At 39.3% G+C, this 141,812-nt stretch overlaps 11 protein-coding genes, 2 long non-coding RNA genes and 1 other non-coding gene across 17 annotated transcripts in view; 7 read left to right on the forward strand and 7 right to left on the reverse strand.

The window, feature by feature from the left end:
- Positions 1-548: 548 nt before the first annotated feature.
- LOC143881911 (WAT1-related protein At1g68170-like) lies at positions 549-11,479 on the forward strand. The gene is made up of 7 exons (XM_077385251.1): positions 549-1,556; positions 1,692-1,754; positions 2,662-2,778; positions 4,038-4,284; positions 4,365-4,523; positions 5,019-5,170; positions 11,132-11,479. Exons 1-7 carry the CDS (start codon positions 1,357-1,359, stop codon positions 11,298-11,300), a joined length of 1,107 nt encoding a protein of 368 aa, XP_077241366.1. The 5' UTR covers positions 549-1,356; the 3' UTR covers positions 11,301-11,479.
- A 12,249-nt stretch (positions 11,480-23,728) lies between these two features.
- On the forward strand, positions 23,729-30,196 carry LOC143880577 (WAT1-related protein At1g68170-like). Its single transcript, XM_077383569.1, has 7 exons — positions 23,729-24,006; positions 24,144-24,206; positions 27,207-27,323; positions 27,404-27,650; positions 27,731-27,889; positions 28,387-28,538; positions 29,879-30,196. The coding sequence occupies exons 1-7, from the start codon at positions 23,807-23,809 to the stop codon at positions 30,138-30,140; spliced, it is 1,200 nt and encodes a 399-aa protein (XP_077239684.1). The 5' UTR covers positions 23,729-23,806; the 3' UTR covers positions 30,141-30,196.
- Positions 30,197-31,675: 1,479 nt separating this feature from the next.
- On the forward strand, positions 31,676-34,577 carry LOC143880578 (WAT1-related protein At5g64700-like). Its single transcript, XM_077383570.1, has 5 exons — positions 31,676-31,726; positions 33,839-33,975; positions 34,056-34,155; positions 34,196-34,288; positions 34,368-34,577. Exons 1-5 carry the CDS (start codon positions 31,676-31,678, stop codon positions 34,575-34,577), a joined length of 591 nt encoding a protein of 196 aa, XP_077239685.1.
- A 1,066-nt stretch (positions 34,578-35,643) lies between these two features.
- LOC143880982 (uncharacterized) lies at positions 35,644-36,463 on the forward strand. Its single transcript, XR_013251827.1, has 3 exons — positions 35,644-35,804; positions 35,896-35,946; positions 36,228-36,463. It is a non-coding gene; the product is annotated as an uncharacterized LOC143880982 (long non-coding RNA).
- A 4,571-nt stretch (positions 36,464-41,034) lies between these two features.
- Positions 41,035-49,872, reverse strand: LOC143881912 (WAT1-related protein At5g64700-like). 3 transcript variants are annotated; one of them, XM_077385254.1, is made up of 7 exons: positions 49,607-49,872; positions 49,421-49,492; positions 48,907-49,023; positions 47,715-47,967; positions 43,943-44,101; positions 41,431-41,582; positions 41,035-41,299 (listed from the first exon to the last, which is right to left on the reverse strand). In XM_077385254.1, the coding sequence occupies exons 1-7, from the start codon at positions 49,777-49,779 to the stop codon at positions 41,290-41,292; spliced, it is 936 nt and encodes a 311-aa protein (XP_077241369.1). In that variant the 5' UTR covers positions 49,780-49,872; the 3' UTR covers positions 41,035-41,289. The 3 variants fall into 3 exon arrangements, with proteins under 3 accessions (XP_077241369.1, XP_077241367.1, XP_077241368.1); XM_077385252.1 differs by having other exon boundaries at positions 41,035-41,328; positions 49,607-49,869; XM_077385253.1 differs by having other exon boundaries at positions 41,035-41,328; positions 49,421-49,483; positions 49,607-49,866.
- A 1,212-nt stretch (positions 49,873-51,084) lies between these two features.
- Positions 51,085-51,651, forward strand: LOC143880579 (uncharacterized). Its single transcript, XM_077383571.1, has one exon. It carries the CDS (start codon positions 51,085-51,087, stop codon positions 51,649-51,651), a length of 567 nt encoding a protein of 188 aa, XP_077239686.1.
- Positions 51,652-58,933: 7,282 nt separating this feature from the next.
- LOC143880983 (WAT1-related protein At5g64700-like) lies at positions 58,934-64,878 on the reverse strand. Its single transcript, XM_077383958.1, has 7 exons — positions 64,542-64,878; positions 64,137-64,199; positions 63,774-63,890; positions 62,944-63,178; positions 61,342-61,500; positions 60,593-60,744; positions 58,934-59,250 (listed from the first exon to the last, which is right to left on the reverse strand). The coding sequence occupies exons 1-7, from the start codon at positions 64,712-64,714 to the stop codon at positions 59,115-59,117; spliced, it is 1,035 nt and encodes a 344-aa protein (XP_077240073.1). The 5' UTR covers positions 64,715-64,878; the 3' UTR covers positions 58,934-59,114.
- Positions 64,879-65,996: 1,118 nt separating this feature from the next.
- Positions 65,997-66,195, forward strand: LOC143882364 (U2 spliceosomal RNA). Its single transcript, XR_013252205.1, has one exon. It is a non-coding gene; the product is annotated as a U2 spliceosomal RNA (small nuclear RNA).
- Positions 66,196-76,582: 10,387 nt separating this feature from the next.
- Positions 76,583-91,978, reverse strand: LOC143881913 (WAT1-related protein At5g64700-like). Its single transcript, XM_077385255.1, has 7 exons — positions 91,806-91,978; positions 91,658-91,720; positions 80,152-80,268; positions 79,419-79,653; positions 78,098-78,256; positions 77,400-77,551; positions 76,583-77,132 (listed from the first exon to the last, which is right to left on the reverse strand). The coding sequence occupies exons 1-7, from the start codon at positions 91,976-91,978 to the stop codon at positions 76,997-76,999; spliced, it is 1,035 nt and encodes a 344-aa protein (XP_077241370.1). The 3' UTR covers positions 76,583-76,996.
- On the forward strand, positions 82,249-85,570 carry LOC143881916 (uncharacterized). Of its 2 annotated transcripts, XR_013252041.1 has the most exons (5): positions 82,249-82,493; positions 82,598-82,703; positions 82,789-82,810; positions 82,914-83,050; positions 85,290-85,570. It is a non-coding gene; the product is annotated as an uncharacterized LOC143881916 (long non-coding RNA). The 2 variants fall into 2 exon arrangements; XR_013252040.1 differs by having other exon boundaries at positions 82,598-83,050.
- Positions 91,979-96,558: 4,580 nt separating the features above from the next.
- On the reverse strand, positions 96,559-100,603 carry LOC143881914 (WAT1-related protein At5g64700-like). Its single transcript, XM_077385256.1, has 7 exons — positions 100,431-100,603; positions 100,066-100,128; positions 99,669-99,785; positions 98,945-99,179; positions 97,820-97,978; positions 97,083-97,234; positions 96,559-96,760 (listed from the first exon to the last, which is right to left on the reverse strand). Exons 1-7 carry the CDS (start codon positions 100,601-100,603, stop codon positions 96,625-96,627), a joined length of 1,035 nt encoding a protein of 344 aa, XP_077241371.1. The 3' UTR covers positions 96,559-96,624.
- Positions 100,604-104,426: 3,823 nt separating this feature from the next.
- Positions 104,427-106,327, reverse strand: LOC143880580 (uncharacterized). Its single transcript, XM_077383572.1, has 2 exons — positions 104,994-106,327; positions 104,427-104,886 (listed from the first exon to the last, which is right to left on the reverse strand). Exons 1-2 carry the CDS (start codon positions 106,325-106,327, stop codon positions 104,427-104,429), a joined length of 1,794 nt encoding a protein of 597 aa, XP_077239687.1.
- An 8,131-nt stretch (positions 106,328-114,458) lies between these two features.
- On the reverse strand, positions 114,459-118,221 carry LOC143880984 (WAT1-related protein At5g64700-like). The gene is made up of 7 exons (XM_077383959.1): positions 118,049-118,221; positions 117,639-117,701; positions 117,417-117,533; positions 116,825-117,059; positions 115,727-115,885; positions 114,994-115,145; positions 114,459-114,664 (listed from the first exon to the last, which is right to left on the reverse strand). The coding sequence occupies exons 1-7, from the start codon at positions 118,219-118,221 to the stop codon at positions 114,529-114,531; spliced, it is 1,035 nt and encodes a 344-aa protein (XP_077240074.1). The 3' UTR covers positions 114,459-114,528.
- A 10,261-nt stretch (positions 118,222-128,482) lies between these two features.
- The window catches only part of LOC143881917 (WAT1-related protein At5g64700-like), a 16,881-nt gene continuing 3,551 nt past the window's right edge, over positions 128,483-141,812 (reverse strand). The window contains exons 2-8 of the mRNA XM_077385258.1: positions 140,998-141,198; positions 140,790-140,852; positions 140,411-140,527; positions 135,274-135,499; positions 131,266-131,424; positions 129,507-129,658; positions 128,483-129,101 (exon numbers count right to left, since the gene is read on the reverse strand). Coding sequence (XP_077241373.1) covers positions 128,951-129,101; positions 129,507-129,658; positions 131,266-131,424; positions 135,274-135,499; positions 140,411-140,527; positions 140,790-140,852; positions 140,998-141,182 — 1,053 coding nt within the window. The 5' untranslated portion in view covers positions 141,183-141,198 and the 3' untranslated portion in view covers positions 128,483-128,950. The remainder of the gene's footprint in view (positions 129,102-129,506; positions 129,659-131,265; positions 131,425-135,273; positions 135,500-140,410; positions 140,528-140,789; positions 140,853-140,997; positions 141,199-141,812) is intronic.

The raw sequence follows: 141,812 nt of genomic DNA on the forward strand, positions 1-141,812 counted from the left end.
GAGTTTGTTTGTAAATGGTATATGTGCAAAAGTAAAAAAAAATCGTGGGGCCCACTTTGTTCAAAGATCCAAACCATTCATTTGTTGGGGTCAATAGTTAAATGGTAAAGATCATCGTACAACTGGTGCCACTTGTGATTCTGATTGCTCATATTTTCATCCTAACCCTCCAATCACTAGAGGGATGGAGCTTATTTATGTTTTGGCCCAACAAATGAATGGTTTGGATCATCCTATGAAAGATGGACTTCCTTTAATTTCTCACCTCAATAATTAAATATCCATGGTGCGACCATCAAATCCCAAGACAATAATCTACTAATCCATAAAGTCATCTACTCATCTCACCCCACCCCCAATAACCAAAAAAATCAATATAGAGTTTAATCCAATCACTCACTGAAATAAAAAAATAAATAATGCTCCTCCTGATTCCAAACTAGTTGGGGTCGGCTAATGAATCCTTTAGAAAATTTTCATGACTCATGCATAAGATAATGTACCTAACCTATCAAAACTTTCCAATAAACATTTATATGCAGTTCTTCCCCATGCATAAGATAATGTTAGGTGAGGTACTACAAATGTTCAATGTCAAAGGAAATGTCTCATTGGATGGCTCTTCAAATATTTTTCTCGTTTCAGAAAGGGGGGTTGGATGTTTGATATTGTTAATTTAGATTGTTCCCTAAGTATGATATCTACACGCACCATGCATTTTTCAAATGTCTTTGCGATAGAGGACTGCTAGCAAATAAACCAAATCCAAATCTTTTATTTGACATGTCCACAGGAAAAAAAACGAAGAGGGAAACGACCAATGGGGAAATGATATGTAACAAGGAGAGAAATTTGAAAATGATATGTAACAGAAAGAGTAAGACCAATGGGAGAGAGAGAGAGAGAGAGAGAGAGAGAGAGAGACAAACAATGCGAATGTGGCAGGGGAACAAAAAACACAGTTATGTGAGTTTCCTGAAGTAAAGGATATATACTTATGATACGATTCGAACAACCCAAATGATACTTTTCCTCCTAGGTTGTAAACAACTCATATGATACTTTTCTTCTTAGGTTGTAAATTGACCAGGTTCCATGTATACCCTTTGAAATTTCCTGTTTAGGAATGATACATGCACTGAGGGATTTCGCAGAGCACCCCACTATTTCATAATAACATACCCAAATAGAGAAGGTTAAAAACAAAGAGAAATAGAAAATCTGGTAGCATTTTTTTCCTTAAAAGCATATCTATTTCCTATTTAATAAAGTTTGGTTTTCATTTTACCATTCTTACCCTCTTCTATCTCCCTTTGAAAGTCTCCCTTCTAGGGTTTCTCTTCTTTCTGAGGAAATATGGCGTTTGGTGATTTTTTGACATGTTTACATGGAATGAGGCCTGTGGTGTTAATGGTGGTTGTTCAGATTCTACTCGCAGGGCTCAACATATTTTATAAATTTGCTGTAATAGATGGCATGAGCTTGAGGATCTTAATAGCCTATAGATATGTCTTTGCTACAGCTATACTGGCCCCGCTTGCATTCTTTCTAGGAAGGTAATTCTACCTTAGTTCTTTAGATGTTTTTTTTTTGTTTGTTTGTTTGGGTCTTGGATTTTGTTTTTGTTTGTTTGGGTTTCTCTCACTGGATTTTTTTTCCTGGGTTTTGATTTAATTTTCTTTTGGTTGCAGGAATAATCGTCCCATTCTAACCTGGACTTTATTATTACAGGGATTTTGTTGCGGGTTTTTTGGGTAGGTGAGAAAAAAGGGTTTGGATTGTGTTAAACCCCTATGTATGTCGGATGAACGGTTTGGATCACCTATGATGTGGTCCGAACAGTATTTTTTTGAAAAATGAAGGACTATTAGCGCTTAACACCATATAAAATCTCATTAACACAGATAGAAGAAAAGTTAGGATGATTTTTACTTTTTATTTATTTTTGTTCTTCAAACAATAAAGCCTATAATATCTCTCTGTTTTTTACTAAGGCCAAGTTTGAATTGGAAAACTTTTTCTTGGGAATTTTTTTTCTTTTCACAATTTGGAGGGGAATGATATGATTATAAGTAATTTAGTGGGATATTATCATAAATTAGAGATCTAATCAGGGTTGGTTCAAGTTGTCCTTTTTTTAGTGTGGAAAAAAATAATAACTTTTAGAAATATTTTCCTTCCCAAAATTTTCAAGAAAATTCCAACAAACGAAAATGAGCCTACGGCCTTATTTTCATTTCACAATTTTGCTTGCATAATATGATTATGGTTAATCTAAAGTGATATTTTCATTTCACAATTTTGCTTCCATAATATGATTATGGTTAATCTAAAGTGATATTTTCATAAATTGAAGGTGTCTCTAAGTAAACAAATGATTAGATAAAACACCCACTGATTGACCCCGACCATGAGATATTGATATTGGTATGATTTGGACTATATATATTGCCATAGAGATGACAATTGCCTGAAAATTACATCCTTTACGTGTTTGGATTGAACGAATTTTGTAGAAAAAGTTCGGCAAAGAATTTTTTTTTCCTAGAATTTCCTACTTTTCCACTATTTGATTATACATGAAAAATGTAATTTGAATTACCATATGCTCTCTCTCTCTCTCTCTCTGTTCTAAATATAAGTTTTTAAATTTTTTTACAGGGCAACTTTGGTGGGTAATTTGTATCTCTGGAGCCTGTCTATGACCTCAGCCACCTTTGTTTCTGCTATGTTGAACTTTATTCCAGTCATTACATTCATAATGGCTGTGTCAGTTGGGTGAGTCTTTTAATTTTCGAACTCGCAACATTCCCAAACAAATTGGTGTGAAAATCAATAGGGCTGCAACTCGAGCCGGGTTTTACCTGACCCGCATCGACCCGACCCGAAAATAGCCTGGGTCGGGTTCAGGTTTCATGGGTTTCGGGTCGAGCTGGGTTCAGCATTCAAAAACCCGAATGAATCTCGGGTCGAGCCGGGTTTGAAGGGGCCCGACCCGACCCGAGTTACATAAGTTATAGTATGTACATTTTTTTTCTATTGTTAGTTAAAAGTTAAAGGGATAATTACATTTACACCCCCTCTAGTTTCTGACACATCCACTTCCACCCCTATAGTTTAAAACGTGACAAATACACCCTTGTAGTTTCAATTTGTTTAAGGTAGGCCCTCTCAACTGAAGGTTCGTCCATAGATTGAAGGGTTAGGATGATCCGATGGAGCTGATTTTTTGGGCACATCCTATCTATGTCAGGACCCATCAAATGAACGCTTTGGATCATCCAAACAATGTGGGCCCACATTATTTAGATGATTTTTTGGTAGTGTTTGGATTCGGGTAGGGGCCCACATTATTTGGATGATCCAAAGCGTTCATTTGATGGGTCCTGACATAGATGTGGTGTGCCCAAAAAATCAGCTCCATCTGATCATCCTAACCCTTCAATCTATGGACGAACCTTCAGCTAATGGGGCAAACCTTAAACAAATTGAAACTACAGGGGTGTATTTGTCACGTTTTAAACTATAGGGGTGGAAGTGGATGTGTCAGAAACTAGAGGGGGCGTAAATGTAATTATCCCAAAGTTAAAAGTGAAAACCCACGCACCCATTGTTACTGTATGTGAGTGTAATTTCTGCTTCTATGAGTTGAGTTGATTCAAGTGTTTGATTCAGCATTGTTTGATTGTAATTACAACATTGTTTGATTACAGCATTGTTTGATTCAAGTGTGATGTGAGTGTAATTACATCATTGTTTGATTCAAGTGTAATGTGAGTGTAATTTCTGCTTCTATGAGTTGAGTTGCCTTGCCAAACAAGAATGTTCCTTAAAAATTTGCGTCAACGTGAAAAAACCCGACCCGACCCGAACCGACCCGAGATTTATCATGGGTAGGGCCGGGTTAGGGAATCGTGGGTTTTCCGAAAAAAAACCCGACCCGAGATATTTCTCGGGTAGGGTTGGGTTCTCCAAAACCCGACCCGCCCGCCCGAGTTGCAGCCCTAAAAATCAACTATATGTTTCTATTTTTGTAGGTTAGAGAGGTTGGGTACTCAAACCATGTATGGTAAAGCTAAGGTTATAGGGACACTAATCAGCGTTGGTGGTGCAATGCTGATGACACTCTACAAAGGTGTGGAGATTCATCTATGGTCTTCGAATACTAACCTTGTGGGCCACCACCAACAAAAGTCCAGTCCACAAGGGTCTGGAAATCATGTCATGGGTTCATTGATGGCTGTTGCGAGTTGTGTCTCCTATGGAATATGGTATATTATTCAGGTAAATTTACGACAGTATTTGTCCTACGAAGTTCAATTAACTAAAACTAATCTCTATTATCAACTTTTTTTTTTCTGCAGCCTAAGATGACCGAGACATGCCCTTGTCATTACTCAAGCGCGACACTGATGTGTTTGATGGCGTCCATACAATCTGCTATTTTTGCGCTTTGCACGGAGAGGGATTGGACCCAATGGAAGCTTGGATGGAACATTCGACTTCTCACCGCATTTTATTCGGTATTTTTTTTTCTTTATCTTGGTCATACACCATCATAATATTGGGAAATGATATCACCACTACCGTATTTTGATGATCGCACTCCTCACTTTAAAAAGAGGTTAGGATCAACCCTCTAGTATTCAGTCCCTCTATAAATCGTAGGGTTAGGACCAACATATGGAAATGAATTTTGTTGCACAGCCTATTTAGGCTGTGGTCCATCTAATAGACGGTTTGGATCATCCTATGGTGCGGATGATGTGAGGAGTGCGATCATCAAAATACGGTAGTGGTGATATCATTATTCTATTTTTCTCCTTCTGTATCGAGAATTAAGGAAGTGATTTTCGGCTGATATTTTGTACAAAACCAAAGTCTTCATGCAAATATGAGAAAGGAACCTTGATACGGATACCAAATGACACCCTGTTATTTGAATTACGTTTTAACCTTGATTGAAGGGTATTTTGGTAATTTGAGTGTATGTCTGTGTTCTCTCTTTTGGCGTGTAGGGATCGTTTGGGACCGCGTTGCTTGTGACACTCACAGCGTGGTGTATTAAAGAGCGGGGCCCACTCTTTGCTTCCACATTTATGCCGTTAACACTGATAATCGTCGCAGTTGTGGGGTCCCTCATCCTAGACGAAAAGCTGCATCTTGGAAGGTTCGTTTATTTTATTCTCGATTCAGTTTCAGCCCATTTTTTTACAAAATTCACTAAAATGTGATGGCTCTATTTGCAAATTGTCAAACTAGAAGACTCTTGATATGAACTTTGTTTAGAGATCTGTGTTAGAGAAATAATTCTGTATCTGTTGGAAAGAAAAAGCAGTAACCAGTTTGCTTCAAGGCGCGAAATCGCTTTCCTTAAGACAGATTTCGCCCCCACTAGAAGTGTGCAAAGGGGATCCGCGAACTGCCTCCAAGATACAATGAAGCCAGTAGGAATGTCCTACTAATTTGACGACGCTATGCACAAGCGGAGTCAAATCCGAAATGCCCTTAGAATCTTACAAGCCTGAGAGAATCAGTTTAATTTCTGTTACTGCAGTATAACAGTAATTAGATAAACAATAAGAAAATAGTTTAGTAAAACGAATTTTGGTGGGAGCAAGAAAGAGAGTATAATGCATTAGAAGTCTTAAGAATTTATCCAGAAATGGGTAAATTCGATTGTTCTTTGAAATGGTTGGGTTCTGCAACTTTTATAGAGCCTCTGGTGTCTTTTTAGTGTGAAAAGCACCCCTGTATAGAGTCTTTCCAGATCGGTTTGAATTCTGGCCGTTAGATCGCGCCCATACGCGATTCAACGAACCAGATCAATCTTAGAGAGTCTGTTGGGATATTTAAATTCCCGTCCTCACATCTAACCGTTAGATGATCCATCTATGGTACAGATCGCACCCCTTAGATCCTTGACCGTTGGGAAGGGACACAACCCAATGGATCGCACCCATTGACCGTTGGAGCACTGGGCCCGCTGGGCCGACCGTTGTGCTCGAATCAAAGCCCAACCCAATCGAACTATTCGACACTGGGCTTGGGCTTGATGGGCCTTTGAACTATTCGGCCCACTCACTAGACCGATCCACAATCGTCTAGATCCAACGGTCCAGATCAGATCTGGAAAAATTAAAGGCTCCAATCGCTCCTCGCTACGATGCGGCGTGCGAAGTGCGCCTAAAAAAGCGCCACTATGCGCCATATAGCCTATTGCCCATTGCCCACGCCGCGCGTGCGCGAACGGTGCGTTGCACCGTCCCGCGGGTCCAACCATAGGTTCAACCCAATGTGCAATCAAACAAGTAATAGAAAAGTGTAGTGCTTTATAAGCCATTCTCTTTCTTTTCTCTCATCCGATTTGGGACTATCTTTTCAACTACATTACACTATTCTCTTTCTCTTGCAAAAAGCAACTATTTCCAAAGAAAAGTTTTTCTTTTTCCAAAACACACTTAAAGAAAATATTTTCCAAAAATTATTTTGACAAAAAACACTTGATTTTGAAAAATCTTTAACAATCTGAAGCTCACACCCAAAACAGAGTATCGGAAAAGAGAAATGGAGAGAAGAGAGGAAAGAAAAAGGAAGAAGAAGAAGTAAGAGAAAGAATATTGTTTTTCATTATCTGCCCTCATTGGCTGTGATCCCACCTTTAAAAGGGCTGTCACAAATCGTTTAAGTACAGTGGCTATTTCTTATAACAACTACAATCCTTCTCTTTTCATATGTAAAGACAAAAGATGGAAAATTAACTTACTAAGACTGGACTAATCTTAATTACGCATGTAATCCTTCAACCACTTGGGTTTATTCGTAATCCTCCTTTCTCTCACTGGTTGCCCCTGTTTCTGCTGACTTTCCTCATTCAATTTCCCTTCCTGTGCACGTGCTTCATTTCCCTCTTGTGTCTGTGTGCTATCATTGCCCACCCCTTGAAATGGAACCTTGTCCTCAAGGTTTAGGTGGGGATATTCCTTCTGTAAGTCGGAAACATTTTCCCAAGAGGTATCCGCTGGTAGCAATCCATTCCACTGAATCAGAACCGGTTCATTTGGTTGTAGAAACTGGTTCATTTTGTGTCTGAATTTAAATAGCTCTGACCAAAACTTGCTGATGAAAATATGGTCCCGATCGTAGACAATGGATTTTGGCATGCCATGAAGTTTAACTATCATCTCCGTGAAGAGTTTTGCTGCCTTGACAGCATTGAAACTGGTTGGTAAGGTGCCCAAGTGAGCATATTTTGAGAGGCGGTCCATTACAACGAAAATGGTTGTGTATCCATTAGAAGGCAGAAGACCTGTTATGAAATCCATAGCAAAAGCTTCCCAGATGTTTTTAGGGATGGGTAAGGGTTCCAGTAATCCCAGGGAAGGCGTGGCGCAATATTTGGTATGTTGGCAGATAAGACATGCTTGCACAAACTGTTTGATGTCATCTCTCATTTTGTTCCCAGTAGAAACTTGCAGAAATTCGCTTGTGTGTAGCAAGACCCCTGTGTGTCCTCCCGGAGGGGTATTATGAAACTCAAAGATGATTTTGGATCGTAATGGCGAATGGGAAGTGATGAATAATCGTTGATTATGAAAAAGAAGGCCATTCCGTCTTGTGAATTCAGGGGGAGACCTCTGCTGATGTTGTCATGAATTTCCCTCAATTGAGGATCACTGATATTCTCTTGCTGTAGTTGAGGTGTGATATCAGAAATTGGGCTTGAAACTGTGAATTGCATTTGACAAGGAAGGATGCATGTGATATCGGAGGAAGGTTCTTGTGAAAAATTGGGCAAAGTCAACACAAGAAGTTTCGTCATTAAATCCTTTATGTTATCAAAAGCAAACTGAGCTTCCGAAGACCAACTGAATGCGTCTTTCTTGAGAAGGTTGGTGAGAGGAGCAGCAAGAGTAGCAGAATGGTGGACGAACCTCCTTTAATAACCAGTAAGCCCTAGGAAACTCCGTAATTGTTTCAAATTCGTGGGATGTGGCCAAGTTTGCATTGCCTGAATTTTATCGGGATCAGGTTGAACGCCCTCGCCCGAAACCAAATGACCCAGATATTCAATTTGAGGTTGGCAGAAAACCATAGCACCATGTAACTCATCCATTAATTCATCAATGGGGGGAATGGGGAATGGATCCTTGATTGTAATGGAATTTAGGGCCCTGTAATCCACACAAAAGCACCATGTATTGTCCTTCTTTGTTACGAAAAGAACAGGGGAAGAATAAGGGCTATGGCTGGGGACAATGATCCCATTGTTGAGCATTTCCTGAACCAATTTTGCAATTTCATTCATCTGGAAATGAGGATAGCGATAAGATTGAACGTTCACCGGAGTCGACCCAGGTAGTAAGTGAATTTGATGGTCGCTGTCTCGCTGTGGTGGCAGTCCTTTTGGTTCTTGAAATAGTTTGGAGAAATGATGCAAAACATTAGGAATTGGCAGCGGTAAGTCAGCCGGAATGTAGTTATTGCCACTGTCTATCAGAGATGGTTGGTTTGTGTGGTGATCCATACAAATTAATTGAAAACAAGTAGCTATGGAATCTGTTTTGGAAAGACATTTCAAATGGGAGGCCTGTAAAGGACATGGATTTAATTCCGATGCGCCCACAATCTTCACTGGTTTTCCTGGCCAGGTAAAGTCCATGGCGGAAAGCTTATAGTCTGCGAGGATTGGTCCTAACTCCTCTAACCATTGAACTCCTAATACAATATCTGCCCCCTTAATGGGTAATACAAAAGGTTGTAATGAGAAGTCATGGTTCGGAATTGAAATATGGGCATTAGAACAGAGGTGTGTGCAAAGAAGAGAATCACCATTGCCATTAAGAACTTTGAAAGGGGTTGTGGGCATAATGGGCCAATGGAGTGATTGAGCAACCTTCTCCTGAACGAAGTTGTGTGTGGAACCACTATCGATTAAAATGTGGAGAGAGGTATGAGTACTCACGCCTATGACGCGAATAGTTCGAGGATTCAGCTGTCCAACCATAGCATGAAACAAATTTCGGCTGAGTTGTCGTTGGCAAGCGCATCCGTAGAGACTAACTGGTCATCCATCGGGTCCTCCTCTAGCATATACAAATGGTATAATCTCCGTCGACAATCATGACCCGGAGTGTACCGATCATCACAAAAATAGCATAATCCTTTCTCTAGTTTCTGTTTCATGTCCTCCTTTGATAACTGCCTTGTTCGAATGGGTAGTTGTCTCAAGGGTGGTGCGGGAAGGGCGAGAGGTTTAACAGAGGGAATAGGTGGTGAATGTAAGAGACCTTGGCCCCCAACTAGATTGATCCACCCAGGTTTCCATGATTTCCGTAGGTCAGCAAATTTTTGTTCGTAAATTCGAGCGAAGGAAATCGTTTGTAACAAAGAGGTAGGTTGTAAGACTTGGAGTTCTCTTCTCAGCTCGGGTTTCAAACCGGAAATAAAGAAACTCACAAGAAATGATTCAGGGAGACCACTAACCGTGTTAGAAAGATCTTCAAGACGGCTTTGATATTCTTCAACAGAGGTTTTTTGATGAATCTTCGCCAAGGCTCCTTTAGGGTTTTGGGATAGAGATGGTCCAAAACGGAGACGAATTGCATCCAAGAAGCCCTTCCATGAATGAATGAGGTTGTTAGAGCGCGCCCATTGAAACCAAGGAAGGGCCGGTCCTTCCAGATGAAAGGAAGTGATGGCCACACGCTGATCCTCTGGTGTCTCGTAATAGTAAAAAAACTGTGTGATTTTGAAAATCCACCCAACGGGATCGGTGCCGTCAAATTTCGGAACATCCATCCGAATAAATTTGGTAAAGTTTGTCTGATTTGGAACAGTTTCCTCCGATGAATCACCTGAAGAAGTCTCCTCACTGGTTGAACGATGAAGCAGGGTTGCCGGTGATTGGAGTTGAAGTTGTTTGAGCATAGCAACCAGTTCGCCATGTTGTTGCGATTGGAGGAGTCGGAACTCATTGATTTGTTGTTGGTATTGTTGGAAGTGCTCGTCGATCTTCGCTTGAGACCGCGTATTGTCGGCCATTGATGCAAACGAAGGTTCGAAGGCTCAATGAAAGCGCCAATGATATGAACTTTGTTTAGAGATCTGAAGCTCACACCCAAAACAGAGTATCGGAAAAGAGAAATGGAGAGAAGAGAGGAAAGAAAAAGGAAGAAGAAGAAGAAGTCAGAGAAAGAATATTGTTTTTCATTATCTGCCCTCATTGGCTGTGATCCCACCTTTAAAAGGGCTGTCACAAATCGTTTAAGTACAGTGGCTATTTCTTATAACAACTACAATCATTCTCTTTTCATATGTAAAGACAAAAGATGGAAAATTAACTAACTAAGACTGGACTAATCTTAATTATGCATGTAATCCTTCAACCACTTGGGTTTATTCGTAATCCTCCTTTCTCTCACTGGTTGCCCCTGTTTTTGCTGACTTTCCTCATTCACTTTCCCTTCCTGTGCACGTGCTTCATTTCCCTCTTGTGTCTGTGTGCTATCAACTCTCTTTATAAATAAAACAAAGTAGAAGATTTGTTTTGCAAAAATTGCTAAACTTAATTATCCAAGCACCACAGCCAATTCCTGAACAGCTTATCCAAGGATTTCTACCTAGTAGCGCCATTCACTTCACTTTAGAACTTATCTATGTTGGCTGTAATAAATATATGCAATATCTCTGCAAGTGAACAAAATGTATTTTGAAAATTGTGGGCCGTGTCAATATCAAAGCTAGTGGGATGATACTAACCCTCCGATCTTTAGAAGGACTGCACATCATAGAGGATGGAAATGATTTACGTGGTACAGCTTTTTTATGGTTTGGCCCAACAAATGAATGGTTTCGATCAATCTATGAATTGGGCCCCACTGGAAAATACTGGACCTTAGGCACACACCATTCCTTTTCTATCCTCTTTTGTTTTTATTTACCCCCACCTCTTTTGTTTGTCTTTCCCGAAGAAGAATAAGACCAACCAAAAAAAGGTGGCAATGCACCCATTTTTAATAAGAGACAAACAAAACGGGCTGGAAATATCACTTTCCTTTTGTTTTACATATAAAGAAATTAAACAACACACAATGTTTTGATATTGACACCATTTCCTTGTCGTGACTAGTGTATTGGGAGCAGTTCTGATTTTAATTGGTTTATACTTGGTGCTGTGGGGAAAGGGGAGGGAAATGGAAAAGACTCCCGAGGCTTCCATCGAAGTTGTGGTGGCTGAAACTCCCGCCACCGAAACTGGGATATTGGGTGCACCACAGGCTCATAGCCAAAGTGGATAGCAACATTTTTGGCTTTGTATTGGTGGAAGGATTTTGCTGCTTTACTGTTTCGATGCACCATTAATATTTTATGTTATAATTTTTGTTTAAGTTTCTATATCATACAAAACAGTGACACAGTAAATATTGGCTTTATTAATGTGTTAGTAAGTTTCTGGTAAAAATGTTTTGATGTTGTATATGGTGCCCAACAGTTAGTAATTTCCATTGCTAAAGTTTCTCTCTCTCTCTCTCTCTCTCCCCACATGTGCAAAAATGATATGGAGATGATATTTTCACTCCCCTGCATTACGCATCTCTCTCTCTCTCTCCCCAAGGTAGAGAAGATTTTTAACTTAATTTTGTGCTATTGTACGAGGGACTGGTCTCCCAAACGAACCATTATTTCACCTTCTTCTTATCTACTTTTGGGTACCTACCAGGGTAGGGTCGGGTGTAGGAATATCGGGTTTTCCTGTAAAAATTTAAGCCCGACCCGACCCGAGATAATTCTCGGGTAGCGTAGGGTTTTGGAAAACCCGACTTGCCCGACCCGAGTTGCACCCCTAATCGATTGATTGGGATGAGAGTAAAATAGTATTAAAAATGTAATAATAAAATAAAACGAGGGAGAAGAGGTGGCCTTTGTTGGAAGAGAAGGATTACGTGGAGGGAAAGAAAGGAGCAATGAATACAGGGTGTATTCTCTGTCTTTTACTTTGATACATGTGCCTGAAATTCACACCCACCATGTTTGATAAATAACACCCTATATCCGCACTAGAGGTCAAATGCAGGGGTGCATTTTTTTGGGTTGGCTCAACCTGAACCCGACTGATTCGACCTAACTTTGGCTCTGGTTAGGTAGGCATTTCCTCGAGTTACGTTGGGTTATGTTGCGTTAGGGTTTAGAAAAAGCCAATCCAATTTAATTTCAGGTTAGGTTAGGGTTGACCATCCTTAACCCAAGGCTTGGGTTGGATCCTGTTGGGTTGAGCAAATGATCTCTCAGGTTGGGCTACAGCAGGCCTCAACTGGATTCAACCACCCCGATTTGTAGGAAGGGTCAAATGATATGATTAGGTGAACGTAATTCTGAATGTGTTAAGAAACGTAATTCTGATTTTGGAATCACTCTAAAGAATAAGAATTGATTCTGAATTCCAGATTAGAATCCCAAGAATTGTTAACGAATCCCAAGAATTGTTAACGAACGCACCCTTTGTCTTTCCTTGAAATACCGAAATTATCACCCTTTTTTAGTGTAAATATCAGCACTAGTGGAATTTTAAACACGCAGTCATTTCCTTCTGCATATTGAGTACCTAACCAACATGCCAAATGGAAAGCCTTAGGCTAGGCCCTTTAAACGTCACGTATCAGACTGGGTCACACCTAGTCCCATGCTATGCATGCCTTCACTTGGCTTTTGACCTTTTTAGCAGGTTGTCCTTTCCATATTTTGTGTAGGGGTGCAACTTGGGTCTGGTTGAGGCTGATCCGACCCGAGGAACCCATTTGTCCAACCCGAACCCAACCTGACCCGATTTCCAACCAGACAATGTTCAACCTGACCCAACTTGAGGAACCCTTTTTCCAACCCGAACCCAACCGAAGTTCAACCCGACCCGACCCGAGCTGCATGTGACTAACTAATATGCCAAAAGCTCTAGATCTGGTGGAACACTCACGCTTCTTAGGCTAGACCCTTTAAATCTGTTCCGTACCATGTAGGGTCCAACCTATACCTAGCCAATGCTCACTTAAGACCGTAAAATACAACAATAAGTTTCTCTATTCTGATTAAAACAAGTTTTCCATTTTGTCTCAGGGGAACCTTGTCACAGAATTTATACATCGGGAGTGTGTCTATGACCTCGGCGACCTTTGCCTCTGCTATGACTAACCTTGTTCCAGGCATTACATTCATAATGGCTGTTATAGTTGGGTGAGTCTTAATTTTCGGTAAATCTTTTACCTCCACAGTTCGAAAGGTTAGGATGATCCTAAAGAGTTGATTTTTTGGTCACACCCGTGAGGGCCTATCAAATGAATGCTTTGGATAATCCAAATAATGTGGGCTCACTGTATTTTAAGCCATATCTACTCGATCGTGTAGATACACTTTTCTCAATTATCTTATTTTGTTAGGTTTGAGAGGTTAGGTGTTAGAACGTTGTCTGGTCAAGCTAAGGTGGGGGGTACCCTAATTGGCATAAGTGGTGTAATGCTTCTCACATTCTACAAAGGTGTGGAGATCGATCTATGGTCTACGAATATCAACCTTGTGGGCCACCACCAAGCACACTTAGGTCATCAAGGGTCTGGTAAAATCCAAAACCCACGAATCAATTCCATAATCAGAAAGTTAGGCAAATAACCATATGGATTTCAGCGAGATAAGAGGGGTCAGAGATGTTACCCGGGTGAAGAGCATATGGTGGAGATGGGGCGTCAATGAAATGGGGGAAATGGGGCCTCGGTGGATGAAACGGGGTTGTTCAAAGAGCGTCCGGAAAGTGGAGCTCGAGATCCCCTCCTGATTTTTTTTTATATAAAAACAAATGAGAAACCCCTCCTCTGCTCACAAAAATGGGGCTTCTCCTCTCTCCCTCTCCCCCTCTCTCCCTCTCTCTCTCTCTCTCTCTCTCTCTCTCTGTTTTCCCCTCTCCTTTTTTTCTTTTTCTGGGGACGAGGGAGAAGATGGAGGAGGATTACAGAGGTTGAAGAGGGAGGTGGTGGGCGGCTTGGACTTTCCCGGATTTCGGCCGGAGTATGAGGAGATGGTGGCTGTGAAGTGGTCAGAGGTGGATTGCAGAGGGAAAAAAAAAGAACGAAATGGGTTTTGGAATGGGGTGAGGGATTTGGGGTTTAATGGGGGGTTAAGTTGCAGATCTGAGATGGAGGTTGAAGATAATGGAGGAGAATGAGGTGGGTTTTGGTGGTTTGGCCGGAGGTTGGAGGGTGGCCGGAGGATGGGCTTGATGTAGATGGTGGATGTGGAGGTGGAGGCGATCGGTAAGGGTGGCCGGAGCTGGAAGAGGTGGGAGTGGTGGCGAGGTTGGGTCGGAGAAGATGGAGAAGCGGCTAGTTTGGGTTTGAAGAGGGTGGTGGTTCGGTGGAGGAGATGGGGATGGGGAACGAAGATGGAGCTCCGGCCGGAGGTGGAGGCGGAGGCGATGCTCCTTCTCTCGTTGCAGCTGACGAGGGTGTGGTGGCAAGGGCGAAGGAAGGGACGGTGGTGGTTGGGGGGGTAGGGCTGGATTTCCGATTGGGGGTAGAGGTGGGAAGATGGTGGAGAAATTGGAGGTGGCCGGCGGATGGGCAGAGGCCGGCTGGAGGAGACGAAGTTGGGGGTCGAGCTCCCTTTCTCTCCCTCTCTTTCCTCCTCTGTATTTCCTCTGCTCTCCCTGTAGCTTCTCCCAAAAAAAAATCATGAAGACCACCCCGCTCCTCAAAGCCCTAATTCGATCCTTTTTAAGAGGAAATAACATTTTCGCCCTCTACATTTCCTTGGACAGCCCTTGATGGTGTATTTATCACTCTCTTTTGCAAAATGGGGTGGGCTGTCCCTAGAAATAAAAGGGAGTGAATGCATTATTCTCTTTGTATATACGACTTTGATAATGGCACTCTTTTTCTAGCTAAACACACCCCTTTTCCTTGTCTAACTAGAAAAATGATATTAACACCTTCATGCTGGGTTTTTGAGATTAAAAATACGGATTGGGTTGTAACACGCGTTAAATTTTCCAGGATTCGGGTTGGGCTTTTAACTTGAGATCATGCTGGGTTCAGGTCAATTCAATTCATTATTTTGAGCAAGATTTCGACTCGGCCTAACCCAAGTTGCATTCTCAAACATGAGACACGCAAAAATTCCATATTTAGATAAAGAGGTGCCAATATTGGAGCTTTTTGATCTTTGCAACAACGAACGAGGAGGTTAGGAGCGGTTAAATGCAAGGTTTTGACCGGGGTTCGGGGATTGATCTTGGGACATTCGGGAATGGGTTTGGAGCTCACGTCTTCATTTTTCGAGAATTTTGAGATTCGGTTTCGGAGCTTTATTTGATTTTTTTTTTGGTTCTTATTCGATTTTGGAGAAAATGGGTCCGGTCAAAATGGGGTGTCTACAACCGCCAATGGAGAAGGTTTCTTTGGCGGCCTTTTTCTTTTTCAACAGGGCGGCGTAGCATTCGCGGGCTTTCTCTTGATCTTCGATAACCTCTCCGACGCCGAGTTTGGTAGGAAACTTTATTTTCAAATGGGCAGTGGTCTCCCAATTCATTTAAAGCTGGCCTCCCAATGATCCCGTTGTAGGAGGAAGGGACATGAACTATCACGAAGGTTTGCATTATGGTTCGCTGGTTCGGATGGGTGCCGAATGTTGCGGGGAGTTTGATTTTGCCGCGTACCTTGACTTCCCTCCGGAGAATCCGAAGATGGACCAGTTAACAGGCTCCAACCTATCGTTGTTGATGCCCATTTCAGCGAAGGCGTTCTGATGGAGGACATTGACTGAGCTCCCTGTGTCTACCAAGATTCGTCCCATGCTACATTTGGCGATGTTAAGTCGAACTACCACGGCGTCATCATGATGTCAATCTATGGTTCCGTAATCTGCTTCGGTGAAGGTGATAGGTGCATCAGTACTTGGTCCAGTCTTTGGCTTTTTTGCGGGATTTTCTATGGAGTTGACTTGTCCTGCATAAAGGTGCGTCCTTCGTCAGTTGGCCCTCCGGACGCTGGGCCTCCATAAATGGTGATAATATTTTGATGACTTTTGGTGCTTCCTCCTGATCTTGCTCTCTGTGTCGACTGCTCTCTACTCGGTGGTTCGATGAGCGATGAAGTTCGTCAGGCCGATGAACTTCGGATCGAGGTCGCTGGTGGCTTCTTTGGGGGTTCTGGAGATGACGGTCGATTTTTCCCAATCCGGCGAGCCTTTCAATTTCATTTTTCAGGTGGTAACAATTATCGGTGGTGTGCCCGTAGTCTTGGTGAAAACGACAGTACTTGTTGGAGGCTTTACCTTTTCCCTAGTTTCTCATTTTTTCGGGCCAGTTTATGGGTTCTTTGTCACGGATTTCATACATGATATTAGAGATGGTGTTGTTCAGGGGGGTGTAGTCGACTCTATTAAACTGGGGATTTGGCGCGCGACGGTTTTGACGGTCGCTGTGTCTTGCTTGGTTATGACTTGATGGTGTTCTAGAGTCGTCTTTTCTCTTTTCGGCCCCCCGAGTGGTTTCTAATTCCCTTTCCATGGCAAATGATTCTTCATTATTAATGTACTTGTCTGCCGTAGCCATGAGGTCTTGGATATCGCGGGGAGGATTCACGTTTAACGCGACTTTCATGTCTCTATCTCGGATGGCATGGCGGAGCGCTGCACGAACCATATCGAAGTTCGGCTCGCTAATTTGGTGGAGTTCCATTCGGAACCGACAGATAAATCTCCGCAGAGTTTCGTCCTTTCCCTGTCGCAGAGTTAAGAGAGCGTCGGCTGGTTTCTTTCGGGGTCGACTGTTGATGAAGTAAGCGATGAACTCCTTTCCAAGTTCGTGGAACGAATCGATGGAGTTGGGCCGCAATCGACTGAACCAGTTGCTAGCGTCTTCTTCAGGTAGGCGGAAAAAGCTTTGCACATCGTCGCGTCGGAAGCATTTCTGATCACCATCGCGCGGCGATAGGTGCGGAGAAACTCAAGAGGGTCCGATGACCCATCGTAGAGATCCAACCGAGGCATGTCCGAGTTTGTGGTAACGACGGCGTTGGCGACTCTTGGAACGAACGGAGAAGTAATCTCGCTATCCCATTCTGCTAGGAGGTTCGGATCACACGGTGCCTTCATTTGCTGTTGAAGTTCTTTTATCTGGCGCTGGAGTTCAGCCATAACGGCTGGGTTTTCTCCCGCTTGGAGATTTTTCATTGGGCTCCTTATTCGCTGAGGTACCTGGCCCTCGTTTTGCTGGGTAAGGTTTGTTGGTTCCATTCTTGAGTTGTCACTCCTTCGATACCGAACTTCACGGCGATGGTCGAGTGGTGGGCTGGTGATGGAAGCAGACCCTTGTTGACGATGAGAGGGTCTCTGACTCCTAGGGTTTCGTTCTTCCGAGGATCCTTGCCCTTCTGGAATCTCGAGGGGGCGAAGTCTTTCGCCCGGCGCATTCACAGGTAGAGACGGTGCCGCCGGTTGGAGAGGGATCCTTTGGAGTACTTGTTGTAGGGTGATCGCAACACTTCCAATTTGCTGCGTGAGTTGATTGAAGGCGGTCATTGTCACTGGAGTGTCGCCGGAGGTGACCATCTCCTCCATCTCTTCTAGCGGTTCGCGGTCTCGTTGGCTGGCTTGGCTTCTCGTAACCATTCCACTGTTGAGTTGGGAGGTAGCTTTCGACTTAGGCATGTAAGGTTTCACGGATGGCGCCAATCTGATGACCCCCAAAATCTGACTGCACGAAGTAGGTTCGCAGAAATTATAATCCTGCAATCACAGAAAAAGCGTCAGCGGGCCTGGAATTGTGGCTCCGGACGGCCACTTCGACACTCAAGTTAGAAATGGGCAATCACAGACAAGGGACGGGGAATGGGAGAGAGCTTAATCAGGTTACCAGACACGAGAAGAAGAGAGGTTGAGTCTTTTTTCGATCCCCTGGTTTGAGTGTGAAGTCCCCTTTTTATAGGGGTGGAGATTCACGATCTTGGAGATATCAATCGTGGCTTTGATTTTGCCTACGTGGGGCGTGATGGTGGGAGAATCAGATCGTGGAGACCTATGGAAATATCAATCATATCCTTGATTCAATCCACGTGGGGCTTGATAGCTGGCGAATAAACACGTGGAGATACAGTTTCCGACGGTTACGGGCGAATATCAAGGATGGAGATTTAGGCGGGATGTTTCAAATTCGAAAGTCACGCCTTTCGCGTATCGGCCGTCCGGATTTCCCGTTTAGGGGGCGAGATCTCCGCGATTGCGTTTAGCTCCCTGTGTAGCTCGGTACTGTCCAAGGGAGAAGTATCAAGGAGGTCTAATCGAAGTTCATTACCGAGGGTTGTTGTAGGGATTGTGTCGACCAAGTTGAGTAATGGAGAAGGGGTTTGAGGTTCGGTGCCGGATGTACCGATTTTACCCCTAACAATGCGTCAGAGGGGGATAATATCATTCCTTTCAACCCAACCTGACACGGCAAAAAATCTGGTTCAACCCGACCCGAGTTGCTCCCCTCGATAAGTTTAGTAGATATGGCATTTATTTGTAATTTTAAGAATGAATAAGAGTATTTGGGTTATTTCCTATAAAAACTCTAGGTTCCAAAACCCATACATCCATCCGTAAAAAATTAGAAATCTCTCAAGCCCGAAAAACAATCAAACCGTCCTTGAAACAATTGCTACAATTGCTACCAGTTGGAGATCATGTGATTTTCGGATGAGATTTCAACCACTGCCCTTTTCCTTTACTTGTTTTTTCTTTGCAAACGAATGGTTAGGATCATCCGATCCATGTGATTTTTGCTTCCTTGTTCCGATTTCAAGATGTGGGGCCAAGCTACTCAATTTTGGGGGTTATCATGTGTTAGAGTTTTTATCTGGTGTCTGAGCAAGTAATTTTGAAACAAAATCGTGGGCCCAATGTTATTCAATTCTAACCTTCCAATTTGTTTTCTCACCCTCCATCCATTTATTGGTGGGTAGACTTGTCCAATAGGAGCAAATTTTCAATTTTTACTCCATATCAAGGCCCAATATTTGAACGGTAAAGATCATCGGAAAAGTGGGCCCCACGTGTAGTTTGCATGCTCGTATTTTAGTCTATATCATGTTTTGGATTGAGACTCTTCAGTAAAATCTAGAATTTGTGATTTTGGTTTTTTATTTACAGCACGAAGTTGGTTTCAGCATTTTACAGTTTCTCCAAATTTCTGAAAATCCGACAGATCCGTCTATTCCTGAAATGATTGGCTATTCTGAATTATGTCATATCCTTGAATAAAGGGTATTTTGGTAATTTGAGTGTGTGATTGTGTTCCGTCATTTGCAGGGTTTAAAATTTCGGTTTCGGTACTTGAAATTTCAAAATTTCGGTCGAAATGTGGTACAAAATCTGAAATTAATATTTTATTTAATATTAAATTTCGGTAATTTCGGTAAGTGCGGTCCAAATTTCGGTGAAATATTAAAATAATATTTAAAAAAGAGATATTTTGGGGAAAATTTAGGAAAAACCGAAATTTCGGGCAAAATAAATGAATATATGTTTCGGTTTTGGGTGATTTCGGTGTCGGTCGGATTTCGTTCGAAATTTAAAACCATGGTCATTTGGCATGCAGGAGTGTTGGCGTCAGGGTTGATGGTCACAGTAACACGCTGGTGTATACCGAGGAGGGGCCCACTCTTTGTGTCCGTTTTTAATCCGTTGATGCTCGTGATCGTACATTTGTGGGGTCCCTCATCCTCGATGAAAAGCTGCATCTTGGAAGGTCAGTTTAATTTATTCTTAGATTTGCTATCCCCTCTTCACGTAAATCAGATTCCAAGCACTAAAGTCAATTCATTTATGTAATATCTCTATGCTGAATCGAGGGCATGGGAAAATTGAGGAGTGTGTCAATATTAAATCTAGTGGGTGCAATTTAGTTCTCACTGAATCGAGGACTTCTCAAAATTGAGGGGTGTGACCCGATCAAGGCGGGAGGAACTCAAACCATTCCAGCACCCTGCCACTCACACCCCGCTTAGCCAATAAATTTACCTCCCCATTTGCCGATCTCCTTACATGCTCAATCACAATAGACGAACCCGAACTTAGCTTATCCATTTTGTCAAACATAGCCGAAAATCTCCATGGAGGAGGCACCCCACCCTTAAGCCATCGAATCACATTTAGAGATCACCCTCTACAATCTTATGATCCAAAATCTCTCTACTTAATCTTTTAATACAAAAAAAAAAAAAAAAAAAAAACAGCCTAAACTTCAACCTCCAAGGCATCACAAACCCCAATGGACCCGTGGATGATTCCTTCACAGAAGGCATTTCGCGGATGGTCTGTTGCATTTGACAGCAGCCACTAGCCACTGAGGGTCACTTTTCAGTAGCATGACACTATCCGGAGTTTGTGATTTTAGGTTGTATAAAATCTTCATAGTTCCGAAATATCAGAAATGATCCCTTGTTACGATAACAAATGACATGGCCTTATCTTTTAATTAAGGAATATCATTGATTAAAGGGTATTTTGGTAATTTAGGTGATGTTCGTCTACCCTCTATTGGCATGCAGGGGTCGTGTATTCAAAAGCGAGGCCCACGTGTCAGTTTTTAACCCGTTGATACTCATCAACCAGGCAACTGTGGGTCCCTCATCCACAACGAGAAAGCACTATAGCCAATCCCAGAACAAATTATCCAAGGATTTCTACCTACTAAACTTATCATGTTGGATGTAATAAATTTATGCAATATCTCTGCAGCTGGACCAAAGGTCTTTCAAAATTGAGGTGTGTGTCAGTATCAAAGTTAGTGGAGACGAATTCAGTTCCCGTTTGATATTCTTGTGAGGATTTACCACTAATAGTAAGCGTGTAAGGCTCACTTTGTAGGATGATCTAAATCGTTTGTTTGTTTGGCCACAACGTAAATAGGCTGGGATGATCCTAACCCTCCAATCACTAGAGGGATGAGCTTATTTACGTTTTGGCCCAACAAATGAATGGTTTGGATCATCCTATGAAAGCTGGACTTCCTTTAATTTCTCACCTCAATAATTAAATATCCATGGTGCGACCATCAAATCCCAAGACAATAATCTACTAATCCATAAAGTCATCTACTCATCTCACCCCACCCCCAATAACCCAAAAAATCAATATAGAGTTTAATCCAATCACTCACTGAAATAAAAACATAAATAACAGCTAAAATAAGGTAATCGACCCTCCTCCTGTTCCCAAACTAGTTGGGGTCGTCTAATGAATCCTTTAGAAAATTTTCATGACTCATGCATAAGATAATGTACCTAACCTATCAAAACTTTCTAATAAACATTTATATGCAGTTCTTCCCCATGCATAAGATAATGTTAGGTGAGGTATTACAAATGTTCAATGTCAAAGGAAATGTCTCATTGGATGGCTCTTCAAATATTTTTCTCGTTTGAGAGAGAGGGGTTGGATGTTTGATATTGTTAATTTAGATTGTTCCCTAAGTATGATATCTACACGAACCATGCATTTTTCAAATGTCTTTGCGATAGAGGACTGCTAGCAAATAAACCAAATCCAAATCTTTTATTTGACATGTCCACAAGAAAAAAAAACGAAGAGGGAAACGACCAATGGGGAAATGATATGTAACAAAGAGAGAAATTTGAAAATGATATGTAACAGATAGAGTAAGACCAATGGGAGAGAGAGACAAACAATGAGAATGCGCCGGGGGAACAAAAAACACAGTTATGTGAGTTTCCTGAAATAAAAGATACTTAAGATACGATTGGAACAACCCATATGATACTTTTCCTCTTTCTTTTTTCTTTTTTTTGAAATGGCAATAATTATATATCATAGCAAATTAAGGAGGCTGAGATGGAGCACCCAAATCTACAAAAGGAAGCAAGAAAGAAATAGGAAAGAAGAAAAAACAAAATACTGAGAAAACCCTTCTCATGGAGGAAGGTGGTCGAACCACATAATAGAACTACCGGAAACACCACGCTTAGCTAGCGCATCCGCCTTATCATTTGCCGATCTTCTAACATGCTGAAAGCCAATAGTGGACCCCGCAGTTAAGTCCTCAATCTCATAAAAAATGGAAAGAGATCTCCACGGAGGAGCCACCCCACATTTCAATATGATACTTTTCCTCTTAGGTTGTAAATTGACCAAGTTCCATGTATACCCTTTCAAATTTCCTGTTTAGGAATGATGCATGCACTGAGGGATTTTGCAGAGCATTATAAAAGGGATTTCCAGGATGAATTTGTTAGTGATTTTGGATTTTCAAAATAATGTATTTTGCATGTTTTAGTGTTTTGGAAAATGTTTTATCAAAAGCGTTTGGGAAAAAGAAAATATTTTCTTGGAAAGATTTGCTTTTACAAAAGGATGTAGAAGTGTAGTTGAAAAGATAGTCTCGTACCGGATGAGAGAAAGGAAAGAGAAGGGCTTATAAAGCGCTACACTTCTCTAATACTTGTTGATTGCACATTAGGTTGAACCCATGGTTGGACCCGCGGGACGGTGCAACGCACCGTTCCCACACGCGCACGCGCGCGGAGTGGGCAATGGGCTATAGGGCGTATAGTGGCGCTTTATTGGCGCTTTTTTAGGCGCACTTCGCACGTACGCAACGTCGCGAGGAGCGATTGGAGCCTTTAATTTTTTCAGATTTGATCTGCACCGTTGGATCAAGATGAAGGTGGATCGGTCGGATGGGTGGGTCAAATGGTTAGTAGGCCCATCAAGCCGAATGGTTCAGTTGGGTTGGGCTTCGGTTCGGGCCTAATGGTCGACCCAACGGGCCCATAACTCCAACGGTCAAAGAGTGTGATCAAATGGGTTGTGTCCTTTCCCCCAACGGTCAAGTGCCAAGAGGGTGCGATCCACACCATAGATGGTTGATCAAACGATGACTGGGTTGGAGAGAGGTTTTACTCAAACCAACAGTCACCTCTAAGATCGATCAGGACCGTTCAATATCAATTGGTGCGATCTAACGGTCAGATTTCAAACATTCTGAAAATGTGCCTTGTAGAGGTGTTTTTCACACTGAAAAGACACCAGGTGGTCTACAAAATATGCAAAATTCAGTCATTTCAAAAACAAGAAAACGAATTGACAATTCTGACAGACTTTACACTCTCTTCTACACTCCTACAAAATCCCCAAGTATTTATACATACTGTTTTTCTTTTGTTTACTGTTCTAGATACTGTTTCTGCAGAGAAACAGTATCTAGAAATTTCTCTAAGGCTTGAAATTTCGGAAGGGCATTTCGGGTTTGATTCCGCTAGTGCTATGCGTCATCAAACATTAGTAGGGCTTTCCTACTAGGCTTCATTGTATCTTGGAGGCAATTCACGGATCCCCTTTGCACACTACTAGTGGGGGCGAATTTTGTCTTAAGGAAAGTGATATCACACCTTGAAGCAACAAGTTTCTGTTTTCTATCAACAACAGTATTCTCAATTTTTTCCAACAACTAAATGAACAGGACAAACTCAAGAGAAAACTGAGAGCCTCATGTGGCTGCTTTCCAATGCCTGTCCAAAAAAAAAAAAAACAGCCTGTCTGCTAAATGCCTTCTTGTGATCGTCACTAGAGAACCCACTATTTCATAACATACCCAAATTGAGAAGGTTAAAAACAAAGAGAAATAGAAAAGCTGGTAGCATTGTTTTCCTTAAAAGCATATCTATTTCCTATTTAATAAAGTTTGGTTTTCATTTTACCACTCTTACCCTCTTCTATCTCCCTTTGAAAGTCTCCCTTCTAGGGTTTCTCTTCTTTCTGAGGAAATATGGCGTTTGGTGATTTTTTGACATGTTTAGATGGAAAGAGGCCTGTGGTGTTAATGGTGGTTGTTCAGATTCTACTCGCAGGGCTCAACATATTTTATAAATTTGCTGTAGTAGATGGCATGAGCTTGAGGATCTTAATAACCTATAGATATGTCTTTGCTACAGCTATACTGGCCCCGCTTGCATTCTTTCTAGGAAGGTAATTCTACCGTAGTTCTTTAGATTTTTGTTTTTTTGTTTGTTTGTTTGGGTCTTGGATTTTGTTTTTGTTTGTTTGGGTTTCTCTCACTGGATTTTTTTTTCCTGGGTTTTGATTTAATTTTCTTTTGGTTGCAGGAATAATCGTCCCACTCTAACCTGGACTTTATTATTACAGGGATTTTGTTGCGGGTTTTTTGGGTAGGTGAGAAAAAAGGGTTTGGATTGTGTCAAACCCCTATGTATGTCGGATGAACGGTTTGGATCACCTATGATGTGGTCCGAACAGTATTTTTTGAAAAATGAGGGACTATTAGCGCTTAACACCATATAATATCTCATTAACACATCTATAGAAGAAAAGTTAGGACGATTTTTATTTTTGTTCTTCAAACAATAAAGCCTATATATCTCTCTGTTTTTTATTTAGGGGACTGATATTCCCCACCCTGACGGATAAAATCTCCCCCTTTAACGTTTTCAGTTAAGTTTTATAGGCAAAGAAAAACGTTAGAGGGGGTGAATTTATCCTCAAGCAGTGAACCATTCTAAAAAGGGGGGGATTTTATCCGTTTAAGGTGGGTAATATCAGTGCCCAGGATTTATTGTCTTCTCTGTTCATTGACAGCACTGCTGCATTTTGATGAGGGCACTCCTCACTTTATTAAAAGTAGACCTGGCAAACGGGTGGGTGGGTCGGTCGGGTCGGGTCAACCCGCGAGTGATGCGGGTGCGGGTGAGGAAATGACCAGCATTTTTGCAGGTCAGAATTTAGGTGACCCGCGGGTGGGCCGGGTCAACCCGCGGGTTACCTGCAAATTCAAACAGTTTCTTTTGGGAAATATTATCACTGGATTTTGATGAGGGCTGTATGGCCGGCACCGTGGGATGATCCAAACCGTCCATTAGATGACCCACAGGCTAAATAGGTGTTGCCTCAAAAATCATTTCAATAGGTTGATCCTAACCCTCCGATCTATAGATTCCGGGTACGGTCATGACTCTAGGGAGACGGTTTATGGTCCGGCCCAGATTGGGGAAATCCTCACCGGAGACCAAATCTAACAGATTTGCACACGATCGAGACACCATCTTTGAACAAACTATGGGTTTTGATTTTCACGCCTTTTCTTAATTTTAGGGTGTGGGTTTGGTGGGTTTATTGTGTTTTTTATTTTATCGATGTGTGTTGCAGACGATTAACATGAATTTAAGAGAAGGAAGAGGAATAGGAAGAGAGAGAGAAATCATTTTATTCTTCTCTTCTGTTTGGTATATGAATAAGGAGAAATGATTACAGACCTGTAGATAAGGGGAGACAAAGGGCGGAGGAAATCATCGTACGTTGAACGGATCCTTTCTAACGTTCCCTTTCTTCTCTTTTCTTCAACTCTTAAACAACTCGAATCTCTCTCTATCTGTCTACGAGAGGGCTTCTTCTGAAATATGAGCAGCAGAAACTGAAAATAACCCTTTATACCGTGTTTCTTATCCATGTTTAACCTGTTATATCCGGTCACGTAATATGCGCACGAGATTTCTGTTTCTAAGTTTAAAAGATTTTAAATCAGATCTAATATCTCCCTAAATTGGAAAAAAGAGTCGGCTTTTTATCACGACGTAATCCATACGGGGCCCACACATTGTGAAAAAATGACACAAAATATCAAAAGAAAAGATTGGGTTTGTGGAGGGATTGAGAATCTGAGATAGTTTGATTAGTGCGTGCCTTTTTCAGTATCTCTACGTAATCCATTTGGGGCCCACACACAATAGAAGATTGGATTTTATTGAAGGATTGAGATTGTTTGATTGGAGCAATTTGTGGGACTTTGACCTTTTTACAGTATGACCCACAGTATGAACGGTTGTGATGACCCCCTGTCTTTTTCGCGGGTGCCCGCGGGTTGACCCGACCAGACCCATGCTTTTGCGGGTTGGGTCACCCGCGGGTTAGTTTTGACGGGTCACTAAAAGTCAGACCCGTGCCCGCAAATTTGCGGGTGGGTCGGGTCGACCCGCAGGCACGGGTCGAGTTTGCCAGGTCTAATTAAAAGTACAGCAGGCACGCACCATAGGATGATCCAAACTATCCTTTTGAGATGGGTCAAAGCCTAAATAGGTTGTGCCCCAAAATTTATTTCCATAGGTTGATCCTAACCCTCCGATCTGAATGTTACAGGGTTGATCAAGATCGGAGGGTTAGGATCAACCTATGGAAATAATTTTTAGGGCACAACCTATTTAGGATGTGGCCCATCCAATGGACAGTTTGGATCATCCTATGGTGCGGGCATGCCGTACTTTTAATAAAGTGAGGACTGCCCTCATCAAAATACAGTAGTGCTGATAACATTTCCCATTATATAATTTGCCCCTAAATCATGGAAATAAAAAAATTTCCTGAGAAATTAATTTACACCAGAAATGCTTTTCTCTAATTCCAAACAGGGCCTTGGTAACTCTTCTTTTTACTAAGGCCAAGTTTGAATTGGAAGAAAATTTTTTCTGCTGGAAAACTTTTTCTTGGGAATTTTTTTTCTTTTCACAATTTGGAGGGGAATGATATGATTATAAGTGATTTCGTGGGATATTATCATAAATTAGAGATCTACTCAAGTTGTCCTTTTTTTAGTGTGGAAAAAAATAGTAACTTTTAGAAATATTTTCCTTCCCAAAATTTTCTAGAAAATTCCAGCAAACAAAAATGAGCCTACGGCCTTGTTTGGATTGCAAGAAGAACATTTCTGACGGAATTTTTTTTTTGGAATTATTTTCATTTCACAATTTTGCTTCCATATGATTATGGTTAATCTAAAGTGATATTTTCATAAATTGAAGGTGTCTCTAAGAAAACAAATGATTAGATAAAACACCCACTGATTGACCCCGACCATGAGATATTGATATTGGTATGATTTGGACTATATATATTGCCATAGAGATGACAATTGCCTGAAAATTACATCCTTTACCTGTTTGGATTGAACGAATTTTGTAGAAAAAGTTCGGAAAAGAATTTTTTTTCCTAGAATTTCCTACTTTTCCACTATTTGATTATACATGAAAAATGTAATTTGAATTACCACAATTTAGGTTTTATTTATAAAGAACTTGAAGATACTCCACTAAATATGCCATAACCATATGCTCTCTCTCTCTCTCTCTGTTCTAAATATAAGTTTCTAATTTTTTTTACAGGGGAACTTTGATGGCTAATTTGTATCTCTGGAGCCTGTCTATGACCTCAGCCACCTTTGTTTCTTCTATGTTGAACTTTGTTCCAGTCATTACATTCATAATGGCTGTGTCAGTTGGGTGAGTCTTTTAATTTTCAAACTAGCAACTTTCCCAAACAAATTGGTGTGAAAATCAACTATATGTTTCTACTTTTGTAGGTTAGAGAGGTTGGGTACTCAAACCATGTATGGTAAAGCTAAGGTTATAGGGACACTAATCAGCGTTGGCGGTGCGATGCTGATGACACTCTACAAAGGTGTGGAGATTCATCTATGGTCTTCGAATACTAACCTTGTGAGCCACCACCAACAAAAGTCCAGTCCACAAGGGTCTGGAAATCATGTAATGGGTTCATTGATGGCTGTTGCGAGTTGTGTCTCCTATGGAATATGGTATATTATTCAGGTAAATTTACAACAATATTTGTCCTACGAAGTTCAATTAACTAAAACTAATCTCTATTATCAACTTTTTTTTTTCTGCAGCCTAAGATGAACCAGACATGCCCTTGTCATTACTCAAGCGCGACACTGATGTGTTTGATGGCGTCCATACAATCAGCTATTTTTGCGCTTTGCACGGAGAGGGATTGGAACCAATGGAAGCTTGGATGGAACATTCGACTTCTCACCGCATTTTATTCGGTATTTTTTCTCTTTATCTTGGTCATACACCATCATAATATTGGGAAATGATATCACCACTACCGTATTTTGATGACCGCACTCCTCACTTTATTAAAAAGAGTTTAGGATCAACCCTCTAATATTCAGTCCCTCTATAAATCGTAGGGTTAGGACCAACATATGGAAATGAATTTTGTTGCACAGCCTATTTAGGCTGTGGTCCATCTAATAGACGGTTTGGATCATCCTATGGTGCGGATGATGTGAGGAGTGCGATCATCAAAATACGGTAGTGGTGATATCATTATTCTATTTTTCTCCTTCTGTATCGAGAATTAAGGAAGTGATTTTCGGCTGATATTTTGTACAAAACCAAAGTCTTCATGCAAATATGAGAAAGGAACCTTGATACGGATACCAAATGACACCCTGTTATTTGAATTACGTTTTAACCTTGATTGAAGGGTATTTTGGTAATTTGAGTGTATGTTTGTGTTCTCACTTTTGGCGTGTAGGGATCGTTTGGGACCGGGTTGCTTGTGACACTCACAGCGTGGTGTATTAAAGAGCGGGGCCCACTCTTTGCTTCCATATTTATGCCGTTGACGTTGATAATCGTCGCAGTTGTGGGGTCCCTCATCCTAGACGAAAAGCTGCATCTTGGAAGGTTCGTTTATTTTATTCTTAGACTTGCTATTCTCGATTCAGTTTCAGCTAGGGGTGTAAACGAGCCGAGCCTGGCCGAGCTTGGCCGAGCTTGGCAGGCTCGGCTCGGCTCGTTAAGCTCAAAAGCTCGGCTCGGCTTGGCTCGGGCTCGGGCTCGGGTCGGCTCGGTCAGGCTCGCGAGCCTTACTGAGCTCGGGTTATATTATGTTCACACCCCTCATCTTCCCTGGACAGCCCTACTAGTGTAATTTGACTATTTTTTTTACATTATGGGGGGTGGTCCTAGTAACGAATGGGGTTCCAAAAATGAAGTGACATATTTTGCCCCCCCCCCTTTTCACTTCCCGGACAACCCTTTTAATGTATAAATTAATATATAATATATATATTTAAATATATTAAATTCTTAACGAGCCGAGCTGAGCCTGGCCTAAATTAGGCTCAGCTCGGCTCGTTAAGGATTCGAGCCGAGCTCGAGCGAGCCTCCGAGCCCAAGCCAAAATTGACACCCTTAGTTTCAGCCCATTTTTTTAGAAATTGTCAAACTAGAAGGCTCTCTTTTCAAATAAAGCAAAGTAGAAGATTTCTTTTGCAAAAATTGCTAAACTTAATTATCCAAGCACACAGCCAATTCCTGAACAGCTTATCCAAGGATTTCTACCTAGTAGCGCCATTCACTTCACTTTAGAACATATCTATGTTGGCTGTAATAAATTATAAATATATGCAATATCTCTGCAAGTGAACAAAATGTATTTTGAAAATTGAGGGGCGTGTCAATATCAAAGCTAGTGGGGACAAATTCAATTCCCATCTGATATTTTTGTCAGGATAATCAACCTGTTGTAAGCATATTATTTATTTAGTGGCTGCCCGGTATTTGGGTTCACTTCGTAGGATGATCTAAACCGTTTGTTTGTTGGGCCACGACATAAATAGGCTGTACCCAGTAAATAAACTCCATGGGATGATACTAACCCTCCGATCTCCGATCTTTAGAAGGACTGCACATCATAGAGGATGGAAATGATTTATTTATGGTTTGGCCCAACAAATGAATGGTTTCGATCAATCTATGAATTGGGCCCCACTGGAAAATACTGGACCTTAGGCACACACCATTCCTTTTCTATCCTCTTTTGTTTTTATTTACCCCCACCTCTTTTGTTTGTCTTTCCTGAAGAAGAATAAGACCAACCAAAAAAAGGTGGCAATGCACCCATTTTTAATAAGAGACAAACAAAACGGGCTGGAAATATCACTTTCCTTTTGTTTTACATAAAAAGAAATTAAACAACACACAATGTTTTGATATTGACACCATTTCCTTGTCGTGACTAGTGTATTGGGAGCAGTTCTGATTTTAATTGGTTTATACTTGGTGGTGTGGGGAAAGGGGAGGGAAATGAAGGAAAAGACTCTCGAGGCTTCCATCGAAGTTGTGGTGGCTGAAACACCGGCCACCGAAACTGGGATATTGGGTGCACCACAGGCTCATAGCCAAAGTGGACAGCAACATTTTTGGCTTTGTATTGGTGGAAGGATTTTGCTGCTTTACTGTTTCGATGCACCATTAATATTTTATGTTATAATTTTTGTTTAAGTTTCTATATCATACAAAACAGTGACACAGTAAATCTTGGCTTTATTAATGTGTTAGTAAGTTTCTGGTAAAAATGTTTTGATGTTGTATATGGTGCCCAACAGTTAGTAATTTCCATTGCTAAAGTCTCTCTCTCTCTCTCCACATGTGCAAAAATGATATGGAGATGATATTTTCACTCCCCTCGCTCCCTTTATAACGTGATTTGACATGAAAAGTAGGCGACTTTAATGCTTTTTGACGTTAAATCACATTTTATGGGGGCACATGCGTAATGCAAGGGGAGTGAAAATATCACAGCCCAAAATATATTAAGCTCTAGGGTTTACCCTGTAGCTCAGATGGTTAAGGCTGTGTTCTCTGACCTTGAGGTCAGAGGTTCAATCCAGCTTACTGCTTACCTTCCAAAAAAAAAATGATATTAAGCTCTAGGGAGGGTCTGGATCATCCGAATAAGGCGCTAGAATTTGGAATCGGCATACCATTCTAATTCCGCTGTTTCGTTCAAATGAAGGGGCTTAAATGGTGAAAATGCCGGAATTCATTTCCTGCCCCAAGAGGTGGTATTCTGCTCAGGTCTAAATGAAATGTTTTTATTAAATTTGAAAATTTAATATTTTTTACTTTGTATATCAAGGAATCAAAATACAATTAAGGCCCGTTTGGATGCTGAGAAGATTTTGATTCGGATTTTTCACATTTGCAGCCCTTTTTGTGTTGTAATTTGGATCCGTCTTTAACTTTGGTTTTCCCAACTTTGTGCCCATTACTGACTTGAGTGTCGAAGGGCCCGTCCGGAGTTGCGACTCCGGCTCAATCAATTCAGCAGTTTGGACCTGCCAGATTAGCTCATTCGTCAATGTCTCATCTGTTACCAATTTTGCGCCTAACATGTATCATTTCTTTTTTTTATTTGCCATCTTTCTCTGAAAATGAAGAATATGACCAACAAAAAGGTGGCAATGCACCTGTTTTTAAGAGAAGACAAACAATAATAGTTGGAAATATTATTTTCCTTAGTCTAACATATGAGATAAACAACATACATTGTTTTGATATTGACACCATATTCCTCGCCATCAACAGTGTATTGGGAGCAGTTTTGATAATCACTGGTTTATACGTAGTGCTGTGGGGAAAGGGGAAGGAAATGAAGGAAATGTTGGAATTACCCCCTGTCTAACATATGAGATAAACAACATACAACTGTTTTTTTTTTTTTTTTTTTTTGGGGGCAACTTTATTAAATCTCGTCAAAGAGTACATGCCCCAAAAGCAACAAAACTTGGGTGTGGAAATATCAAACAAGGGGTGTAGAAATATCAGACCATAGAATTGATATTGCCACACCCCCTGTTTCCCTTGATTTTAGTGCGTTGCACAGGAGGTTCCTGAGCTACGTTGCATAGCCAACCCGATAGGTCCAAAAGGTTCCCCAAAAAACCATTTCAATAATTCAATTGTTGTTTTTCCTTAACCCCTTCTTTGCCAAATTTGTCTGTTTCCCCCTTTGCCGACGGAATGAAGAGTTAAAAATGGGGATGAATTCTCTTGCAGTAGTCTTAAATTTCCAAGATAGTGCTTTGGTAATTTCCACGGTGAACTGAAGAGTGTGTTCGGCAACTATTCTTTTACGGGATTTTCCCCTTGTTTAGGGGTGGAGAATGACGAAACCCAAAAAAATCTCAAAAATCTTGTTCCGCTGCATGACCCGCTAAGGTCCGTTTCCAAAATTTGTCCTACTTTTTCGACTAAAAAATAGGATTCCTTGAAGCGATAAATAACCAGTTCTAAAGTTTTTCATCACTCCGTTTCCGCCCGATTCTTTAGGTGAGAATGAGAAGTGTTGCCCCTAGTCCACGCTTAAACGTAAACGTTAGAAGAGTCATCCTGCATTACAATCAAGAGGTGAGAGAGGTGGTCCACGAACCATCCTCACAAAAACAGAAAAACAGATCAAAACAAGTTTACATGTAGAAGTTATTGCTATTTTTAAAATCGAAAAGGAAACCCTTGTTAAATGGGCTACTAAAGGTAAAAGTATATACGAGATATGCATCTTAGCTAGGTTGCCAAAAACGACGTGAATCAATGGCCCAACCCGTGAACCAGCGACCTTGCTACACATGTAGTTTATGAGATTCGAGCCTAACACGATGAGTTGACACAATGAGTGTTCGTTTTTGTTTCTCTAATTATTATTTTTATTATTTTTTGGATTTGCTAGTGTCCATCGCAAAAGGCATTTTGCGGATGGGCTGTTGCATTTGAGCGCAGCCACAGAGGCGCACTTTTCTGTAGATTTTGTTTTCATTCGGCTGCTCTCACATGCAACAGCCCATACGCGAAATGCCTTTTGCGATGGTGTCTTCATTTTTTAAGTTTTGCTTTGAATATGCTAAGACGATATTTTTTCCATATGTTAAAAAAAAGTACAGTACGGCTGACTCCATAGGGTGATCCAAACGATCCACTTGATCATGGGCCCAAATATGATTTCCATAGGATGATCCTGGCGCACCTATCTATAGAGGAACTGTATGTTATGAAAATCTCTACACATAAGAGGGCTACGATCATCCTATAAAAAATCATAATTTTGAGCAAAACCTATATACATTGTGAGCCCCTGCCAAACCAAACAGGGCCTTGGTATCTCTTCTTTTTACTAAGGCCAAGTATGAATTGGGAATTTCTTTTCTTTTCACAATTTGGAGGGGAATGATATGATTATAAGTAATTTAGTGGGATATTATCATAAATTAGAGATCTAATTAGGGTTGGTTCAAGTTGTCATATTTTTAGTGTGGAAAAAAATAGTAACTTCTAGAAATATTTTTCTTTCCAAAATTTTCTAGAAAATTCCAGTAAATGAAAATGAGCATACGGCCTTGTTTGGATTGCAAGAAGAACATCTCTGACGGAAAAAAATTTCTTGGAATTATTTTCATTGCACAATTTTGCTTCCATAATATAATTATGGTTAATCTAAAGTGATATTTTCATAAATTGAAGGTGTCTCTAAGTAAACAAATGATTAGATAAAACACCCACTGATTGACCCCGACTATGACATATTGATATTGGTATGATTTGGACTATATATATTGCCATAGAGATGACATTACCTGAAAATTGCATCCTACCTGTTTTGGATTGAATGAATTTTCTAGAAAAGTACGGAAAAGAAATTTTTTTCTTTTTTTTTTAAATGGCAAGATTAATAAGATAAAAACGGGAGCCCGAGATGAGCCACCCCAAGAATACAAGATATAAAATCAAAAGAAGGAGAAAAATATACAGATGTGCACTAAAATCCTCAAGGCGGCAGATAATCAAACCACTATAGCAATTTGGCAGAAACCCCCCGCCGAGCAAGCAAATCTGCCTTCTCATTAGCCGACCTTCTGACATGATTGAATACAATAGATGATCCCATGATTAAATCCTGTATTTCATCAAAAATGGCCAGGAATCTCCAAAGAGGAGCCACCCCTCCCTTAAGCCACTGATTTTTTCCCTAGAATTTCGTACTTTTCCATTATTTGATTATACATGAAAAATGTAAATTGAATCACTACAATTTAGGTTTTATTTATAAAGAACTTGAAGATACTCCACTAAAGATGCCATAACCATACTCTCTCTCTCTCTCTCTCTCTCTCTCTCTCTCTCTCTCTCTCTCTTCTAAATATAAGTTTTTAATTTTTTTTTACAGGGGAACTTTGGCGGGTAATTTGTATGTCTGGAGCCTGTCTATGACCTCAGCCACCTTTGTTTCTGCTATGTTAAACTTTGTTCCAGCCATCACATTCATAATGGCTGTTTTAGTTGGGTGAGTATTTTAATTTTCGAACTCGCAACATTCCCAGACAAATTGGTGTGAAAATCAATTATATGTTACTATTTTTGGAGGCTAGAGAGGTTGGGTATTCAAACCGTGTATGGTAAAACTAAGGTTATAGGGACACTAATCAGCGTTGGTGGTGCAATGCTGATGACACTCTACAAAGGTGTGGAGAATACTAACCTTGTGGGCCACCACCAACAAAAGTCCGGTCCACAAGGGTCTGGAAATCATGTCATGGCCGGGTTCATTGATGGCTGTTGCGAGTTGTTTCTCCTTTGGAATATGGTATATTATTCAGGTAAATTTACCACAATATTTGTTCTACCAAGTCAATTTACTAAAACTAATCTCACTAATCAACTTTTTTTCCCCTGCAGACTAAGATGACCCAGACATGCCCTTGTCATTACTCAAGCGCAACACTAATGTGTTTGATGGCATCGATACAATCTGCAATTTTTGCGCTTTGCACCGAGAGGTATTGGACCCAGTGGAAGCTTGGATGGAACATTCGACTTCTCACCACATTTTATTCGGTATTGTTTCTCTCTATCTTGGTCATTCACCATCATATTATTGTGAAATGATATCACCACTACCATATTTTGATGATCGCATTCCTCACTTTTTTAAAAAGGGGTTGGGATCAACATTTGGAAATGATTTTTGTTGCACAACTTATTTAGGCTGTGGCCATCTAATGGACGGTTTGGATCATCCTATAGTGCGGGCCATACTGTACTTTTTAATAATGTGAGGAATGCAATCATCAAAATACAGTAGTGATATCATTTCCATATCTTTTCCTTTTGTTTCGAGAATTAATGAAGTGATTTTCGGCTGAGATCTCAACAATTGTCATTTTCCTTTTCTTGATTTTCGGGAGAATGCTAAATAACGACTAAATTCCAGAATTTTGGGGATTTTCCTTCGGTCGAAATTTTGTAACGTTTCGAGTTACCACGATTTCGGTTTTATTCTCCACGAAACCCAAAATTTCAAATTTCGGTCGAAATTTAAAACCTTGATATAGACCTTGTGTCACCAACCAGCATAATTAAACGGAATAAAATAAAATCCACGTGTTTGCTTTTCTTGGTGGAATCCTAAATTGGACTTATGGATTAACTACTTTGATTCATCCAATCAAAACGCATTAAGTTTAAAGCGGTGGTGGTCCGCAAGATCAACGGACCCGATCACCATATAGCTGCACCTGTACGAAAGGCCTGTTGTAATTATCGCGTCAATGAGTGGCGATTGGATCCAATTACGAGATAATTTGGAACCCGATTAACTTGGGCATCCGGCCCATTGAAACTTCAATCCACGGCCATGTAGCCTGTTCTGGATAAGATTCCACGTGTAGAGGAATGAGGATGCTCGTGTCTTAACTTTTTCACAAGTTACCTAAACACCCCTGTTTTGGAATTATTAACTACTTTCTGGCCAAAGTCACACTCACGAAACCGAGGTCTTATCTACACTCTCGTGAGGGCATTTCAGTCAGAGAAATTTATTAGTAATGGCCCATCGATGGCGGCGTTCAATGGTCAAACTACCACCACTTTATATAGAGTCGGTACAGGGGTATTTCTGTAGTTTAGTAGCTATTTCAGGGTATTTGGTTAGATGGTGCTCTATTAAAAAGAGTAAAGAAGGGGCCGAGAAGCAGAGAGAGAGTGAGAGAGAGATGAAGAAGATAGCAGCGTTGGTGTTCCTTTATTTTGTGATAGCGGGTCAGATGGGCTGGGTCGAGTCCGGCCCGGAGGACTGCCTAGACGCTTGCAGCACTGGTTGCGTCCAAAGAGACCGTAAATTGAAAATCTCTAGTTCCGGAATATTTGATTTTCAGATGTTTGTTTCACTGACTCTGTTTTTTGTTTTGTTTTCGGGTGTTAACAGAGCGACTCCAGGCTCGATGCGAAGGCAAGTGCAGTATAAGATGCAGCCCAGGTAAATCTACTCAATTATTATAGATATCCATATGATTAATCCTAGCCCTCCGATCGATCTATCTATCGTAGTTTCCAGTATTTTTTCAAAAAAATTATAGTACGGCCCACTTCTTAGGATGATCCAAACCGTTCATCTGTTGGGCCACAATGTAAATAAGTTGTGCCTCAAAAATCATTTCCTTACGATAATCCTAACCCTCCGATCTTCTGTAGATCATAGGGTTAGGATCTAATATGACTATTGAATCAACTTAATTTGATTAGTGAGGTGTTGTGTAGGTGTTGCTGCTGAGGCAGGTCGAGGATAGAGGCGCGGAGCAGTATGAAGATCGACGGTGGAACTTACTTGGCTTTTATGGTGTATAATAAAAGTGAAAAACCTACTTCACAATAAAATCTTCTCCTTTTTTGTGATGTCTTAATTTTGGAGTTACAGTAATGGAATAGTGATGACCCCCCTCCCCCCTTCTCCCCCACTAAAAAATAAAAATAAATGTATATATAAACATTTGCAAGTGCGCCCTTCAGTTTAGCATTTCTCTGTTTATTCATACACACAATATTTGCATTCAAATATCCTATTAATACCAAAACCGTGCATGAGAGAAAAGGACCAACTAGTTTGGGAGAAAGGCTTTTTTGAGTTGAGTTAATGCCAAACCCGCGAGAGAAGGGATGAGAGAGTGATAAAACACTTTAGATACTCATCGTGAGAGAAAGGTTGAGAGTGAGGGTTTGTTTTTTTTATTCACAATCAGTGAATTTGCCCTCCGAGAATGACTCCCCGAAGAATTTGTAGCAGGAGAAATTAGACAATCTGGTTTGGAGGGCAGCTTCGCCAGCTTTCGTTGCATGGATAAAGGAAGACGAACATATCATTTTTTGGGATTGAGCCTCTAGCTCATGGCAATAAAGGAAGACGAACATATCATTTCCATTTTTTATCATTTATATAGCTTCTAATTTTAGATTGCTGTAAATTCATGTACTGTTTGTTTCTACTCTATCATCCAACCTGTTGACATGACCTTACATGCTTATATTTGCAATAAGTCTGACTGTGAGTTGCTGCTCTGTGATTTTTCTGGGTCACCCAAAGGAAAGTGATGACTGCCCATAAAAAAACAAGGGGAATTCATATATTCACCCCCTTTTATTCCCTCGGCCACCCATTTCTACTGTATTTATGACTACTCTTTTACACTAGAGGGGGACTGTCCCAAGTAAGTTAAAGGGGCAACTATATCATTTGCCTCCAATAAATAAAGATATTTCACTTCAAATGAAGCAATTTCCCTTTCAGTTGAACTGGTCAGGCTTCTCACATACAACAAAATACTTCTCATCTATGGGCCCCACCGTGTAATTACCAATCCCACGGCCTCAATTTTGTTAGATCATTGGATTCGTCTAGAAAATATTTTGGGTAATGTTTGAACATTTTGAGGAAAAGACAAGCTATTAAATGGGAGTGAAAATGTAGACATTGTTAGGAAATGACAAACATAGGGGTTGGAATGCTGGAAAAGTGGGTCGAATTATCATTTTCCTCATTAAATACATGACATGCATGCGTTTTCTGTTTCCTTCCTTTTCTATTTTTTAGGGTTATTATTTGTTTCATGAAATTATGAGTTTTTTCTATTTTTTTTTTTGTTGGTGACACTCGCACGGGCAGTTATTTTGGGTGCAGATATATAATGGGATTTTATGTTTTTTAAAAAAGATTTAGTTACATTAAAATTGAGTGATATATCCGCCCCTTTTAATTACTAGGGACACCTAGCAGCAGTGTATCGCCGATGTACTTCACATCAAAAGGATTCAATGGGGCTGATTGCCACGGACATTGCTGCTGGGTGTCCTAAGTAATAAAAATGGGCGGATATAAAAAAATGAGTAAAGATTTTGGGTGTTTTTAAAAACTTGGGGCTTCTTTGGATTCCACCAAAATTGTCCTTATTTTAATTTAATCGTATTGGTAAATGGGACATTAAGGCCTATTTGGAAGCACTTAACTATATCATTTCTAAGACTAATATAATTGCCAATTACAAATAAAGATATTTATGCTACTTCACAATAAAATCTGGGCGATGATATTGTCACCCCCCCTGCGTACGCATTCGCCCCCCTTATTAATGCTTTTTGACGTCAAATCAAGCCAAAAGGGGAGCGAATGCGTAATTTAGGGGGGGTGACAATATCATCGCCCTAAAATCTTCTCCTTTTTTGTGATGTCTTAATTTTGGAGTTACAGTAATGGAATAGTGATGACCCCCCTCCCCCCTTCTCCCCCACTAAAAAAATAAAATAAATGTATATGTTAGATCTAAAATTGGTAACAGGTTATGGTAGGGCCGGAAGGGCTGATCTGGCAGGCCACGGCTGAAGGGCTAATGGAGTCCTGCGCTGCACAAGCACAGACAAGGATACAAAGGGTCAGAAGACCAACCCGGAGTGGTGCTCCGGACGGACGCTTCGACACTCAAGTCAGTATGAGCAGGAGTGCAGAGCAATGTCAGAGCAGAAAGCTTAGGGTTTTTGATCTCAGATCCCTCACCTTAGCACAAATGAGGGCTATTTATAGTGTGATCCTGAGCCACCTGTCCAGGACAGGTGGTAGCCCCGGTATGGACCAGGTCTCATACCTAGGAGGGGCAGATGGAAGTCCCTGATTGGTCCAGGTGTCACACCTAGCAGGGACAGGTGCAGTGGTCCCTGTGAGGGCCACGTGTCAACAGCCGATTGGTTGCAGATTTTGGACCCCATCAGTTGCCCCCTGGTTCTCCGAGTCGTGGTAGCGGCTAGGGGAAGCAAAAAGAGGGTTAAAACAGCATCTGGCCGGCCTTAAGGCCTCTGGGCAGCTGAGGCCGGCCTCACACTGGGCCAGAAGAGTCCGCGGCCGGACAGGGGCCTCCGGGTGGCCTGGTCGGGCCTTGGAGCATGGCCTGAAGGAGCACGGCCGGACAGGAGTCTGTGGGCGACCCAGTCTGGCCAAAATTTGGACCAGGAGTTTGGCCGGCCAAACCCCTGGACGTCTTGGCCGGGCAGATCTCATGGGTGTCGCAGCAGGTCGAGCAGACCTGTTTCTGGGCGCCAAGCGATTGCGCCATATCCTGCCCGACTTAGACGCTGGATGGCCGGGCCGGGCAGGTCTTTCGTCGTTTAGCGAACGCGTCATATCCTGTCCGGCTAAGCCTTCTGGGCGGCTTGGCACAGAATATAAACATTTGCAAGTGCGCCCTTCAGATTAGCAGAGACAATATTTGCATTCAAATATCCTATTACTCAATTATAATTTATCATTAATGTGTATATATTTAACTTAATATAAACTGATTTATTATCAATTTAAGCTGTTCAATTATTCCAATATACAGTTTTGTCTCCAAGTTTAACTAGGAGTGTGCTTGGTTAGTGGGATCAAAATCTAGATATTAATACCAAAACCGACACCAACTAGTTTGGGAGAAAGGCTTTTTTGAGTTGAGTTAATGCCAAACCCGCGAGAGAAGGGATGAGAGAGTGATAAAACACTTTAGATACTCATCGTGAGAGAAAGGTTGAGAGTGAGGGTTTGTTTTTTTTATTCACAATCAGTGAATTTGCCCTCCGAGAATGACTCCCCGAAGAATTTGTAGCAGGAGAAATTAGACAATCTGATTCAATCTGGTTTGGAGGGCAGCTTCGCCAGCTTTCGTTGCTGGCCTAACTATTACTTTTTACATTTTTTCAATTCTATTGTGAATGCATTTTTTATGAAGTGGATCCAATGGGGGGCGCCCTTCAGTTTAGCATTTCTCTGTTTATTATCATATAGACAATATGTTTGCATTCAAATATCCTAATGCTCAATTTAACTTCTACTCCAAATTTCTTTACACTACCTAAATTTTCTAAAATTTCTGATTTTCTTACACGCAAAAAACAATAACTTATAATTTGAACCAACCCTATGAATTTTTTAACAGTGGGGGCTTCATTTGAGTATAACATCTCGTCTTTTTACTAAGGCCATGTTTAGAATTTGGATTGCAAGAAAAACATATATGATGGAAAACTTTTTCTTGGGAAAATTCTATTATATAATGGGAAATGTTATCAGCACTGCTGTATTTTGATGAGGGCACTCCTCACTTTATTAAAAGTATGCCATGGCGCGCACCGTAGGATGATCCAGACTGTCCTCTTCAGATGGGCCAAAGCCTAAATAGGTGAATGCTGAAGTGGGTCCAACGGGGCATCATAGTGGCTGGGTATTTTGCCAGGGCGTCATTCAGTTTAGCATTCCCCTAATTAAGTTGAGAGGAATGCTAAACTGAAGATCGGCCTTGCAAAAACTCGGACGCAACGGCGCCACATTGGATCCACATCGATCACCCAACTACATTTATATCTTTACTTTTACATTTTTCATTGCAGAAAAAATGCGATCCACATCAACCATCTGGGCGCGTTTTGCTGCTTGGTTTTAGCATCTATAGCCACTATTTTGGCTTAAAATAGTGGGTTTTAAAGTTACAAACTGCTTTATTTGTAGATTAGAATGTATGAAACGAAATGTTGTAATGAGTATAAAAAAGGAGAAAAAGGGGTGCTCGGGAGAAACTAATTTATGTCATGGTATCAATCTTTCCCCATAGGCTCAGTTTTTTTTTTTTCTTTTTTCCCCCAAACAAAGAGGCTAAGAAAAGCCATTTATCAAGGAAAAAATTTCACGATTTGATTGCCAAACTTGCCCTAAACCTATGAAACTTGTTTTGAGCTCAATTATTACACTCAAAACTGTGTTCAATTTTGAGTCCAATAATTGTTTTTGAGCTCACAATCGGTTGGCATAATCTTAGACGAACAGGGCCTAAGGATTCATGCTCATGGCTCCACATCTTCGAATCCGAATAAACTCCAACAACTCCCTCTTCCACTTCATACTCTGACGAACAAGTGACATACTGATTTTCTTCTAAAATTCCTATAGTTTTGATAAGATCACCCTCTTAATGTATTTCATTCTTTTCCTTCCTTTCCTAATATTTTTAATACTATGCACCTCTATCTCACTATGTGTCTGGAAGCCAGGATGTAGACAGAAAAGAAAAGATTATAAATGTAAACTTATATATCAGCGTAAAACAAGAGCAGTCCCCTCTTCAAAAGATGTAGACAGAAAAGAAAAGATTATTAGTAGAAATCGTGCATGGTAAAACATTAATGGCCATGGAAATGCTAAAAATTCAGTAGGGAAGCTATCATGCTCTTTCATTCGTCTATACTCCCTTTAGTCCCATCATCTGCTACTTTGGCATTCATTTGTTCCTTGCTCTTTCCCCACAAAACACTATAGAGGCCTGCAACCATCAAAGCTCCACCTAAAACACTGCAATAATAATATTGAAAAGACATAGTTAATCCTGCATTTTTAGCTAAGATGTTAATTTAACCAACTAAATTTCATTAGGCATGTAAAGATCTAAATTACCTTCCAAGAGTAATCACTTCTCCTAAGAAAAGCATGGAGCAAATGATCGTAATAGCCAGTGACAATGGAGTGAACATCGCTAAGAAAACTGGGCCCATCTTTTCAATGACCCATGCCTGTAAATAGAACGTTATGCCGGTGACAACGATCCCCTGCCATCAATCATTACATTAATGTCCCACTTCTTCCTTGTTTATGTGATAGGTTTTGTTAAGAGAAGCTAAACTGTTGATTTTGTAGTCATTTATCTTTCTGTATTGTAGTTGTTTCCACCGAAATTAATATAATTTTTAAACTAAAGTCACATTGGAAGCCATTAACTAAAAATTAAATATAGAACTACTATAATCATTATTTGCATGGGCGAACGATAAATTTTCGCTCTTTCGTCTCTCTTGGTCCTCTTTTACCGACTGCAATTCACACCCAATATAAAAAGTCTTAGGAGAAAATTAGGCTGAGAGGAGGGGGCGATGATGGTGAGGCCTGTTGTCCCACTAAGCGAGCTGTGAGACAGATAAGCTGAGGTGTCCTGGTGTTGGAGATGTTGGAAGTGTGGACACTAAGTACAGCAAGCTGTCATGGCAGAGATTCTGTGAATGAGATGAATGCTAGATCAGGGTCTTCTTTGCCCAAGAATGCCGGATGTGAGGTGAACCCAGTTCACGGAGCGAAATGAACTTCCTCATACTACTAGCCACCCAAATCATCCATAAATCTGCTTGAGTAAATCAACTCTTTCGGTATTCTTCAGTATTGTCTGGATCTGCGGCCAAGCTGTGTATACGGCAAGGATGAAGCTCGGCAGGTGAGACTGTTCCCATACAAGAGTAATGACTTGAACTGACGCAGGAGCGTGAGCAACAACACCAAGTTGGAGAACACACAAAGAGCAACTAAAATAATTTTGTGGGAGTTTGAAAACACATGCCACGGTTTGGAGAAAAAATCCAATATAACACGTGAAAAGAGCCAAGCTCCTTCTCCCACATGAAAGAGCCAATGCTCTCTTCACAAGTGATATCCCAAAACTAAACTCTATTCAATCTCTCTTTCTTTCCTCATGCCATTACATAATATACAGAGTCAAAACTCAAGAATAGCAACCCTAAATATTTGCCTAACCATTATTGTAAATTTTCTAACTAAAGCAACATCCGTAAAAAGTAGAAACATGACTAAAACATTCCTAAAATAGTAATCCTGTAATCTACCTATACCATATCCGTAAAATGCCTATAACTTAGCCAAATCAAATCCAAATAGCGTAATCTTAGGTTCTTTAGATAGGTAATCGAAAAATCTTTTTAAAAATACCAAAATCAAGCTAAATAGACAAGTTTTGACGCACACAAAAAATACTACAAATAAAATGACGAGAATAGGAAATAAAAAATAAAAGATTTGATCCACGCCGCACGTTCTGTATGGTGGAGGCTAAGATTTGAATAGTGAAAAAAAAGGCGACAATGATGATTGGGAGGATATAGTTAAAACGAGAGGATGGTGAAGAAAACCTCTTTAGGAGAGAGAGAGAGAGAGAGAGAGAGAGAGAGAGAGAGAGAGAGAGAGAGAGAGAGAGAGAGAGAGAGAGAGCAGTTGCCTGGAATAAAGGGGTGGTCTAGGTATTGCTAGCTTAGATATATAACTTCCTACATTAAAGATGATGAAATCTTGATGCGTGTGAGGTGAAAGAAATGATTCTAAAGAGAAAGATCGCGGAGAACATGAACTCATGTATTGTTATATCCCTTTTAATGCTAAAGGAGGATGAAAGTTGGCACATGTACATCGACAGTAGGGCTATAATTAAATTAAATGATTGAGAAATACATATTTTCTATACCTTGGCTAGGCGATATGTTATATGGTTGTAACATGTTCTCTAAAATAGATTATATGAGCAGGTATCACCAAATCAAGATTAGAGCAGGATATGAGTGAAAAATAATCATTAAGTCTAAAAAAGTAAACAAGGGTTATATGAGTGACTAGTGATGTCATGTGTGCTTTAACATCACGAGTAAATTTACGAAGGTGATGAATCAAGTTATCAAATCCTCATTGGTCGATGCATAATGGCATACTTTGACAGAATATTTATTTATAGTCTTAGCAAGGAAAATGTTAGTCACATGAGAGAGGTGCTTACCGTGTTGAAGACCCCAATTACCTTTCACAGTGAGAAGTTGAGTGATGCTTGTTAGTTGGCAAACATTTCAATAGACAATGCTAAAATCACTATGGGGTTCACAGATAATTTTTTCTTCACAATGACCATCTTTAAAATTTATTCCCAATTAATTAGAGTAACATGAATAAGATGTATGCTAGATGGATTTCAAATGGCCTCCTAAGACCAGTATTCACACCTTTTTATTCATCTTAGACCTCTAGCATTGTCTATTGATGCGTTTGAGATACAGAAAAGGAGTGAAAATATCAAAACAACAACGGTGGAGGAATAGGCTTCTTAAGATAAATTCAAAATAGGTTTAATATAGCGACTTACGCAATATGCGATAGCAAGAAGACCAATGTCGAAATTGAGCTTCCATTGAGCAAGGTTGGGCTCAAAGGCGATGGCCACAATAAATGACTGAACGGTGCTTAGAAAGCACTGGATTGTGGTGAAGAGAAGCTTCGAAGGACAGTCTTTCAAAACTTGACCCTGTATAAAAAAAATTAACACAACCTATTCATTAAACTTGGCTCTTGTACTAGAAAGAAAATAAAAAGTAGTACATTCATATCATAAAATGTCGTATAGTGCCGGTTCCAATGCTGTCAAAATTCTTCCTTATTGGAAAATAAAATTAGGGAAGATTCGCCCCTTTTTTTACGTGGGACAGCCCACTCTACTGTATTCATGACGACTATTTTAACCATGGGGGGCTGTCCCAAGTAAAAAATGGGTGAATATATCATTTCCCTCAAAATTATTTAAAGTTAGCTTTGTTTGCAAATGGGATCTACCTCTTCGAAAGTAATTAACCATTTCAATGAGATTGACTAGCAAGATGATCCTGTCTTCATGGACGAAAATCATCTGATGAGCCTAAGATCAAGGGTAATAGGCCAGACTTATGGCCATGGACACGGTCGCAATAAATGTAGCTAAGGTAATACAATAAACGGGCATCATTTGCGATAGTAATGCTAAGGTAATTTTAACTTTCTCTCACTACTATGAAATAGGTTCTTATAATATGCAAGTTGAATGTAGAGCATTGTTGGATGGCCATAGATATTGTAAAGCTATGGAGATCTGAAGAGTTTGGATTAGTCAAGTGTTAGTCAATGTCCCTGGGGGAAGGACAATATTCTGTGGCAATGCAAGAGATTGAGTTATTGGGAATGTGAATCCAATCATAACCCACGATTAGAGAGAAGGTAGTAACCAAGTGGCTAAATCGTTAGATAATTTTGCCTGCACTCTTCATTCTTGGAATCACTTCCTAGGGAATCTAGGGGAGCAAATGGTTGTGATGCTTTAGGCATAGGTAGCTTTTATAGGAAAATATGTTTATATTTTGGGAATTGCTAGCGTCCATCGCAAAAGGGTTTTCACGGCTGGTCTGTCGCACATCAGACCAGCCACCTCGTTAACGAAGACAACAGCTTTTGTCTCCATTCACGAGGTGGCTGGTCTGAAATGCAACAAACCAGCCGCGAAAAGCCTTTTGCGATGGAGCTTAGCAAATCCCTTATTTTTTATCTGGGTTTGGAGGTACGGTGAGGTGTCCCTCTCCTGTATTTTTTTTGTTCTTCTCAATAAAACTTAGGGTGCCGGACTAGGTTCCCGAGATAAATTCCAGGATATTAAAAAAGGGATTTGCTAAGGTCCATCGCAAAAGGCTTTTTGCGGCTGGTATGTCGCAACTCAGACCAGCCACCTCGTGAATGGAGACAACAGCTTTAGCAAATCCCATTAAAAAAATATGCAAATAATTTTTTATAGGTATCCAAAGAAGTGCTTAGTTTTACTTATCTATAATGGCAATTGATTGGGGTTCTTATAAATAGATAGTGATAATATAGAACCAAGTAACCAACAGTATATATTCATCAGGAATTCCACTACAAATTGGAGGGTTAGAATCATCTAATGGGTGTGGATCTTGCTCCATGACCCATCTATAACAACGGCTAGAAAATAAATGGTTTGGATCATTGAGCAAACAGGTAGCACTTGTACTTTCTCTTACTTATACTTATTATTGGAAAAAATATGTGCATCCACTTTATCTTACTGATGTTAATAAGTTAGAGATCGAATCCAAGTTGAGTTTTTAGTCTTTCGAGTGATGAAAATAAGTGATAGATTAAGATTAAAACGCACGTCTATTCTTGTCTGGAAAATGATATGGAGACCGAGAGTACAACCGCTGTGAGAGCCCAACAATGAGAAAGTCCCATGTGTACAAAATAATTACCTAGGGGATGGATTATGCCACTTGTAATAGTACGGCGAGAACCTATTTGTTCGGTTCCCTTTTCAGTCGTACTCTGCGTCTCGGTAGCATTTGTTCTGTTGTACCCTATATGTGGAAGACTATACTATGACTAGATGAAGCGTGCCTTTTTAAAAACCTAGCTGTCCGGTTAGATCCACATCGCTCAACAACATTGTAAAAAGCAAATTTAGAGGAGGGATTTTGTGCAAAAGAAGTCTTCTACGAGGCTTTATTTGCAAAAGGAGTCTTTTAGTTTGACAATTTGCAAATAGGGTCATCACATTTGAGTGAACTTTGCAAATCAGGTCATGCCATCAATTTGTGACCAAAATGTCCTTATACGAGAACTGACAAAAATTACATTATAAAAGGACCAAAATACCCATGTCGATGTTTTGAATAAAGGGTGTGGGAATATCATTTCCATATATTAGCATTTTTGGTCTATCCTATGCATGGGTGTTAAAAATTGGGCTCACGGCATCAAAACATGATATGTAAAATGGTGGACCCCACCTAGCACGTGGGCCTTAGTGGAGATCGTGGGACCTACCCCATCAAAATATGAAGCAAAATGGTGGGTCTCACCCAATGCATGTGTTTGAGTTGAGCTGGTGAGACCCACTCTGTCAAAACAAACTATTGAGCATCAAAGGGTATTTTGGTGTTTTTACAAGGTAATTTTTGTCTTTTTACATACAAGGACATTTTGGTCTTTTAAGGGCCCAAAGGCCCAAAACCAATCCACCGTGGTCACAATTCGATGGCACGGCCTCATTTGCAAAATTCACTCAAATTTGATGACTCTATATGCAAGCTGTCAAACTAGAAGATTATTTATGCAAATAAAGTAACGGAGAAGACTTCTTTTACAAAAAACGGCTTCGTTTGGTTGCAAGTAAAAAAAATTTCCATTGAATTTTTTCAGAAAAAGAGAGGAGACAAAAGAGGGGACAAGCATTTATTAGACAAGGGTGTCATTATGAGTGGGGAGAGAGAAGTGAGAGAAAGAGAGAGAGAGCACCATTCCCTAGAAAATTACATGGGAAACTTTCAAGGTAATACTGATGTTACCTCCCTTTTTCTTATTTTTTTACTAGCAACCAAACTAAAGGAATGATAAATGTCGTTGGGTGACGTGAATCCAATGGTGGTGCCATTCCAGCAGGTTTATTTTTGCAAGGGCACCCTTTAGTTTAGCACTCCTAACATTTCTCTGTGTCGTGTATCATTCAGATAATAAAATATTTTTTTATATGATTTTATATTTTCTGAAAATTAGTATATATTTTGTATTTTGAGATATTTTTGTATGTGGAATGACATCACCACTACCGTATTTTGATGATCGCACTCCTCATATTATTAAAAAAATAAAAAGTATGCTATGGCTCGCACTATAGGATGATCCAAACCGTCGATTAGATGGGCCACAGCCTAAATAGGTTGTGCCCCAAAAATCATTTCCATAGGTTGATCCTAACCCTCCGATCTATAGAGGGACTGAATATTAGAGGGTTGATCCTAACCCTCTTTAGATAGGAGGGTTAGGATCAACCTATGGAAATGATTTTGGGGCACAACCTATTTAGGCTGTGGCCCATCTAATGGACGGTTTGGATCATCCTATGGTGCGGGCCATACCGTACTTTTTAATAAAGTGAAGAGTGCTATCATCAAAATACGGTAGTGGTGATATCATTTCCCTTTTGTGTGTGTATCATTCTGATGCTATGATGTTTGGACCTTTGGGTTTATCTTTTTTTTTTTTTAATTTCATGCATTTGGTTGCATTTTTTTTTCTATTGAATATTAGAAATAGGATACCTGTAATACTGTCCACAAGCACCATAATATGTTGCCAGCAAGCAAGAGAAAGGATCCCACTAGCCAAGTCTCACTTGAATGGGTATGAACTTCATCGACGTGGCTGTTCTTACTTGCAATGGAATAATGATGGCTAAAAGAATTGAAATGAGGGCCCTTGTAGAAAGCATAAGTCATTGCTCCAGCCAAACAAGCAATTATACCCACAACCTTGGCTTTCCCAGACAGGCTCTTTAGCTTCACATCTTCCATCCTGTGATAAATTAATTTTAATACCAAACATAAACAAAAGAGTTGGAAGTGTAGTAATTTTTTGGAAAAGAAAAACAAAAGTAAAGAAAATGTAGTGATTGATTTTTAGGAAATAAACCGGCGGATAGGCCATCTTTTAGTGATTGTTTTCCTTGGCTTTCCCAGAAAATGTAGTGATTGTTTTATTTTCATATAAAAATTACTATTTAAATAAATAAAACTCTTAAATATGTTGTCTTAGTATTTAGAAAAATATATAAATGATGAGTTTTTATATGGCGTAAAGCCTTACAACAATATGGTAGGGGTACCACCCTTGATATTTGATCTGCTGTTGGATCAAATATCATGGTGGTACCTCCACAGTACAAAGGCCTTATTGTTGTAAGGCCTTACACCATATAATTTCTCGTAAATGATATCTAGAAGTATCACAGTTACCCCTAAAGTATTGGAATTCGATACATCTTCCACTCAAAAGAACCCATATAATATATAGTCTAGCTAATGTCACCTCTTCACAATAGTTGTGTTGGTTTGTAGCATCAGTACTCCTTGATTAAGGAGCCATTTTGTTGATAGTCTCCATCGCAGGATAAACTTTCATTCACATATTTCACAAATGATATATACATGTATTTTATTTTTATTATGTAAATTTATACTAAATATTTTAATGTAATAAATTTTATTTTCTTTTTGTAAACTGTCAAACTAAGAGACTGTTCTTGCAAATAAAGCAAAGCAGAAGACTTCTATTGCCAAACCCCCCTAAAATAATTGTGTTTGCTGATTATGATCAATTTTGGCTTTGGAGGCCCTAACAAAGCCTTTTCAAGTTCCGACTCCTTGTATTACTGATAAGTGATAACACTTAACACCCTTGATAATAATTAAAAGAAATAAAATCAGTGTTTTTAAGTAAAAACTCAGTTCATACCTCAATAAAACAGCCAAGAGGAATGTGGTGGCAGGAAGGGTATTTGTAGTTGCAGCTGCCAATGTTGATGAAGTGTAAATGAGACCGACACCGTAGAGATTCAAGCTGCATGTAATCCTACAATTTGGAAGATCCATGATCGAAAATCACAAGATTATGTTTAACTGGGATCGACACCTTAGAGATTCAAGCTACTCGTAATCCTACAATAAAAAAGACCCATGATCTAAAATCTCAATATTAAGGCCTTTTTAATTTGGAATTTGAGAATTGATTTTGAGTCCAAAACTGATTATAAATGCAATTTTGAGTCCTGATTATTTTTGGACTCAAAAGCAAATCTTAAAATCCAAAACGAAAATGGCCTAAGTGTAACCGAAACTGAAACAACACCGTAGTGATTCAGCCTAACCAAAATCCTATAATTTAAAATACCCATGATCTCAACCTCAAGATTTTCTAATTGTCATCCCTACCTAGAATATTTTTTAGAAACTATTCAAGTATAGCTTACCCGAATAGCGCAAGCATGAACATCTTTATGAAGACTACAAGGGAGAGCTGCAGAGCTTCTTTTCTACACGATCTCCAAACAGTATGAGCTTGTTAGGTCATAATAACACGACAACTGGATCATTGATTCATCCCTGGTGACCCTCCAAAACATAAAGAAAGAACCACAAGTTACTGTTTAATTTACCTTTTGAATAGAACGGCAACGGGCACTAAGACTACGGTCGCAGCCGCTTGTCTGTAGAAGATGAAAATGAAGTTGTTCAGACCATTGTTCAATGCGGCCTTGGAGAGAAGAAACATGCCTGCATAAATGGATTGTACAATAATGGCTACCAGATGGGGCTTCTTTCCATCCATCCAAATAGGCTTTCAATGTTTGGAGGACTATGGCATGAAAAATCCCAAAGTGCAATATGTTCAAATTTGATTGCTCGTATATCAAGGACAAGATAAAGCTAGCAGTGGTAGTGACATTCTCCAAACTTTAATTTATATATTTATAAAAAAAATCCACTCACTATGAGATTTGCTTTACATGTTGGCGTAATAAAATTTTATGCTCAATGATGAGGGGCGTTGTTAGAGTCATGGGTGCAAATGATTTTGATTAAATTATGGGTTTTTTAAGGGCCTTTAACCGGTATATTTGTAATTTTACATGCATGTACTATTTGTAAAGAAGATTATGATTCTTTGTTCTTTTCTCATGTGTTGATGGTCCCTTGCCTTTTGATATTGCCGAACAAACGAATCACTTACAGTTAATTAATATGGACTTAATTAGTGAAAGATGTCTTGAAGACAATCGGATCCACGGGTGGGTGCGAATCAAAGGACGAATATAAGAAAAAGGGGTTGACTGCGTGGAGAGATATCTTGAAATTAGCTTGCTCCTTTAATCTAAAGGTGAGGTTCAAGGTCTATGGTGGTGATAGAATTAAGTTTTGGAGTGATGTGTGGTGTGAAGAGGAGCAGTTAAGGATCTTGTTCCCTAGGCTGTATCAGGTGGCTGTTAACAAAGAAGCCTTAGTTTGTGAATGTTTTGATCGTAGTGGTGGTAAGTTGATATGGTGTCCTGCCTTTAGAAGAATCCTTTTTGAGTGGGAAAGTGAGGATGAATCTCGGTTGCGGCGGCTCCTTAATAAGTGCTATGTAAAACGTGGGGGTCAAGACAAAAGAATATGGATAGTGGAATCATCCGGCATTTTCTTTGTCAAATCTTTTTATAATGGTTTGATGCCTCCTTCTGTTCCTGCATTTTTAGCAAATGTATAGAATTTTCATTGCCCACCTCGGGTCAGTATCTTCGGTTGGGCCGTTTGTCGTCAAATGATACAAACCTTTAACTTCTTGAGAAACCGTGGGATGTTGCTAATTGATCACTGCCCTCTTTGTCTTAATGATGGGGAATCTGTGGATCATTTGTTCATGTACTGTTCTTTCACCAGGATCATATGGAGATGTATCTTTCTGAGGTTTTGAATCACTTGGGTCTTCCCTAGAACTATTCAGAATCTTTTGAGTATTTGGGGGTTTGTGCCATGGAAAAAGATAGGGAAATTATTGTGGAATGTGTGTTTGCTAGCTACGTGGTGGGTGGTTTGGAAGAAAAGAAACTCTAGGGTGTTTGAGGGTTTGGCCAAATCACCTTATTATTTGTACATGCGGATTATAGCATTGGTCATATCATGGGTTAGATGTCTTTCATCCTTTCTTTTTATATCGGCCTTTGATCTTTGGGAACATTGGAGGGAAGTGTGCTCTAGTACTGAGAGGAAAATTAACATAGTCCAAAGATGGAAGCCTCCGATGCTAGGAATGTTGAAAATCAACTTTGATGGTGCTTGTTTTGGAAACCCGGGTCCAGCGGGGGTGGGGGGTCTTTGCCGTGATGAGATACCTTGGGTTTTTTCTGGTCCTATTGGTGTGTGTGATTCTTCTGAGGCGGAAGTTAAAGAGGCTTATTTTGGGATCAAGAAGTTGAGTAGGGAAGTATTAGACCATATTATTGTTGAAAGGGATTCATTGAATGTCATTCGGTGGTTGAAGGATGGTGCAGTTCCTCCTTGGAGATTTTTGGTGTCATTTGATGAAATTGAGGATTTTGTTGCGGGTTCGGCTATTGTCTTTAATCACGTTTGGAGGTCAGCAAACGAAAAGGCGGATGTGTTAGCCAAGCAGGGAGTTGGGAGGGAAAGTATTCTCTGGTTCGATCATCTTCCCCCGTAAAATAATTTTGTTATTTTTGTTGTATCTTTTCTTCTTCTTCTCTGTTTCTTCTTTCTTGTTTTTGTTCTCTAGGTTGCCTCTTCTCGGGTGCTCCCTTGTCATTTTATTCTAATAAATACAAATCGCTATTTCAAAAAAAAAAACAGTCGGATCCAATGTAAGATTTCAAAGTTATCTTAATTGAGCATTATTGGGGAAATGAGCTTAAGGGAGGCCTACAGAATAAATTTGCTCTGAGTTATATAGGCTAAATGTCATATATGCATGCCTTGAATTCTAAACTATGTATAGTTCTACGGCCCTTGTGCATACAGTATGGGCTCTTGAAGGGCATTTACGACGCATTGATAAAAAATCTTATAGTTTCTATGTTTGGATGAAACTCTTGTATTGATATTATTATTGAGATTTTATAAAAGGGTTTGCTTGTCGATTGTACCCTGCTAGTTTGTAATCTTCACAATTAGTGTAAACTATTTCATCCCCTTCCCACTTACACATAATGACAAGATGTTGCGGAGTACTGTAAGTCTCTTGTCTTCTTGAGCTGAATGTATATTTGATTTCTCCACTGTTTTGTATTTTTTATTGAACCCTAGATATCATTATTTTCACAGTACTAAACTTTCTAGAGTATTAGCCCATGTTAGGGAAATTTATGAGGGTTGAGTCACATCACTACTTTGTTTTCTCATTAGCCATATCCCTATAATTGGAAAGCGGACCCGTTCTACTTACGTAAAGCGTCACATAAACTTTTACTTTTCATTAGCCTTAGCTTGATACTCACAAAGGGCCAAACAACATGTTATAGTCAGGCTTGGTGACCACATTATTTATAGCAGAGAATGACATGCACTTTGATACTTTTGACTAAACATAGTAGGGCTTGATGTTACAAAAGCCTTCATATGTTTAAAGATGCCAAAGTAGATGTTGATAGATCATTATGATATTTTTTCTTTCTTTTAGAGCGAGTTTGGCAACAACAAAAATAGGGATTTGCTAAGGTCCATTGCAAAAGGCATTTCGCGGCTGGTCTGTTGCATGTCAGACCAGCCACCTCGTGAATGAAGACAACAACTTTTGTCTCCATTCACGAGGTGGCTGGTCTGACGTGCGAAATATAAACCAGCTGTGAAATACCATTTGTGATGGACACTAACAATTCCCACAATAATAAATTTCATGGAATCCTTCTTAAACCAGAGTGAGAGGGAAGCATAGAGGGCAGTGAGTGAGGAAAGAATGAGATGGGATTCGAAAATAAGGGACACAAATCTCTTTTTAGAATGGATATTTCTATTTCCTTGTTTTGCAGTCCTTCCCATCAAATCTCACTCATCACCCCCACATATCTCTCTCTCTCTCTCTCTCTCTCTCTCTCTCTGCCACCCTGTTAGGTAAATAGAGATTTCATGTGAAAACGACCAATTACTTTAAAAGCTTAAGCTGCTGGTAGAGAGATACTCAACTCAAATCAACTAAGCCTTTGTCCCAAACTAGTTGGGTCGGCTTAAGCTGCTGGTAGAGATGGAGTTAAATCAATCATTTTATACTTCAACACTCCACTCGTGTGTGGCCCATCTTTTTTTGTTTGGCCGTGCTTGTGGATTATTAATAACAAGGACTTGTTGGGTTTTGAACCCTGGAACTGCCTTGAGGAAATAGCTCTGGTACCATGTGAAAACAACCAATTATTCTAAGCTTAAGCTGTTAGAGATGGTGTTATTTAATCATTTTATACGTACGTCAACATTCTATGAAATTATTTTTCTTGGTTGCCAAACATGCCCTTAAGAGCATTTTGGTACCCATGAAAATTTATTCTATGCAGCGAAAGAAGAGCTGACAAGGAGTGGAACCCATGAAAATTTATTCTATGCTGCGAAAGAAGAGCTGACAAGGAGTGAGGGAGAGGGACTTCGAGGGTACGAGTTGAGACCATGGACAGAGCGCAAGAAATTCCTAAAAAACTGTGAAACAAATACACTATTTCAAGGCAGTCTTAGCATCTAGAGGTGGAAGATTGGTTTTAATCAAGGCAATCTTAGCAAATATTCCTGTATATTTTATGTCTCTTTTCAAGTGTCCTGTCAGTGTCTCGTTGAGGATTGAAATGATTCAACGTAGATTTTTGTGGGGAGGTAATGAGGACAAAAAAGGAATCTCTCTGGTGAGTTGGAAGGATGTGTGTGTGCCCATCAAGGTGGGTGGTTTGGGTATTAGAAGATTTAGGGAGTTTAACCACGCTTTGCTTGGAAAAGTGGTTATGGAGATTTGGCGAAGAAAGATCTCATTTGTGGGTAAGTATGGTTGTCAACCCGGAGGGTGGGAATCTTTTGATAATTTTAAGTCAAAGGGGCTAACGGTGTGGAGAGATATTTTAAAAATGCCCCCCCTATTCAACCTGAATATTAGATTTAGGGTTTATGGAGGGGATAGAGTTAAGTTTTGGAGTGATTTATGGTGTGGTGATAGCCCGCTCAAGTTGTTGTTCCCGAAAATTTTTCGGGTTGCGGTGAATAAAGAAGCTATGGTGAGTGAGTGTATGGTTAGTAGGGATGGTGTTTGGGAATGGTGCCCGGCTTATAGAAGAAGGTTCTTTGCTTGGGAGTTAGATTCTGCGGCTAGACTTAGGAGGATTTTGGATAATGGCTACATTAAAAGAAAGGGGATGGATAAGAGAATATGGATTGCAGATTCTTCTGGGTTTTTTTTCTGTCAGATCTTTCTATACGAGCCTGATGCCCTGCCCGACTCCTTCTTTTTCAGCAAAGGTGTGGAAATTTCACTGTCCGCCGCGAGTTAGTATCTTTGGTTGGGCCGCATATCGCGACAGGATTCAAACCATTAACTTTCTGAGAAACCGTGGTATGTGGCTTGTTGATCATTGCCCCCTATGTCTTGTGGATGGGAAATCTGTGGATCATCTATTTATGCATTGTTCGTTCACCCGGTCTATATAGGGTCGCATATTTCTGAGATTTGGGATCAGCTGGATTTTTCCTAGATCTATTGAATTGTTGTTGCAACAATGGAGCTTCGTGCCTTGGAAGAAGAAAGGAAATTTTTTGTGAGAAGTATGCTTGCTTGCCACTTGGTGGGTGGTATGGAAGGAGAGAAATGTGCGGGTGTTTGAGGGAATGTCCAAGGCTCCTCATTATCTTTATATGCGGATAATTGCGTTGGTTATTAATTGGACGAGATGCCATCCATCTTTCCAGTTTGTCTCAGCGTTTGATCTTTGGGAAGGATGGGGGGGGGTGTGCTTGAGTAGTGAGTGGGCTAATAAAGTTGTGCAGAGATGGGAACCACCTCCTCAAGGAGTGTTAAAAATAAACTTCGATGGTGCTTGCTTTGAGAATCCTGGTCCAGCCGGGGTGGGAGGTTTATGTCGTGATGATGCCGGCAAGGTTCTTTGGTCTTTTTGGGGCCCTTTAGGTGTGACTAACGCTACGGAGGCGGAAGTCTAAGCGGCTTTCAATGGCATAAAAAAGGTGAGTAGGGACCGTCTGAAGAGTGTAATTGTTGAAGGGGATTCGTTTAACGTTATCCGGTGGTTGAGGGGTGGGGTGGCTCCACTTTGGAGATTCTTGGATCGTTTTGACGAAATGGAAGATATATTGGCGGAATCAGATATTGAGTTGATTCATATTAGAAGGTCTGCTATCGAGAAGGCGGACGCTTTGGCTAGAAGAGGGGTGGTATGCATCTCGATGAATTTGTCTGATCAATTTCCTATTTGATGGCCTAGTCATTTTGTAATTAGTTTTTATTTTTTATTTTTTGTTCTGTATCTTTGGGTATTCCCTTTTGGGTGTCCCTTCTGTCTCTTTTATAAAATACGCCATTTCAAAAATATATATATATACTATTTCAAATTGGGTTTTTTTTTTCTTCCCTCAAAGCCCATCTCTCACATATTCTCTGTCACAGCTGGAGCCACTAACATTCCATGGAATATTTTTTCCCTATTTTTCCAGTGGTTTCCTTTCCTCTGCCTAATCAGTAATCATTGAAAGTACTAGCATACCCGTTGATGTTAAACCATTTTCGTGAAGCAAATGGTATTTTGCTTTACTCAGGATGTTAAACCATTCAAAATAAACAACATTTGGGGATTTTTTTTGTGATGCGGACATGGATGTCTCTTGCTGTGTCAGTGCTAATATAAGAAAGGGAAAGGACCCAAGGGCTTTAGGTCCTTTTATTACTCTGTATGTAGGGGTGCAAGTTTGGCCCTGTCAGCCCTGACCCACCCTGAGCCCAAACAGGGTTAGGGCTGGATTTTCCAACCCTGAGGGCGGGTCAGGGTTCATTTTTTTAGATCCTGACTTAGGTCGGGTTGGGTTCTGGGTTAATGCCTCGGGTACCCTGACCCGGCCCAACCCTAAGTTTTCTATTATATAATTGAACCATCTATGCATGTTTCTTTTGCTAATTTTTCTATTATCTTGGATTGATGTTTCTTTAGATTATTATTATTAATTGTGTTTGTTGCCCGTCATGTTGTTGAATTCATATTGTCTTATTTTGTTCCCTTTCTCTATTTATTGATCATTTTGTTTGTTCTATATGATAAGTGGTTGCTTTATTTTTGGCACTCTTAACAGGTATTTGCACTAGGGTCAATTAGGGCCAGCCTGGCCCGGCCCTGCCCAATCAGGGCGGGCCATGGGTTGAGGTTTTTCGGCCCTACGGGTCAGGGCCGAGATAATGGGATCCAGGGTTGGGCTAGGGTTTTGAAAAAACCGACCCAACCCGACCCTGTTGCAGCCCTACTGTATAGTAAAGGTAATAAAAATACACCATCACTCATCTTCGTATACTTCCCATTAATTTTTATGTATAAGAAATTAGTTGATGGTTCCGCTTAGCTGTCATTTAGTTAACATTTAAATACTTTTCTTTTTGGATTTTGAGGTTAATATTTAGCTTAAAATTTTGGATATTTTCTGAAAGGGAAATGATTTCACCACAAACATGTTTTGATACATGACGCTCACGTTTCTTGTCTTTTATATTTAAAGAGCTGTAAAAGGGTTTTTTCGGTCCCCAAAAAGCACTTACATGACAGTTAAATGCTAAAAGACAAGATACATGAGCGTCATGTATCAAAATATAGTTGTTCTGAAATCATTTCCCATCAATCCTATAAAGACTTTGCTAATTTTATGTGCCTTAATTAGATGTGTAGTGTTTAAGGTTACATTTTGTTTAAAGGAGTACGTAGGTGAAAAGTGCTGTCATTTTTTCATTGGATTAGGAATTTTAACCTAATTTGGTTGATTGGTTCCAGTGGCGTGTGAAAATGTTATTGAGATGGGTCATGGATTAGGTAAGTATTAGTTATGGATTCTACTTAGGATTGTTTGTTTCAATGTTTCTTTAGAAATGGATTCTGCTTGGGAATGTTTCAGTTTTTTTTTTTTAATATATAAATGAGTACGTTCTGCTTGGGAATGTTTGTTTCTGTGTTTTTTGATGAAGTGGTTTTATTAGATCTTGCTGCTGCATTTTTAGAATGTAGCTTTGTGTTTCTGTCTTATGTGCATTCATATTGTCTCAATGTTGGTTCAATTTCGATGTCCTACTTGAAGCTCCCCAAATCAGTGATTATTTCGAAATTATAATGACCAACAGTACATATTTTTGTTTCCTACTCACACGGGCCCATATCCTTGCTTTTCAATCAATCTCTAATTCTGATCTTCCTCCCCAATCTGATATTATGCTACCGGTATAGACAGAAATTCCGTTATGGTCCAATTCTGAACGGTAATAAATATCAGGACGTTGCAATATTTGATTGATCACAATTCTGTATATTCCATTTACTATAGAGGTTCCCAAGGAATTCATGGAGGAATATTTCCAATTGGAAAATGAACATGGATTTCTCTTATGTCATATGATGATCAAATTTAGTCATTACAGGAAAACTTATTTCTAGTAATGATAATAATGTCGAAGTAGGAAATTCTTGAAACTTTCGATGTCCTAGTTGAAGCTCCCCAAATCAGTGTTTATTTCGAAATTCCAAATACCAAAAGTACATATTCCTTTCATTAGTATATAGTTGCTTAATTATTTTATCATGCAAGATTGATGTATGTTTTCTTATGGAAAAGAGATTGGTTATTGCCGTTGAGAACTTTTACCAAAAGTACATATTTCTTTCATTAGTATATAGTTGCTTAATTATTTTACCGTGCAAGATTGATGTATGTTTTCTTATGGAAAAGAGATTGGTTATTGGCATTGAGAACTTTTATCAGTCATAGTTGGGTGCTGTGATCTTCTCAGGTACGATGACATTGGTTATTTACTAGTACTTAGTTTTTGTTTCAATTGTTGTGCTTTATTGTATTTCTTGCCCCTGAATTTCATCATTAGTGGTGATTTTTGTCTTCAATGCTTGCTTTTATAAGAAAAGTGCCCAATAGTTCACATTCACAAGGCAAAAGTCCATTTCTCATGCACCCAAAACTGACTCTCAAAAGGTCTAAGTAGATAACTATATGATCAATTTACATAAGGATTTGATTGGCAATTTCGCAGAAAGCCATTTCACGGCTCACTTTCGCAGAAGTTGCAGAGTAAACTGACTATTTCATGTACACGTATCAATACGCGAGAACCAATTGTTATTATTCTGATTACTCTTGGACAATATAGCCTACTACTAATTATACTCTAGAGAAATACATGGACATAAACTTTCTTAGACTTCATAAATTTTGATTTGATAATTACAACAAAAATATGGTTGTCAACTCGTTAATGATGTAATGATATATGAAGTAAACAAAGTTTTTATTTGGTAGAGTGTCTATCTTTTTGTCCACCTAAAAAAAACCGTCAGCTATTTCTTTTCTGCTTATCTAAAGAGATGTAAGTGGTAATGCCATCAAGCAACTTCGCTTGCAGTGCTCTCCAATTCGGTCATCTGGGTTATAACGAGGCTATTTAAAATCCTATAAATGAAAAACTTTCTTTAAGCTACAAGAAATTGTGACACTATTGGGACACTTGTTTTTGTTGTTGTTACGCTAGGATGAACCTCTGACCTCTAGGTTGAAGAACAAAACCTTAACCATTGAGCTTGACGCTAAATCTCTTTTATGACAATTATTATGAGAGCATAAAAAAGATATAAATAGATAACTATAGACAAAATTACATAGGGATTTGATTGGCAATTTCATGGAAAGTCATTTCACGAATTACTTTTGCAGGAGTTGGAGAGTAAACTGACTATTTCATGTACGTAGCAATAAGAGAGAACTAATTGTTACTATTCTGATTACTATTGGATAAAATAGCTTAGTACTTACTCTTGAGAAATACATTGACATAAACTTTCTTTGGTAGAGAATGTATCTTTTTGTCCACCTAAAAAAGAACACCGTCAGCTATTTCTTTTCTGGTTATCTAATGAGTTGGAAGTGGTGATGCCATCATACAACTTCGCTTGCCGTGCTCTCCAATACGGTCGTCTGCCTTTGTTGATGTATTTCACTTCTGCCTTCTTCCTTGTTTTTACGCCGAAGAACAATGTATAGGCCACACACTAACAATACAGCCCCACAAACACTGCCAGAAAACAACAAAATCATATAGTAGATTTTTGATGATTTATTTAGAGGATTTTAGCAACAATGAAAAACTATTTCATGGAATAATTTTTTTTGAAATGGAAAATAATATTGAATAAAAGGGGGGGCCCCGAGAAGGGAAAACCCAAGAATACAGAAAGAAAAAAGAATCAGAAAAAAGAACATAATGCAGAGGACACCTCAAGGAGGAAGATGATCAAACCATCTAAAAAAATCGCTCCCCACCCCTCTCCTAGCCAACAAATCCGCCTTCTCATTTGCGGACCTCCAAACATGGTTCAATTCAATATTTGATTCCGCGATTATTTCCTCCATTTCATCAAAAAGAGCCAAGAATCTCCAAGGAGGAACTACCCCACCCTTCAACCATTGGATCACATTTAGAGAATCCCCTTCAACCATTAAGTTCTTCAAACTATCCCTCCTAATCTTTTTTAGTCCTTGAAAAGCCGCTTTGACTTCCGCCTTCGTAGCATCACACTCTCCAATCGGACCGCAAAAGGCCCAAAGCACCTTGCCACTATCATCCCGACATAAGCCTCCCACCCCGGCCGGGCCTGGATTCCCAAAACAAGCACCATCCAAGTTCAATTTAGCACCCCATAAGGAGGTGGTTCCCAGCTATGGACAATAATAGTAGCCCTCTCACTACTACAACACACTTCTCGCCAACCTTCCCAAAGATCATAAGCCGATACAAACCGAAACAATGGATGACATCTCCTCCATGCTATAGCCACCACAATAATACGCATAAACAGATAATGAGGAGATTTGGATATCCCCTCAAACACCCTAGCATTTCTTTCCTTCCATACTACCCATCAAGTAGCAAGCAAACAAACTTCCCATAAGATTTTACCCTTTCTTTTCTAAGGCACAAAGCTCCAAAGATCCAACAACATCTGAATAGATCTTGGGAATACCCAAGTAATCCCAAATCTCAAGAAAATACGGCCCCATATAGTCCGGGTAAACAAACAGTGCATGAAAAGATGATCCACATATTCCCCATCCTCAAGACAGAGGGGGCATATTTCTTGGGATATTAGTGTGGTCACTTGTGAGATGTGTGTGGAGAATGAGAGATTTGAGAGGGTGGGAGTGAAAAGTGCATGAGAAGCGCATAAATAGGCACAAAGACAAATTTTAAGTAGAGTAAAGAGTAAATTTTTTTCCACTGTTTTTAGGGATTTCTCATGTTCTCTTCACGCTTTCTCAAATAGTGCCCTCTCAAGTCTCTCTCCATCCGTCCTCAGCTCCTAGCTATTTTACAATTGGGCCTATGAACATTGAAAGAGCTAGTTAATCTAAAGTACCTTCCAAGAGTAATCACTTCGCCTAAGAGAAACATAGACAAAATGATGTTAATAACCAAGGACAATGGAGTGAACATTGCTAAGAAAACCGGGCCCTTCTTTTCAATGATCCATGCCTGTAAATAGAACGTTATGCTGGTGACCACGATCCCCTGTCAACAACAATTATATTAAATTCTGCCTAAATACGTTTGTTGAAAATTGGTACTAAATGAAACTATCTTCAATCTCTTATAGATTGCAGATTTTCCTCATAATAAACCCTAAACTAGGAGTCCCAGTGAAATCACTGCATTACCATCAAAATTGGTTCTTATCTGTAAATAGGGTTGTTTTACATTGAAAATGAATAAGTTGCATTCTAGATAGAGGGGCCCTCCTAAGATTAATTAGTATTCCTACTTTTATTCATCTTAGGCTTGTAGCATTGTCTATTGACCCGTTTAAGGTAAAACAATAAGGAATAGGAGGAATGCTAAATTGATGTGCACCCTTGCAAAAATCATCTACAAGGGTGCTCTCATTAGACCATCTCAGCAAAGTGCATTTATTATACAGAAAATTTTATATTTGAAGGAATAATAAGTGAACTTACTGAGCAAAAAAAAAAAATAATAAGTGAACTTTGCTGGGATGGTGCAATGGACTTGTAAATTGTTTTTTGTTAAGGTGTCCTTCAGTTTATCCGGATGAAGATTTCTTTTTCTCTAGATAAATCCATATATAGCAGATTTATTATAGTGACATACACAATATGCGACGGCGACAAGTCCAACATCGAAACCGAGCTTCCATCTAGAAAAGTTGTGCTCAAAGGCAATGGCCACGAAAAAGGACTGGATGGTGCTAAGAAAACACTGCATTGCGGTGAAGAGGAGCTTCGAAGGATATTCTTTCAAAACTCGACCCTGTGTATAAAAAAATTGCACACCATATTCATTATTACACCAAAAGCTTATATGATTCTTCACTCGAATAAAAATAGAGACTAAAAGGTCTTAGTGCTAGTTTGAAGTAAACAAGGCATATCATTAGTAATCCCGACCATTGATCAGATAAGTCATGACAAAGAGACCCAATGGGTCCTGGTCATTAGCAATATTGAGACATGCAAAAATCAACAACTAAAAGATATAAAACATATTTCTTTTAGCATGCTTGGCCAATGCCCTAGAATCATCTGATGAGGCCAAGATCAAGGCCGGGCAATTGGCCAAAAAATAAATCCAACAATACACACATATATATTTCTGTGAGAGTAAAGTGTTTCTGAGCTCGAGCTCAGATAAGCTTATATGAGCTTGAGCTCAGAAACTCATGTGGGCCCATATTTTTTGGGTGATCCAAAGCATTCATTTGAAAGGCCCTTACATTGATAAGGTACCTACAAAAAATCAAGTCCATAAGATTATCCCAACCCTTCCATTTGTGGAGGGGAAAATGGGTAGATTTGTGGAGAAACAGCATTTGTCCCATTTTTCCTCCACTTTTTGATGGATTAGGATGATCCTATGGACCTGATTTTTGGTACACACCCTATCCATGAGTTTTTAACGCTCAAGCTCAGATAAGCTCTCTCTCTCTCTCTCTCTCTCTCTCTCTCTCTCTCTCTCTCTCTCTCTCTCTCTCTCTCTCTCTCTCTCTCTCTCTCTCTCTCTCTCTCTCTCTCTCTCTCTCTCGTGTGGCCAGATTTAGGATGTCAACATTATCCACGGACACAAAAAGTAGGATCCGTAGAGAAAGGGGGTGGGCGGGGACTTGGCGAGACGTTCTTCTTTCGAAACGTTGCCGAGAGAGCGAGGGCGTCCTTCTTGCCAGGTGGCGTTTACTTTCAAATGACAATTGCCACTTCCAAATTTGTGTATTGGGATCCGACGCAGCTTTGATTCGTCGGATTTTGCAAATCCCAAAAGGTAGGATCCGTAGATTCGATAATTTTTATTAAATAAAAAATAAAAAAATTGAATTTGAATTTAAATTATATATACACATAAAAACTTTAAGGACTGAGATTGAGACGCAAGGGTTTTTATTAAATGAGTCGAAGAAGAAAGGGGGAGGAGTCAATGGAAATATACATGATTTTCATTTTAAAAGAGAAAACTATGTGCTAGATTCGCTTGAAAATCAGGATTCGGACACTGCTATGACAAGAATCCAGATGTGTCCCACACGAATCTATGTCCAATTCTTGACACGGATTCCACATAGGGAGCAAAGAATCCACGCAACACAGCCTATGAGTCGCATATCATTGGGACATCTAGACTTTGATTGATTTTTCATTTCGTACTTTATTTAATGCAATTGTGCTTGCCTTTTTTCTACTATGTATGACTGAAAGAAGTTACCTGTAACACCGTCCATAAAGACCATAATATGTTGCCAGCAAGAAAGATGAATGATCCGGTTATCCAAGTCTTATTCGAATGTTGGCTGCCTTTATGTGCAACAGAATTATGATGGGTCCATGAAAGTAAACGAGGGCCCTTGTAAAAAGCATAAGTCATTGCTCCGCCCAAGCACACTACTATACCCACAACCTTGGTTGTCCCAGACTCGCTCCTCAGCTTCACAACTTCCATCCTTTGGCAAATATATCCCCCAAACATGAACAAAAGATATCACTTAAGTGGGTGTAAAATTTGTTTTACTAAAAATTTATGTCCAAAGAAATAGATGGGAAAAGACAACAACAGTGATGAAAATATGGTTGTTGGTAGGAAATGTCAAACAAAGAGGGGTGGGAACTAAGAAAACCTAACGGTTCCTATATGCATGAGAAGGGGTGTAAATAACATTTTCTTTAGCACTTTTTTCTAATCGGTGACAGAAAAATAGTTTCAAAAAGAGAAAAATTAATAATAAAAATGATAAAATAAAAATAATATGAGAAGCAAGATCGGACCACTCCAACATTCTGCTATCTACAGACATGCTTTCCATTATTAACATTCTCTAAACTAACATCCTAGAGTAATCATAATCACATGATCTCTCTTACTTGATAAGATACTAAGGGTTATCAACAAGCTTATGAATTCAAAGCTATTTAGCTAGTTGGCAAGGGTCTAATAGATATTTGCAAGTCATGGAGATTTAGTCCCTACGTAAGGCAACCAAAAAGGATACATTCTAACAATAAAATCACCATGTTTTAAAGTAAAAACACACTACATACCTCAATAAAACAGCCAAGAGGAAGGTCATAGCAGGAAGGGTATTAAAGGATGCAGCTCCTAATGTTGATGAAGTGTAACGGAGGCCAACACCATATAAATTCAAAGCACCAGTAATCCTACAATTTAAAATTATTAAATTTGCAAGGAACACTGGACGTTTTCCTTAGAAATTACAAAACAACAAGAGGGGTGATCAATTGAAATCCAATGAAATATTGAAAAGATAATATTTCTATGGCCTGGTGAGGAGGTTTGTCCCTCAACCATGAGATTGGAAGTACCAGCTTAAAAAAAAAGGGCGGCCAGTGCACGAGGCTCCAGAAAGATTCCAATTAAAGTTGGTATCACACGGGATAACCTACCCAAATAATGAAAGCATGAACATCTTCAGGAATACAGCCGGTGACACTTTCAGAGCATCTTTCCTAGACAATCACAATCCCCAGACACCAAGAGGTTATTATCAAGCAATAATGTGCCAATAGGGTCATGGAATCATTCATGGTGACCCACTAAAATAAAACTAATGAAAAAAGAAAATAGTACGCTAAACTGAAGGGTGCTCGCCTTGCAAAAATGGGGTGAAAGAGCATCCCTATTGTGGCTATAAATCAAAAAAATGCATTTAATGCTCTTTAACTTTCAGGCATCATAAATGCAAGATGGTGACTAATAACTAATGGGGGCGCCCTTCCACCCCTTTTTTGCAAGGGCGCCCCTCAGTTTAGAATTCCTCACAAAAAATCAAGTGCCATTCAATAATTTACCCTTTGAATATAATGGCAATGGGCACTAAGACTACGGTGGCGGTCGCTTGTCTATAGAAAACGAACACAAAGCTGTTCATGCCGTGATTCAGTGCAACCTTCATGAGCAGAAACATGACCCCATAAATGGCCTGTACAGGGATGACTACCAGATAAGGCTGCATCCCCTCCATCGAAAGACTCGAGGAAGGACTCTGGAAAACACAAGTTGTTAAAAAGGTAAAGATGGAGAACCAGATCACATGGGATTCGAAAGCTGTATATGGGAAATGTTATGAGGGCAACCCTATTTTCATAAATAAAAAAAAATGGCCGTGATCATTTGAATTTGCTTGCATATAACAAATTTATGAGATCAAACTAAAGCATTAATATAAAAAAACTTCTTACCTTTAACAGGAACTACTTTAGGAGGAGCACCAAATAAATGTTGGAATTATTAATTCAACAAGTGGGGCCCACCCCAAGTGTTTTTTTTCATTTACACTTGCTTGTGTATACGTGTTTTATTTTCTAGCTAGTATTTGAGGTTTCTAGAATTCTTATATCTAAAAGACTTATCTCTAGTTGTTTAATAGTTCATAGAGTTCAAATTAATAGTTGCATGTTTTAGAGTCCAACAACAATAAGGATAGAAGTTCATAAAGAGTATGACGTGTGGGTCTTTTTTCTAAGGAGAAATTATATGGTGAAGAAACTCTATATGTGTTTGAGTGTTTTTGACGTGAATAGAGTATGAATAAAAAAGTACTACCGTTTTTCCTCTACTATCCTTCTTTGTTTTTTATTATTTTAAGTTCTTAAAATTCCTACAAAAGCTGTATTTTCCACGATAATTCGCCAAAGAATTGAGTTTGTTGAAAGAGAAGGAAAAATGGTCGTGAGATGAGTTGTAAAATTGAGCAAGTTCTCTGCACGGCCCCACCTTAAAACCATGTAAGAGATTCTATGGGGATTCGTGCCTTCTTCGTATTTTCTTGTGCACGTGTAAGATAAAAGAAGATAGAATTTATATGATGGGTGGCCGTGAAAACACGTGAAGTCTAAAAATGTAGGTACGACCCACTTTTTTTGATGACCCAAACTGCATCTGTTTGGGCACCACATAAATAGGTTGTGCCCTAAAAATCAGTTCCATAAGATGATCCAACCCTCCGATCGGTAGAAGATTCCATAAATGATTTTCGGAAATCTCCATATTCAGATTAGTTCAGATCAGAGAGTTAGGATCATCCTATGGAACTGATTTTTGGGGCACAACCTATTTACGTTGTGCCCAACAGATGAATGGTTTGGATAAAAAAAAGTGGGCCGTACCTACTTTTTCCACTTTTTTAGACTTCACGTGTTTTCACGGCCAACCATCATATAAATTCTCCTCTTAAGTAACCTGAGGACTACCAACCTTTTTCCGAAGACTCATGTTCATATTCCTTTTCAAGTCAATTCAATCAAATCCGTGTCCATCGGCCCTTTGGCTAAGATCAAGTGTAGTATCTGTTCCTATCGGTTTAATATCTGATACGTGGTCCATCGAACCACATGATATTAACCTAATATTTTGTGTTGGTGTGGGTGGGCGAGGGGCGTGGGGGTGTGCGTGGTGGGGGGGATGCTTTTTGTTAGCCCATCAAAAAAAAAAAGCCGTCCCTTTTGTCGTACGTTTTCTTCTCAGGTGTCAATTAAATTATATAGGGATTTACTAGGGACCATAGCTCTAAGGAATTTCGCGGCTGGCTATTGGTTGCATGTGAGAGCAGCCACACCGGCTAGCTTTTCAGCAGATTTTGTCTTCTTGATTACATCATCCATCTAAGGTGGCTGCTAGGGGTGGACATGGTTCGGATCCAAGCCAAGGAACCGAACGGAACCAGTCACTTTGGTTCAGTTCGGTTCCAATTTTAAATGGTTTAGTTCCGGTTCAGATTTTTGGGAACCGATTATATATGGTTCGGTTAAGGGTTTGGTTCCTAGAACAGAGAACTGAGCATGCTGCGCCCCCTAACGGATAAAATCACCCCCTCCCCATAAAGATTGGTTCTTGGGGAACTTGACCTTGATATACAGGTTGAGGAATTGGTTTGATTTGATTTCTGCATTGGATATTAGAGGGGTTCAGACATTGTACTGCTGTGTTAACCTCTACATCTTGTACAATTAGCCAGAAAATTCTTCCACTTTTACAAGTTTAGGAATACTTGTTCGGTGTCTTGACAAAAATTGGAGCAAATCCCCCTTTCCCATGAACCCTTGATAATTTGCACCCTCCAAATGTCCCAAAACATCATCTGGATTCGATCTTCTCCCACGGCCAACGATGATAAAACCTGCCAAAATCATAGATTGTTGAGGCTCTTATGCCAATTTGAAGTGGACGCAATGATGAATATTTGATTGAAAACCAATATAATTGTTAGTAGTTCATGGAGCAGAAAACCACACGAAAATTTTCTCTATTGAGAAGATTAGGAAAAATATAAGAGTAGGCAAAATATCTCCATTTGGTCAAAGGTTGGGTAAACCTAGAACCGAACCGAACTGATCAAGTTTGGTTCTGGCTCTGTTCGGTTCCGGTTTTGTTCGGTTCCAAAAATAAATGGTTCGGTTCTGGTTCCAATTTCTGGGAACCGATTATATATGGTTCGGTTATGGGTAGGGTTGCAACTCGAGTCGAACGGGTGGGGTTTTTTAGAACCCTACCCTACCCAAGCAACAACCTCGGGTCGGGTCGGGCTTTTTTGTGAAAAACCCATGATTCTTGAACCCGGCCCTACCTGAGATAGTTTCTCGGGTCGGGTCGGGTCTCTCCTCACTGTCACCACCAAGTTCATGCAAAGCGGTCTTTTTTTATTCCAAATTTTCTAAGATTAGCAAAAGTATGATTTAAGCTTTTCCTAACTCTCAATCAACTCTGTGTACTAAAGCTTTTCCTAACCTGATTTAAGCGTCCTTCAGTATTGCCATTCGGAAATGAAAATAATAAAGCGATACGGGAATAGGGCTACCCAACGCAATTTCATTTCTTTCCCTGTGTTCCTAACCCTAAGTCTCTCTCTCTCTCTCTCTCTCTCTCTCTCTCTCTCCGACTCCCGGCCTTCATCTCCCCTCCTCAGCTTATCACTGCCCATGTACCATATTTCTAAGGGGTTTGCCACCCTCCTTTGCAGAAGAACCTTGCCGCTCCATGCTTTGCAAGTGATGACAGCCATGGTGAATAAAGCAAAAGTCAACATACGAGGCTGTCATCACTTGAAAAGGACGGAGCGTGAAGGACCTAAGGTGCTTATGCAAAGGAGGCTAGCAAATTCCCTATTTCTAATAATTAAGGACAAATTGGACAGTTGGCTGATCGGAACGTCTGTTGCATGAGAGAGCAGCCACCTCATGAATAATGACAATATCTGTTGTAAAGTGAGAGTATGTGGCGGCTCCCTCATGCAACAAACGTTCCGCAAAATGGCTTTTGAGTTGAACACTAGCATATCCCTAGTTTCTGTGTTCTTCCTAAAAAAAACCCACTATACGGTGAGAAAACAGTCAAAGAAATAGGGCATTTTTGTAAAGATATTGTTTATAGTAGTTGACAAGAACTGTAATAATCACATAAATCAACAAGAAGAAATTTAAAAAAAAAAAAAAAACTTCAAAGAAAAGATATATAGATATATGTTAGCAGAAAAAAAAATGGATGTGACCATGTGAATTTGCTTGCATTTAACAAGTTTATGAAGTCAAAGTAAAGAGTTAATGGAAAAAAAAAAAAAAAAAACTTCTTACCTTTGTGTTGTTCGGCGGAAGGACAAATGGCCGTGAGAGGGAGACTTGCAATATGAGTGAGAAATACGTTGGTAAGCATTGCCCCTTCTTCACGATAAATGTGAATTTATAGAGGGGGTGTCATGCCCCATTGCGAAATTTGACTTTTATCAATGGGGTGCCTTTTTTGCTTTTTCTAACCAGCATTTGTTCTGGCTACTCTCTCTATGCATTTATAGGGAAATGATGTAAACGCAGCTATATTATGATATCTGCACAAACCCAGCTGTCTTTTCTTCTTTAATTAACTTGTGAGAACATTTTGGGAAATGTAATAACCTCTTGGCAGCTCTTAAAATACTAAAATACAAGATGGTTTGTGAAAATATCAAAATATGGTTGTGCTGATACCATTTCCCTTTGTATGTAGTCAAATATTTTTAACCGCTCTTAAAATACTAAAAGACAAGATGGTTTGTGAAAATTTCATTTCCGTATAGGATGATACCAAGCCTCCGACCATAGAGTTTTACATAATATGCTATAGATCAGATAGCTAGGATCACTTGTGGAAATTTTGGGCACTGCCTATTTATGATGAGGCCCCTCAAATGAGCGGTTCTGAACATCCTATGGTGTGGGCTGCAACGTTAAAGGGGCATTAACTTAAACAATAAATTAACATTAAAAGGATCTAGCTAACGAGTGCACTGGGAAAGATATGTTACAATCATTTTACACGTACTCTCAGTATTTTACACCTGTTTATAAAAGGGAAATGATATATGCAGCCCTTTTCATCACTTGGGACACCCAATAGCAGAGTATATCAATGACTGCAGAGGGGCTGATGTACTTTACGTCAGAAGAATTCAACGGATTTGATAGCCATGTACTTTACATTGCAGTTGGGTATTACATGTAATGAAAATGGGCGCATTTATCAATTCCCTTATAAAAATATGTTTAAGATTTCTTTCCTAATACACCATAACAAAGGGGCTCATTAGCAAAAGCTATATTAAAATGAGGGATTTGCTCGCGTACATTACAGATTCGCGGGAGGCATTTCGCGGATGGCCTGTTGCATGTTAGAACTGCCACACGGGCTGACTTTTCAGCAGATTTTGTCTTCATTCATGACGTGGTTGCTCTCATATGCAACATGCCATCCGTGAAATGCCTTCTGCGATGGACGCTAGCAAATCCCTTAAAGAAGAAACCTATATTAAAAAGAAGAGAAACCAGATAAGCAGGTCTAGCGGGTTGCAATATGACTTGGAGTCTTGGACCAATGAGGTCACCCTTAAAAAGAAGAGAAACCCATATTTAAAAAAAAGCCTGCTGCTTTTTTTTTTTTGCAAGGGCACCCTTCAGTGTATCATTCCTTAAGACGAAATTAGAACATTTTTCTTTCAGGATTGCTAGATTCACAAGCGCCCTTCCAAAAAAGGGAGCAAAAGGCACCCCTATTGGTCAAATTCCACTACAGATATTTAGGATCCTAACTTTAAAGAGAATTTATATGATGCCCGACAATCAAAATAGCAAGGGCTATGCACCTGGTCATCATATAAAATCTCAACTTTAAATGCCATCTTAAATGAGATTTGACCAATGCAGGCGCCCTTTGCCGCCCTTTTTCTGCAAGGCCGCCTGTGAGTCTAGATTCTCTTTTGTTCTTTTGTTTTAGGAAACTCACTTAAAGAGTGATTTCTTTGTACACATGGAACATTCTGATTGTTGGTCTCTCCCATCAGTCTTACTCTCAGTTACCATATCGGGATTCATGCCCTCTTCATTTATTTTCTTGTGCACGTGTCAAACAAAAGATTTAGTCTTTTAGAAAAAAAGGAAAATTCATTTTCTTCTCCTTGCATTTGGATGTCTAATATTATTTAGATTGTTCCGAGAGTATGATATCTACACGAACTTGAAGGGCGTTGTTAGATTCATGGGTGCAAAAGGCTGTTATTAATTAACAGCTTATTAGGGTCCCACATAGGATTTTACAAGCAAATTTAATGTGTTGAAGAAGAAATCAAAGCAAAGCCATTCACGTAACCACAAAGCAAAAGTAGAGAGACTTTTTCTCTTCAATATACAATTTCAAAATATTAAACAACACAACACTCACATCTTAGTAACCACAAAGCAAAAGTAGAGAGAAACTTTTTCTCTTCAACATACAATTTCAAAAGATTAAACAACACAACACTCACATTTTAGAGTCTAACTCCACTAACCAAAATCCAACTATAATTATAGCTTTAATCACCATCACAAGGACCACACGTCCACGTCTAACTATAGTTCTAAAAGAACCACAAAACTACCAAACTTCTAAACAAATTGGGATTCCTAGTTTGACTCAAACTCATGTAGCTAAGTGGCTGAGTCTGCGTAGACTCTTTAACATAATAATGGTAAAGAATATTGGGATTCTTTGTTCTTCTTTATATTTTTGTTGCTCCCCCTCCTTTTTACATTAACGAACCATGGATTGCTAATAATTAAGGCAAGATGCAAAAAGACAATCGATCTAGTGTAAGATTCCAATCGTATCTTAATCGGCAGTATCGAGTAAATGAACTTGAGGGAGTCCTATGGAATAAATGTGCTCTATAGAAGTTTTGTAGGCTCAATATAATGTGTCTTGAATTTTAAACTATGCATTACTCTAGGCTGAATGTCAGTATGTCTTGAATTCTAAACTATTTATATTTCTATTGCCCCTTGGATTACAATATGGGCTTGAAGATCATCAAAGGGCTTCCTCCCATGAGTGAGCGACAGGGATGTGCTCGTTAAGACTCGTTAAGAATTTAATATATTTAAATATATATATATATATATATATATATATATATATATATATTATATATTAATATATACACTAAAAGGGTTGTCTAGGGAGTGAAAGGGGGAGGCAAAATATGTCACTTCTTTTTTGGAACCCCATTTGTTACTTGGACCACCCCCTAGTGTAAAAAGAGTAGTAAAAAAACACTAGATAGGGCTGTCCAGGGAAGATGAGGGGTGTAAAATTAATATAATTCGAGCTCGATAAGGCTCGCGAGCGTGGCCGAGCCTGACCGAGCCGAGCCGAGCCTGGCCAAGCTCGGCTCGGCTCGTTTACACCCCTACTTGTCATCATAATTAGAAAAATGCTAAACTGAATGCCGCCCTTGCAAAAACACAGCCACAAGGATGCCCCATTAGAGCCGCTTCACCCAACTGAAATTAGTACCACAGGGAAGTGAAGTATTTGCCCCCTTTTCTTCCTTGGACCTCCCGCTCTCTTGTATTTACCAGCTTTACACTACAAGGGGGTGGCCCAGGGAAGAAAGGGAACGAATATATCATTCCTTATAAAGGCAATGAAAAATACAGCATTAAAGGAATGACTTAATGCGGGTAGGTGGCGTGGACCCGGGCTCCTTTTGCTGCTGGTTTTTTCTCCGTTAAGATTAACCTTAAATAATCTTAATTGTAATTAAAGATTGAGCTTAGTGGTATCTAAAGAGGTTCTTTCTATTCTTAATTGTAATTAAAAATTGAACTTAGTGGTATCTAAAAAGGTTCTTACTATTAATCAGGCCTAAGTTGATCCTGTTATATTTTATGCTTGGTGGCCACACTATGAATACCACAGAGAAAATGAAAGACACGTAGATGCTTTTGGCTTAAAATATTGGGTTTTAATGTTACAAACGGTTTTATTCTCTTTTTTTTTATGATTAAGCTGGGGTTAGGCAAGACCCCCACCAGATATATTAAAAGAAACGGAGAAATACAGAGAACGGGCCACCAAGGACCTAACTTAGCATGCTGCTATAAGCCACCAAGGGCTAAAGAAAAACAACAATATACAAACAACAGGAGATCACCAATCCTAAACAGAGAAATACATAAAAGAGGATTGTGTAGACAGCAAATTCACTGAGGCTTTCGAAAGTAAATCATCCCTCTCTTGTTTGACAGCAACGAAAATAAATTTCATGGAATCCCTCTTAAACCAGGGTGAGAGACTGAGAGGGTAGCATAGAGGTCAGTGAAAGTGAGATTTCATAGGGCAGTGAGTGACGAAAGAATGAGATGGGATTCAAAAATAAGGGGAAAAAAAACTCCCGTTTTAGAGTAGATATTTCGTTGTCCTTGTCCTTGTCCTCCAGTACTTTCCATCAAATCTCACTCATCACCCCCACAAATCTCTGTGCCACCCGATGTGCCTCTTTCTTGTTTTTGGTAAGTAAACAGAGATTCCATGTGAAAACAACCAATTACTCTAAAAGCTTAAGTTGTTAGAGACGGTGTTATATAATCATTTTATACTTCAAAACTCTACTCACTTTTTTTTTTTTTAATGGTAAAAATATATTAAAGTTAGACCCGGCAAACGGGTGGGTCGGGTCGTGGGTCATGCTGGTGCGGGTCAAAATAACCCGCACTCCTACGGGTCAGCAACCAGGTGGCCCGTACCCGGTGCGGGTGGGTCGGGTCGACCCGCGGGTTGCCCACATGTTTTTCCAAAACAGAGTTTTTATTGGGCGGTGATAAATTCACCCCCTTCTATGTATGAATTCACCCCCTAATTTTCAAAATGGACGGTACAGCCTACACCATAGGAAGATCCAAGCCGTCCATTTGATGGGCCACAACGTAAATAGATCATGCCCTAAAAATCATTGCCATAGGACGATCTCAACCGTTCGATCTATAGAAGTTTCCATATTGTCAGTCCCTCTTTAGATCGGAGGGCTAGAATCATCCTTTGCTAATGATTTTTTGGGCACAACCTATTTACATTATGGCCCATCAAATGCACGGTTTGGATCATCCTAAGGTGTGGGATGTACCTTCCAATCATCCATTTTGAAAAATAGGGAGTGTATTCATGCATAGTAAATTAGTAATGCTCCTGAGCTGTGGAAGTTGGGAGTCCTCAAAACGTGAGATGCTAGTAGAAGGGCTGATTTCCAAACAGAAGTGCACTATTCCAACTCAAAAAGTGAGATGCTCTTAGCCCTTGATCTCATTTTCTATTTTAAAATAAAAAATGTTTAGAAAAATCCAAAAAATCGCGAGTGCCCGCTGGTTGACCCGACCCGACCCGTGTTTTTGCGGGTTGGGTCACCCGTAGATCGGTTTTGGCGGGTCACTAAAACCCCGACCCTTGCCTGGAAATTTGCAGGTGGGTTGGGTCGACCCGCGGGCACGGATCGCGTTTGCCAGGTCTAATTAAAATGAAGCAGCCATGACCAAGGGAGTCATGGGGCTAGAGATACAAAGCATAAAGAACCACGGAACATCAATAGTATTGGGAAAAGGGTTACTATTGCAGAATTACAGGCCCGGATAAAGTTTTCTCGAGTTAAAGGTTTGAAAAATAAATGGGATAAAAAGTATGGAAGCGAAAAATAAATGACAAATAACACAAGAAATTTTTACATAGAAAACCCTTCGGGGTGAAGGGAAAAACCACGGGACCGTAGTCCACTTGAAAACTTTCATTATAGTAAATAATGGGTTACAACATCACTTGTAGGTGGGTCTCTTACAGAGTGCATACAAACTTGTGCCTTCAGTGTACGGCTATGAGTAGCTAACACTCCCTCACACATGGGCTCTCACTACACAGCTATCAGAGAACTGCGTCTCTCTCTCTCTCTCTCTCTCTCTCTCTCTCTCTCTCTCTCTCTGCAGTGCACTTCGCTTGTGCTTCTGCTGTTATCACTCTGATCTACTCTTCTGCCTCTGCCTCTGCCTTTGCTCTATTTATAGTTGTGCGAAAGCAGGAATCACGTATGCATTCGCCATATATGGCCAGTCTTTCATGCATGTGTTGTAAGAAAAATCTTCACCGAATTCGGACTTTTGCAATGCACGCGCCGAAAGCAATCGACTTTCGCGCGTGGTTCACCGAAAGAGTAAGATTCTCACATGCATGCGCGGAATACGACGATATCGCACATGCGATTCAATACGTTATTATTTACATTGCCATCATCATTTAAAAACCCGAAAAATAACTCTTGCTTGTCCCGCTCAAATTTCATCAAATCATTCAATATTTGATATTTTATTATATCTTTACACTGGCGAAAACCTCCAAATAGGAGGGACCAACTTCAACAAATCTCCCCTCATGACCTATTTGGGGAGGCGGTTAAGCCCGCTTATTTTCTGCAAGCTTGAAACTTTTCTATGGGTAGGGCCTTTATCATCATGTTAGAGCCATTGTTATCAATGTGAATTTTCTCAAGCTCTAATAGCTTTTGTTCCAACACATCTCGTATCCAGTGATATCTCACATGATGTGTTTGGATCTGGAGTGCAACGTTGAATTTAAGTTGAGATGGATTGCACTCTGGCTATCGCAGTATAGGATATACTTCTCTTGAATCTGGCCCAATTCTTGTAGGAACTTCTTCATCCACAGGACCTCCTTACATGCTTTTGTTATAGCAATGTATTCAGCTTCTGTGATGGATAAGGCAACACACTTTTGTAATCGGGACTGCCACGATACAGCTCCCCCTGCAAAGGTCAATAGATACCCTGACGTAGACTTTCTTGTATCCACATTAGCAGACATATCTGCATCTGTAAAACTTTGTAATACAGTTTTCCCATCACCAAAACATAGACAAATGCTGGATGTACCTCTAAGATACCTGAGTATCCATTTGACTGCTACACAATGTTCCTTACCAGGATTTGAGAGGAACCTGCTGACAACTCCAACTGCATGAGCAATGTCAGGTCTTATGCATACCATGTCGTACATTAAACTGTCGACTGCCGATGCATAAGGCACTTTATCCATTTCCGATTTATCCATCTCACTTGAAGGACATTGTTTCACATTGAGCTTAAAGTGGCTTGCAAGTGGAGAACAAACTATTTAGCTTTTCTCATGCTGAACCTTTCGAGAACTTTTCCAACATACCGTTCTTGAGATAGCCAGATCTTGTGGTTCTGTCTGTCTCGGGATATCCTCATTCCAATAATCTGCTTCGCCGGTCCCAAGTTCTTCATGGCAAAGGACTTGCTCAACTCCTTCTTCAGCTTGCTAATTTTACCGGTATCATGGCCAACAATTAGCATGTCATCAACGTAAAGCAAGAGGATAATGAAATCACCGTCTGAAAATTTCTTGACAAATACACAGTGATCTACATTGGTTTTGTTGTAGCGGTGCTTCTCCATGAATGAGTCAAACTTCTTGTACCACTGTCTTGGTGCCTGGTTGACCCCGTATAAACTCTTCTTTAGTCTACACACGAGATGCTCTTTTCCTTTGGTTTTGAAACCTTCGGGCTGCTCCATGTAAAGCTCCTCATCAAGATCATCATGTAAGAAAGTTGTCTTTACGTCTAGTTGTCCGACCTCCAGATTCAAGCTGGCTGCCAATCCAAGTCGTCCCTTTTGTCGTTTCTCTCAGGTGTCAATTAAATTATGGGTAAATTGTCGATGGGAGACACACAAAAATTAGAATTGCCAATGGGGGACACAATTTTGAAAAAATGTTAGAGAGTGACGAAATGGGGGCTATTAAGTCTGTAAAAGGGGGTTATCAACCCTCTAAATGGGCTTATCAAACTCTCAAAAGGGGGTTATCAACCCTTTTTAACATTTTTTCAAAATTGTGACCCCCATTGACAATTCCAGCTTTTTCGTGGGGCACATTCTGATTGTTGGTCTCTCCCATCAGTTTTACTCTTGGTTACCATATCCGCGTGCCCTCTTCATTTATTTTCTTATGCACGTGTCAAATAAAATATTTCGTCTTTTAGAAAAAAGGATTTCTGTATTGGTAGAAGTCCTCTATCACAAAAATATCCCGAAGAAAAATTCAAGTCCGTGTATATAATACTCTTGGAATAGGGGTGTCAGTTTGGGCTCGAGCTCGGCTCGAATCCTTAACGAGCCGAGCCCGAGCTAGGCCAGGCTCAGCTCAGCTCGGCTCGGCTTGGCTCGTTAAGGCTCGTTAAGAATTTATTATACTTAAATATATATTATATACACCATATATATTATATTTATAATTTTATAAGTTATAACCCTAAATCCCTTAAATTATTTAATTTGAATCATTTGATTGTACAAGACAGGTCCAAAAAATCCCAAAATATGTAGAATTTTGGGGCCCAATTGGCCCATTAACGAGCTCGGTAAGGCTCGCGAGCCTAACCGAGCCGAGCCAACCCCGTGGAACAATCTAAATAATATTAAACATCCAAATGCAAGGAGAACAAAATGAATTTTTGTTTCTGCTATAATAACACCCTAAACGTATAAAGGTTTATGAACCATTTACATGTTGGGAATTTGGCGGAAAGCCATTTCACCTGCTTACTTTTGCAGGAGTTGCAGAGTAAACTGACTATTTCATCTTCACTTAGTAATAGAAGAGAACCAGAACCAATTGTTATTCTTCTGATTACTGTTGGATAGTATAGCCTAGTACTAATTATACTCTTACATTGACATAAACTTTCTAAGACATCATAAATTTTGATTTCATAATTCCAACAAAAATATGGTTGTTCTTGTCAACTCATTAATGATGTAATGATATATGAAGTACACAAAGATTTTCTTTGGTAGAGAGTGTATCTTTTTGTCCACCGAAAAAAGAACACCGTCAGCTATTTCTTTTCTGATTATATCATGAGCTGGAAGTGGTGATGCCATCATACAACTTCGCTTGCAGTGCTCTCCAATACGGTCATCTGCCTTTCTTGATGTATTTCACTTCTGCCTTCTTCCTTGTTTTTACCCCAAAGAACAATGTAGAGGCCACACACTAACAATACAGCCCCACAAACACTGCCAAAAAACAACAAAATCATATAGAAAATTTTTGATGATTTATTTAGAGGATGTTTGGCAACAATGAAAAATTGTTTCATGGAATATTAGTGTGGTCACTTGTGAGATGTGTGTGGAGAAGGAGAGATTTGAGAGGGTGGGAGTGAAAGGTGCATGAAAAGAGCCTAAAGGTGCCCTCTCAAGTCTCTCTCCATCCCACCTCAGCTCGTAGCTATTTTACAATTGGGCCTATGAATATTGAAAGAGCTAGTTAATCTAAAGTACCTTCCAAGAGTAATCACTTCGCCTAAGAGAAACATAGACAAAATGATGTTAATAACCAAGGACAATGGAGTGAACATTGCTAAGAAAACCGGGCCCTTCTTTTCAATGATCCATGCCTGTAAATAGAACGTTATGCTGGTGACCACGATCCCCTGTCAACAACAATTATATTAAATTCTGCCTAAATAAGTTTGTTGAAAATTGGTACTAAATGAAACTATCTTCAATCTCTTATAGATTGCAGATTTTCCTTATAATAAACCCTAAACTAGGAGTCCCAGTGAAATCACTGCATTACCATCAAAATTGGTTCTTATCTGTAAATAGGGTTGTTTTACATTGAAAATTGCATTCTAGATAGAGGTGCCCTCCTAAGATTAGTATTCATACTTTTATTCATCTTACTTGTAGCATTGTCTATTGACCCGTTTAAGGTAAAAATATAAGAAATAGGAGGAATGCTAAATTGATGTGCACCCTTGAAAAAATCATCTACAAGGGTGCTCTCATTAGACCATCTCAGCAAAGTGCATTTATTTTACAGAAAATTTTATATTTGAAGGAATAATAAGTGAACTTTGCTGGGATGGTGCAATGGACATGTAAATTGTTTTTTGTAAGGGTGCTCTTCAGTTTATCGGGATGAAGATTTCTTTTTCTCTAGATTAATCCATAGCGGATTTATTATAGTGACATACACAATATGCGACGGCGAGAAGTCCAACATCGAAACCGAGCTTCCATCGAGAAAAGTTGTGCTCAAAGGCAATGGCCACGAAAAAGGACTGGATGGTGCTAAGAAAACACTGCATTGCGGTGAAGAGGAGCTTCGAAGGATATTCTTTCAAAACTCGACCCTGTGTATAAAAAAATAGCACACCATATTCATTACACCAAAAGCTTATATGATTCTTCACTGTAAAAAAATAGAGACCAAAAGGTCTTAGTGCCTCTTCTGATGCCATTAAAATTCGTCTTTATTTGAGATGATATTTTCACTCCCCCTGCATTATGCATGCGCTCCCCTTACAACGTGATTTGACGTGAAAAGTGAGCAACTTTGACGCTTTTTGACATTAAATCACGTTATAAAGGGGGTGCATGCATAATGCAGGAGGAGTGACAATATCCTCGCCCTAAGATTATTTAAACTAAACAAGGCATATCTTTAGTAATCCAGACCGTTGATCTGATAAGTCATGACATAGAGACCCAATGGGTCCTCGTCATTAGCAGTATTGAGACATGCAAAAATCAACAACTAAAAGATAAAAAACATATTTTTTTAGCATGCTTGGCCAATGGCCTAGAATCATCTGATGAGGTTGAGATCAAGGGCAATTGGCCATAAAAAAATCAAGATCCGTGGACACAAAAAGTAGGATGGCAACATTATCCATGGACACAAAAAGTAGGATCCGTAGAGAAAGGGGGTGCGTGGGACTTGGCGAGACGTTCTTCTTTCGAAGCGTTTTGCCGAGAGAGAAAAGGTGTCCTTCTTGGCTGGGGGTGTTTCCTTTCAAATGACAATTGCCGCTTCCAAATTTGTGTATTGGGATCCGACACAGATTCGATTGGTCGGATTTTGCAAACCCCCCCAAAAAGTAGGATCCGTAGATTCGATAATTTTTATTAAATAAAAATAAAAAATTTAAATTTAAATAATATATACACATAAAAACTTTAAGGATTGAGATTGAGAAATAAATGTTTTTATTAAGAGAGGAGTCGATGGAAATATACATGATTTGCATTTTAAAAGAGAAAACCATGTTCTAGATTCATGAAAATCAGGATTCATGCGGGACACTGCTACGACAAGAATCTAGATGTGTCCCACACGAATCTATGTCCAATTCTTGACACAGATTCCGCATAGGGGGTAAAGAATCCACGCAACACAGCCTATGAATCGTGTATCATTGGGACATCTAGACTTTGATTGATTTTTCATTTCCTACTTTATTTAATGCAATTGTGCTTGCCTTTTTTCTAGTATATATGACTGAAAGAAGTTACCTGTAACACCGTCCATAAAGACCATAATATGTTGGCAGCAAGGAAGATGAATGATCCGGTTATCCAAGTCTTATTCGAATGTTGGCTGCCTTTATGTGCAACAGAATTATGATGGCTCCATGAAAGTAAACGAGGGCCCTTGTAAAAAGCATAATTCATTGCTCCGCCCAAGCACACTACTATACCCACAACCTTGGTTGTCCCAGACACGCTCCTCAGCTTCACAACTTCCATCCTGTGGGAAATATATCCCCCAAACATGAACAAAAGATATCAATTAAGTGGGTGTAAAATTTGTTTTACTAAAAACTTACGTCCAAAGAAATAGATGGGAAAATCTGAATTGTACACATACCGTATAATTCAATACGGTTATGGTGTGAGCATTAGGCTGCAACACACACAATCATGCATATACTTACATGCACACATAAAGTTGTGCATAGGAAGAATGTTTAAAAACTTGTACATTCTGCTATCTACAGACATGCTTTCCATTATTAACATTCTCTAAACTAACATCCTAGAGTAATCATAATCACATGATCTCTCTTACTTGATAAGATACTGAGGGTTATCAACAAGCTTATGAATTCAAAGCTATTTAGCTAGTTGGCAAGGGTCTAATAGATATTTGCAAGTCATGGAGATTTAGTCCCTACGTAAGGCAACCAAAAAGGATACATTCTAAGAATAAAATCACCATGTTTTAAAGTAAAAACACACTACATACCTCAATAAAACAGCCAAGAGGAAGGTTGTAGCAGGAAGGGTATTAAAGGATGCAGCTCCTAATGTTGATGAAGTGTAACGGAGGCCAACACCAAATAAATTCAAAGCACCAGTAATCCTACAATTTAAAATTATTAGATTTGCAAGGAAAACTGAACGTTTTCCTTAGAAATTACAAACAACAAGAGGGGTGATCAATTGAAATCCATTGAAATATTGAGCAAATAATATTTCTATGGCCTGGTGAGGAGATTTGTCCCTCAACCATGAGATTGGAGGTACCAGCTTAAAAAAAGAAAAGAAAAAGGGCAGCCCAGTGCAGAAGGCTCCAGAAAGATTCCAATTAAAGTTGGTATCACACGGGATAACCTACCCAAATAATGAAAGCATGAACATCTTCAGGAATACAGCCGGTGACACTTTCAGAGCGTCTTTCCTAGACAATCACAATCCCCAGACACCAAGAGGTTTTTATCAAGCAACAATGCGCCAATAGGGTCATGGAATCATTCATAGTGACCCACTAAAATAAAACTAATGAAAAAAGAAGTCAAAAAGAAAGGAGTTCGCTAAACTGAAGGGTGCCGGCCTTGCAAAAAAGGGTGAAAGAGCACCCCAATTGGCTATAAATCACAAAAATGCATTTAATGCTCTTTAACTTTCAGGCATCATAAATGCATGATGGTGATTTATAACCAATGGGGGCGCCCTTTCCTTTCACCCCATTTTTGCAAGGGCGCCCCTCAGTTTAGAATTCCTCACAAAAAATGAAGTTCCCTTCAATAATTTACCCTTTAAATATAATGGCAATGGGCACTAAGACTACAGTGGCGGTCGCTTGTCTATAGAAAACGAACACAAAGCTGTTCATGCCGTGATTCAGTGCAACCTTCATGAGCAGAAACATGACCCCATAAATGGCCTGGACAAGGATGACTACCAGATAAGGCTGCATCCCCTCCATCGAAAGACTCGAGGAAGGACTCTGGAAAACACAAGTTGTTAAAAAGGTAAAGATGGAGAACCACATCACATGGGATTCGAAAGCTGTATATACTTATAGGGAAATGTTATCAGCACAACCATATTTTCATAAAAAATAAAGAAAATGGACGTGATCATTTGAATTTGCTTGCATATAACAAATTTATGAAATCAAACTAAAGCATTAATATAAAAAAATGTTACATGCCTAATCGGCCGTAACAGAGATAAACAAAAAGAAAATAGAAATGAGGGGGAGAGAGGTTGACCGGGTTCAAATTCGAGAGGAACCATGACTCTCCTACAAAGTTTCCTTTTCTATAAAATTCTCTTCTTTTTCATTCCATTAGATAACGGTCCTTCAAATACAAAAGGCTATTTGGTAATTAAACAATACAACCACTACTTAAAAACTATACTAACCGACTGACACAACACTACAACACATAACACCACTACTTTGTCACCACATGCATAAACTTACCCATTACAGACCCATTAGCATAAAACACATTGCAAAACAACCAACAACAATACTACAACACATCATACCTAACCACAAACCACTAACTCCACTATGCACGTTTCTTGAAATCTACTGGCACAATTACAGATGTATCAAAAAACTTCTTACCTTTAACACGAACTACCTTAGGAGGACACCAGGAAAAGGTAGTAGTAGCAACCATTTTTTAGCGACCCAATTAAAAAGAGGTCGCTAATAGTACTAATTGTGACCCATTTTCTAATGTCGTCTCCACAAATTAAAAAGATACTTTTTTATTTGCGACGACTCCAACAATGGGTCGCTGATAGTTGTATTAGCGACGAGTTGCTTAATAGTAGGTACTACTTGGTTGCAACAAGTGACGACGAATTTAAAATTAGGGTCGCAAATAACACTTTTAACGATGACAAATGGTTGGGCCGTTATAAGTGTATTACGGACGGTTTTTGATGGGGTAGCTAATAAGTGGATGCAAAAAGTGCATATTTTGGCGCCCAAAATTGCCGCCTTTTGGCGCAAGAGTATTAACGACGAATTTAAAATTAGCATGCAAACGAGCATATAATTTCTCATATATTTTAAGTTTCCCACCTTAGAAGATGGAATTTGAATGAAATCAGGTGGCGCCTAAATTTTCATCCAACCACCCAAATCAGAGGCTATGATATTTGAATACAACAAAAGCAACCCCTCTCTCTCTCTCTCTCTCCCTTGGGTTTCTTTCACTGCTTTTTTGCATTTTTTTTATTAGAAAAAAAGCCGTAGAGGGGGAAGGGTTCTCTTCCTCGACACGTAACCAACAAGGGCGCCTTCTCTCCCTCGACATCGACCACTGATTTTGGGGTTTTTAGGTGGGGATTTCCCTCTCACTCTCCCATCCCATCGTTATCTCCTTTTCCCTCTTTCTCTCTTATTTTTTAATGTTTGAGATTTTAATGAGGTTCTTTTTTTGCAGGTTAGGGTATCCATTTAAATCATTTTCCCTCTTTCTCTCTCATTTTTTAGTGTATAAGATTCTAGTGGTGTTTTTTTTTGCAGGTTAGGGCTTTTCCCTTTTACAGGTTAGTCTATCGATTTAAACCATTTCTCTCTTTCTCTCTCATTTTTTTTAGTGTACACGAGATTCTTATGTTTTTTTTTTGGCAGTTAGGGCTTCTTTCTGTAGCAGGTTAGGGTATCCATTTAAATCCTTTTCCCTCTAAACCTTTTTCACAAATTCACTCTTTCTCTCCCTTTTTCTCTCTTTTTTTCTTGATGGTTTTTTTTTTTAGTTTCTGTTTTGGGCAGAGAGGGGAGATGATGCTGATTTTCTTCTGCTGATGTTGTTGGGAGGCCTCCATATTACCATCGGATATCTGAGGGATTTGGGCTTTTTTAGGTGGTCATCTCACAATAGGTTGCAGATGAGGTAAAGCACTCCTCCCTTGTAGTTCTTTGCAATATGCAACATATCACCCCTTTGAACTCCATTAAATATGAACCATTGCCACTCTTCAAAGATTTCTATGGCCTGGGTTATATGTGGTAGGTGTATCCTTTTCAAAGTAAATGGATAACACGTTTGAAATGAGCTGCTTCCTCTAATTAACTACATTTGCATTATGAAACATGTTGTTGTGCTTTTTTGTGCTTTGTTTAGCATTCTTAAACATACTGCTATGCTTTTTGTTGATATCCCTCTAGAAAGTCAGAATCTCCTCAGTAAAGATATATTTGACAGAGTTGGGTTTGTGAGGTGGGTTTGTGGGTTTGCAATTTGGGGATTTATATCCGAATAAACATATTTTTGATATTGGGAGTGATGTTAAATTAGAAAAAGGGAATCAACAATGACAAAAAGAGAATCGATTTTGGTTTTATGTCAATCAGACCTTGCTTTTGCTTACCAAGGCCCTGTTTCTTTTGCATTTGGGAAATGAATTTGAGTCAAAACACATTATTGGAGTCAAAATTATGTTTAAGCCATGTTTGTTTTGAATTTTGACAACTGTTTGTGAGCCCAAAACACACACACACACATTAAATTCATGGTCAATTTGGATGCATATCACGTTAGAATAGGGTCTGTGAACTACCTCTATTGCTTATGGTTTGGGCTTTCTCACGTCATTAGATTGCTAATCAAGTTCATGGTGGTTGGATCATACCCATGATCCAAGTCCCTAAACTCCATCTATAAATAATCAGAGAACCCCTTTTTCTTTTTGTCCTTTTTGGGAATTATATCAGCACAACCATGTCTTGCCACATGCACGGTTCTAGTTTGTCTTTTTAATTGGTGAGGAATGCTATTAGCCAAATCATGTTTTGCTAGTTGCATGGCTCCAGCTTATCTTTTCTTTCTACTTAGCTTGTAAGAGCCTGTTTGGAACTATAATAACCCTTTTGACAATTCTTTATACATTAAAAGATAAGCTGCCTTGGTGGTAGTATCAAAACATGGTAGTGTTAATATCATTTCCCACCTCAGCCCAACCATGTTTTGATAGTTGTATTGATGTCACAACATGGGAGTGTTAATATCAAAACATGGTAGTATTGATGTCATTTCTCTATCCAACCCAACCATGTTATGATATTTGTATTGATGTCACAACATATGAGTGTTAATATCAAAACATGCTAATATTGATAATTCTTACAGAAACTATAGGGATCATTTGTTGGGCTTTGAATACTGATATGCAAGATAGGTTAGTGCAAATGTCAAAATATGATGGTGCTGATATAATTTCCCTAGTTTTTTTTATGCTTGGATATGGGCACTATCATATTTGGGAATTATAATAACTCTGCCCATCAATGTGCTTCTTTTATTATCTGTTTCTTGATTTTAATTCATAATTTTAGACAGAGGAAGAGAAGATCTAATAGTCATGCAGCTTGCTAAGAGTAGGGATGTAAACGACCCGAGCCGAGCCGAGCTTGGCCAAGCTCGGCTCGACTCGTTAAGCTCAAAAGCTCGGCTCGGGCTCGAACCAGGCTCGGCTCGCGAGCCTTACCGAGCTCGGGTTATATTAAGTTCACACCCCTCATCTTCCCTGGACAGCCCTATCTAGTGTAATTTGACTACTTTTTTTACACTATTGGGGGTGGTCCAAGTAACAAATGGGGTTCCAAAAATGAAGTGACATATTTTGCCTCCCCCTTTCACTACCTGGATAACCCTTTTAGTGTATATATTAATATATAATATATATATATTTAAATATATTAAATTCTTAACGAGCCGAGCCGAGCCGAGCCTGGCCTAAATCGGGCTCGGCTCGTTAAGCTTAACGAGCCTGGCAAGCCGGCTCGGCTCGGCTCGTTAAGGATTCGAGCCGAGCTCGAGCGAGCTTCCGAGCCCGAGCCAAAATTGACACCCTTAGCTAAGAGCGATAGATGGAAGAGATGTTCCGGGTGAAAGAGATATGTTTAAAAGAGCCTGTCAACATATTACCTACAGGTTAGTCGTTGTTGGGTATTTTTTAATGTGATCACATTTGCTTTCTTTTATTCACAAGTTATTTATTTTTAGTACAAATGCTTTTATCTCTTTTCATTTCATTTGCACAAATTGTTTTGTTCTGTGGCTTTAACAAGTGGCTACTACACGTATGAACTGATGTTATTTTTAGCTCTATTTTACTCGCATTTTTTTGCAGTCAACAACTTGGCAAAGAGAAAATGTTGATGGTGGAGAAGATGGTGACAGAGAAGATGATGATGAAAAAGATGTTAATGGAGAAGATGAGGATGAGGAGTACTAGAACTCATAATGTATATACATGAATAATGACATTTTTTTTTTTTTTTGGAGTTTTAACAGGTGTTGGGTGTATGGACATGGCTACAATTAATTTTTTTACTTTAATATTGAACGTATGTAATGAGTATGGATATTTTCATAAGTTTTGATATATGTCATTTCAATTTTAATATTGAATGTGTGTTATGACTGGATATTTTGATATATATTGTACAGGTGTAGGTGCAACAGGATAATAAAATAAAATTTCTAAAAAAAAATCTTAAAATTGAGTATTAGCTACCCAATTAATTTGGTTGCTAAAAAGATCTAATTATTAGTAGCGACACAATATGTTGGTCGCTAGTAGAGTTTTAGCATCCCGGATTTATTCTTATCGCTAATAATCACTATTAGTGACCAACATATTACGTTGCTAATGCTTGATTTGGTTGTCTTTTTTGGTTGCCTATAAACCTTTAGCTACAGTTGTATGATGTCATTAGCAACGGTTTGATGAGTTGCTAATGGGAAACATTTAGTGACGCTCATGTTAATTTGGGTCGTTAGAGACTATTAGCGACGGCATTTTTAGTATTAGCAACCCAATTTAGTGAGGGAGACTAATAGCAATGTTTCTTGTAGTGGGAGCACCAAATAAATGTTGGAATTATTAATTCAACAAGTGGGGCCCACCCCCAAGTGTTTTTTTTTTATTTGCACATTGAAGGGTTGCTTGTGTTTACGTGTTTTATTTTCTAGCTAGTATTTGAGGTATCTAGAAGTCTTTTCTCTAGAAGACTTATCTCTAGTTCTTTAATAGTTTATGTAGTCTTCAAATAGATGTTTTAGAGTCCAAGAACAATAAGGATGGAAGTTCATAAAGAGTACGACGTGTGGGTCTTTTTTAAGACAGTGAGTGAAGAAACTCTATATATACGTTTGAGTGTTTTTGACGTGAATAGAGAATGAATAAAAAAGTAGCGTTTTTCTTCTTTCAACAAGCCTCTTCTATCCTTCTTTGTTTTTTATTATTTGAAGTTCTTAAAATTCCTACAATAAAGGTGTATTTTCCACGATGATTCGCCAAAGAATTGGGTCTGTTGGAGAGCTTCCAATGGATCACAACAAGTCCCCTCTTGATAAGCCCATGGATGCTATGATTCCCCCGAAGCCCCCTGACCCCGGATTCAACATCCTTATGAAGGGAAAGATGTCAACGTTTCTCCAACAAAAGTCGGGGAAGAAATTGTCGAACCAACAATAAGCAAACCCAGACTTGGTTCAGGATCTGGAAAAAAGAAGAAAAAGAAACAATCTGATCTAAGAGGAAATCACAAACCGACCCAGATTGAAAAACGAGCACCATCTCCACCAGTAATGGTAGATTTTATAACCCAGAAGATCGCGGAGGAACGCTCGATTGACCCAAACCAGGGTGTCCGGAGGTTGAAGACGAGGGCTGAACAGGAAAGTGGCAAATCCTCGAGCCCAACGAACCCTAGAGTTGCCATCCTAGATCTGCACCGAAAAGACTCTTTTCAGCCTAATGCAGTGGAAAAGTAAAAAAAAAGTGTCCCTCAGAAGCAGGCATTGAATGTGGAGTCTTTGCTGGGGACTTCCTGCCCAAAATCCTAATCTGATCTCTGAGCGGGAAGAAAACAGTTTGCCCCATCAGAAATGATTGCCAAAAAGAACGTAGACAAAGTAAGCCTTCTAGCTCTCTATTCGAAAATAAAGACATCAAAACTTCTCTCAAGCTTGATTTCGTGGAGGATGAAGAAGAAGATAACTCTAAAATGGAATTTGAAGATGGAGAACTGGAGGAAAACGATAAGAGATGGCAGACATCTCTCATAGGCTACTTTCTCGGAAAGAGAGGCCGTACTTCCCAGCTTTAGCTTTGAGAGATCACCTCTCTCGGCCATGGAAGTTACATGTTCAACTTACATGGGGCTTTTTTCCTGTTTAAATTCAACAACTGTGAGGATTGTGAAAGAATTCTAGAGGGTAACAGCTACAGTTATGGAGGACTCCTGACATTGCATTGGAAAAATTATCTCTCTCTACAGTGCCGATTTTGGTGAGATATCCTGGATTGCACTTGCGTTTTTGGTCTGCCCATTGTTTGAGCAAAATTACAAGATAGATCGGTAAACCATTATACATGGATACTCCTCTGAGGCCCGTAGACTGAGTTACGCGAGAGTTTGTGTTGAAGTAGATGCAGGTGTGGATCTCCCAAATCATATTGATATCAAGACCTCTTTGGGAAATTATCACCAAGAAATAGAATATGAATGGCGGCCCTCCTCATGTACGGAATGTAAGTCTTTTAATCATTCAAACTCCATGTGTCCTAAAAGTCTCCCAATGAAGAATGAAAAAAATCCAGAGGAAGGAATGGCGACCGGTTATAAGGAAAGAATCAATCCACATGGAAGACGCAAAAGACAAGGAAGAGAAAGACCAAATAGAAGAAGCTACGGAAATTAGCAAAATCACAACCATGAATGGGGATCCATCTATCACGGGAAAAGGAAAGGCTGATGCTGGCGTCGTTAAATCGTCCAACCCATACTCTGTTCTGGATCAAATCCGGCTCCACCCATCCACCACTATCAATAGCTTCAGCATCCTTGATGCCTGGACCCTGAAGTTGAGGATGTGGATGAAGATGGTGAGGCACAGGAAAAGAAAAATGAGGATGAAAATGGGCAATGCAGAACAAGTTGCTCACAAGAAAATTTGGCCAAAACGATCACAAAGAGCTCAATACACCCCTTCCAAATTAGCTGATTATGAAATTCTAAAGTATTGAGCATTTGATCTCTTAGGCTCAGTATTTGTTACTCATATGTGCCGAGGCCGAGCCTTGGTTTTCCCTAACTCATATGTTCCGAGTTAGTGTTGGTTTTTGTGCTTTTATCGTACCATCTTCCTCCTTATCTAATAAATTGGTAGGGGTCCCCGTTAAACCCCAGCTTACCCATAAAAAAATAAAATAAAATAAAAAAAGAAAGAAGAAAGAATCGGGTATGTTGAAAGAGAAGGAAAAATGGTTGTGAAATGAGTTTTTTTTTATGATTAAGCTGGGATTAGGCAGGACCCCTACCAAATATCATTGATAAGAAAAAGAAAATTACAAATGGGGGCACTAAGGCCAACAGGAAGGGGCTAATCGCCCAACAACAAAAACAGCAAACAGAAAATTACCAAAATTAAGGATACATCAGTTATGTGCGATAGTAGATCTTTCCCTCTCTGTCTTCCTGGAGGATCTCAAGAAGGGGCTGAGGGATTTGGTCAAGTGTATGATGGTTCCGTTTCAGACACAATCCCTCTTGGAGAGGAAGTCAGCAGCTCTATTCCCTTCTCTCCAAGAGTGAGAAATGTGCCATTTTCTGAACAGCGAGAGGGCCACAGAAAGCTTTTCTATCAAGTTTTTTCTTTTTCCAAGGAGTTTTGGTTCTATCTTTGACAACATCTACAGCAAATTTTGAGTCAGACTCGGTCCAAATCTGATCAAGACCCATCACTCTAGCCATGACAACACCTTTTTCAATCGCTAGCATCTCCAACTCGTAAATTGGTTCAGATTCTACATTAACAGATAACATGGCCTGAACAATTCCAACACTGTTTCTGATGATGCACCAAGCCCCCCCCCCCCAATCATCATTTAAGGACGCATCTGTATTAAGTTTAGGTTCTCCTTCAACTGGTTTGTCCCAGGTGCATCATTTGGAGGTGCAGAGTTGCCCAAAGAATCTGTATCCGAAGTTTTTGGCAATTGTGGTGTCCCTTTCAGTGTGCTCACTACTCAGCTGAAGGCTGTTTACCTTTTCTCTTGTGGTCAAGAGTATGTCATTTAGGATATACTTCTTATGGGTTGATTTTTGTGCAAAAATTCTAGCATTTCTTTCAGCCCAGATTTTATGGACAGCCACAGTGAAGGCGAACTTGATGGTGATTGCAGGATGGCTGTCGCCCAAGAAACGCTCTCTGACCCATTTTTCTTCTTCCGTGATACTTTTGAGAGGTTTTCTCCTAATGCCAATTCTCCAAAGGATGGATCGCCAGAGCCATGCAGAGAAACTACATTGGAAGAAGATATGGTTAATGCTTTCTGGTTCAGCCTTGCAAAGGATACAAGTAGAGTCAACTTGTAGACTCATAGCAATTAGGCGATCCTTAGTGCTGAGCTTGTTTTGGAGGGCCTTCCAAACAGTTGATGAAAACATAGGAACAAAGCATTTCATCCAGACTGTTTTTGCCCAAGGGACCTTCGGGGAGTGATCACGGATAGTATTCCATCCACTCTTAGTTGAGTAGCTTCCATCAATAGTAGGCATCCAGATTGGAATGTTGCCTGATTCACTTGTAAATAGTGTTTCCATGAGAAAGTTTGTTTCTTCGGAGAGAGATGGATTATCTAGACAAGGGTGCCAAGTTCCGTTGCTATAGATCTGGGATAGCCAGGTGATTGAGCTTAGGGAACTGTCAGTGCAATTTCTGGGTATGAGATGGGCAAGAGTTCCTTTTGGATGCCACGGCTGATTCCAAAAATCAATGTTCTTGCTATCCCCAATCTGGTCGTGAGATGAGTTGTTGTAAAAATAAGCAAGTTCTCTGCACACCCCCACTTCCAAACCATGTAAAAGATTCTATGGGGATTCGTGCCTTCTTCGTATTTTCTTGTGCACGTGTAAGAGAATTTACAAGAGAAGGATACCTATAACACTAGCCATAAACACCATGATACATTGCCAGTGAACATGAGGAAGGATCCTGTGATACTTGATGGACATGGCTTCCTTGACGTGAAATAGAATGAAGATTGCTCAAGGGTTTTAAATGACGGCCAGCTTATAGAGAGCAACAATCACTGCACCGGCCAAGCACACTGCAGTACCTGCAACTTTTGCTTTCCCGGACACCTTCTTCAGCATCACAAATTTCATCCTGTAATAATCATTTCCCCACACATGAAGAAATGAGTGGACGTTCAGTTTTTCTTAGGAAGTAACCAGAAGGGGTGGAAATATTCATGCTGTCTCTCTCTAACAGAATCATGTAGATAATTATCTCTCCCCATCTTAAGGAATATATGTTTATGTGTAACAACCAATTACTTCACAAGCATAACTAAGCTGTGGCAATAGCTCTGATTCCATGTGAAACCAATTATAATACAAGCTTTAAGCTGTTAAAATTGGTGTTATTTAATCATCTATACTTCAATGGTAATAATATGTATGCACCTCAACAAAACAGCCAAGACGAAGGTGATGACAGGGATGGTAATTTGTTGACGCCTGAGCTACCTCAGAGGGATCCTCAATCTAATCTCACTGAGGCCCACAAGGCCTAGGGCCCAAGTTTAAATGTCCAAAAAACAATTGCAGTCCATGATTTTGGGGTATCTTGTGGGTTAAAACTGAATTTACTCAGAGCTTTAAAAATAGCAAACCATACATGGTTGGAAAGATCTACTAGTCTACTTTCCAAAGCAACAAACGGTTCATGAACCGGAGTTCCGTGGAGTGAGTTATGGCTATTTTTCTGAGAAGGGTTGAAGCTGCCTGCAACATACGAATATCAGCAGTTTTGGGTTTCTTTTTGCCTGCAGTCCAGCCCATTAATCTAAACTTTTTTGCTATGATTTAAGTTAATTTTGAAGTTATATTTATGCTCTATCAAGTCCCAAAGACCCCCATTAAGTTTAGTTAAAAAGCCTTATAAGTTAGTCAAAGTAATCTACCTTTCCACTCCCTTTTCTCTAGGAACTTGTATTGTCAGGCTAGGAAATGTTGTTCAAGCCTTTGGAAATGCACCTATGGCTGGAGGGTTGTTCCATGCCTGCTTAAATGATTATTTGGGCTGTAGAGAAGGAACTTTTGCAGAGAATTTGAATAAAGTTTAGCCTTTGGCTTTTGAAAAAGAAGGATTTCTTCTTGCTTTATTTGCTCTTATCCCTTTGGTGAATTCCTTTGGGTGGCAAGTTGCTTCATCTCAGTTTTTCACTTGTGTTTCCTCTTCTCTTCTCCATTTGTTTGGTGTCATTTGTGATTGCAGCTGTCGAATAGTTTCTGAGTCCAAAACTGGTTATTGGACTCAAAATTATGTTTTATTTTGATTCCAATAATCAATTTGGACTCCCAATCGGTTATCAAAACCCGAAAACCAAGAGTACGTGCCTAAAAGACCCATGACCTAAAATCTCAAAACTTCCTCACCAGAATCCCAATTAAAAAAAGCAGAGCATATCTGTGCATAATTTACCCACATAATGCAAGCATAAACATCTTCATGAAGACTACGAAAGATAGATGTGGAGCCTCTTTTCTGAACATAAAAAACACGACGTTCATGTTTTCATCCCTGGTGAAATACCATACAAAAAAAAAGAAAAAAAAAATGATCAATTTACCTTTCGAATATAATAGCAAAGGGCAGTAAGGAGAGGGTGGCAGCTGCTTGTCTGTAGAAGATGAACACCAAGTTGTTCATACCACTGTTCATTGCAGCCTTGTTGAGTATAAACATGCCCGCATAAATGAATCGTATAAGAATAATAGCCAGATAGAGCTTCATTGTATCCATCACTCTTCACTATGACCTTTGCTTTACCGTTGCAACATGAAATTTATATGGCCTAAAAAGTTCACGAACTATACAAAGCTCAAGTTTGGCTCGTTTATTTGACGAGCCTAATTTTTGGGCTTGGGTTCGGCTCGTTTAGTAAACGAACGAGCCCGAGCCGAGCTTTTAATGAGCCGAACCCAAACATGTTCGTGATCTGACTCAGTTCATTTGCAACCCTAGTAGCTACGCTATGAATAGCACAATGAAAGACACGTAGATGCTTTAGGCTTAAAATATTGGGTTTTAATGTTACAAACGGCTTTATTCATGTTTGGCAACAATGAAAGTAAATTTCATGGAATCCCTCTTAAACCAGGGTGAGAGGGAATCATTGAGGTCAGTGAGATTTCATAGGGCAGCGAGTGAGGAGAGGATGAGATGGGATTCGAAATTAAGGAAAAAAAAATCTCTGTTCAGAATAGATATTTCTTTTTCCTTGTTTTCCAGTCCTTCCCATCAAATCTCACTCATCGCCCCTGCAAATCTCTATCTCTCTACCACCTTATGTGGCTCTTTCTCGCATTAGGTAAACAGAGGTTCCATGTGAAAACAACCAATTACTCTAAAAGCTTAAGTTGTTAGAGTTGGTGCTATTTAATCATTTTATACTTCAAAACTCTCCTCAAATTTTAGCTTGTTTTGAAATGGTAAAAATTTATGAAAATGAAGCAGCCATGACCAAGGGCCCAAGGCAGTCATGGGGCTAGAGACACAAAGCATAAAGAACAACGGAACATCAATAGAGACTCCTCAAGGAGGAAGAAAATAAATTAAACAAACAAAAAAAAAAAACTCTAAGCCCGATCTAGTTACTCGTGCTCGAGCAAGGTGACCCGTATCTTCATTCCCCGATCTTCTAACGTGATGAGATCTAACACTACCCTCAATCCAATTCGAGATCTCATCAACAAACACTAAAAATCTCCAAGGGCGAGCGAATTGGCCTTCCAACCATCTAATGACATTTGGAGAACACTCCGCTCACGTGTGGCCCCTCTTTTTGGTTTGGCCGTACATGTGGATTTTCATTAACAAGGGGTTGTTGGGTTTTGAAACCAGCACATGCCGTGAGGCAATAGCTCTGACAACATGTGAAATCAACCAATTGCTCTAAAAGCTTAAAAGGTTATAAATGGTGTTATTTAATCATTTAATACTTCAACAATTGAAATTATTTTTCTTGGTTGCCAAACATACCCTTAAGGGCATAGTTGTTCGCCATGAAAATTTATTCTATGGAATATTCATGGCCCTGTGAAAGAAGAGCTGACAAGAGTGGGAGAGGTATGAGTTGCGACAATGGAAGGAGCACGAGAACTTCCTAAAAAACAGTGAAAAAATACTCTATTTCAAATTGGGTTTTTTCTCCAGTTTTACGGGAGCTTTCCGGAGCTTTTCATGCTCCCCTCACCTCCCACCTGTTGGAAAAATAATTCAAACGGTGTTACCTTATGGGGCCAATCAAGCACATCCAAATTTAGAGTTTTGTCTTTATCCAAATTTGGTTTTTAAAGACTAGTCCAAATTAGAAGCTATTATAAAGTCGGTTGTGTGAGTCCTTTTTATCTAATCTGTGTTTGTTCTCATCCTAAGAAAGAGTTGTGCTCGTAGGTAGAGTTTGATTAGAAGGTGAAGACTAGAAACGTATGGATTTTATATTACGATTGAGTAGTACTGTATTGGCTATTTAAAACGTCAGTTCGGGCTATGTTGTGTGAATGAATATAAATAAATAAAAAAGTGCCGTTGGCTTCTTCTCAGTAAGCCTCCTCTATTATTCTTTGTTTTTCATTTTTAGTTCTTAAAAATTCCTACACCACCAACTCATTTCTTTCCCTCTAAGCCCATCTCTCACAAAACATGATCTAAGTTTTATAGCATCACAGAGATAAAAAATGATTAGGAGAAGGAAATTTAGGGCATGTTAATAAACTTTCTTCTCCGAGTTTATTGTTAACTCGATTTATCTATAGGGCTATTTGGTTTGCAGATAGTGGAGAAGGAAGAAATAGTGAAATACCCACTAGAACTCTCACCATAGAAAATGGAGATGAGAAACAGTAGTTGCTCCCATGACAGTTTTTTTCTATTTAGTTAAGCTCGAAATCTGGAATCCATTGTTTCCCAATTCTCGTTTTAAATGCACATCAAAACAATGATTGATGGAGGTTGCGTTAAAGGGTTTAGGGGTACTATTGTCCTTACGAAAGTTAATTTTTTTTTCGCCTAAAAGTGTGGCTGCGTTAAAGGGTTTAGGGGTACTATGGTCCTCATGAGAGTAAGTTGAGTATGTTTTGCGTTAAAGAGTTCTCAACGTGGAAGAATCTTACTCGCACGGTAGAATTGCGGAGCAATGTCCTACTCAACGATGAGGAGCGAAGTTTTGCTCGCTTTATATGGTGTGAGCTGAGCTCGTATATTCTAGTATTTTTCAAAAAAAGATTGCATGCCCCACCACAGGATGATCCAAACCATCCATTTGATGGGTTTCACATCATAAAAGATTTTCATGCAGATTCATGCCTAATGCTACTTTTGGTTGTTTGGAGTGGCTCGGAGAGTAGTGGAATAGGAAGTCAAAGGGAAGAGACAAGAATTTTTATTTTCTTAGAATTACCTTGGAAAATTATGTAGTAGTGTTTGGTTGCGTGGCAAATAATGGGAGAGTAGGAGAAAAAGTAAGGGTGGTCATTACTAATATAAGGAGAGAGGAGAGAGAGAGAGAGAGCATCATTCCCTAGAAAGTTCAACCATAATTCTTTCCTTTTGGAATAAGGGGACAAGAAAGAGACAAGCAATCATCACATGAGAGAAATCCAAGGGAATCAATGTCCAATGCATTTTGGCAACCAAACTTGGAATAGCATGCCAAATCCAAACCAAATTCCGACGGCTGCCGAGCTTTTGTGCAACCAAAGAGATTTTCTAAAGGGGAATGTTATCAGTACAATCATATTTTGATATTTGCACAAGGGAACCCAGCTCTCTTCTATACTTTAATTGGCTTGGGAAATGTAATAACCTTTTGACAACTCTTTAACTACTGAAAGAGAGATGGTTTGTGAAACTATCAAATATTATTGTGGTGGTGTCATTTTCCTTAATAAAGTGTAAGTCACTTAAAATAACATTAGGGACTAACAACCTTTACCGAAGACTCATGTTCTTATTCCTTTTACAGACTTGATATGTCCCTCTCTCGGAAGTAGGAATACGGGATTTCGTTTGAAAAAGAAAGACGATGTCTGTTTGATGTGACACTTGTACAAGAAGACAAGATAGTGAGCTCGCATGGCCACAAAATGCAAAAAATCAAGAGAAAATCCTAAACAAAATGTCAATTTTACCGAAGTCTTTATATTTTAGAAGTGTTTTCCTAAAACTGGCGAAGAGGTACGATGTTAAAGTGTGGTGTAGAGGTCAGGTACATGTCCAATACGCACCTAAATTGTTCTATCACCTCTAAAGCTTTTGGCGTATAGGTCAGGTACCTAACAAAGCAATACAATATATTGCCCTTTTGGAGAAAAAAATGACAAAATGTACCAAACATTTCTGCTGATTAAGGACAAATTAGACAGTTGGCTGATAGTTTCTATGTTCTTCCAAAAAACCCACCAAATGAATCCTAATTTCCTACTCGGTGAGAATTTATAGTAGTTTACAAGAACTGTACATGTTAAATGGAAAAAAAAGGGCTGTGATCATTTGAATTTGCCTGCATTTAACAAGTATATAAAATCAATGTAAAGAGTTAATGGGAAAAAAAATACTCACCTTTACAATAACAAGATCTAGTTTTGGAGGGGCACCAAATAAACCTTGTGTTGTTCAGGGGAAGGGGAAATGGCCGTGAGAGGGGAGACTTGTGATATGAGTGGGAAACGTTTGAAAATGAAGTATTAATGCCTTAACATGGATTGCAATTTTGGAAATACCGTTTTGAAACAGGCAAGAGACTGTGATAGGCATTGCACCCTCTTCACGATAAATGTGAATTTATAGAGGGGGTGATGGGTAAATATGAAATTATGAATACTTTGGTAATAGCCTTTCAGATTTTTGAAGGGTCAGGTCAACTGGCTAAAAAGGAAAAAGTAACCTTTCAGTTTAAATTCAGTAGCCTCTCAGATTTTTGAGGGGTCAAATGGCTAAAATCGAAAACCAAGCACTTCTTAAATGCCCTCTTAAAGGAAAAAGTAGAATCTGATATAGGCATGTTTTTACCAGGTTGCCACCAAAGATATTCATGATCCTAACTTTAAATGCCATCTTAAATGGGATTTCACCAATGCAGGCGCCCTTTGCCTCTTCTTTTTTTATTACTGTTGTTATTATTCTGATTACTGTTGGATAGTATAGCCTAGTACTAATTATACTCTAGATAAATACATTGACATAAACATTCTATGACATCTTAAATTTTGATTTGATAATTCCAACGAAAATATGGTTTTTCTTGTCAACTCATTAATGATGTAATGATACATGAAGTATACAAAGATTTTCTTTGGTAGAGAGTGTATCTTTTTGTCCACCTAAAAAAGAACACCGTCAGCTGTTTCTTTTCTGAGTTATGTAATGAGCTGGAAGTGGTGATGCCATCATACAACTTCGCTTGCAGTGCTCTCCAATACGGTCATCTGCCTTTCTTGATGTATTTCACTTCTGCCTGCTTCCTTGTTTTTACCCCAAAGAACAATGTAGAGGCCACACACTAACAATACAGCCCCACAAACACTGCCAAAAAAACAACAAAATCATATAGAAATTTTTTAATGATTTATTTAGAGGATGTTTGGCAACAATGATTTCATGGAATATTAGTGTGGTCACTTGTGAGATGTGTGTGGAGAAGGAGAGATTTGAGAGGGTGGGAGTGAAAGGTGCATGAAAAGCGCCTAAAGGTGCCCTCTCAAGTCTCTCTTCATCCATCCTCAGCTCCTAGCTATTTTACAATTGGGCCCATGAATATTGAAAGAGCTAGTTAATCCCGCATGTTTGGCTAAGAATATCAATTTAAGCTACTAGATTTAATTAGCCATTTAAAGATCTAAAGCACCTTCCAAGAGTAATCGCTTCGCCTAAGAGAAACATAGACAAAATGACATTAATAACCAAGGACAATGGAGTGAACATTGCTAAGAAAACCGGGCCCTTCTCTTCAATGACCCATGCCTGTAAATAGAACGTTATGCTGGTGACCACGATCCCCTGTCAACAACAATTATATTAAATTCTGCCTAAATAAGTTTGTTGAATGAAAATTGATACTAAATGAAATTATCTTCAATCTCTTATAGATTGCAGATTTTGCTTATAAACCCTAAACTATTAGTCCCAGTGAAATCACTGCATTACCATCAAAATTGGTTCTTATCTGTAAATAGGGTTGTTTTACATTGAAAATGAATAAGTTGCATTCTAGATAGAGGGGCCCTCCTAAGATTAATTAGTATTCCTACTTTTATTCATCTTAGGCTTGTAGCATTGTCTATTGACCCGTTTAAGGTAAAAATATAAGGAATAGGAGGAATGCTAAATTGATGTGCACGCTTGCAAAAATCATCTACGAGGGTGCCCTCATTAGACCATCTCAGCAAAGTGCATTTATTGTACATAAAAATTTAAATTGAAGGAATAATAAATGCACCTTGCTGGGATGGTCCAATGGGGGTCACTTGTAATTTTTTATTTTTTATTTTGTGTGCGTGTGTGTAAGGGTACCCTTCAGTTTATCGGGGTGACGATTTCTGATTCGTTTGATAAATCCATAGTGGATTTATTATAATGACTTACACAATATGCGACAGCGAGAAGTCCAACATCGAAACCGAGCTTCCATGGAGAAAAGTCGTGCTCAAAGGCAATGGCCACAAAAAAGGACTGGATGGCGCTAAGAAAACACTGCATTGCAGTGAAGAGGAGCTTCGAAGGATATTCTTTCAAAACTCGACCCTGTGTATAAAAAAAATAGCAGACCATATTCGTTACACCAAAAGCTTATATGATTCTTCACTCGAAAAAGAATAGAGAGTAAAAGGTCATAGTGCTAGCTTGAAGTAAACAAGGCATATCATTAGTAATCCACGCCGTTGATCGGATAAGCCATGACAAGGACACCCAATGGGTCCTGGTCATTAGCAATATTGAGACATGCAAAAATCAATGTCTAGAAGATATAAAACATATATTTTAGCATGCTTGGCCAATGGCATAGAATCATCTGATGAGGTTGGGATCAAGGGCAATTGGCCAGATTTAGGATGTCAACAATATCCATGTACACAAAAAGTAGGATCCGTAGAGAAAGGGGGCAGGCGGGAACTTGGCGAGACGTTCTTTTTTCGAAGCGTTTTCCGAGCGAGCAATGGCATCCTTCTTGGCTGGGGGCGTTTCCTTTCAAATGACAACCGCCTCTTCCAAATTTGTGTATTGGGATCCGACACAGATTTGATTCGTCGGATTTTGCAAACCTCAAATGTAGGATCCGCAGATTTGATAATTTTTATTAAATAAAAATAAAAAAATTAAATTTTAATTATATATATACTCATGAAAACTTTGAGGATTGGGATTGAGACGTAGGGGTTCTTATTAAGAGAGTCGAAGAAGAAAGGGGGAGGAGTCAATGGAAATATACACGATTTGCATTTTAAAAGAGAAAACGATATGTTAGATTCGCAAGAAAATCAGGATTCGTGCGGGACATTGCTATGATAAGAATCCAGATGTGTCCCACTTAAATCAATGTTCAATTCTCAACACAGATTCCACATAGGCGGCAAAGAATCCACGCAACACAGCCTATGAGTCGCATATCATTGGGACATCGAGACTTTGATGGATTTTTCATTTCGTACTTTATTTAATGCAATTGTGCTTGCATTTTTTCCAGTATATATGACTGAAGAAAAAAGTTACCTGTAAGACCGTCCATAAGGACCATAATATGTTGCCACAAAGCAAGATGAAGGTTCCGGTTATCCAAGTGTTATTCGAATGTTGGCTGTCTTTACGTGCAACAGAATCGTGATGGCTCCATGAAAGTAAACGAGGGCCCTTGTAAAAAGCATAAGTCATTGCTCCACCCAAGCACACTACTATACCCACAATCTTGGCTGTCCCAGACAGACTCTTCAGCTTCACAACTTCCATCCTGTGGCAAATATATTCCCCAAACATGAACAAAAGAGACGGAATTACTATTATTTTTAGGCTCAATTTCATTTGACATAAAATTTACCACTTAAATGGGCGTAAAATTTGTTTTACTAAAAATTTACGTCCAAAGAAATAGATGGGAAAAGAATGTTTAAAGAAATAGATGGGAAAAGAATGTCCAAAAAATTTGTGCATAGGAAGAATGTTTAAAGACTTATACATTCTGCTATCTACAGACATGCTTTCCATTATTAACATTCTCTAAACTAACATCCTAGAGTAATCATAATCACATGATCTCTCTTACTTGATAAGATACTAAGGGTTATCAACAAGCTTATGAATTCAAAGCTATTTAGCTAGTTGGCAAGGGTCTAATAGATATTTGCAAGTCATGGAGATTTAGTCCCTACGTAAGGCAACCAAAAAGGATACATTCTAACAATAAAATCACCATGTTTTAAAGTAAAAACACACTACATACCTCAATAAAACACCCAAGAGGAAGGTCATAGCAGGAAGGGTATTAAAGGATGCAGCTCCTAATGTTGATGAAGTGTAACGGAGGCCAACACCATATAAATTCAAAGCACCAGTAATCCTACAATTTAAAATTATTAGATTTGCAAGGAACACTCCTTTTCAAAAAAAAGATTTGCAAGGAACACTGGACGTTTTCCTTAGAAATTACAAAACAACAAGAGGGGTGATCAATTGAAATCCAATGAAATATTGCGCAAATAATATTTCTATGGCCTGGTGAGGAGATTTGTCCTTCAACCATGAGATTGGAGGAGGTACCAGCTTAAAAAAAAGGCGGCCCAGTGCACAAGGCTCCAGAAAGATTCCAATTAAAGTTGGTATCATACGGGATAACCTACCCAAATAATGAAAGCATGAACATCTTCAGGAATACAGCCGGTGACACTTTCAGAGCATCTTTCCTAGACAATCACAATCCCCAGACACCAAGAGGTTGTTATCAAGCAATAATGTGCCAATAGGTTCATGGAATCATTCATGGTGACCCACTAAAATAAAACTAATGAAAAAAGAAGTAAAAAAGAAAATAGTACGCTAAACTGAAGGGTGAAAGAGCACCCCTATTGGCTATAAATCACAAAAATGCATTCATTGCTCTTTAACTTTCAGGTATCATAAACGCAAGATGGTGACTAATAACTAATGGGGGCGCCCCTCAGTTTAGAATTCCTCACAAAAAATGAAGTGCCATTCAATAATTTACCCTTTGAATATAATGGCAATGGGCACTAAGACTACGGTGGCGATCACTTGTCTATAGAAAACGAACACAAAGCTGTTCATGCCGTGATTCAGTGCAACCTTTGTGAGCAGATACATGACCCCATAAATGGCCTGTACAAGGATGACTATCAAATAAGGCTGCATCCCCTCCATCAAAAGAGGCAAGGAAGGACTCTGGAAAACACAAGTTGTTAAAAAGGTAAGGATGGAGAACTATATCATATGGGATTTGAAAGCTGTATATATTTCTAGGGAAATGTTATCAGCACAACCATATTTTCATATTTCCCAAAAGCTCTCACGAGCTAATTAAAGAAGAAAAGACAGCTGGGTTTTTGTGCACACATCAAAATTTGGTTGCGCTGATAACACTTTTCTTTTCTAATTTGGTAACCAAGGTTTTAAATTTTGGACTGAAATTTATGGTTTCGGAGACCGAAACCCTAAAGTTCCGAAACCAAAATTGGAGAAATTTACCAAATTTCGGTGAAATTCAGAAATTTTAGGTAATTTTGGAGAAATTTGGGATAAAATATTAATTATTTATTTCTGAAATTTCGGCTAAAAAAACAGACATTTCGATCCCTTCTACATAAATTTCGGGATTTTGGCTGAAATTTCGGTTTTGGTGATAGCCAAAGTTACCCCAAAACTGAAATTTAAAACCTTGTTTGTAACTTCAATAAAATTCTACATGAGAGAGCAGCTACATAGTGAATAAGACAAAATCTGTTGAAAAGTGAGCCTATGTGGCTGCTCTCTAATGCAGCCGGAGGCCCGCGAAATGCACTTCTGCGATGGACGCTGGCCAAAGAATTGGGTCTGTATTTTCCACGGATTCTTGCCCTCTTCATATTTTCTTGCGCACGTGTGGGCGTAAGGCTCTTAAATAACCTGGAGGACTAGCAACCGTTTTTCCGAAGACTATGTTCGTATTCCTTTTCAAGTCAGTCAAAGTCTTCCCTTGTGTCGTTTTCCTCTCAGCTGTCAAATAAATTATATAGGGATTTGCTAGGGACCATAGCAATAAGGAACCTCACAGGTTAACTTCTCAGTAGATTTTGTCTTATTCATTACATCCATCTAAGGTGGCTGCTCTCACATGCAACCGCCAGCCCTGAAATGCCTTAGTGGGATGGTCCCTAGCAAATCCCAAATATATATATATGACTGGCAAACAAAAGTACATTTTACCTGACAGAGCAATACAATTAAGGGCCTACAATTAATTGCCTTTTTGGAGAAAAAATAATGACAGTGATAAATTCACCCCCTTAAAAGAATAATACACCCCTGTTACAGGTGGTGTTTTCTGCTTCAACGGGGGTGTATTATTCGTTAAGGGGGTGAATTCATTACTGCCCATGTACCATATTTCTAAGGGTTTAGCTAGCCTCCTTTGCAGAAGAACCATCGTGCTCAGTCCTTTACAAGTGATAACAACAGTGCCAGATGAAGTAAATGAATAAAGCCAAAGTCAACTTATGCAGCTGTCATCACTTGCAAAGGACGGAGAGTGAAGGTGAAGGTGAAGGTGCTTATGCAAAGGAGGCTAGCAAACTCCCTAGTTTCTATGTTCTTCCAACCCACCAGATGCTTCCTATACGATGAGAAAACACTCTCTCTATCAATTTATTAACCAGCATTTTTTTTTTGGCGAGTTTTTATAGGGAAATGGTAACAACACACCTATATTTTGATATTTGCACAAACTCAGCTGTCTTTTCTTCTTTAATTGGCTTATGAGTAGGGGTGGCAACGGGGCGGGTCGGGGCCGGATGTTGGGGTCCCCTTCCCCTTCCCCTCTGCGGGGAATTTCCCCCCTCCCCTTCCCCTTCCCATCTGCGGGGATGGTGGGGAATCCCCCTCCCCTCCCCGCGGGGAATATCTAATCCCCTTCCCCTTCCCCTTCCCCTTCCCCTTCCCCTCCCCGCATCCTTCGGGGACAAAATCCCCGCCCCACCCCCTCTTTGGAACCCAACCAAACCAGCAAACAGAGCTTCTTTCTTCTACGTCCATTACAGACAATATTGTGATGAATGCTATGATTCTATTCATGTGATCAACAAACAGATGGACAAAATCAGAAATGCATGGATGAGACAACAAACATAAATAACAACAGGACCTCATCTTTCAGCAATTTTCTGCATAAATTGTGGAATGATAAATAGGAAATGAGCACCAGGATTACCTTCATTAACAGGCAGCCAATGTGCAAAAAGTAACTATTTCAGTAGTCACAATGAACTTTAAAAGTCCATAAGTGGGCGCTCACACACGCAAAATAATGTTCATTAGTTCATTCTGTATAGCATGTTAACCCCCAGATGAGCATGAGAAATGAGAATGGAGAAGAGAACAAAATCAACAAATGACTTATTTCTTTAAATTCAGTCTAGTGCTGACATGAAACAAATTTTTAGTAGCTAAATTTTTCTTGTTGAAAATTAAAACCTGCAATCCAACCCTAAAATTCTGTTGGCACTACGATTTTTTGATAATTGCATACACTCAACGTCTCAGGCTCTCAGCTTGTCTTTATTATTTCAACATCTGTGAAAAGGTTATTATAGTTCCCAAAATGCTCTCAGAAGCTAATTAAAAGGAAAAGACAAGCTAAGTTTATGTTTGGGGGAATCTTGTAGCCGATCCACAGAGTTTCTAGTAGTTTTCCTTAAAAAAAACACTTAAAAATTTACAAAAAAATGGCATTGATTTGCGGGGCGTAGCGGGGCGGGGCGGGGCGGGGCGGGGACAACTCTATCCCCTTCCCCTTCCCCTCCCCACACCGGGGAATTTTTATATTCCCCTTCCCCTTCTCCTTCCCCTTTCAAATCGGGGAATCCCCTCCCCAAACGGGGCGGGGCGGGGCGGATCCCCGCTTTTTCGGGTGAAATTGCCGGCCCTACTTGTGAGTGCTTTTTAGGAAATGTAATTTACCTCTTTACAGCTCTTAAAATATTAAAAGACAAGTTGGTTTGTGAAAGTATCAAAATATGGTTGTGCTGATATCATTTTCCTTTTTATGTAGTCAAATCTTTTCAAAAAGGCACTTGCTAGAGACCATCGTAAAAGGTACTTGCTAAAGTTGCTAGGGCTCACTTTTTGTCTTATTCAGTTTATTCATCGTATGTGGTTGTTCTCTTATGCAACAGCCAGTCTGCGAAATGCCTTCTGTGATGGTCCCTAGCAAATCTCGATTGTGCCTAAAAATTCATTTCAATACAGGATGATCCCAAGCCTCCGACCATAGAGTTTTCCATAATATGAAGTTCATCTATAGATCGGAGGGCTAGGATCACCCTGTGGAAATGATTTTTTGGGTATGACCTATTTACCATGAGGCCCATCAAATGAACAGTTTCGATCATCCTATGGTGTGGGCTGTAACGTCCTTTTGAAAATATTAGACAACACGTGCTTACAACATAGTCTCTCGAGATGGGTGTAGCCGTGTAGGAGTGACATCAGTTTAATTTTTCAGTTTGATCTTGTCTATAAATGGATCCGGCCTTATATGATGAGCCATCCTTCCCCCCTATGAAGCACTGGTGCGGGTGCGGGGTGCGGGTGCGACACGACACGGGTACGCGGGTACGTGATTTTTCAAAAAACTTGGGTGCGGGTGCGTTCGGGGTGCGTTGAATATAATAATATTTTTTATTAAAAAAAATTTTAAAAATAGGAAAGCAATCAAATAACAATAACATCACCATTCACCAAAATGGAAAATTCTAATATTACTCTTCATTTCATACGTGATTAAGTTCATCATTAAAGCACCAAAATAACATAAAGCATCAATGCATCATCAATCCTAGAAGTCAGTCGCTTCATCTCCAATATCGACAACATCGTCCTCTACGTCGTCGGTAAAAACAATGGACTCCAACTCCGGCTCATCCAAAGAAAGACTAGCAACTTCAAGTATCCCTACATCCTCGAAGGAATCAAATATATCTCCACCTATGTCCTACATCTTTGTCTCTCCTTGCTTATATTGTGGAGTTTGTCTTGAGAGAAACTGAAGATTGCTATGAACGAAAACCAAATCTTCAGCTCGTTGTGGAGTCATCTTGTTCCTCTTGAGAGAATGGACAAAAGAGTAAGTACTCCAATTCCTCTCGGCACAAGATGACGATGAAGGTTGCATAAGAATCTTCAAAGCTGTGCTTTGAAGCATAGGGGCACATGTACCATGGATGGCCCACCACTCATGAGGCTTGATAGTGAACCGTTCATTGATGGAATCAACATCATTGAATAATCCGGACTTCATGGAGAATTGTGCGAACTCCACATTAGCTCTTGTGTGGTCCGAGGAATTGGTGAAGTACCTCTTGAAGCACTTCATCCTCTCGGTATAAATTTCTGCATCCTTATGTGGAGGCACCCGACTTGAATCTTCACTAAGCCATTGCTCACTATAATACCTTTAAGAAAGAAAAAACTAATTTAGCTTCAAATTTTAAGTCAAAAGTTAGAACTTAGAAATAAACATAAAAAACTAATAATCCAAATAAATTTAAAGTCACCTAACCTTGGATTCAATGAATGAGCCAAGCAATAAAGTGGAGTGTTGCTCTTGTTCCAACGAGCAACAAGAATCTCGTGCACCACGTCAAAAAATTTGGACTCCTCTTCTTTCCTCTTTCCTTCCTTCCTATATATTGCCGCCCTTACTTTCTCTATCATGGTATCCCACAAATCATAAACCAAGTGAAGGTAAGGCGTATTCGTGTCACACTCTCTAAGCATGTTATAGATTGGGGATGTAAATGCGAGTATGTAGTCGATAGAATCCCACCATACGTCATCTAACACCTTCTCTTTTACAAACCTCGATTTTTTCATGTCATCCTCCTTATAACAAGTCCATTTGTCGCTAATAACCATTGCTTGAAGACCTTGCTTTAAGAGTTTCAATCTCTTAAGCATAACAATAACACTCGCAAATCGAGTCTCCACCACAGCAAGCAACTTCAAAGTGTTGAACTCGTTGAATATGGCTAGTCTCATGGAATGATTCATTATGAAATTCTTAATGATGCTAGCATCTCCCGAAACATCCGTTATCCAACTACATTCGTCATATGTAACTTGATTTGCTTCCACATTCTTCGCCGCACATATGTTCTTCAAAGCAAGGTTGAGGGTGTGCACCACACATGGGGTCCAAAAGATGGAAGAAAATTGTGCCTCAATAAGTTGTCCGGCCGCCTTGCAATTTGTGACGTTGTCGGTAATTACTTGGACAACATTTTCATGCCCAACTTCCATAATTACCTCTGTCAACAAGTTGGCAATGAAATGTTTGTCCTTTGTCTCCCCCGAACAATCTACCGCCTTGATAAACATAGGCCTACCATCGGTTACCACCATAAAGTTAATGAGAGGCCGCCTTTGTGAGTCACTCCATCCATCATTAACAATGCTCACCCCTTTATCCTTCCATGTCTCTCTAAGGGGTTGCAACAACCTATCAACATTTGCCCTCTCTTTTTGTAGTAGAGTCGTTCTTAGCAAGTTGTACCCCGGAGGCAAATAACCAGAAATTGGATTGTTGGCCGCATAAGAGTATGAACTCGCATAGTGTGGGTTCCTTGCTAGGTGAAATGGCAAGCCACCGGAGTAAAACATCCGAGCAATTTCGCCATGTAGGTGATCACGGGCCGCCATGTTAAATGCTTTTTCAATAGCACTCACACTTCCACTTGGACCACTTGTCTTCCTCCTTTTTAGATCAAAACTTGGAGGGACAAACATACTACTTGGGCAACTCAATGATCCACTACTTGATGATGGCGGCAATGACACTCTCTTGGGAGCATTTTGCTTTATAGTCTCCTTGCATTCTTCCTCCAACCTTTCCATTCCGAGTAGGTCATTTGCTTTCACCTTAGGACACGCTTTGATTCGTTGTCCTGATACCTTCAACAAGTGCGCTCTAACCCTTGTGTAGGAGCTATTCCAACTCTTATGGTAAAAATTAGATTCCCATCTCACATTCCCTCCACCGTTAGGATCTTTATCAAATTTAGTGGCATACCTCTATAAGGGCTTCGAGAGGTCTTCATCAGTAGAAGTAGAAGGTGGTGCATTTGTGGCTTGGGCGGCACTACTAGCCCCGGATGAAGACATTCTATTAAAAGAACAAACACAAATTTAGTAAGCAAATAAGATTATTGGACTCCCAATCAGTTCACAAGACTCATAATCTTATATCTTGATGGTCTAAAGTCTAAACCCTAAGCCCCTAATTGTGAGCCCAAATCAAGTTATTGGAGTCAAAATTAAACATAATTTTGACTCCTAAAATCAGTTTTGGGCTCCCAATCGATTGTCACAATCTTAAATTAACATGGCCCTAAAGGGTAAAGGCTAAAGCCCTAACGACCCTAACCCCTCTAATTGAGCCCAAAACGGATTTTGGGGGTCAAAATTAAAAATAATTTTTTACTCCTAAAATCAGTTTTGGGCTCCCAATCGATTGCCACAATCTTAAATTAACATGGCCCTAAAGGGTAAAGGCTAAAGCCCTAACGACCGAACTCCTCTAATTGAGCCTAAAACGGATTTTGGGGGTCAAAATTAAACATAATTTTTTACCCCTAAAATCAGTTTTGGGCTCCCAATCGATTGTCACAATCTTAAATTAACATGACCCTAAAGGGTAAAGGCTAAAGCCCTAACGACCTAACCCCTCTAATTGAGCCCAAAACGGATTTTGGGGGTCAAAATTAAACATAATTTTTTACTCCTAAAATCAGTTTTGGGCTCCCAATCGATTGTCACAATCTTAAATTAACATGGCCCTAAAGGGTAAAGGGCTAAAGGCTAAAGCCCTAATGACCTAACCCCTCTAATTGAGCCCTAAAGGGCTCCCAATAGAATGTCACAATCTCAAATTAACATGGCCTGAAAGCTCACAATTGGAAATTTGGGATTTAGGGCTTGAGGCCCCAAAGCCCTAAATCCCAAATTCTCAATTGTGACCTCCAAACTGAAAATCAGTTTAGGGCTTCAAATTCACAATCCATTTGAAGATTATGCCAACCGATTGTGAGCTCCAAATTGATTTTTATGTGACTCACAATCGGTTAGGGCTTTAGGCTATTTTTTAGGGCAAATCACAAATAAAATAATGCAAATCACAAATAAAAATAAAGGAGAGAGAGAAAGAGAGTAGAAATAATAATAATAAAAAATAGTAGAGAGAGATGCAAAGAGAAAGAGAGAAGTAGAGAGAGAGTACCTTTAAGTAGGGTTAGGTTAGGGCTCCGACGATGGCGGAGGCGGAGGCGGCTGTAGTAGTTGCAGGGAGAGAGAGGAGAAACCGAGAGGGAGAGGAGAAAATGAGAGAAGCCCGAGAGAGAGTGAGAGAAGAGAGTTGCAGGAGAGAGAGAGAGAGAGAGAGAGAGAGAGAGAGAGAGAGAGAGAGAGAGAGAGGGAGAGAGGGAGAGGGAGAGAGTTGCGTGAGTGAGGGGGTTTGGGTTTTAAAACCCTTTTATATAATTTAAACCCCCCTCCCCCCAAATTGCTATTGGCAGCCTCTTTTTTTTGTTTTTTTTTTTAAACACTTAAAAACATGTCGGGTGCGTCGGGGTGCGCACCCCAACCGCACCCGACCATAAAAATTAGAAAAAAAAAAGTTTTTAAATCAGGTGCGCACCCGACACGCACCCGGGACGCACCCGTGTCGGATACGCACCCGATACCGGTACGCGGGCCATTTTGAAGCACCCATGCTTCACAGCTTCCCCCCTAATGTTTTTCATTTTGCTTAGAATTTGTTGAGGGAAGCTTAATGCTAATTTCATGCTCTCCTCAAACTGGCCAAGAATAATTGCATCATTAAAGGGGCATTAACTCAAACAATAAATAAACATTTAAAAGGATTTTGCTAACGAGTGCATTGGGAAAGATATTTTACAATCATTTTACACATACTTCCAGACTTTTACACCGGTTTTGAGGTTTTAACATAGAAATATGTGCAAAATTTCTTTCCTAATGCACCCTAGCAAGGGCACTCATTAGCAAAACCTATATTAAAACGAGGGATTTCCTACCGTACATCGCATAAGGCATTCTGCGGATGGCCTATTGCATGTTAGAGTAGCCACATGGGCTGACTTTTCCGCAGATTTTAATCTTCATTCATGAGGTGGCTGCTCTCACATGCAACAGGCCATCCACGAAATGCCTACTGCGTTGGACACTAGCAAATCCCTTAAAAAGAAGAAACCCATAAAAGTAGAGAAACCGGATAAGCAGGTCTAACGGGTTGCAATATATGACTTGGACCAATGAGGTCACGCTTAAAAAGAAGAGAAACCTATATTAAAAAAAAGTTTGCTGCCTATTTTTATTTTATTTTTTTTGCAAGGGCGCTCTTCGATGTATAGAACATTGTTCATTAAGGAATGCTACATTCAAAAGCGCCCTTGCAAAAAAGGGAGCAAAGGGCGCCCGTATTGGTCAAATTCCACTAATGACATTTATATTCCTAATTTTAAATGCCATCTGCCATCTTAAATGGGATTTCACCAATGCAGGCGCCCTTTTCCCCCTTTATTTGCAAGGCCGTGAGACTATTTTTGTTCTTTTGTTTCTAGGAAACTAACTTAAAAAGTGAATTTTTTGTACACATGGACATTCTGATTGTTGGTCTCTCCCATCAGTCTTACTCTCAGCTACCATATCGGGATTCATGCCCTCTTTATTTATTTTCTTGAGCAGGTGTCAAATAAAAGATTTTGTCTTTTGGAAAAAAGGATTTTGTATTGCTAGAAGTCCTCAATCCCAACGGGAATTTGCTAAGGTCCATCACAAAAGGCATTTCGAAACTAGTTTGTCGCATGTCAGACCAGCCACCTCGTGAATGAAGACAACGGCTTTTGTCTCCATTCACAAGGTGGGTGGTCTAACGTGCGACAGACCTGCCGCGAAATGCCTTTTGCCCTAACAATTCCCATCACAAAGATATCCCCAAAAATTCAAGTCCGTGTAGATATAATACTCGGAACAGTCTAAATAATACTAGACATCCAAATGCAAGGAGAAGAAAATGAATTTTTGTTAATAACACCCTAACCGTATAGAGGTTCATGAACCTTTTACATGTTGGCATATGAAAATTATTTATTGTGTTGAAGAAGAAATCAAAGCAAAACCATTCAAGTAACCACAAAGCAAAAGTAGAGAGAACTATTTCTCTTCAATATAAAATTTCAAAATATTAAACAACACAACACTCACATTTTAGACTCTAACTCCACTAACAAAAATCAAAAGGACCACACGTCCACGTCTAACTACAATTCTAAAAGAACCAAGAAACTACCAAAATTCTAAACAAACTGGGATTCCTGGTTTGACTCAAACTCATGTAGTAGCTAAGTGGGTGAGCCTAAGTTGACTCTAAAATAATATTGTTAAAGAATTAATACTAAATTAGTGCAAGAAGCAAAAAGACAATGGATTGAGTGTGAGATTCCAATCCTATCTTAATCGGTAGTTTCGGGGAAATGAGCTTAAGGGAGTCCAATGGAATAAATGTGCTCTATAGATGTTTTATAGGCTCAATGTGTTTAAGGGCTTCCTCTCATGAGTGAGCGATGTGCTCCTAAAACACGTAATAAGGTTTCATAATATAAAATCTCATAGTTTCCTTGTTTGGGTTAAATTCTTGTATGTAGTGAGATTACTATTGAGATTTATATTCGGACTTGCTAGTTCTAAATTAATGCTTCAATATCTTTTATTTCTCTCGGGAAATTATATATTCGCCCCTATTTCTTCCTTGGGCTACCTTTTGTAGCGTAAAAAGAGAGGTAAAAAATATACTATATTTCTCTTGTATTATGGGTTAGAGGCAAGGTTTTTTTGTTCTCCTCTCCTCTTGTAACTTTTATTCCTATCAATAAAATTTGAGGCGCTGCCCCGGGTTCCAAGATAAATTTCCGGTTTAAAAAAATATAAATATCATTTTTCATGCAACTAATAGTTATAAGAGGAATGCTAAACTAAAGGGCGCTCTTGTGAAAGTCCAGCCCAAGGACACCCCATTGGATCCAAGCAAGGTTTAAAATTTCAGTTTCGGTACCGGTTTCGGAACCTGAAATTTTGAAAATTCGATCGAAATTTCAAAATTTCGGTTGCAATCTGGTACAAAACCCAAATTCAATATTTTATTCAATATTAAATTTCTGTAATTTCGGTCGAAATTTCGGTGAAATATTAAATTAATATTAAAAAAAAACAGATTTTTTGGGTTAAATTTCGGAAAAACCGAAATTTTGGCCGAAATAAATGACCGTTTCGGTTTTGGGTGATTTCGGTGTCGGTAATTTCGGATTTCGGTCGAAATTTAAAACCATGGATCCAAGTAGCCCGAATGCAATTATGATGCCGCTTAGTTACTCGTGCTCGAGCAAGGTGGCCCGTAACTTCATTCCCCGATCTTCTAACGTGATGAAATCTAACACTACCCTCAATCGAATTCGAGATCTCATCAAGAAACACTAAAAATCTCCAAGGGCGAGCGGATTGGCCTTCCAACCATCTAATGACATTTGGAGAACACTCCGCTCACGTGTGGCCCCTCCTTTTTTTGGTTTGGCCGTACATGTGGATTTTCATTAACAAGGGGTTGTTGGGTTTTGAACCCAGCACATGCCGTGAGGCAATAGCTCTGACACCATGTGAAATCAACCAATTGCTCTAAAAGCTTAAGAGGTTATAAATGGTGTACTATTTAATCATTTAATACTTCAACAATTGAAATTATTTTTCTTGGTTGCCAAACATACCCTTAAGGGCATAGTTGTTCGCCATGAAAATTTATTCTATGGAATATTCATGGCCCTGTGAAAGAAGAGCTGACAAGAGTGGGAGAGGTATGAGTTGCGACAATGGAAGGAGCACGAGAACTTCCTAAAAAACAGTGAAAAAATACACTATTTCAAATTGGGTTTTTTCTCCAGTTTTAGGGGAGCTTCAAGCTCCCCTCATCTCCCAGCTGTTGGAAAAATAATTCAAACGGTGTTACCTTATGGGGCCCACTCAAGCACATCCAAATTTAGAGTTTTGTCTTTATCCAAATTTGGTTTTTAAAGACTAGTCCAAATTAGAAGCTATTATAAAGTCGGTTGTGTGAGTCCTTTTTATCTAATCTGTGTTTGTTCTCATCCTAAGAAAGAGTTGTGCTCGTAGGTAGAGTTTGATTAGAAGGTGAAGACTAGAAACGTATGGATTTTATATTACGATTGAGTAGTACTGTATTGGCTATTTAAAACGTCAGTTCGGGCTATGTTGTGTGAATGAATATAAATAAATAAAAAAGTGCCGTTGGCTTCTTCTCAGTAAGCCTCCTCTATTATTCTTTGTTTTTCATTTTTAGTTCTTAAAAATTCCTACACCACCAACTCATTTCTTTCCCTCTAAGCTCATCAGCATGACAGAGATAAAAAATGATTAGGAGAAGGAAATTTAGGGCATGTTAATAAACTTTCTTCTCCGAGTTTATTGTTAACTCGATTTATCTATAGGGCTATTTGGTTTGCAGATAGTGGAGAAGGAAGAAATAGTGAAATACCCACTAGAACTCTCACCATAGAAAATGGAGAAGAGAAACAGTAGTTGCTCCCATGACAGTTTTTTTCTATTTAGTTAAGCTCAAAATCTGGGATCCATTGTTTCCCAATTCTCGTTTTAAATGCACATCAAAACAATGATTGATGGAGGTTGCGTTAAAGGGTTTAGGGGTACTATTGTTCTTACGAAAGTTAATTATTTTTTTCGCCTAAAAGTGTGGCTGGGTTAAAGGGTTTAGGGGTACTATGGTCCTCATCAGAGTAAGTTGAGTATGTTTTGCGTTAAAGAGTTCTCAATGTGAAAGAATCTTACTCGCCCGCGTAGAATTGCGGAGCAATGTCCTACTCAACGTTGAGGAGCGAAGTTTTGCTCGTTTTATATGGTATGAGCTGAGCTCGTATATTCTAGCATTTTTCAAAAAAAAGGATTGCACACCCCACCACAGGATGATCCAAACCGTCCATTTGATGGGTTTCACATCATAAAAGATTTTCATGCAGATTAGTGGAATAGGAAGTCAAAGGGAAGAGACAAGAATTTTTATTTTCCTAGAATTACCTTGGAAAATTATGTAGTAGTGTTTGGTTGCGCGGCAAATAATGGGAGAGTAAGAGAAAAAGTAGGGGGTGTTATTACTAATATATGGAGAGAGGAGAGAGGGGGAAGAGAGAGATAGAGCGAGAGAGCATCATTCCCTAGAAAGTTCAACCATAATTCTTTCCTTTTGGAATAAGGGGGCAAGAAAGAGACAAGCAATCATCACATGAGAGAAATCCAAGGGAATCAATGTCCAATGCGTTTTGGCAACCAAACTTGAAATAACATGCCAAATTCAAACCAAATTCCAACGGCTGCCGAGCTTTTGTGCAAACAAAGAGATTTTCTAAAGGGGAATGTTATCAGCACAATCATATTTTGATATTTGCGCAAGGGAACCCGGCTCTCTTCTATACTTTAATTGGCTTGGGAAATGTAGTAACCTTTTGACAACTCTTTAACTACTGAAAGAGAGATGGTTTGTGAAACTATCAAATATTATTGTGCTGATGTCATTTTCCTTAATAAAGCGTAAGTCACTTAAAATAACCTTAGGGACTAACAACCTTTACCGAAGACTCATGTTCTTATTCCTTTTACAGACTTGATATGCCCTCTCTAGGAAGTAGGAATACGGGATTTCGTTTGAAAAAGAAAGACGATGTCTGTTTGATGTGACACTTGTACAAGAAGACAAGATAGTGAGCTCGCATGGCCACACAATGCAAAAAATCAAGTGAAAATCCTAAACAAAATGTCAATTTTACCGAAGTCTTTATATTTTAGAAGTGTTTTCCTAAAACTGGCAAAGAGGTACGATGTTAAAGTGTGGTGTAGAGGTCAGGTACATGTCCAATACGCACCTAAATCGTTATATCACCTCTGAAGCTTTTGGCGTATAGGTCAGGTACCTAACAAAGCAATACAATATATTGCCCTTTTGGAGAAAAAGATGACAAAATGTACCATACATTTCTGCTGATTAAGGACAAATTGGACAGTTGGCTGATAGTTTCTATGTTCTTCCAAAAAACCCACCAAATGATTCCTAATTTCCTACTCGGTGAGAATTTATAGTAGTTTACAAGAACTGTATATGTCAAAAGGAAAAAAAAGGGCTGTGATCATGTGAATTTGCCTGCATTTAACAAGTATATAAAATCAATGTAAAGAGTTAATGGGAAAAAAAATACTCACCTTTACAATAACAAGATCTAGTTTTGGAGGGGCACCAAATAAACCTTGTGTTGTTCAGGGGAAGGGGAAATGGCCGTGAGAGGGGAGACTTGTGATATGAGTGGGAAACGTTTGAAAATGAAGTATTAATCCCTTAACATGGATTTCAATTTTGGAAATACCGTTTTGAAAGAGGCAAGAGACTTTGATAGGCATTGCCCCCTCTTCACGATAAATGTGAATTTATAGAGGGGGTGATGGGTAAATATGAAAGTTTGAGTACTTTGGTAATAGCCTTTCAGATTTTTGAAGGGTCGATTGGCTAAAATCGAAAACTAAGCACTTCTTAAATGCCCTCTTAAAAGGAAAAAGTAGAATCTGATATAAGCATGTTTTTACCAGGTTGGCACTATAGACATTCATGATCCTAACTTTAAATGCCATCTTAAATGGGATTTCACCAATGCAGGCGCCCTTTGCCTCCTTTTTTTGTTACTGTTGTTATTATTCTGATTACTGTTGGATAGTACTAATTATACTCTAGATAAATACATTGACATAAACATTCTAAGACATCATAAATTTTGATTTGATAATTCCAACAAAAATATGGTTGTTCTTGTCAACTCATTAATGATGTAATGATACATGAAGTATACAAAGATTTTCTTTGGTAGAGAGTGTATCTTTTTGTCCACCTAAAAAAGAACACCGTCAGCTGTTTCTTTTCTGAGTTATGTAATGAGCTGGAAGTGGTGATGCCATCATACAACTTCGCTTGCAGTGCTCTCCAATACTGTCATCTGCCTTTCTTGATGTATTTCACTTCTGCCTGCTTCCTTGTTTTTACCCCAAAGAACAATGTAGAGGCCACACACTAACAATACAGCCCCACAAACACTGCCAAAAAAACAACAAAATCATATAGAAATTTGTTAATGATTTATTTAGAGGATGTTTGGCAACAATGAAAAATTGTTTCATGGAATATTAGTGTGGTCACTTGTGAGATGTGTGTGGAGAAGGAGAGATTTGAGAGGGTGGGAGTGAAAGGTGCATGAAAAGCGCCTAAAGGTGCCCTCTCAAGTCTCTCTCCATCCCTCCTCAGCTCCTAGCTATTTTACAATTGGGCCCATGAATATTGAAAGAGCTAGTTAATCCCGCATGTTTGGCTAAGAATATCAATTTAAGCTACTAGATTTAATTAGCCATTTAAAGATCTAAAGTACCTTCCAAGAGTAATTGCTTCGCCTAAGAGAAACATAGACAAAATGACATTAATAACCAAGGACAATGGAGTGAACATTGCTAAGAAAACCGGGCCCTTCTCTTCAATGACCCATGCCTGTAAATAGAACGTTATGCTGGTGACCACGATCCCCTGCCATCAACAATTATATTAAATTCTGCCTAAATAAGTTTGTTGAAAATTGATACTAAATGAAACTATCTTCAATCTCTTATAGATTGCAGAGTTTCCTTATAATAAACCCTAAACTAGGAGTCCCGGGGAAATCACTGCATTACCATCAAAATTGGTTCTTATTTGTAAATAGGGTTGTTTTACATTGAAAATGAATAAGTTGCATTCTAGATAGAGGTGCCCACTTAAGATTAGTAGTCATACTCTTATATTCATCTTAGGCTTGTATCATTGTCTATTGACACGTTTAAGGTACAAATATAAAAAATAGGAGGAATGCTAAATTGATGTGCACCCTTGCAAAAATCATCTACGAGGGTGCCCTCATTAGACCATCTCAGCAAAGTGCATTTATTGTACATAAAAATTTAAATTGAAGGAATAATAAATGCACCTGGCTGGGATGGTCCAATGGGGGTGACTTGTAATTTTTTATTTTTTTTTGGTGTGCGTGAGTGTAAGGGTGCTCTTCAGTTTATCGGGGTGAAGATTTCTGATTCTTTTGATAAATCCCTAGTGGATTTATTATAATGACTTACACAATATGCGACAGCGAGAAGTCCAACATCGAAACCGAGCTTCCATCGAGAAAAGTCGTGCTCAAAGGCAATGACCACGAAAAAGGACTGGATGGCGCTAAGAAAACACTGCATTGCGGTGAAGAGGAGCTTCGAAGGATATTCTTTCAAAACTCGACCCTGTGCATAAAAAAAATAGCAGACCATATTCATTACACCAAAAGCTTATATTAATTCTTCACTCGAAAAAGAATAGAGAGTAAAAGGTCATAGTGCTAGCTTGAAGTAAACAAGGCATATCATTAGTAATCCAGGCCGTTGATCGGATAAGTCATGACAAGGACACCCAATGGGACCTGGTCATTAGCAATATTGAGAAGAAGATATAAAACATATTTTTTAGCATGCTTGGCAAATGGCATAGAATCATCTGATGAGGTTGGGATCAAGGGCAATTGGCCAGATTTAGGATGTCAACATTATCCATGGACACAAAAAGTAGGATCCGTAGAGAAAGGGGGCTGGCGGGGACTTCGCGAGACGTTCTTTTTTCTAAGCGTTTTGCTGAGCAAGCGATGGCATCCTTTGGCTGGGGGCGTTTCCTTTCAAATGACAACCGCCTCTTCCAAATTTGTGATTGGGATCCGACACAGATTTGATTCGTCGGATTTTGCGAACCCCAAAATGTAGGATCCGTAGATTTGATAATTTTTATTAATAAAAAAATTGAATTTTAATTATATATATACTCATGAAAACTTTGAGGATTGGGATTGAACGTAGGAGTTTTTATTAAGAGAGTCGAAGAAGAAAGGGGGAGGAGTCGATGGAAATATACATGATTTGCATTTTAAAAGAGAAAACGATATGTTAGATTCGCAAGAAAATCAGGATTCGTGCGGGACATTGCTATGATAAGAATCCAGATGTGTCCCACATAAATCAATGTTCAATTCTCAACACAGATTCCACATAGGCGGCAAAGAATCCACGCAACACAGCCTATGAGTCGCATATCATTGGGACATCGAGACTTTGATGGATTTTTCATTTCGTACTTTATTTAATGCAATTGTGCTTGCATTTTTTCCAGTATATATGACTGAAGAAAAAAGTTACCTGTAAGACCGTCCATAAGGACCATAATATGTTGCCACAAAGCAAGATGAAGGTTCCGGTTATCCAAGTGTTATTCGAATGTTGGCTGTCTTTATGAGCAACAGAATTGTGATGGCTCCATGAAAGTAAACGAGGGCCCTTGTAAAAAGCATAAGTCATTGCTCCACCCAAGCACACTACTATACCCACAATCTTGGCTGTCCCAGACAGACTCTTCAACATCACAACTTCCATCCTGTGGTAAATATATTCCCCAAACATGAACAAAAGAGACGGAATTACTATTATTTTTAGGCTCAATTTCATTTGACATAAAATTTACCACTTAAATGGGCGTAAATTTTGTTTTACTAAAAATTTACATCCAAAGAAATAGATGGGAAAAGACAAACAACAGTGATGAAAATGTAGCTATTGGTAGGAAATGCCAAACAAAGAGGGATGGGAACTAAAAAACCTAACGGTTCCAGTTGGCAAGGGTCTAATAGATATTTGCAAATCATAGAGATTTAATCCCTAGGTAAGGCAACCAAAAAAGATATATTCTAACAATAAAATCACCAATGTTTTAAAGTAAAAACACAGTACATACCTCAATAAAACAGCCAAGAGGAATGTCAAAGCAGGAAGGGTATTAGAGGATGCAGCTCCTAATGTTGATGAAGTGTAACTCAGGCCAACACCATATACATTCAATGCACCAGTAATCCTACAATTTAAAATTATTAGATTTTCAAGGAAGACTGGACGTTCTCCTTAGAAATTACAAAACAACAAGAGGGTTAATCGATTGGTATCACACGGGATAACTTACCCAAATAATGAAAGCATGAACATCTTCAGGAACACAGCCGGTGACACTTGCAGAGCTTCTTTCCTAGACAATCACAATCACCAGACACCTAGAGGTTATGATCAAGCAACAGTGCGCCAATAGGGTCATGGAATCATTCATGGTGACCCACTAAAATAAAACTAATGAAAAAAGAAGTGAAAAGGAAAAGAGTATGCTAAACTGATGGGCGCCCTTGCGAAAAAGGGCGGGAGGGCGCCTCCATTGGCTATAAATCATAAAAATGCATTTAATGCTCTTTAGCTTTCAGCCATTATAAATGCATGATTGTGATTTATAACCAATTGGGGTGCCTTTTCACCCCATTTTTGCAAGGGCGCCCCTCAGTTTAGAATTCTTCACAAAAAATGAAGTGACATTCAATAATTTACCTTTTGAATATAATGGCAATGGGCACTAAGACTACGGCGGCGGTCGCTTGTCTATAGAAAACGAACACAAAGCTGTTCATGCCGTGATTCAGTGCAACCTTTGTGAGCAGAAACATGACCCCATAAATGGCCTGTACAAGGATGACTACCAGATAAGGCTGCATCCCCTCCATCAAAAGAGGCAAGGAAGGACTCTGGAAAACACAAGTTGTTAAAAAGTAAGGATGGAGAACTATATCATATGGGATTCGAAAGCTGTATATATTTATAGGGAAATGTTATCAGCACAACCATATTTTCATATTTCCCAAAAGCTCTCACGAGCTAATTAAAGAAGAAAAGACAGCTGGGTTTTTGTGCACACATCAAAATTTGGTTGCACTGATAACACTTTTCTTTTCTAATTTGGTAACCAAGGTTTTAAATTTTGGACCGAAATTTAAAACCTTGGTTTCGGAGACCGAAACCCTAAAGTTCCGAAACCAAAATTGGAGAAATTTACCAAATTTCGGTGAAATTCAGAAATTTTAGGTAATTTCGGAGAAATTTGGGATAAAATATTAATTATTTATTTCTTTATAGAATTACAGCCGAAATTTCTGAAAATTCAGCCCAAAAAACTGACATTTCGATCCCTTCTACATAAATTTCGGGATTTTGGCTGAAATTTCGGTTTCGGTGATGGCCAAAGTTACCCCGAAACTGAAATTTAAAACCTTGTTTGTAACTTCAATAAAATTCTACATGAGAGAGCAGCTACATCGTGAATAAGAAAAAATCTGTTGAAAAGTGAGCCTATGTGGCTGCTCTCTCATGCAGCCGGAGGCTGCGAAAATCACTTCTGCGATGGACGCTGGCCAAAGAATTGGGTCTGTATTTTCCACGGATTCTTGCCCTCTTCATAAGATAAAAGACGAGATTTGTGTAGGCGTGAGGCTCTTAAATAACCTAGAGGACTGGCAACCGTTTTTCCGAAGACTATGTTCGTATTCCTTTTCAAGTCAGTCAAACTCTTCCCTTTTGTCGTTTTCCTCTCAGCTGTCAAATAAATTATATAGGGATTTGCTAGGGACCATAGCAATAAGGAACCTCACAGGTTAACTTCTCATTAGATTTTGTCTTATTCATTATATCCATCTAAGGTGGCTGCTCTCACATGCAACCGCCACCCTGAAATGCCCTAGTGGGATGGTCCCTAGCAAATCCCAAATATATATATATGACTGGCAAACATAAGTACATTTTACCTGACAGAGCAATACAATTAAGGGTCCTACAGTTAATTGCCTTTTTGGAGAAAAAGATAACGACAGTGATAAATTCACCCCCTTGAAAGAATAATACACCCCAATATTTCTGTTAAATGTGGCGTTTTCTTCTTCAACGGGGGTATATTATTCTTTAAGGGGGTGAATTCATTACCGCCCATGTACCATATTTCTAAGGGATTAGCTAGCCTCCTTTGCAGAAGAACCATCGTGCTCAGTCCTTTGCAAGTGATAACAACAGTGCCAGATGAAATAAATGAATAAAGCAAAAGTCACTTATGCAGCTGTCATCACTTGCAAAGGACGGAGAGTGAAGGTGCTTATGCAAAGGAGGCTAGCAAACTCCCTAGTTTCTATGTTCTTCCAACCCACCAGATGCTTCCTATACGATGAGAAAACACTCAGCGAAATAGTGCATTTTTGTAAAGATATTGTTTCAGTAGTAGAAATAAGTTTATGAAATCAAAATAAAGAGTTAATGAAAGAAAAAAATTCTTACTTTCGTGTAGTTCGGCGGAAGGAAAAATGGCCGTGAGAGGGAGACTAGTAATATGAGTGGGAAACGTATTGATGCCTTAGATATGGATTGCCATTTTGGAAATACAGTTTTGAAATAGCCAAGAGACTGTGATAAGCATTTCCCCTTCTTCATTATAAATGTGAATTTATAGAGGGGGTGAAGGGTAAACATGAAATTTTAAATACTTTGGTAATAGCTTATGATCAGACTTTGGAAGGGTTAATTGACCCCTGCCAACGTATGTAATGAGCAGATTCCAAGTTGAGAAATTGGACTTTTATCAATGAGGTGCCTTTCTGCCTTTTCTAGCCAGTATTTGTTTTGGCTACTCTCTCTTTCAATTTATTAACCAGCATTTTTATTTTTTGGCGAGTTTTTATAGGGAAATGGTAACAACACAGCTATATTTTGATATTTGCACAAACCCAGCTGTCTTTTCTTCTTTAATTGGCTTGTGAGAGTTCTTTAGGAAATGTAATAACCTCTTTATAGCTGTTAAAATACTAAAAGAGAAGCTGGTTTGTGAAAGTATCAAAATAGGGTTGTGCTAATATCATTTCCCTTTCTATGTAGTCAAATCTTTTCAAAAAGGAACTTGCTAGAGACCATCGTAAAAGGTACTTGCTAAAGTTGTTAGGGCTCACTTTTTGTTTTATTCAGTTTATTCATCGTATGTGGTTGTTCTCTCAGGCTCTGTTCACTTGCCGTCTTGAGAAAGGAAAGGAGAAGAAAGTAAGCCAAATTTTCCCGTGATTTGACATGATTCGACATTTTCCGCCGTTCACTTGTTTTCTCGGGAAAGCATAATTACACAGGTGGAAAATATAAATAATGACGTGGAAAACGAACTTTCTTGCACTTTCCCTCTAAATTTTCTCACCAAAAGGTTGAGAAAATCACTTTCCTGAGAAAATCACTTTGCCTGCATACTTTCTTTTCCTTTCTCGGCCAAATGAACAACGGAATTTTCTCACAAAATGAATTTTCTCACAGTTTCTTTTCCAGTTTTTCATGTCAGATTCTTTTCCTGCTGCTAGAAAACAAGTGAACAGAGCCTCATGGTTGTTCTCTTATGCAATAGCCAGTCTGCGAAATGCCTTCTGCGATGGTCCCTAGCAAATCTCGGTTGTGTCTAAAAAATCATTTCAATATAGGATGATCCCAAGCCTCCGACCATAGAGTTTTCCATAGTATGAAGTTCATCTATAGATCGGAGGGTTAGGATCACCATGTGGAAATGATTTTTTGGGTATGGCCTATTTACGATGAGGCCCATCAAATGAACGGTTTCGATCATCCTATGCTGTGCGCTGTAACGTCCTTTTTGGAAATATAAGACAGCACGTGCTTACAACATAGTCTCTCGACATGGGTGTAGCTGTGTAGGAGTCACATCAGTTTAATTTTTCAGTTTGATCTTGTCTATAAATGGATCCGGCCTTATATGATGAGCCATCCTCCCCCCCCCCCCCCCCCCCCCCCCGCGCCCCGCCCCGCCCCTAATGTTTTTCATTTTGCTTAGAATTTGTTGAGGGAAGCTTAATGCTAATTTCATGTTCACCTCAAACTGGCCAAGAATAATTGCATCATTAAAGGGGCATTAACTCAAACAATAAATAAACATTTAAGAGGAATAAGATTGTACGCTCGACCGTACCTAAAGTTAGGTACGGTAGAGTGCCAAATCACATGGGTCCCCCATTTTTTGTGGGCATCCAAACCATTCATTTGCAAGGCCCCATCATAGATAGGGTGCATACCAAAAATCAGCTCCATAGGATCATCCTAACCCATCCATTTGTGGAGGCCAAAATGGACAGACAGTGTTTGTCCACAAATCTGCCCATTTTGGCCTCCAGTTTTGGAGGGGTTAGGATGATTCAATGGTGCTGATTTTTGGTATGCACCCTATCTATGATGGGGCCTTGCAAATGAATGGTTTAGATGCCCACCAAAAATGGGGGACCCATGTGATTTGGCACTCTACCGTACCTAACTTTAGGTACGGTCGAGCTTACAATCCTTTTCCTCAACATTTAAAAGGATTTTGCTAACGAGTGCATTGGGAAAGATATTTTACAATCATTTTACACATACTTCCTTACTTTTACACCGGTTTTGAGGTTTTAACATAGAAATATGTGTAAAATTTCTTTCCTAATGCACCTTAACAAGGGCACTCATTAGCAAAACCTATATTAAAACGAGGGATTTCCTACGGTACATCGCATAAGGCATTTTGCGGATGGCCTATTGCATGTTAGAGCAGCCACATGGGCTGACTTTTTCGCATATTTTGTCTTCATTCATGAGGTGGTTGCTCTCACATACAACAGGCCGTCCGCGAAAAGCCTACTGCGTTGGACACTAGCAAATCCCTTAAAAAGAAGAAACCTATAAAAGAAGAGAAACCAGATAAGCAGGTCTAGCGGGTTGCAATATATGACTTGGACCAATGAAGTCACGCTTAAAAAGAAGAGAAACCTATATTAAAAAAAAGCTTGCTGCTTTTTTTTTTGCAAGGGCCTCTTCAATGTATAGAACATTGTTCATTAAGGAATGCTACATTCACAAGCGCCCTTGTGAAAAAGGGAGCAAAGGGCACCCCTATTGGTCAAATTCCACTAATGACATTTATATTCCTAATTTTAAATGCCATCTTAAATGGGATTTCACCAATGCAGGCGCCCTTTTCCCCCTTTATTTGCAAGGCCGTGAGACTAGACTCTCTTTTTTGTTCTTTTGTTTCTAGGAAACTAACTTAAAAAGTGAATTTTTTGTACACTTGGACATTCTGATTGTTGGTCTCTCCCATCAGTCTTACTCTCAGCTACCATATTGGGATTCATGCCCTCTTTATTTATTTTCTTGAGCAGGTGTCAAATAAAAGGTTTTGTCTTTTGAAAAAGAGGATTTTTGTATTGCTAGAACTCCTCGATCCCAAAGGGGATTTGCTAAGGTTCATCGCAAAAGGCATTTCGCAGCTGGTCTGTCGCATGTCAGACCAGCCACCTCGTGAATGAAGACAACGGCTTTTGTCTCCATTCACAAGGTGGGTGGTCTAACATGCGACAGACATGCCGCGAAATGCCTTTTGCCCTAACAATTCCCATCACAAAGATATCCCCAAAAATTCAAGTCTGTGTAGATATCATACTCGGAACAGTCTAAATAATATTAGACATGCAAATGCAAGGAGAAGAAAATGAATTTTTGTTAATAACACCATAACCGTATAGAGGTTCATGAACCTTTTACATGTTGGCATATGAAAATTATTTATTGTGGTGAAGAAGAAATCAAAGCAAAACCATTCAAGTAACCACAAAGCAAAAGTAGAGAGAACTATTTCTCTTCAATATAAAATTTCAAAATATTAAACAACACAACACTCACATTTTAGACTCTAACTCCACTAACAAAAATCAAAAGGACCACACGTCCACGTCTAACTACAATTCTAAAAGAACCACGAAACTACCAAAATTCTAAACAAACTGGGATTCCTGGTTTGACTCAAACTCATGTAGTAGCTAAGTGGCTGAGCCTAAGTTGACTCTAAAATAATATTAGTAAAGAATTAATACTAAATTAGTGCAAGAAGCAAAAAGACAATCGATTGAGTGTGAGATTCCAATCCTATCTTAATCGGCAGTTTCGGGGAAATGAGCTTAAGGGAGTCCAATGGAATAAATGTGCTCTATAGATGTTTTATAGGCTCAATGTGTTTAAGGGCTTCCTCTCATGAGTGAGCGATGTGCTCCTAAAACACGTAATAAGGTTTCATAATATAAAATCTCATAGTTTCCTTGTTTGGGTTAAATTCTTTTATATAGTGAGATTACTATTGAGATTTATATTCGGACTTGCTAGTTCTAAATTAATGCTTCAATATCTTTTATTTCTCTTGGGAAATTATATATTAGCCCCTATTTCTTCCTTGGGCTACCTTTTGTAGCGTAAAAAGAGAGGTAAAAAATATACTATATTTCTCTTGTATTATGGGTTAGAGGCAAGGTTTTATGTTCTCCTCTCCTCTTGTAACTTTTATTCCTATCAATAAAATTTGAGGCGCTGCCCCGGGTTCCAAGATAAATTTCGGGTTTAAAAAAATCTAAATATCATTTTTCATGCGACTAATAGTTATAAGAGGAATGCTAAACTAAAGGATGCTCTTGTGAAAGTCCAGCCCAAGGACACCCCATTGGATCCCAGCAAGGTTTAAAATTTCAGTTTCGGTACCGGTTTCGGACCCTGAAATTTTGAAAATTCGATCGGAATTTCAAAATTTCGGTTGCAATCTGGTACAAAACCCAAATTCAATATTTTATTCAATATTAAATTTTGGTCGAAATTTCGGTGAAATATTAAATTAATATTAAAAAAACAGATTTTTTGGGTCAAATTTCAGAAAAACCGTAATTTCGACCAAAATTCGGAAATTTCAGCCGAAATAAATGACCGTTTCGGTTTTGGGTGATTTCGGTATCGGTCTCCACCGAAATCTTCGGATTTCGGTCGAAATTTAAAACCATGGCACCCCATTGGATCCAAGTACCCCGAATGCAATTATGATGGCGCTTAAAAAATGTGTAATGTAATGGAGATATAAAATTCGTTGGGTGATGATGATCACTTTCATATTCATCATAAGAGGAATGCCATCCTTAATGGCACCTTTGCAAAAACCTAGCCGGAAGGACGCCCCATTGGATCCACGTCACCCAATCATTTATTATGCAATGAAAAAAGCAAAATTAAAAATGTAACTGTAGTTGGATGATGTGGATCCAATGGGACACCCTTGCGTCTGAGTGTTTTATAAGGACAATCTTCAGTTTAGCATTCCTGTCATCATAATTAGAAAAATGCTAAACTGAATGCCGCCCTTGCAAAAAGCCAGCCACAAGGATGCCCCATTAGAGCCTTTACCCAACTGCATTTATAACGGGGAAGTAAAGTATCTGCCCCTTTTTCTTCCTTGGGCCTTCCCCCTCCCGTGTATTTAAGGCAATGAAAAATTAAGACTACTAGTTTTACACTACAAGTGGGTGGTCCAGGGAAGAAAGGGGACGAATATATCATTCCTTATAAAGGCAATGAAAAATACAGCATTAAAGGAATGACTTAATGCGGGTAGGTGTAGTGGACCCGGGCTCCTTTTACTGCTGGTTTTTGCTCCGTTAAGATTAACCTTAAATAATCTTAATTGTAATTAAAGATTGAGCTTATTGGTATCTAAAGAGGTTCTTTCTATTCTTAATTGTAATTAAAAATTGTAGTGGTATCTAAAAAGGTTCTTACTATCAATCAGGCTCAAGTTGATCCTGTTATATTTTATGCTTGGCGGCCACGCTATGAATAGCACAGAGAAAATGAAAGACACTCAGATGCTTTGGCATGAAATATTGGGTTTTAATGTTACAAACGGTTTTATTCATGTTTGACAGCAACGAAAATAAATTTCATGGAATCCCTCTTAAACCAGGGTGAGAGGGTAGCATAGAGGTCAGTGAAAGTGAGATTTTATAGGGCGGCTCTGTTTGGTTAGATGGGATTTTAGTGGAAGTAGTAGTAAAAAAGGAGGTGACAAGGGTGCGATATGTGTAGACTTGTCTAGAGAAGATTAGGGGAATTTTGGCAGTGTGGTTGGTTAGATGTCAAAGCATGTGGGAGAATGGAGGGGTGTCATTAACAAAATAAATAGTAGAAGAAAGAGAAAGAGGAGAGAGAAAGAGAGAAAAAAGTAATGATTACACATGGCATATCATATTCTACTCTTCTCCCCTCTAAAATTTACCAAAAATAAGGTTTGGCATTGGAAAAGTAGGGGAGGGGACAATCCTGCCACATAGGCGCCACTTAAGCAAAAAGCTAGTAATGATGTATCTTCCATGTCTAGTAGTCCAATGGGATTTGAGCTAAAAAATGACAAGCAAACAACATTTGGTATTTCATATTCCTAGAAAATGCTCAGCCGTCTTCCCTACTTTTTTCAACCAAACAAAACTGTATATTGGGAAGTGATATATCCGCCCTCTTGATCACCAGGAACACCCCCTCAGTGTTTATAGCAATCAGGGCATTGAATTCTTCTGACATAAGTACAACAGGGGTGTTCCTGGTGATAAAAAGGGGTGGATATATCCATGTTTTCCGGTCCTTTCCATCAAATCTCACTCATCAAAACCCACAAAGCTCTATCTCTCTGCCACCCAATGAGCCTCTTTCTCACACTAGGTAAACAGAAATTCCATATGGAAACAACCAATTACTCTAAAAGCTTAAGTTGTTAGAGATGGTGTTATTTAATCGTTTTATACTTCAAAACTCCCCTCATGTTTTTTTTTTTTTAAATGGTAAAAACTTATTAAATTGAAGCAGCCATAAGCCCATGACCAAGGCAGTCATGGGGCTGGAGATACAAGCATAAAGAACAGTGGAACATCAATAGATACTCCTCAAGGAGGAAGAAAATAATAATAATAATGAAAAAAAATAATCTTAAGTCCGATCTAGTTATCCTACTCGAGCAAGGTGATCATCATCTTTATTCGCCGATCTTCTAACGTGATGAAATCTAATCACATGACCCTCAATCCGATCTGAGATCTCATCATAAAAATCTCCAAGAGCGAGTGGATCGGCCTTCCAACCATCTAATGACATTTTGGGAACACTCCCTCAAGCGTGGCCCATCTTTTTGGCTTGGCTATACATGTGGATTTTTTTATAACAAGGAGTTGTTGGGTTTTGAACCCGGACATGCCATTAGGCAATAGCTCTGATTCCATGTGAAAACAACCAATTACTCTAAAAGCTTAAGCTGTTATAAATGGTGTTATTTAATCATTTTATACTTCAACATTTCGTGAAATTATTTTTTCTTGGTTTCCAAACATACCCTTTTAATTTCCTAGATCTCGTATTTCCCACGTAGTTCGTCAGTCAAACCAACAATTATCTTCTCAAAGTAACGGAGAGTGTCTTTTCCGGTATGTAGCTCCGCGAGCTAGGAGCGGGCATATTTGGTAGCCATGAAAATTTATTCTATGGAATATTCACGGGCCCCGTGAAAGAGGAGCTGAGAAGGAGTCGGAGGGGACTTCACATACCAGTTGAGACCATAGAAGGCGCATGAAAAAATTCTAAAAAACTGTGAAAAAATACACTACTTCAAAGTGGGTTTTTTCCTCTGTTTTACAGGGACTTTTCTTGCTCCCCTCACCTCTCACCATCTCAATTCTTTCCTCTAAGCACATCTCTCACAAGCTGGCCGCACTAACATTCCATTGAATATTTTTTCATGGTTGCAAAGCATGCTCTAAGTTTTATAGGATGACATGTAATGAGTCCCCAAAGAGATTAAAAATGACTAGGAGAAGGAAATTTATGGCATGTTTATAAACTTTTTTCTTCGGATATCATTGTTAACTCGATTTATCTATAGGACTGTTTGTTTTGCAGATAGTGGAGAAGAAATACCCAGTAGAACTCTCACCATGTAAAATGGGGATGAGAAGCAGGAGTTCCTCTCATGACAGTTTGTTCTTTTTAGTTAAGCGAGAAATCTGGGATATGATCCTTTGTTTCCCTATTCTTGTTTTAAATGCACATCCAAACAACGATTGATGCAAGATCCATGTATTTCTAAGGGTCCGTTTTGGCTATGCAGATTTTAAAATCTTGGATTTCCTCAAAATTCTAGATGGGAGACAATAGAAGAAGGAGAACATCTGTTTCACTTCTCTCTAGAATCTTGGATTTTAAGTAAGAAATCCAGGTTTTAGAAATCTCTCCTCGATCCCGAGATTTCTAAAACCTGGAAGCATGAGATGATCTCCTACTCTCTTGCTGACAAAAGGAAGGGCGAGAAGTTAGAAAAAGAATGCAGGTCTCCTTCTTCTCTCGTCTTCCATCTATAATTTTGAGGAAATTTAAGATTCTAATATCCACGTATCCAAACGGCCCCTAATATTATTTTTTTTGGCAAATCATAGGTATTCCATGCATAAGATTTTGGATCTTTAAAAAAATATCTATATATACTAATAGAAAAACTTGGATGGTCACGGTGGTTTTTTTTTTTTTTTTTTTTTAAATGGCAAATGCTTGGATGATGACGAGGCTATTTAAAATCTTATAAATGTAAAATTTATAAGTATAAAATACCTTATAAATATAAATTCCTTTATAGCTATTAATTAAATATTTTATTCATACAAATCTCTCTATTGCTACAATAAATCGGGACACTGTGCATGAATATCATTCATGCAAAAACACGTGTTTTTGTGACAATTACTTTCTTTTGGTCGGTATGCTAGGATTGAACCACCTCTAGGTTTTAGAACAAAGCCTTAACCATTGAGCTAATCACTTTTATCACAATAAATATGAGAGCAAAAAAATGTTATAGATAAATATAGACAAATTTACATAGGGATTAGCTTGGCAATTTCGCGGAAAGTCATTTCGTGGCTTACGTTTGTAGGAGTTGCGGAGCAAACTGACCATTTCATGGACACGTAACAATAGGAATAATATGAGGGAATCAACTGTTATTATTCTAATTACTCTTGAATAATATAACTTAGTACTAATTATACTCTAGAGAAATACATGGACATTCAACTTCTCAAGACATCATAAATTTTGATTTAACAATTACAACAAAAATAGGGCTGTTCATGTCAAGTTGTCAACTCCTTAATGATGTAATGATATATGAAGTAGACAAAGAATTTGTTTTGTTTATGGTTGAGCTGGGGTTAGGCGGACCCCACCAGATATATTAATAAGAAACGAAAGATATACATGAGGCTCAAAGAGCAACCCACCAGACGAGACGAGGTAGGAAAACAAAAGAAAAACAAAAAAAGCAGAGACAGGAGCTACAAGAGAAGCACCGTAGAAAAAACAGCAAATAGACTACGCAATGACCAAGATCAAAGAGAACTCAACCTGCACAGAAGCCTACCCCAAAGACTACGAAGCGATTAGCCTGATTTGTTTGGTAGAGTGAGAGATGGTCAATCTGTTTGTCCACCAATAAAAGAATACCCTCAACCGTTTCTTTCCTGATTATCTAATGAAATGGAAGTGGTGATGCCATCATTTCACTTCTGTTGCGATGCTCTCCAATACGATCATCTCTTCTTTAGAGTCATGCCTTTGTTGATGTGTTTCACTACTGCCTTCTTCCTTGTTTTTACACCAAAGAACAATGTAGAGTCCACCCACTAACAATACAACCCCACAAACACTGCCAAAAAAATAATCAAATCATATAGAGGATTTGTGATGATTTATTTAGGGCATGTTTGGAAACTATGAAAAAATATTTTGAGGAATATTAGTACGGTCACTTGGGAGATGTGGCTGGGGAAGGAGAGATTTGAGAGGGTGGAAGTGAAAGGTGCATGAAAAGCGCCTAAATAGGGACAAAAATGAGTAAATTTTTTCCACTGTTTTTAGGAATTTCTTGTGTTCTCGTCATGCTCTCTCCACTTGTGCCCTCTGAAGTCTCTCTCCATCCCTCCCCCAGTTCCTAGCTATTTTACAATTGGGCCTATATGAATATTGAAAGAGCTATGTAATCCCACATATTCGGCTAAGAATATCAACTTAAACTACTAGATTTAATTGGGCATTTAAAGATCTAAAGTACCTTCCAACAGTAATCACTTCGCCTAAGAGAAACATAGACAAAATGATGTTAGTAACCAAGGACAATGGAGTGAACATTGCCAAGAAAACCGGGCCCTTCTTTTCAATGACCCATGCCTGTAAATAGAACGTTATGCTGGTGACGACAATCCCCTGCCATCAACAATTATATCAAGTTCTGCCTAAATAAGTTTGTTGAACATTGATATCAATTGAAAATATACACAATTCTTATAGATTGCAGGTTTTGCATATAATAAATCTTAAACTATTAGTCCTGGAGAAATCACTACACCACCACCAAAATCGGTTCTTATTGATAAATAGGGTTGTTTAACATTGAAAATAATAAAATGAAATTTACTTTTATGCTCCATCCTAAAATGCAATTACTAAACCAAGACCATGTAGGAAGATTAATGGCCTTGATTTCACATACATACCCCATATGCCTACCCGTAGGGCTGAAAAATTGCTTTTTTATCATCATAAAAGTTAGTTCCTGCCTTTATCGTTATTTTGAAAAAATTAAAATAATTTGCAAATGGGACACAAATTTTCTATACCTTTATTAGGTAACATGTTGGACGGATCCGACATGATCTCTAAAATTAATCTAAGGAATGGGTATCGTAAAATCAAGATTAGACCAGAGGGAGAGTAAAAATAACCTTTAAACATGGGGAAGTGACACCCAGCGTCAGTATATCAATGGCAAAAAGGGGGATCATGTACTTTATGTCAGAAAAATCCAGAGGCTTTGATTGCAAAGTACACTGGCAAATGGGTGTCCCTGGTGATAAAAGGGGCGTAAATATCATTTCCCTAAACATGGGCTATATGAGTAGTTAATGACGTCATGTGGGCTTCAAACGTACCCCAAGTACTTTCAAGAGGGTGATGAACTAATCAATAAAATCCTCATTAGTTTATGCATAGTGGTATACTTTGACAACATATGTATTTATAGTCTTACAAGGATCGAAGAACATGTCAGTCACTTGAGAGAGGTGCTTACCGCATTGAAGAATAAACTCATCGTAATTGTGAAGAATTGCAATTTTATGATAAGAGTCATGTTTTTTAAGCTTTATTGTGGGCAACTAAGATTAATGTAAACAAGGAGAAAGTAAGGGCCGCCTGAGAGAAATTGACACATAAGACTATTAGTGAGGTGAAAAGTTTTCATGAGATGATAATCTTGACAAGAGAAATTTCTACACTATAATAGGTCCTCATTATAAAATATATCAAGAAAGAAATTATTCATTGGTTAGAGGAAGGTGAGACAAGATTTGCAATCATCAAAAGACCTTTCTTAGAATTTTGCTCTTTTAAAATTTATTTAAAGTGGAATGTAATGCTTCTAGTATCAACAGAGGGTTGTGGTATCCTGAGAGGACCAGTTCCATGCAAGATAGATTTAAGGTGCCCTCATAAGATTTGTATTCACACCCTTTTACTCATCTTATACATGTAGCATTGTCTATTGACAGGTTTAAAATACATAAAAGGAGTGCAAATATAAAAAATAGGAGGAATGCTAAATTAAAGAGCATCCTTACAAAAACTAGCTAAAAGGGTACCCCCATTCCACCCTCTCCACAGAGTGCATTTAAACACAGAAAAATTTAAATTAAAGGAATAATAAATGCACTTTGCTGAGAGATGGTCTAATGGTGGCACACCTGTCGATGGTTTTTTGCAAGGGCGCTCTTCAGTTTAGTTTTCAGGGTGGAGATATCAGCTCAGTGACTTACGCAATATGCGATGGAAAGTAGTCCAACGTCCAAACCGAGCTTCCATCGAGCAGAGTTGTGCTCAAAGGCGATGGCCACGAAAAATGACTGGATGGTGCTAAGAAAACACTGCATTGCGGTGAAGAGAAGCTTCGAAGGATATTCTTTCAAAACTCGACCCTGTATATAAAAATATAATGCATCATATTCATTGCACCAAAGCCTTATATGATTCTTCACGTACTTGAGAGAAAATAGAGAGTAGTGCAGTCATATCATAAAAGGTCTTAGTGCTTCTTCCAATGCTATTAAAATTCGTCCTTATTTGTTAATAAAATTATTTGAAGTAAACAAGGCATATATTTGTTAATACAGACTCTTGATTGGATAAGTCATGATATATAGGGAGACCTAGTGTGTCCTGGTATGATGCAGGATGGAGATCTTACTAGCAAGATTGAGACGTGCAGCAATCAACAACTTAAAGAAAGAAGACGTACTTATAGTATGTTTGGCCAATGAACTAGAATCATCAGATGAGGCCTAGATCAAGGGCGATGGGACAAAAAAATAAAAGATAAATTTATGATGGCCAACAGTATCCATGGACACTATCACCATACATGTGTAAGGGGCATTCATACCAAAACATGGTCGTTCCTGTTAACAAAAACAAAAACTCTATGCAAATAATTTTTAGACGGTTAGCTGCTAGCAAAATGGTATTTCGTTTGGAAAAGAAAGCCTAAACCACTGTTGAGACACATGCGCATGAAGACAAGGAAGTGAGCTCAAATCCCCACAAAATGCATAAATCACCCTGGAAATGACCAAATTGTTGGCCAATTTCACTTTCATCTTTATTTTCCAAACGAAATCCCGTTTTCAAATATCAAGAGTGGTACCGTTTTGACGGCACTTGACGGCCGGGCACCATATAAAAACTCCCTACTATTAATAGTTATTGACAGCTGAGATTCTCATATGATGATAGCGCATATTTTCCGACGAAAATATCAGCAGGAAAGAGCAAGAGTAGGGATCATTTGATCTAGACTCGAGACACAGCATTTATTTTCTAGAACTTGCTATAGATGTCCCGTGGAACAAATTCTAGCCCCATTGGACGATTTTGACTCTCCAATTTGTAGAGATATTCTTGAATTGGAGGGTTAGAATCGTCTGATGGAAGTTGAGTTTGTTCCATGACCAATCTATAACCAAGGTTTTAAATTTCGGTTTCGGGGTCAGTTTCGGTCCCCACCGAAACCGAAATCCCGAAATTCAGTTAAGGGACTCGAAATGTCGGTTTTGTGGGCTGATATTTCAAACCTTATCGATAACAAGAAGGCCTAAAGAAATAAATGATTTACATCATTGAGCAAGTGGCTTCCACTTGTACTTTTGCTCGCTCACATTTTTTCATAGAAAAGTATGTGCAATTACCATATAAAAATCCTATTTGACTGATGTAAATAAATCGTAGATTGAATCAAAGTTGGGGTTTTTGCCGACAAAATAAATGAAGGAGATTAAGCTTAAATCTCTATTTTTTTTAGGAAAATGATAAATGCGCCCTTTTCATTACTTGGGACACCCAGCTACAATGTATCTATGACTGGAAAAGGGCTGATGTAATTCACATTTAAGGAATGAAGTGACCTGATTGCCACGTACAATGCAGCTGGGTGTCCCAAGTTTTGAAAAGGGGCGCATTTATCATTTCCCTTTTGTTTTGTGTGATTCCCTAAGGCCCGGTTTGGTTTGTTTTGGATTTTGGTAACCAATTATCAACCCAAAACTGTTTATTGGACTCAAAATTATGTATAATTTTGAGTCCAATAAACAGTTTTGGACTATCTGTTTTCAAAATTTACAAAATTTAAACAAACAAGGTTTAAATGTATCAAAAATGGGGCCTGTGTATTATGATTAGAGAAATACAAAACTAAAGGATGCTGCTCTATTGGATCTACATCACCCAACAACATTTATAAGAGCATTGAAAATGGTTATTTCAATGTTGATTGATTTTCCCCTTATTTTTTTGCTAGGTAAGTTGGGATTGAACATCCAACCACTGAAGAACTAAGTCTTGACCATTCCCTCCTACCTCAAGGTCATATATTAATTAACCAGTTGGCTAATAGAATTCCCAAAAAGCATAACAGCCAATTAGAAAGGAAAATACAGGACGAGATTGTCCCATTATGCTATTGCAAAAATCAATATCCATGAAAAAAACAAAATTAAACAAATGGTAAATGTGGTAACATGACATGGATCCAATGGCTGAACTTGCAGCTGGGCTTTTGCAAAGATGCTTATTAGTTTGGCATTTCTAAAATTTGCCTGTGATGTGTTGCAGGAATTCAGGTTCACGTGTTGGGATCCAACCCAGATTCAATTTGTTGGATTCGACAAACCCCAAAAAAGTAGGATTGGTGGATTAAATAAAATAAAATTTAAATTTAAATATATATGTGCACACACATATATTCATGAAAAATTTGAGGATTAAGGGTCAAGATGTTAGGATTTTTATTAAAAGTGTCGAAGAATAAAGGAGAAGTCGATGTCCAAAGGTGGAGGATAGAGATTCTAGAATCTTTATTAATAGATGATGGACTGTGATTTTATAAAAAGAAAGTTTAGAAGAAAACACGTTTAAGGAGAAGATATACAGGATTCGAAATTTAAAAGAGACAACGATGTGTCGGATTCACATGAGAAAATAAGATTCATGCAGGACACGAGTACAACACCAATCCGAAAGTGTCCCATGTGAATCCATGTCCAATTTCTAGGTGTGAGATCTCACATTGGAAAGGGATGAAAAGTTACTGGGCTATATATGTGGATTTCTCCTCTCCATGTGTAGACGCGTTTTTAGCATCTCCAAGGGGCAGGCCCCGCGGAGTAGGTCGGGCACGGTTAGTGCTGCTGGAAAACAAAACCCGGGAGGGTAGATGACCCAAAACCGGACAATATCTACACAATGGGGTCGGGGCGTGACATAATGGTATCAGAGCGGGACCTCCCATCTAGTACGGTGTGCCAGCGATGACGATGGGCTCTAAGGGGGGTGGATTGTAAGATCCCACATCGGAAAGGGAGGAAAAGTTACTGGGCTATATATATGTGGTTTCTTCTCTCTCTCTGTAGACGCGTTTTCAACATCTCCAAGGGGCAGGCCCCGCGGAGTGGGTCGGGCACGGTTAGTGCTGCTGGGAAACAAAACCGGAGATGGTAGATGACCCAGAACCGGACAATATCTACACAGTGGGGTCGGGGCGTGACACTAGGAGTGCAACTTGGGTCGGGTAAAACCCGACCTGCATCGACCCGAGCCGAAAATAGCATGGGTCGTGTTTAGAAATCATGGGTCTTTGGTAGGGTCGTGTTTTAGTTTAAAAACTCGGTTCAATCTTGGGTAGGGTCGGGTTTAAAGAAAAAAACCTGAAATCCAAAATCCGACCCGATTTATGTAGGCGTACTATGACATTTTTAATTATCTCTTGAATAACATAGCAAATTATTTTTCAATATAATGATATAATTGTTTTCACTGAGGTGATCATGTTTGTGATGCGGAAATATAGTTTCCTTCGTAAATTTATACACTTGATACATAAATTTAGAGATTTTTGGTGTGAAGATTTGTTTGTTTTTTTCTACATCGCATCAATGTGAAAAAACCCTACCCGACTCGACCTGACCCGAGAATTATCATGAGTAGGGCCGGCTTTGGGAACCGTGGGTTTTCCAGAAAAAAACCCAACCCGACCCGGTTCTTCAAAACCTGACCCGCCCAACCCGAGTTGCACCTCTACCGATTTGCATGTCAAAACTTGTCGGCCCGGATTTAACATAGGAGGCAAAGAATCCACACAACACAGCGGCACAGCCTATATGTCATCTATCATTTATACATTTAGACTTTGATGGATATTTCATTTGCTATCTTTATTTAATGTATTGCGGTCGTGCTTGCTTTTTTTCCTAGTACATATGATAGAAAGAGGTTACCTGTAGCACCGTCCATAAGGACCAGAATATGTTGCCAACAAGCAAGAGGAAGGATCCCGTTATCCAAGTCTCACTCGAATGGTGGCTGCCTTTAGAATTATGTTGGCCCAAGGAAAGTAAACGAGGGCCCTTGTAGAAAGCATAAGTCATTGCTCCGCCCAAGCACACTACTATACCCACAACCTTCGCTATTCCATTCAAGCTCTTCACCTTCACAACTTCCATCCTGTGCCAAATAAATATTCCCCAAACATGAACAAAAATGTGGAATTACAGATATTTTTAGGCTCAGCTTTGTTCAATGTAAAATTTACCACTTAAATGGGCGTAAAATTGCGTACTACCAATTTACCGAAAGAAATAGAAAATGACAAACAAGAGCGATGAAAATGTAGGTCTTTGTTGGAAATGTAAAGAAAGAAAAAGAAAGAGAGAAAAAACCTAAGGGTTCCTCCACAAGATTTGGCCACAGAGGGTTATACAGGGCTTAAGATCAGGTTGACCATATTTGTTGATGGACAATAGGTGAATATTCCAATATGCATGTGAAGGGGTGTAAATATCATTTTTAGCACTTTGTTCTAATCATATGGGGACAGTAAGTAGTTTCAAAAATAGAAAAAGTAATAATAAAAATGACGAAAGAATATTGATGGCGTCTGAATCCGGGTTGGAGATCGCGCTGTCGGTAGAGGGCCTCCGCGGGGTCTGCAGTCACAAACAAGAGGGGGTCAGGGGGTCTGGGGTGGGTCCTGGACGACCACTTCGACACCCAAGTCAGATCCTTCGACAAATCAATATAAAGAACAGCAAGAGGGGAAGGGGTTTTGGTCAGGGTTACCAGGGCCAGCGCGCGAGATCTTTTCTGGGTGTTTGAGCGAGTGGGTCGGAGGGGACTAGCATGGAGAGTAGGATTGAGTTCCTAGCCTCCTCTGTTATTGCCTCGCCTCTTTTTCCGATGTTGTGGAGCGGGGAGTGGGGGAAGTCTTTTCTTTTAGAAAAAGGTGGATCCCCTCTCTTCTTCCTTTCCCTCCCTTTTAAAGGGAGGTGTGCGGCCCTTTTCATTATTATGGAGAGAAAACCTTCTTTTGCGGGATTGGGCCGTCCCCCTACGTGGCTTTGACGGCCATTTCCTTCCATAATTTGTGATGATGAGGCCTGGGCGGCAAGAGGGTGACACGTGTCATGATTGTGTGGTCTTTGCCGTTTTCCAACGCCATTCTTCATGATGGTTGGGCTCTACTCATGCATGGATGACACGTGGCGATATCTGGGAGCGTAGCTGTATTTGTATCCCATCAAATATAATATCAGAAGCAAGATCAAACCACTCCAACTTGACATTAGTATAATCCAGACCGTTTACTCAAGCCCTGTTTTTTTGGGATTTTGAGAACAAATGTGGAGTCCAAAATTGATTATTGGGCTCAAAAGTATGTTTAGCCATATTTTTTGGGTTTTTGAGGACCGGTTGTGAGTCCGAAACTGATTATTGATTCAAATTTACATTTAATTTTGAGTCTAATAGTCAGCTTTGGACTCACAATGGGTTATCAAAATCCAAAACAACCAGGGCCTTAATTTTGAGTCCCATAATCAGTTTTGACCTCACAATCTGTTTTCAAAAGTCTAAGGCCCTGTTCGTTTGAGACTGATAACCAATGGTGAGCTCTAGAACCGATTATTGTCCTCAAAATTAATGCAATTTGAGTCCAATAATCAGTTTGGGGGCTCACCATCTGTTGTCATAATATCAAACTAACAGAGCCTATAGTAGATGTAGGGGTGCAGTTTGGGTCAATCAGGTTGAGCTTTTGCTAAAAAATTAATTGGAATCAACCTGAACCCGACCCAATTTTATGGTAAAAGTACTACTCAAATTCCTAAAATCATCCCAGAGATTGCAGTAGTAGCACTGTGGATCAGTCTTGAAGACATTTGAGAGTCGCCATGAGAACCAAGTAGAACTGACAATGCTAAGGTCCTGTTTGTTTTGGATTTTGAGAACCCGATGTGAGTCCAAAACTGATTAATATTGGATTCAAATTTAATCTGTGAGTGATATTTTCGGACGCTGACCATGAGTATGCCTAGATACTCACAGTCAGTGTCCGAAAATAATGGCACTCCTATATGACTGGACTTAATGTCCAGTATTGGCATGGACAATTTTGATTAGGCCTAATTACGGGTGCAATTAGGGTCGGGTCAGTCAACCTTCTGCTAAGAAATTAACCGGAATCAATCCAAGCCCGACTCGATTTTATAGTATAGACACCCCGAATTTTGCTCTGGTCAAGCATGATTATCTATCTAATTATAATTATCAGGCCCCCTTGTTTAGTTGCACGATGTGTGCTACGTGGACATGATACATGATACGATCCATTGATATGATCGGATGATCCTAATCCATCGGTTGATGCCTCATGATGGTTTACAAGATTAAGGGGCTTGACCACAGTCACATTTCCCATGGTGGGCCCATGGGATGGTAGGACACATTTTTAATTAATAAATTGTCGCATCCCACGGTGGGCCCACTAGACCGTTCCTCTAAGGGAAGATGGCCCTCTACATTAGGTTGTAATTAGAACTTAGAAGTTAGAACCGTGGGAAATGTCCCGTTCCCTAAAAACCCTAGGGCCCCACCCCCATCGGATAAAATCCCCCCTTTTAACGGAGTTACCCGAGTTTTCTAGGCAAAGAAAAACGTTAAAGGGGGTGGATTTATCCTCCAGCAGTGAACCATTCTCACGAAACCGTTGGGGGAGGGGGGGGGGGGGGGGGGCAGATTTTATTTATCCGTTTTGGAGGTGGGGAATATCATTTCCCAAAGCTTAATCCTTTCTTAGCTTAAGACGTTTTTCTGCCTCTCATTGGAGTTTCTTTGCCTTCAAGGGTTTAGTAACTATGGTCACACTTACCATTATTGGCGCAATCTCCCTTTTTTTTTTTTTTTGTTTGGTAATGAAGGGTGTCCCCGCCCCCTTTGGGGGAGGACTATTTCCCTACGGATGCGCGCAATCACCCGGAAACCACACGCATCGGGTAAGCAAGGGGGGGATTCGAACATAGGGTAAGCAAGGTTGGGAGCAAACCCATGACTTTACCCCAAAGAGCCACACCCTTCCGGGTTCGCAATCTCCCTTTTGGTAGAAAGGATAGCCAATGAAAGTGGGACGATAACTTTTTCTTTTGGTTTGTCACGGAGTACTTTATTTTTTGGTGCAGTCTCTCTCTTTCTGGTTCGGTGTTACATTTCTTAAATATACTTCTTGCTTTCACCTCTAAAAGTCTTTCTAAGTTCATGCTCTACTTTGAACATACATCTAAGAAGTAGGTGTTTGAGGAAATGTCTCTAAGATACAGAAAGCAAAGATACTTACGTTTGAGTCTGAATTGTACACATATATACCATGTGTAATTCAATTTCACTATGGTGTGACCATTAGGCCAATTCTTTATAGACACACAGAAAAGTGCGGCCAGGGGCGGAGCCAGGAATTTACACTGGGGAAGGGGGACTAATTTACACTTGGCTGCATTGGTCATTGGGGTCCGTGGCCATTAAACTGGCTAAGCATGCATGTACATCCATGCAATGTAAAAGGGATTTTGCAGAGCCTTGGGGGGGGGGGGGGGGGAGGGGGCTGGGGGATGGCCCCCTCATGCTATACGTGCCTCCCCCCTGAGTGTGCACAGGAATAATGTTTAAAAACTCCCACGTTTTACTATCTATGGTCATGCTTTCTATTATTAGGATCCTCCAAACTAAAAACCCAGACTAATCTTAACCACACGATCTCCCTCACTTAGCATGACAGCTAAGTCAGGAATAGCAACAACCTTTTAGCTTTGATTTCATAAGGTTGTTGCTACTCTAGAGATCACGTGAATTCTCTCTTCTCTTGCTTGTTTGGAGTTTTGATATCAAAGATATCATGACCTTGGTTGTTCTACCCCCTTCCTTAGACATTGTCCTAAGGATTAATTGGGGAGTGGTCTTGTTTCTTTTATTGTATCATCTTTCTTTAATTCATATACTAGTAGGTAGGGCTGAAACAGGGTCGCGTTGGGTCGGGTTTTTCAAAACCCTAGCCCAATCCTGGAACCCATTATCTCATCCCTGACCTGCCCTAACCCTAAGTCAGGGCCGAAAAACCTCAACCCATTGCCCGCCCTACAGGGCTCAATGCTTGCCCTGGCCCGCCCTGATTGGGCAGGGCCGGCCCGGCCCGGCCCTAATTGACCCTAGTGCAAATACCTGTTAAGAGTGCCAAAAATAAAGCAACCACTTATCATATAGAACAAAATGATCAATAAACAGAGAAAGGAAACAAAATAAGACAATATGAATTCAACAACATGACGAGCAACAGAGACAATTAATAATAATAATCTAAAGAAACATCACTCCAAGATAATAAAAAACATTAGCAAAAGAAACATGCACAGATGGTTCAATTCTATAATAGAAAACTTATGGTCGGGCCGGGTCAGGGTACCCGAGGCATTAACCCAGAACCTGACCCGACCTGAGTTAGGGTCTAAAAAATGAACCCTGACCCGCCCTCAGTGTTGGAAAATCCAGCTCTGACCCTGTTCGGGCTCAGGGCGGCTCAGAGCTGACAGGGCCAAACTTGCACCCCTACTAATAGGGGTCCACCTAACCCAGCTTACCGATAAAAAAGCTATTTGACCAGTTGTCAATGGTTTAATGGACATTTGTAAATCATGAAGATTTAGGGGCCCGTTTGGATACGCGGATTTTAGAATCCTGAATTTTCTCAAAATTGTACTTGGGAGAAATAGAAGAAAGAGAGCAGCCGTCATTTTCTGATTTCTAGCCCTTCTTTCCAACAACAAGAGAGCTGGCGATCGTCCCATATTTTAAGGTTTTAGAAATCTCACGATGCAGGAGAGATTTCTAAAACCTGAATTTCTTACTTAAAATCCTATAAACGTTGCCAGGACAGCATACCAGCATCTTGATCATGACCCTCTTTTATACTATTTTCAAACTAAAACCTGGATTCTAAAATCCACGTATCCAAACGGCCCCTTAATCTCTATGTAGGGCCACCAAAAAGGAAACATTCTAACTATCGTTTTAAAGTAAAAACATAATACTTACCTCAACAAAACAGCCAAGAGGAAGGTCATAGCAGGAAGGGTATTAAAGGTTGCAGCTCCCAATGTTGATGTAGTGTAACGGATGCCGACACCATATAGATTCAAAGTACCAGTAATCCTACAATTTTAACAACTTTAAACCATGAGAAATGCGAAGAAGAGGGGAACTGTTTTCCTTATTAAAATGACCAGAATACCCCTATTCCTGAGTAAACTTTCAGCTAGCAGACAATCTTTCTACGGCCAGGTGGCCTTTGTTCCTCAACCATGAGATGGGAGGTTCAATACCAGCTTATGTATAAAAAATATCCTCACACGCCATATTGGCCATGCAGAAAGATTATATGGTAGAACTCAAAAGATTTTTATGTGTAACGTACCCGAATAATGAAAGCATAAAAATCTTCACGAATACACTTGGTGACACTTTGAAAGCTTCTTTCCTAGACAATCCCCAAACATCAAGAGGTTGTTAGTAAGCAATAATGCGACAATTGGGTCATGGAATCATTCTTGGTGACCCGCTAAAACAAAAAGAATGAAAAAAGAAAGCCAAAAGAAAAAAGAAATTACTGTTCAATAATTTACCCTTTGAATACAATGGCAACGGAGACTAAGACTATGGTGGCAACCACTTGTCTGTAGAAAACGAACACGAAGCTGCTCAGGCCATGATTCATTGCAACCTTCGTGAGGAGAAACATTCCTCCATAAATGGCCTGGACGAGGATGACTACCAGATAAGGCATCTTCCCCTCCATTGAAAGAGGCATTCAAAGTGAGGAAGAACTGGAAAAAACAACAAGTTGTAAGAAAGGTAAAGATGGTGAACCAAGAGATTTGAAAGCTGTATATTTTCAATTTGGTAACTACAATAAAGTTCTAATTTGATTACATGTATACCAAAGACAAGCTAAAGTTGGCAGTGAATATTATTCTCTACATTTGCATTATACAATATATAAAGAAAAATCCCCTCAACATGAGCTTCACTCTTTTGTCCTTTTTTTTTTTTTTTTTCCTCAAGGCTTTTCTCTCTTTGATAACGAGTCTTTAGCAAAGAAAAACACTTCCAAAACAGAACTCCATTTCTTTTTGCAAAAAAGTCCCTCATGTGAAGAATGTATGCCGTTTAGTCACTGACAATTTCATATTATCAAAAAGTATTACTTTTAAAAAATAATTGCACAAAGTCCCCAAGAATATTTTTGTTGTTAATATTTGTAAAATGACAATTGTACGCTCGGTTTTAAGTCATTATATTCATCATTTATTTTTATCTTTTTAAGGGATGTCAAACTATCTTTGATTGATGGTAATTTGCTCTTTCAAACATGGCTTTGTTTCATTTTAATTATAGCTTAGTCAAAATATCACACGCGAGAAAGAGGGAGAGAGAGAGA

Source organism: Tasmannia lanceolata, unplaced genomic scaffold, assembly GCF_043159265.1.
Source record: "Tasmannia lanceolata isolate RefF3 unplaced genomic scaffold, GAP_Taslan_0.1 ptg000007l, whole genome shotgun sequence".
NCBI lineage: Eukaryota > Viridiplantae > Streptophyta > Magnoliopsida > Canellales > Winteraceae > Tasmannia > Tasmannia lanceolata.

Excerpts from the sequence above, each read along its gene's own strand:
- LOC143881911 (XM_077385251.1), top strand. The coding sequence starts at position 1,357 with ATGGCGTTTGGTGATTTTTTGACATGTTTACATGGAATGAGGCCTGTG. Across the intron at positions 2,779-4,037 it reads ATAATGGCTGTGTCAGTTGG|GTTAGAGAGGTTGGGTACTC; the intron begins GTGAGTCTTTTA and ends CTATTTTTGTAG. Across the intron at positions 4,524-5,018 it reads TTCTCACCGCATTTTATTCG|GGATCGTTTGGGACCGCGTT; the intron begins GTATTTTTTTTT and ends TTTGGCGTGTAG.
- LOC143880577 (XM_077383569.1), top strand. The coding sequence starts at position 23,807 with ATGGCGTTTGGTGATTTTTTGACATGTTTAGATGGAAAGAGGCCTGTG. Across the intron at positions 27,890-28,386 it reads TTCTCACCGCATTTTATTCG|GGATCGTTTGGGACCGGGTT; the intron begins GTATTTTTTCTC and ends TTTGGCGTGTAG. Across the intron at positions 28,539-29,878 it reads GAAAAGCTGCATCTTGGAAG|TGTATTGGGAGCAGTTCTGA; the intron begins GTTCGTTTATTT and ends TGTCGTGACTAG.
- LOC143880578 (XM_077383570.1), top strand. The coding sequence starts at position 31,676 with ATGGGGATGAATTCTCTTGCAGTAGTCTTAAATTTCCAAGATAGTGCT. Across the intron at positions 31,727-33,838 it reads ATTTCCAAGATAGTGCTTTG|TTTTTAATTTTTTTTTACAG; the intron begins GTAATTTCCACG and ends TCTAAATATAAG. Across the intron at positions 33,976-34,055 it reads ATAATGGCTGTTTTAGTTGG|GCTAGAGAGGTTGGGTATTC; the intron begins GTGAGTATTTTA and ends CTATTTTTGGAG.
- LOC143881912 (XM_077385252.1), bottom strand. The coding sequence starts at position 49,779 with ATGGATGGAAAGAAGCCCCATCTGGTAGCCATTATTGTACAATCCATT. Across the intron at positions 49,493-49,606 it reads GTTGCCGTTCTATTCAAAAG|ATCGTGTAGAAAAGAAGCTC; the intron begins GTAAATTAAACA and ends TACTGTTTGGAG. Across the intron at positions 41,583-43,942 it reads TTCTTGCTATCGCATATTGC|GGGATCGTTGTCACCGGCAT; the intron begins GTAAGTCGCTAT and ends GATTGATGGCAG.
- LOC143880579 (XM_077383571.1), top strand. The coding sequence starts at position 51,085 with ATGCGGATTATAGCATTGGTCATATCATGGGTTAGATGTCTTTCATCC.
- LOC143880983 (XM_077383958.1), bottom strand. The coding sequence starts at position 64,714 with ATGGAGGGGATGCAGCCTTATCTGGTAGTCATCCCTGTACAGGCCATT. Across the intron at positions 64,200-64,541 it reads ATTGCCATTATATTCAAAGG|GAAAGATGCTCTGAAAGTGT; the intron begins GTAAATTATTGA and ends GTGATTGTCTAG. Across the intron at positions 63,891-64,136 it reads TTCATGCTTTCATTATTTGG|GATTACTGGTGCTTTGAATT; the intron begins GTAGGTTATCCC and ends TTTAAATTGTAG.
- LOC143881913 (XM_077385255.1), bottom strand. The coding sequence starts at position 91,978 with ATGGATACAATGAAGCTCTATCTGGCTATTATTCTTATACGATTCATT. Across the intron at positions 80,269-91,657 it reads TTTATGCTTGCATTATGTGG|GATTACTGGTGCTTTGAATT; the intron begins GTAAATTATGCA and ends TTTAAATTGTAG. Across the intron at positions 77,133-77,399 it reads GAAGTGATTACTCTTGGAAG|TGTTTGTGGGGCTGTATTGT; the intron begins GTACTTTAGATT and ends GTTTTTTGGCAG.
- LOC143881914 (XM_077385256.1), bottom strand. The coding sequence starts at position 100,603 with ATGGAGGGGATGCAGCCTTATTTGATAGTCATCCTTGTACAGGCCATT. Across the intron at positions 99,180-99,668 it reads CTCTTGGGTGTTTTATTGAG|GATGGAAGTTGTGAAGCTGA; the intron begins GTATGTAGTGTG and ends TATTTGCCACAG. Across the intron at positions 97,235-97,819 it reads TTCTCGCTGTCGCATATTGT|GGGATCGTGGTCACCAGCAT; the intron begins GTAAGTCATTAT and ends TGTTGTTGACAG.
- LOC143880580 (XM_077383572.1), bottom strand. The coding sequence starts at position 106,327 with ATGGAAAGGTTGGAGGAAGAATGCAAGGAGACTATAAAGCAAAATGCT. Across the intron at positions 104,887-104,993 it reads GCTCATTCATTGAATCCAAG|GTATTATAGTGAGCAATGGC; the intron begins GTTAGGTGACTT and ends TCTTTCTTAAAG.
- LOC143880984 (XM_077383959.1), bottom strand. The coding sequence starts at position 118,221 with ATGGAGGGGATGCAGCCTTATCTGGTAGTCATCCTTGTACAGGCCATT. Across the intron at positions 117,060-117,416 it reads CTCTTGGCTGTTTTATTGAG|GATGGAAGTTGTGATGTTGA; the intron begins GTATGTACTGTG and ends TATTTACCACAG. Across the intron at positions 114,665-114,993 it reads GAAGCAATTACTCTTGGAAG|TGTTTGTGGGGCTGTATTGT; the intron begins GTACTTTAGATC and ends TTTTTTTGGCAG.